Raw genomic sequence first — 143,743 nt, 5'->3', positions numbered from 1 at the left:
GTGGTGCGGATGATGATGAGACTCACGTGCCAAACACACAAAGGCATGTTTGAATGTTAATGTTTTGGTGGATTTGTGGATTGTGTAAGTGTTTTGTGGATGTTTGCGAGGAGTGAAGTAGTCTAATGTTGTAGACTAACTTAGTGTAGACTAATTTAATGTTTTGTGGATGTTTGCAAAGGTTGAAGTAGTTTAATGTTGTATTGATGTTTGCGAAGGTTGAAGTAGCTTAATGTCTCTTGTGAATGTTTGAATGACGTTTTGATTCAACTTTGAAGTAAATTCGAATTGAATTTGATGTATTGGTGGTTGTAATATATGTGTTTGTTGAAGTAGCTTAACGTTTTATGTATTTGTAGTAGTTTGGTGAATTGTTGGCAGCTATTTGAGCTGATTTTAGTTGAATATAAAATTGTTTTCATCTTGACAGGGGGCAGCTGGAATAGCAGCTAGATTCTACCAATTTTTTTGCAGAATACCGACCTCATGAGGTCGGTTTTCTACAAAATTTTCCAAGAAATTGCTGAGGTCGGTTTTACGCAAAATTTTCCTAGAAACTGCAAATTACCGACCTCATGAGGTCGGTTTTCTGCAAAATTTTCTAGAAATTGCAAATTACCGACCTCATGAGGTCTGTTTTTTGCAAAATTTTCCCAAAAATTACAAATTACCGACCTCATGAGGTCGGGTTTCTGCAAATATTTTATAGAAATTGTGAAATACCGACCTTTCGACGACGGAAATCTAAAACAATATATTATATATTCATATAAATTACCGACCTCAGGAGGCCGGTAAACTCATATCATTATATTATTAATATAATTTACCGACCTAATGAGGTCGGTAATTTATCTAATTAATACCCGACTTAAAAAAATTTACCGACCTCATGAGGTCGGTAATATTTCCGACCCACTATTTTCCGACCTAATTTTGAGGTCGGTTTTGAGGTCGGTTTTTGGCCAAAACCGACCTCATGAGGTCGGAAATAGCCTTTTTTGTTAGGTCGGAAAATCCTGTTTTTTTAGTAGTGGTAGTTATTATCAATAAATAGGTCTTATAAGAAGCTACATCAAGTAATTATTCCTTGATGATATTTTGCTCAAGAAAAAGGGAAACACGTGGAATTGTAGTATCTCAAAGAACATGGGTCCCTTGGATCGAAAAATGTACACAGGTATACCCCCAAGTCAATTAGTCTTAAGAGAATTTCACGAACGATCCGTCGAAATAAATCTGGACAAATTTAACTCTTTGCAAAACTCTTTTTTTTTGGTTGTGTGAAAATGATTTTTGCATTGTTATAGTGGAACGAGTGGTGCTTATAGTACTTTGTGGTGGTGGCTATAGTGTTTTCGTGGTGGTGGTTTGAAGGTAAAGATTGTTGTATGCATATTGTATCTCGTTGTTTGTCTGGTGTATGTTTGGGGTATGCTTACTATATGTCCCTATGTATCACTATACATACAATTACGCGCACATAGCATACTAGTACATACAACGACATTTTGGAGTCGTTTGGAGATTATTTGAGACAGATTTGAGCTAATTTTCAAATAGAAACTCAAGATTGAACACGACTCGATCCTTGTATATCCCCTTGTATATTCAAGTATTTCCCCTTATATATCGTATATATTGATGAATATCCACGAAAATATATGTGCCTCTAAAGATTGTATATCATGTATATTTGTGTATATCCATGAAAATATATATATATATATATATATATATATATATATATATATATATATATATATATATATATATATGAATTTCTTGTTTTATTATTTATTATTTTTGGACATGTATTAGGTTATATCCCGAATATATTAGATTAAGTAGCTCTAAAGACAATCAACAAAGGCTACAAGAGTTAATGGATAATATATCAGGATTAGAATATAGATTATTAGGATACATAAAATCTAGAAAATCCTATCAGAAGCAAGCAACAAAACGATTCAAGCCATATTAAATAATCATTGTATGAAGAGACACCCTTTAACAAAACAAATAGCTATTAATTATTGATATTTATATAGAGATATAGAACGTAGACGAGAGCTAAAGAAAATAGAAAAAGCTTTGACTGCATTTCTAGAATTATTGAATACAGAATAATTAGTATCACTAATAGTAAATAGGTCTGTACTAAGTGTTATTAACGAAGATACCATATCCGCCATAACTTGGGAATTAAAAGGGATAAGAGACGATATAGAAAGATTTACAATAAGAATTAAGTTTAAAAAAGAATGTAGATTAGCAGCCTTCATGGTAAGAAACCATAGTGAGATAATAAGAAGAAAAGCTAGAATGGTAATAAATTATAAAAGACTTAATGAAAATACTAGAACCGATGGGTATAAACTACCAGATATGGGTATAAATTACCAGATAAAACAGAATTAATTAATAGAATACAACGAAAGAAAATATTTAGTAAGTTTGATCGTAAATCAGGATATTGGCAGGTAAAAATACATGAAGACAGTCTAGAATGGAAAGCATTTACTTGTCCTGAAGGGCATTTTGAATGGTTAGTAATGCCGTTTGGATTAAAGACAGCCCCACCAATTTTTCAACGAAAAATGGATAGTATATTTGGAGAATATAAAGGTTTGTATTAGTGTATGTAGATGACATATTAGTATTTAGTAAAGATATTATAAAACATCTAGGACAAAATGCCTCACATCATTAAGAGTATCCAATACCTTATAAGTAGCTCATTTTTTCTTTTCAGCTACTAATGTGATACTTTGTTCACACACCTAACAAAAAGCCCATATGAGTTTTGTTGTGATTTCAAGATTGAGGTAGTTATAAGATTTTTCCCACAAATGACCTAGAGAATTTCTATGGTAGTAGTAGAGAAACTTTGTCGTCCTAGAGGTGATGAGACAATGGAGGATCAATGGTATCACTGCAGTTGATGGTGGCTACATAAATCACACAACATTACTTAAAAAAAAAGAAGGGGATTTGGCTATCTGCTGTCAATCGTTTTGGGCTACAATTGTTAAGCTTAATCTTTGTCAAAAGAAAAAAAAAAAAAAGCCAAAGCAATGGAGTATTGTATACACGCCAATTTCCTTTGTTTTACTAGGCAAGTTAACTGGGGTTTAAAGAAAAATTCTCTTTTCGGCAAAAACAAGTTCCCTTTGCTCACTTCTCTTACATAATTTTTGTTTTAGAAACTACAAGGAGGACTTGATAAAGAGTAGAAAATCTTCTTTTTCTTTGCGCGGATGGTCCTTCATTTGGGGTGGTCTTTAATTTTTGCCCCTCAAATTGGTGGTCTTTAATTTTTGTTCTCTGCCATTGCAAAATTCTATCTTAAGGCAGAATTTGCATGGTCAGTTTTGTAAATTCCCCATGCAAATTCTGTCTTGAGGCCCAAATTCTACCTTGCGAAATTCTGCCTTAAAGCAGAATTTGCAAAGGCAGAGGACAAAAATTAAAGACCACTAATTTGAGGCCAAAAATAAAAGACCACCCCAGCGAAGGACAATCCTGCAAATTGCCCCAAAATCTTGGATTAGGCCCAACAAGCATAAAGTGAATCTATAGACATTGCCTAATATGTGGCCCAAAATAAACATGGATAATTTGCACGATTACTCTTTTTCGGGGGTGGTCTTTAATTTTTAGCCCTCAAATTGTTGGTCTTTAATTTTTGTTCTTCGCCTAAAATACCTCAAGATTCTGGGTTCGAACTTCTGCTCAATAAAAACAAAAAAAAAATAAAACCGTAAGGCAAAGTTTTGTAGCAAAATAAGGCCTATTCGGGAAAAAAAAAATTTGCCTTACAAGATTTCGCGAGACAAAGCCTTACAAGATTTCGCGAGACAAACTTTTTCCTTAAGGCATAATTAATTTTTGTCTTAAGACAAATTTTTTGCGAAGCCTTCCGTTGCAGAGTTTTTTTTTTTTTTTTTTTTTTTTTTTTTTTTTTTTTTTACACTGAGCAGAGGTTCGAACCCAAAACCTCGGGATATTTTCGGCCACTTTTTTAAGCAAAGGACAAAAATTAAAGACCAGCAATTTGAGGGTTAAAAATTAAAGAACAACGCCTTTGAAGGACAATCCGTGCAAACAAATGAATAAACATTGACTTTGTATTATTTTTAAATAATTTCAGTTTATTATATTTATGCATTTTTTTTAAGAAATATTGTTACGCATTCATTAAATATTATTTTTGAAAATCAGTGTCGGAGGAAATAACATAAGCATGATAAGGGAGAATTTATATAATCAATTGGGATCGAGACTTAGTTATTAGTGTTGTGAAGCAGTGTCGCGGGACATTCCTTAATAATTACAGGAAGTCTCAGCAACTGCTGTGCCTGTGATAGATCCAGGGAGCGTTAGGACGAAAAATTCACAAATTAATTATCCCGCTATTTAGCATTTACGAAAATATGTAAATTGGTTGAGTTCCTATTAAAAGCCGAATCTGAAAGGTCAATGTTGTTACTGGAGATCCAGGATACGTTCTAAATCAGAAGTATTCAAATTAGGGTAATGTAACATCAGTTTTCCCTTTATATTAACCAAATTAGTGTAATATATTGCATTCGTTTTTCCTTTATGTTAGAACAAGTTCAAGCATTAGCTCTAATTTCTGTTGTGAAATATTGTCTAAATCAAGTGTGTAGTGGGAATAGCTGTTTGTTGTCCATGAAAGTTAAATGGACCACAGAACCAAATAATCTACTATAGAATTTCTGGCTCCTCTTTAAGCAAACAGCTGAAATCCCCGTATGGATCAAGTATGAGTATAAGGCCTTCAATCATCAATTATGGTAAACATCCTTTACACTATCAATATATTTTAATTTGTCATAACACATAACATGATTTGTTTTTCACGTTACTATCCTACTTTTATGAAAGGGAACATGTAGTTGTCTTTTGGGTGATTGACCTGCGTATGTACAACTTTTAAAATTCTGAATCCTCCGCTTAAACGGTGGACTCCATGAATAAAACTGCATCAAATTAAATACTCAAAGCTTGGCCATGTGCAAACCAGTCCTGAAATCCAGAAAGGGGTAACATACGAAAAAGTTTAGTTGTGTGAGACTATTTTTGTCTACTAAGCTACTAAACTCTAAGTTGGTGAATTCAAAAATGTAAGGTCCCGTTCACCAACTTGCAAGATAGAAAGAGTTTCACACAATTAATGTCAATTATATGAATTACAAAATAAAATTTTATACTGTACTGTCTTGTGGCTGGTGGTGGGCATTGATACTTGATTGTTTTCTTCTTCGTATTATGCATTGTCAATTGGTCCCCTTCCATTTGTCGTCTCTTTATTCTTTCACTTTCGTGAGTTGACAAAACAAGAATGATGAGTTTCAACTTGCAATCAAGTAAAGGAAACAAACAACATTTCACTTACATCTCTGACGTTTTTTTTTTTCCTTTCTCTTTCTTTTTTTCCAGATAGTATACATGGACAATCTGGCTCCACGTTTATTAATTTTGGTATGGTACTTTTTCGGTATCCGAAATATTAGTTTGACGTACTTATTTGAATTCACGTTACCTAAGACCCATTTAAGATAAAATGCTTTCTATTAGAATATTTTATCATTCACAAATCTAACCTTTTGATTAAGAAGAAAGAAATCTCATATATTCACTACAATCTTTGGTGATGTATCAGTTAATTAGATCCTTATGGAGACTTTCATAGTTTCATTGATAGTTCTTCGAATTTATTGCACCAAAACGTACATAATTATATTTCTCTTAAAAAAGCACGGAAGCACGGTGTGAAATCATTACTACGTGACTCAAACTTTTGATATTTTTCCGATCCGAATTATGATTCAACTACCTAGAAAACTAATAGCTGAGACTCGAGCAAAGGGCTAAAATGATTCCTTATCTATTTGAGTAGGTTCATTTTGGTCCCTCAAATATAACTTGAGCATATTTAATCCCTTAACTTTGCTAAAGTGGTGCACTTTTTATCTCCCTAACGGAAACGTTTAAAAAGTAACGGTAGGGACAATTTTTCCAACGAATTTCAACTTACAGTGCTATTTCTTTTCTTGATTGATCCACATTCTATTTCTTCATGCCTTCTTTATTGCTTAGGATAAAGGAACCAAGGAACCAAATCCTTTTAAAATCATAGCTGATTGACCAGATCTATATAACCTTGTTCAAGTTTTTTGAATAATTTGAAATTTCGAGGGACCACAAGGCCGGATCCTCCTGAGCCGAGCATCATAGCTGGCTATTTTCAAAAATGGGTTTTGGGTTCGTAAAGAGATCGATTGGATGGATCGATTGGATGGATGAAGAGAGAGCAAAGGGAAAATTTTGACAGACTATTATCCTTGGTGCATGAATTCACTGAGCTGGCCAATCTAGAACAGAGCTATTAAAGAAATTATGGAGCTATCGAAGCAAATGCCCACACCGTCTCGACATTTGACGCTCAGCAGTGGTTGATCATTGCTGATCATTTCAGTTGTACCGATTGTATATGGTAAAAACCGAACCAACTTGTGTGGGGTTGGAACCGGAGTAAAGGATAAAGCCGTCCAAAATGGAATCGAAAGAGAGTAATGTCGTAACCACCGGCAGGGATGAAAACCGAAGGGTCGTGAGTACATTCAACTCTGCTTCGACACCGAGGGCATTCTACTGAAGCACAAAAAACCCGAGCCTAAAGAGCACACTCAACATAGGATCGGATAATCAGTTATGGGACAGGCCACGCGTCATATAACTGTTCCTTCACTTGCGCTGACAACAGTACGGGTGTCAGACCGTACGGACGCCTTATCCATTTTAAGGTTTTTTCTAGAAGGGCTTTTTCTACATTTTACTAGGGCCCATTTGCTGTTAGCTATAAATAGAGGGCTATCCTTTCCTTTTTAAGTTAGCTTTTTACGATTCAACATATTGTTATCAGCAAAGTGGCATAAATATCTCCTCAAGTATTTTGGCTCGGTTAAAAGAAGCTTCTTCTATACCAGACCAATTCGCAACATTCGTCCACTCTTCTTCTCTAATTTCCATTGCTATTATTTGCTAATACATATCATTACTTATTCGTTACTATCCTATATTATAATTAAATCTATTCACATATCCTATCCACCACTTACAAATTTAATTGTTACCCACTATTTGGGGGTAAACAGTTTAGCGCCCACCGAAGGGCATAGGATAATAGTGGTGGTTTAATTATTTGCTACTTCCTTTTTCACTTGTTGTTTGAAAGTTTGCAAATTTGCAGAAAAAACGTTCGAAATGGCAAACAACGGTCATTCCAGGCATGTGAACAACAATGAGATTGTTGCTGAAAACGAAAACCACAGCGGGCTACGGTACCCACCTACTGATCCGGCCGACCCAAATGCTGTCAACTCAAGAGAAGGCCTTAATCGGTAGAATACCGTCAATCAGGAGAATACCACCGTTCTAGCCACAGACCCTCTGAATAGCCATAACTCAACTACTTTACCTCGGGTGCAAGCCCAAAAAGCACTGGATATACCGGATGAAATTAACTTACGTTTGATTTTCGAAATGTTGCAGGACCAGGCGATTGCCATAGCTCAGCTCTAGAGCAAAGACAACAATGCAGCTTCAACAAAGCCGAAAGGGGCTACTGAACCAAGGCGAGAGGAGGCACGAATTGTCAAAAGCAACGGATCTGGGGCCGGTTCATCAACCGAGGTTTTGAAAATGCTGGAGACTTTGGCAAAACGGGTCGATTTAATAGAGAAAAGAGTGGAAACATATAACTCTCGAGTGGATCAGATCCCAGGAGCACCACTGATCTTGACGGGACTGGATTCAAAGAGATACATTCAAAGACCTTTCCCTCCGAGTGCGGCCCCAAAGTTGATCCCGAAGAGGTTTAAGATGCCGGATATTCCAAGGTATGATTGGACAACGGACCCACAGGAGCACGTGACCTCGTACACTTGTTCCATAAAAGGCAACGATGTCGAGGAGGATGAAATAGAGTCGGTATTGCTGAAAAAGTTTGGTGAAACATTGTCCAAAGGGGCATTGACTTGGTACGACCATCTGCCCTAGCATTCCATCACTTCTTTCGAGATGCTCACAGATGCGTTTATCAAAGCTCATGCCGGGGCCAAAAAGGTACAGGCTAGAAAGGAGGATATTTTTAGAATCACCCAAAAAGATAATGAGCTGCTACGTGAATTCGTGAATCAGTTCCAAAGGGAACGGATGGAGCTTCCCCCGGTCCCGGAAGAATAGGCGAAACAAGCTTTCATTAAGGGGCTCAATCCCCGAAGCTTAACTGCCTCATTCAAATTAAAGGAGAGCTTGTTGGAATACAAGACAGTAACTTGGACAGATGTCCATAACAGGTACGAGTCCAAGATTCGGGTAGAGGATGATTAACTTGAGCTCCACCCGGGCCCAATAAATGGAAGTAAGAACTCTGAAAGGTCGAGAAAAAATTATGAACCGGAGACAAGGCCATCGAGGGAAAGGTATCGACTATATTCTCAATCGGAGAAATTCAGCTTTAGGTCGGATAAAGAGAGAAGTAGCCCCAGCCATTTCTTGGGTAGAGGTAATAAGCGAGCTGATCGTGGGTCAAACAGGCGAGGTTTGTTATTTAGAAGCGATGCCGATAGACGTACCGATGTTATCAGAGTACAACTTCAACATCAATACATCAGACTTTGTCTCGGCTATCGCGAGTATCACAGAAGCCAGGTGGCCAAGGCCGTTGAGATTCGATCCAGCTCAAAGGGATCCGAACATGATATGTGAGTATCATGAGACTCATGGTCATAGAACTGAGGACTGTCGCCAATTAAGGGAAGAGGTGGCTCGATTGTTGAAAAACGGTCACCTTCAAGAATTCCTGAGTGAGCGAGCCAAAAGCCACTATAAAGAAAGGAAAAATCACAAACAGGCCGAGCCCGTGAAACCACAGCATGTGATCAATATGATAATCGGAGGAACGGATACGCCACGAGGGCCGATGATGAAAAGAACAAAGGTTTTGATTATACGAGAAAAATGGACCAGGGATTACATGCCCGAAGGGATTATTTCCTTCAGCGACGAGGATGCAGAAGGCACAATGATGCGTTGGTAATCTCTATTCTTATTTTTTAAATCGCAAGTTAGACATATTTTGATTGACCCAAGTAGTTCAGCCAACATTATCCGATGGAGAGTGGTAGAACAACTGAAGTTGCTGGATCAAATCAGCCTGGTAGCTCGGGTGCTCAGCGGATTCAATGTGGCAAGCGAAACTACAAAGGGAGAAATTTCTTTGCCGGTCAACATTGACGGGACCATTCAGCAAACCGTGTTCTATGTCATCGAGGGGGAGATGAAGTATGCTTTACTCGGCAGACCATGGATTCATAGCATGAGGGCGGTGCCGTCGACATTACATCAGATGTTGAAGTTCCCAACTCCGGAAGGTATAAAAACTGTCCGTGGTGAACAGCCTGCAACGAGGGAAATGTTCGCAGTCGAGGAAGCCCACTCATTTTGAAGAAACCGGTTCAAAAGGCTAATGAGCCAATCAAAGGTAAGGACACCAAATAGCAATTAAAGAATGCGGGCTCAAATGAAGAGCAGAAGGAGATAAGCCCGAATTTCAAAGAGGATGATTTCGGTGTGCCCAGATCATTCATATTATCGGATGATTCGGATGCAACCAAATCTACCGTGGAGGAGCTGGAGCAGATCATCTTATTTGTGCATTTACCTTTAGATAATAGAAAGGTATATTTTTGGGCTTATTTTAAGCACAAAATGGCTTTAAGCCAAACACTCGAGCTTAGGAACAAATTAATTAAATTTCTTCAAGCTAATACCGATTGTTTTGCATGGTCCCATATAGACATAACAGGTGTGCCACCGAAGGTGAAAATGCATAAGCTCAGCCTCGATAGAAAATTCACTCCGGTTAAGCAGAAAAGAAGACCGATGGCCGAGTCAAAACATGCCTTCGTCAAAGATGAGGTAACAAAGCTTTTGAAAATAGGTTCTATCCGGGAGGTAAAATATCCGAGTTGGCTAGCTAATGTTGTCGTGGTGCCGAAGGAAGGTAACAAATTTAGAATGTGCGTTGATTATAAATATCTAAACAAAACATGCCCAAAGGATTCATTCTCTATGCCTCACATCGATTGAATGATTGACGCGACGATCGGGCATGAGATGTTGAGTTTTCTCGATGCCTACTCCGGATACAACCAGATTTGGATGCATCCAGAGGATCAAGAGAAAACTTCTTTTATAACTCGATATGGGACTTATTGTTACAACGTCATGCCATTCTGATTAAAAAATGTCGGAGCGACTTATCAACGCCTAGTTAACCAAATGTTCGAAGAATAGATAGGTAAAACAATAGAGGTTTACATTGATGACATGTTAGTCAAGTCCCTGGAAACAGAGAACCATTTAAAACATTTTCAGGATGCCTTCGATATAATTCGCAAATACAACATAAAGCTAAACCCGGAGAAATGTGCCTTCGGGTCAGATCTAACAAATTTTTAGGCTTCATGGTATCAAACTGGGGGGATTGAAATTAACCCGGACAAAATCAAAGCCATTGAGGACATCGCAGTGGTGAACAATGTGAAGGCAGTGCAAAGCCTGACTGGAAGGATAACAGCTCTGAGCCGGTTCATCTCGAGGTCATAAGATAAAAGTCACCGTTTCTTCTCTTTTCTGAGGAAGAAGAATGACTTCGTTTGGACACCAGAATGCCAAAAGGCCTTGCAGGAGTTAAAGCGGTACTTATCGAGCCCACCCTTGCTACACACACCGAAGGCAGATGAGCAACTGTTCCTATATTTAGCAGTATCTGAGGTTGCGGTAAGCAGCGTCTTGGTCAGAGAAGAAGGAGGTATGCAATTCCCAATCTATTATGTAAGTAGGACAGTAGGGGATGCGGAAACCCATTATCCGCACCTCGAAAAATTAGCTTTGGCATTGGTAAGTACTTCAAGAAAGCTAAAACCTTACTTTCAATGCCACCCCATATGTGTAATAACTACTTACCCGTTAAAAAATGTCATGCATAAACCGGAGCTGTCGGGTAGATTAACCAAATGAGCCGTAAAAATTAGCGGCTATGATATCGAGTACAAGCCTGGAACGGCTAGTAAATCTCAAATCTTAGCTAATTTTATAGCAGATTTTACCTCCGCCATGATTCCCGAGGTAGAGAAAGAGCTCTTGTTAACTTCGAAAAAGGTCTCGGGTATCTGGACCCTGTATACAGACGGGGCGTCGAACCTAAAGGGGACCGGGTTGGGTATTGTTCTTAAAACCCCAGCAGGTGACGTTATTAGACAATCAATTAGAACCATGAAATTAACTAACAATGAAGCCGAGTATGGGCTATGATTGCAGGTCTGGAGTTGGTTCGGAGTTTAGGAGCCGAAGTCATCGAAGCTAAATACGACTCTCTTTTGGTCGTGAATCAAGTTAATGGTGTCTATGAGGTCAAGGATAAATGAATGCAAAGATACTTGGAAAAAACTCAAGTAGTATTGCATCAGTTTAAAAAATGACCGTGCAACATGTACCGAGGGAGCAGAACAACGAGGCAGATGCATTAGCCAACTTAGGCTCATCGGTTGAAGCAGAGGAGTTCAATTCTGGCACGGTCGTCCAATTGATGAACTCGACAGTGGAAAATGGTCACGCCGAGATAAATGCAATGGGTTTGACATGGGATTGGCGCAACAAATACATCGATTACTTGCGTGATGGAAAACTCCCAAACGACCCAAAAGAATCGAGGTCTCTTCGAACCAAAGCGGCCCGATTCTGCTTGATCGACGATCAATTATATCGCCGGTCTTTCTACGGACCTTTGGCTAAGTGCTTAGGACCCGGAGAAATGGATTATGTGATGAGGAAAGTCCACGAAGGAACTGCGGTAACCACTCCGGTGCCGAAGCCTTGGTTCGAAAGGTTATCAGAGTAGGGTATTACTGGAACCAAATGGAAGAAACCGGGAAAAACTTTGTCCGTAGATGTGATGGATGTCAAAGGCATGCGCCGATGATACATCAACCGGCGGAGTTATTGCACCCGATCTTGTCCCCTTGGCCGTTTATGAAATGGGAAATAGATATCATCGGTCTTCTACCATGGGCCCCAGGTAAGGCTCGTTTTATCTTATTTATGACTGATTACTTTTCAAAATGGGTTGAAGCACAGGCTTTTGAGAAAGTTAGAGAGAAGGAGGTTATTAACTTCATATGGGACCATATCGTTTGTCGGTTCGGCATCCCAGCCGAGATAACTTGCGATAATGCTCGTCAGTTCATTGGCAATAAAGTAAATAACTTCCTCGAAGGTTTAAAGATCAAAAAGATTATGTCAACCCCGTATCACCTAAGTACAAACGGACGGGCAGAATCAACGAACAAAACCATAATTCAAAATTTGAGGAAACGGTCAGAGACGTCAAAACACAAATGGAAGGAAGTACTACTGGAGGTATTATGGGCCTACAGAATCACATCTAAATCAAGCACGAGAGAAATGCCATTTTTCTTGGTCTTCGGGGCCGAGGCTTTAATCCCCGTAGAAGTTGGTGAGCAAAGTCTAAGGTTCCGGTATGCCACAAACGAGTCAAATGAAGAGGCTATGGCCGTAAAGCTTGACTTAACAGACGAACTATGCCAGAGTGCACTGGTCCATTTAGCAGCTCAAAAATAGTGAATGGGAAGATACTACAATCGAAGGACAAACCTTCGATATTTTCAAGTTGGGGACTTAGTGTTTCGGAAGATTACCCTGCACACTAAGAACCCCAATGATGGAAAGTTAGGGCTAAATTGGGAAGGACCGTATAAGCTAACCGGAATAACTGGCAAAGGATCGTATCAGTTGGAAACTGGAGATGGCCAACAGCTGCATAACAATTGGAACATGGCACACTTGAAGAAATATTATTGCTAAGGTATGACCCGTTAACCCTTTTGACCATTCTAAAAATTTTCACCTATCTTTTTTACAGTGTCGTGCTGGAAGAAATTTTGAAGGTGTTAAAGTTAGGTTTGAAAACACGTGTTGCACTCGTTTTCTTAGCCCCGATTTTGTCCCAAAGTGGGTTTTCCGATAAAGTTTTTAACGAGGCAACAAGTACAACGTGTTACCCGCTGAAGATGAGTCTAAGTGCCCATAAGCTCGAAGAACCATAAGTACTAGGGACTGGATAATTGGCAGCACCATTTTTTGGAATAGTGTTTCCTCATTCATACTTCACGGACAACCGCTAGGGCACTACAGTACCCTCACCAAGACCGAAGAAAAGATCATCGAAGCAAAACAAGAAACGAAGTCAAGATCGAAACAATTTTTATTTTTTGTAGTTACCTGAACCTTCTGTATTAGGTTTTAATGTAAGGGCCAAACGATCAAACGAATCATGCCCAGATAGTATTGCTACGGCAAAAGCAGAAAGGATCGGATGAAATCCTTAGTTTTTGTATGAGATAAGTATTTGAGATATGAAGAGAAATACTTTTGAAAAGTATGTTTTAAATATGCTCTTTTATTAATATAACCCTCGACTGGAGACTGTCGTCATAAAATTGACAATGGCACAAAGGTTATAGTTAACCGAGCCCAATCCTCTTTATTTAATATAACCCTCGACTGGGGACTGAAGTCATAAAATCGTCGAAGGCACAAAGGTTATAGTTAACCAAGCCCAATTCGTTAAACTCAAACAGTCAGAAGAAGGTCAAATAATTAAAGACCTAGACTTGGATGGCCAAGATGATTCAGAGACGTCTGAATTCACAAAGCATAAAAAGGCCCCGCGGGTAAGCCATCTATAAGTCTTCGGTCAAAATGAAACCGAACAAAATAAAGCCCACAACCAATGAGTTAAGGTTGGCTCGATTTTCTAAGAGAAACGATTAAAAGGCTTAGGGTCGAACCTCAGCCATTCTTTACGAAGCAAACATTAAAAGCAATATCATAAAATGTGCTTGACCCAAAGATCGAAGAAAATGCTGGCAAAAGGAAATATGGATTTCATATATAGCCTAACAGGCCAAAGCTTTACACTTATGATTTTCATAGATAAAAAAAAAAAAGGCTCATACAGGCCCTATTTTACTCCGTCTGTGAAGAACCCGAGTCCTCAGAAACGGTCTTTTCAGAGTCATCTTCGGAGCTGTCCTCGAGAGCTTTCTTAGACCTATCTTCGATCATCTTTGCATCAAATATACGAGCGGAAATCTCTTCCATACCCTGTTGAACCTGCTCAAGTGTCATCCTCCGGGATTTCAACCTCTCATGTTCAACTAAAAGGGTAAAACGAGCCTCGGTGGCCTCGATGTCTTTACAAGCTTCCCCTAGGTCGGCCTGAGCTTTCTTTAATTTCTCCTCCAGTTCGGACTTCATGTCACTCAGAGTGACTCGAACCATGTTGGAAGATGCTAGCTCGGCCTGAAGAACATCATTGGCTAGAGCAGCAGCCTCGAGCTTTTCTTTGAGCTCGTCATTCAACCAGGCTCGTGTCTCGGCCTTTTCTTCGATTATCTTTAACTTGTCTTTTTCTGCGGCTCTCTCAGCTTCGAGCTGCCTGAACCTCTCTTCTGTTTTCGCAGCATCGGCCTTGATAGAATCAAACCCTTCCCTTTGTTGGGCGATAGTAGCTTCGAACTCACCAAGTTTGGTGGAAAAATTGGCATTCTCTCGGCTGAGCATTTTGTTATCCCCGTCCAGGAGCTTGTTCTTTTCGACTACGTCGTCGAGTTCAGTTTTTAACTAGAGATTCTCCCTTTTTGCTGCTTCAAGCTCGAATTGGAGATTTGAGGGAGCAGTGACCAGGCTCAATTGATCCTTTTTCTCTTGCAAGAGAAGTTTGAACTTCTCCGTCTCCCAGCCTTGAGCATCTAACTAGGCCCGCAAGTCATCTATCAAGTGCTGGGCTTGGACGAAGCCTTCATTCACAAGCACGACACTCTGCAAAGGTAAAGTAAACGAAGATAAAGAATCGGCAAACGATTATACAACATATGCTTTAACAATACGTAAGAATGCTTACCCGATTGCCGGCACGCATGCCCTCATTCATAAGACATTCCCATGAGAGTCCTTTCATCTTCTCCTTATCCGAATTTGAAACAAGAGATCTTAAATAACTGGCAACCCCTACCGGGCGAGATAAAAAGCTACAGTCCTCAGGGACAGTGACCATGGTCAACCTTGTCCTCTTCGGCTCTACACTCGGGGCCGAGAAAATATCTACAAGTCTAGATCTCAAACTTGACTCAGTAGACCGGCTGGCAATCCTCGTTGCTCGAGGAATTTGGAGATGGTCGAACCTCGAAGCTTCCACCGTAGCAGGAGGGGTATTAACAAATATATCATCAAGGTTCTCATGTTCCGAAGAAGGTGCAGAAGGAGAAGTTGGTGTTGCATCGACCGTTGGTGGTACCTCGGCCGTAGGAGCTGGTTCGACGCTTGGAGGCGGGTCGGTAGCTATTATAGTTTCGACCCCTCTAGTCGTTTCAACCCTTTGAGCCGTCTCGGCCCCTAAAGTTGGGTCAGCCCTTCTAGGCTTTTTTACCAAGGGTACCACCTCGGGTGAAGTGTCACCTGTAATATGAATAAAATCAACTGACTTTAGTGGAATCGAAGCTTAGATATATTCAGATATTGGGGGGAAAGGAACCTCAGCTTCTCCATATGTGATTGGGGTCAGAACCTCCACCGAAGCTGTCTCGACCCCTGTAGTTGTGGCAACGGAGGGTTTCGATACACTTGCGATAAAAAAATCAGCCTCGGGCTCATCCCTCAGGCCCCGAACATCATCCCTCGACCTTTTCTTTTTCTTCCGGACCTTGGTCGAGCGTTTTCTCCTTTTCTTTTCAGCCGCGACAATAAGCCGAGCTGACCCTGACATGTCAAAATTCGAGCCCGGTGTTGCGGGCTCATCCGCTGGTGCGGGCGTGGGGTCATAGAACCTTTGCCTAAACCTAGGTATCGGAAGGTTAAAAGAAGGTAAATTAGAATGGAAAAGGTGTGACAAGGATTAAAGGAAAGTAAAGGATACCGTACAATCCATCAATCACGAGACAAGTTTGCCCATGTCCGATCTTCGTGCAAGTGTTGGCCGATGATTTCTTCAATCCAATCGGTGAAACCCGGAATTGCATTTGGAATCCATGCTTCGGCTGTAATATTGGAAAAGTTATAACAAAAAAAAAAGGGTGTCCGAAGATATGTGAAGGAGGCAAATCCAAGAAACTTACGTTTGTCATTCCATTTTTCAGGAAAAGGCAGATATTCATCCGGTATAATATCCGCGGTCCTAATCTGGACAAAACGCTCGAGCCATCCTCGATCCCCATCCTCATCAACGCTGGAAAGAATTGGATTTTTGCCTCGTTTGGAGACCTTTATCACACCCCCGCGGAAGATCCTCGGGCAATATAACCGAATGAAATGAGCTAACGTAAAATCAATTTTGGCATTATTAGCCAAAAGACGAAGGCAGGCCATGATTCTCCAGATATTCGGGCCAATCTGGGCAAGGCAAACGTTATACGTTCGTCACATTTCGAGAATGACCAGATCAATCGGAAGGTTGAGCTTGAGAGTAAATGGATACGTATAAACGTATAGAAATCCTTCTTTGAAATTGGTGACCGATTCGTCATCACCGGGGGTGAAAATTTGTACGGGACGGTTATCCCAGCCACACTCAGTCCGAACTCGAGGAAGACAATCCTTTTTGATGGACGAAGGGTAGCGTCTCACATCGTAACCCCGATCAGAAGTTTATATGGCTTTCTCAACGGCGAATTCGTGGTTAAAATTGGGCTTCGAAGGTATTATGTATTTGGTCGTGGGTTCGAAGGGTACTTGTGTTGTGTCCCCGGGATTGGCTACAGGTTCGACATTCGGAGAAGAAACCAGTGGCATGTTCTGAGAAGCGGAGTCGGTATTCGTTGACATTTTGAGTTTAAACGGTCAAAATATGAGGATATGAAGATTTGAGTTGAAGATATGAAGATTTGAGTTGAAGGTATGAAGATTTGAAGGCCAGAAATATGAAGATATGAAGATTTGGGGATAAACAAATGGAGTTGGCAGAAATTCAAGAAGATTCACTGGAAAATGAAGAAGACTTTGGGATCCCGGATGTATTTCCTTAACAGATTCTCAAAAATATAAAGATCTCGAAGCAAAGAAAGCGAAGAGCAAAACTAAATGAATGGTGAAAGTGAAAAGTGAAAGGTACAGAAATGACTGTAACTCCCTTATATAGGCAGACCTCCATGACGGTTACCGAAGCCATCCAACCAAGAAAGGACACGTGTTCGGAAATTAATGAGACGTGACTTGAAGAAACGTAACCCTGAGGCGGTTACCAGAGCTGGCCAATTGAAATGCGACACGTGGCAGATGTCAGAAGGACGTGACACGAAGAGACGTTTCGTTTCCCGCTTATTTTCGAAGTAAGAGTAAACTTGCTGAAGGAGTCACCGGGGCAATTTTTTTCACTTCCCGTCACTTCGGTGAAACTTTGGTCCGAAAAGTGCAGGGACTATCTGTATACAGTAAAAACCAAACCAACTTGTATGAGGTTGGAACCGGAGTAAAGGATAAAGCCGTCCAAAATGGAATCCAAAGAGAATAAGGTTATAATCACCGGCAGGGACGAAAACCGATGGGTCATGATTACATTCAATTCTGCTTCGACACCGAGGGTATTTTACTGAAACACGGAAAACCCGAGCCTAAAGAGCACACTCAACATAGGGTCGGATAATCAGTTGTGGGGCAGGCCACGCGTCATCTAACCATTCCTCCACTTGCACTGACAACAGTATGGGTGTCAGACCGTACGGACGCCTTATCCATTTTAGGGTTTTTTCTACATTTTACTAGGGCCCATTTGCTGTTAGATATAAATAGAGGACTATCCCTTCCTTTTTTAAGTTAGCTTTTTACGATTCAACATATGGTAATCAGTAAAGTGGCATAAATATTTCCTCAAGTATTTTGGCTCGGTTAAAAGAAGCTTCTTCCAGACCGGACCAATCCGCAACATTCGTCAACTCTTTTTCTCTAATTTCCATTGCTATTATTTGCTAATACATATCATTACTTATTCGTTACTACCCTATATTATAATTAAATCTATCCACATATCCTATCCACCTCTTACAAATTTAATTGACCACTATTTGGGGGTAAACACCGATAAATTTACAAAGTTTACCCACCACAATTTTCTGAGGTGTGCGGACTTTCTAGCACAGACGTGTGCCACAATAACCACCCGACTTCGTATAGGCGGGTGTTTGAACTTTCTAACGCGGTGTGCCCCAATATGGAACAGTGGGGTAATTTTCTTTTCTTATGTAAACCGACGAGAAACGATTTGAATGGAAGTATTCACGTCGCTGCAGCTAATAGTAGAGACAACCCTTTTGAATGGTGAAATGGGGAGTGATGCCATTGTTGAGTTGCACAAGTAAAAATATAAAAAAAAGTAGGTAGTTTTATCATAATATGACATTTAGCCGAGCAAATCAATGGTCCTATAATGCAGCTAACATTCAGGCTAATGTTTTGATATCTTCAAGTATACAATCAATGTGGTAATCCACTGGCACGGTCAATTCATGACGCACAAAAATTACAATTTACTCTGTTCCTGGGGAAACATTCAGCATGTGACATGTAATCCAAGCTATAGAAAAGATCATTTCTCTCCTTTGAACAAGACCCAAAATCATCTAACTTACAGGGGAAAGATGAATCAAAATGAGAATGAAATGAAGCAGGAAATTAGAGAAGTTAGTCATATTCTGTAGTTGTGGAGTTTTTCCCTTCTAAATGTATTTTACTCTATGAAACCTGATGCATATATCTTCCTTTTTGTTGGAAGGCTTATACATAATAAATAACCAAATGAATCCATCAGAAGGGCCAAAGCGGGGAGAAATGAACAAGCATCCAAGATTATGATGATGAAGCACTAGCATAGTAGTGTCATTAGCCGAACGTCCCGAGTTCCACTTTCTTCTTTATGGCCTTTTGACTATGGTAAATAAACGCATCTATTGAGTTTAGTAGTTTTGTCCTGATGGGTTTAGGAGTCACGTGAGTGTCACGTGGCTTTAGGACCGTTACTTTGTAAACCGTTTCGTTAGGGAGATAAAAAGTGCACCATTTTAGCAAAATTAAGGGATTAAATATGCTCAAGTTATATTTGAGGGACCAAAATGAACCTACTCCCATAGATAAGGGATCATTTTAGCCCTTTGCTCGCTGAGAATCAAGTATTTTGTGAGACTCATAAATAGCAAGGGCCATATATAAGAATTTACAAATAGGATGGGAATCACCAGGAGGTGTGGTAGGATGGATGTGATTGCTGCATACTTGATGCAAGTTCTTCTGCTCGAATCCTACTAAGAATGGAGAAACTCCTGATAGTGAATGCTTTCCTTTACAGGCCCTATGCATAATAAAATCTAGATTAGTCAGGCCGGTAAATTCCAAATACACCGAATGATTATATAGAAAAAAATCGTGAGATTGTATTGGTTTATTTTTAGGCTTCTTGTTATCTTAATATACAGATTTACGTTATATAAAATGATGATATATAAAAAGAATCTTCGCAATCAGTTTAGATTTTAAGCTTTTACTCCCTTCGTCTCAATTTATGTGAAGGTGACTGACTAAGCAAGGAGTTTAAGAGATAAATAAAGACTCCGGAACTTGTAGTCTGAAATAAGCCACAAAAATTTCTATGGCTATAAATCATCTCTCATTAAGGGTAAAATTAGGAAGTTTAAAATTAAATTGCTATTAAATATAGAATAATGTCATTCTTTTTAGGACTGACTTTAAAAAAAAAAAAAAAAAGAGTATCACACAAATTCGGACAACTAAATATAGAAAGATGTTATTCTTTTTTGCGGCTTACTAAAAAAGAAAGAGTTTCACATAAATTGAGACGGAAGGAGTATATAAGATTAGTTACCATCTTTGTTGAATTAAAATTACTAATGTTTATCGCAAAGATTTACATGTAATTACTTTATAAACGACTTGTACGTAGTTATATCAGGTTAGCTATCATCTTTATTGAGTTAACAATTAATATTTATTAGATTAACTGTAATTATTTTATAAGTAATATTTTGTGTATTTTACACCACAAATACATAAAACCTATACCCTAATATAATTTTCTCCGTCTAACTTGATAACGTAAGTATACTGTGAGAACTAAAATCTTGATTCATCTATCTTTTTGTATATATTGTACAATTAGTTCTTTTTTCCATTGTCACCTGGTGTTCAATATCCACTTTAGATGTAAACTCTCTACCAATTACCAAAGACTATCATATTAAGAGTTCGAACCTGAAACCTCTTCTTAGTGATTTATGGATACTTACCACTCCCTTACAATTTAGTGATAATTGTGTAATTAATTTATGTGTCTATTAATGTGAGCTTATCATAACGGGAATCATGCAGGATTGATTTATGAGAAAGGTAAGTTGTCAATTGTCTGGCTCGAAAGTTTCTAGGATTGCATGTAGTCCAAACTATTGAGGACCACTTCTATAGACTATAATAAAAATAATATGAACTTGGATGCCATAGAAAGCATCTATTGGGCTCCACCAAATTGTTCAACTGCTTCACTTTATGGCTGTTCATTTTGGAAATACATATTTGTGATATTCTCAGAATTTCTAAATTTGCAAACAATCTTTTTATCTGAAAATTCCTGAATGGCCCAAATAATTGTTCTAATTTCTCTAAACAACTAAGTCCCTTGTGTAGACGTGATACTGTTAATTGTCCTCATGTAATGTTTCAAAAAAACAAAAAACAAAAAAACAAAAAAGAGAAAAGAAAAAGGGTCAACGAGGCTTCCTCGTTTAGTTGTCATTTCCAAATGTAAGTTTCGAATGGCCAATCAAGTACGACTAACTTTTTTCTCCGATGCTTATTACGAGAACTAGCAAACTATGCCGGTGTGAATTCCCAACATAATTAATTTAATTAGTCACTTTAGTTAATTTTTATGGTTTGTATATTTTGCAAAGGATACCGTGATTTTCTTTATTGAGTCTTCATATTTTGTTTCTTTTCCTCTTAATTTCTCAATTGTTGTTAAAATTTGTCTTATTTTAGTTATATCCGCCTTTTTTTTATATTTAATAAGTTAACAATTCAAATATCCTACATGTCAAGTTATAATAAAAAATTCAATTGATATTTTATTATATTATACACATTTTTAATTTAGAACCACAAGATTCAAAAGTCTATCTTTATTTCTTAAACTCCACGTCTAGTCAAACTTAGACACTTAAATTGAGACAGAGGGAGTATATGCCAAATGAAGGAAATGAAAGGACAATTGAAACACTGCGTTAGACCTAATTAACAAACAAATTTGTAGAATAAACTCACCAAATTTAATAGCAAAACTCTAATTTAAACGGGGAAAAATTAAAAGAAAATCTCAAATTCGCAGTACCAACTATATGAACCACCGGCGAAAGCCCAGAGAAAAATCAGATCGAGCGAGTGAAGACCGGAGAAATAAAAGAAAGGCTGAGAGACCACCGGAATAGTGAAGAAGAAAGGCATTACTCACTTTAGTAACTCTTCATGGTTTGTATATTTTGCAAAGGATACCGCGATTCTCCTTAGTGAGTCTCCATATTTTGTTTATTTTCCTCTTATTTTTCTCCTTAATTTCTCAATTGTTGTTAAAATTTGTCTTATTTTGGTTATGTCCGCCTCTTTTTATATTTAGTAAGTTGACAATTTAAATATCCTACATGTTAAGTTTATAATCTCAAGATTCAAAGGATATGATTATATTATACACATTTTTAATTTAGAACCACAAGATTCAAAAGTCTATCTTCTTTTTTAAACTCGCTGTGCTAGGCAAACTTAGACACTTAAATTGAGACGAGGGAGAATATGCCAAACGAAGGAAATGAAAGGGCGATTGAGACTCAACGGATACGTGAGGACTTAAAAAGTAAACACACAAGAGGTAGAATTAATGTTAAACTTCTTAAATGTACACATGTTAGTCCCGCTTAAAGTACAATTTCATCTGCTTTCTATAATAGAGTAATAAAATGAAGTGCAGAAGTAAAGAAATATGATAACGTAAAAGTGGAATACACGTGTACAGAGAATAAGTAAAAAAGTAGTAGTCTTGTTAAATGAAGTGGACTTATTTGGAAAAAAAAAGGAAAGAAACCAAGTACAATTGAAATAAATTCAAATTTAGTGTATAACTCAGATAACTTTTTGTACAATTTGTCAATGCTGTGTTCGTCCTGCTTTGCCACTTATATATTATTACGAGAATTTCCTTTTAGTTCTAAAAGTGAATTCAACTATTGCTCAACAGTGTTAATAACTTTTAAACTTTCCTTTTTGTTTTTTCACATCATTACTGGTAGGCTCAAGATAATAGGTTTTCTTTTTGGGAAATTTCAGAAATGTACAATTTGCTGACTTACATTGTAAAAATATAGTCCAAAACTTACACTGCAAAAATATAGCCCAAAAATACTTTTATACACTTATATACAAAAAAAAGGTATACTGTGTATATAGGTGTATGAAAGTGTATAATGTGTAGGTATATATACCAAAAACTATAATTATACACGAAAATGTGCACTTAGACACATTTATACACAATTATATAATATTGTATAAGTGGGTATAAACATAGATCTGGACTGATTTTGAATAAGAATTGTACTTTTATACAAGACATGTACATTATGTATATAGGTGTATAAAAATGTATAATAGTGTAAAAGAGGGGTGTATACACCCATATACATTATTATACTCTCACTACCCCTGCACCTACCAGTTTCTCCACTTCCGGCGACTTCCCCACCACCAATACGGAGCTTTCTTCCATCACAATAACTGAAAGTGCAGGCATTTGACCTGTCTCTAAGTCAGATCTCCATGAAGGAACTCGCCGACGCGACCCGAGATTTCTCGCTGTAACTCATCATCAGCGACGGAAGTTTCGAGATGGTGTACAAACCGAAGCTCAACTCCGGCGTCTCGTCGCCATTAAAAAACTCTCTGCCGATGCTTTCCAAGGAGTTTCGGGCCGAGATGGAAACCCTAACGCGAGCAGAGAGAGAGAGAGAGAGAGAGAGCGCAAGAGAGAGGAGGCTGGGACATTTTTTGTAAGATTTAAAAATATGGGTTAATTTTGGTGCATTGTTACCCTAATTGATATACAGTGTAATTATTCCCTTTTTTTTTTTCAATCTCTAAAGATATGCATTTATGAGTACGAAGGAAGTTATTCATTTATTAGAACTGTAACAGGTCGTTTGGTAGAAGGTATAAGGTGGGATAAGAATTTGGGATTGAATTTATCTCATGTTTGGTATGGGGTACAAATTAATCCCAGTATAAAACTATACCAACGTTTGAGATTAAATTATTCCCTCTCCCATGTGGGATAACTAATATCGGGATTAGTTATCCTTGGGATAATACTATAAAAAGACCATCTTACCCCTGAATCTTTTTCATTGATTAAATTGTGTGTGTGTTTTTTCTAGTTTTAATTTTGGTCTCAATACATATTTAGCTTCTGATTTTTGTTTAGTTTCTACAAAGATTTTAGCTACAGTTTCTGCACTTTTTTTTGCTGCAATTTAAGCACAATTTCTGCACTTTTTTGTTCCAGTTTCTACACATTTTCTGCAATTTTTTGCACAATTTCTGCACATTTTTTTTTCCAGTTTCTTGCATAGTTTCTGCAATTTATGTCATTGAAATATCAAGGTTAAAATTGGAAACAAAAAATTTATTCAATTTTATCCAGTTTCAAATCAAACGCATGTTTAAAATTATACATAGTATATCCCATTTTTAATCCAATGAACCAAACAAAGAACTAATGCTGCATAATCCAGGGATTAGTCTCAGGATTATAATCCCAGGACTATAATCCCAGGATAATTTTGTCCGTCTACCAAACGACAATGTAGGAGTTTGAGTGAAAGTCCATTTGTATATATTTTCTAATTGTTAGGAATTGACTAAAAGAAGTCGTGTAATTGTTTTCAGATTATGAGTCCTCAGCAGTGACAACTTTGGAATCTTATTCTCCAAGAAATTCATGTATATATTGATGTATCTACATAAAGAATTGTAAGTGTTGAGAAGCATCTTTCACATGGGATCAAGAGCCATTAGAGGTTAAACCAACCCAATTTTTTTTCTTTTCTTTTCCAACAAAAAAAGAGAGAGATCGAATAGCAGTTTTCATGGGTGAAACCAGCAGCTCTTCCATGATGTCCCGCCTATATACTATCTCGTCTTCTCCAAACCTCGCACACCATTTGCCTGTGAAACTCACATCTTCGAACTTTTTACTGTGGAAGACAAAGTTTATGCCTATGATATATGCGTGTGGTTTGAACCATCATATTGACGGTAGTACACAGGTGCCAACAAATTTTTTTGATGATACCAATACCAAACCCAACCCGGGGTATACGGTTTGGGTACGTGAAGACCAACTTGTTTTAAGATGGATTGTTGCTTCTGTTTCAGAAAATATCCTGCCTCAGTTGGTTGGAGCCGCGACTGTCCGTGCAGCTTGGGACAAACTTGTCGTTGCATATGCTTCAGGATCAAGGCCACAGATTCGTGAACTCAAGATGCAGTTGCACACTCTGCGTCGTGATAATGCCAACATTGAGTCGTATGTAAAAAAACAAAGGGAATAGCAGATAAGTTGGCTGCATTGGGCTATCCAGTTCAAAATGATCATCTGGTGGAATTTGTTCTTGCTGGACTAGGTACTACTTATCATCCTTTTACCAGGTCACTTGAATCACGCCAAGAGGAAACTTCTTTTGATGTATTATATGATTTGTTGTTGAATGGAGAACGACAATTGAAAAGGGATGAAGCCCTTACTGTCATTGCACCTATAACACAGTATACTCAGAGTTCCTTCTCTACCATCCGTGGACGTGGTAGAGGAAGAGGAGGCCGAGGTCGTGGGCATTCCTCCAATCAAGGATTTATTCCACCGTCTCAAAATCGTGGGTTTCAAAACTTTGCTCAGACCAATTATACTCCATCTCAAGCTTCAGATATGTTTGGAATTTTTTTCCATAATTATGAAGGTAAAGGTCATGTATGAGGGAGCCAAAACCAAAGTAAGGACAGTAGGAGGAGACTCAGAGCACTTTCCAGTTGTGATGGGGTTGCATCAAGGATCAGCTCTTAGTCCGTTTCTATTTGCCTTAGTGATGGATGGATTGACACGGCAAATTCAAGGTGAGGTGCCATGGTGTATGCTTTTCGCGGACGACATAGTCTTGATCGACGAGACTCGTAGCGGAGTTAACGCTAAGCTGGAGGGTTGGAGACATACTTTGGAGGCCAAAGGGTTTGGCTTCGAGCAGACCAAGACAGTACTTGGAGTGTAAGTTTGAAGCACCTCGGGGAGAGGCCGGCGTGGAAGCGAGGCTTGGTACCCGGTGTCATCCGAAGAAAAATAGTTTTAAGTACCTTGGGTCTATTGTGCAAGGCGACGGAGAGATTGACGATGATGTCACACATCGTATGGGCGGGGGGTGGATGAAATGGAGGCTTTGCTTCCGAGTGCTTTATGTGACGAAGGTGCCACCAAAACTTAAGGCAAGTTCTACAAAGCGGTGGTTAGACCGACTATGTTGTATGGGGGCGGGTCGGCAGCGTTAAGATCTCTCACGTTCAAAAGATGAAAGTACGAGACGAGAATGTTGAGATGGATTTGTGGCCACACCGTGAGCGACGGGGATTAGGAATGAGGATATTCGGGATAAGGTGGGGGTGGCTTCGGTGGAAGACAAGATGCGAGAAGTCGAGATTGAGATGGTTTGGGCATGTGAAGAGAGAGAGACACGGATGCCCCGGTGCGGAGGTGTGAGAGGTTGGCCATGGATGGTTTCGTACGAGGTAGGGTAGGCGAAGAAGTATTGGGGGAGGTAATTAGACACGACATGGCACAATTACGACTACCGAGGACATGACCTTAGATAGGAGGGTTTGGAGGACCCAAATTAGGGTAGAAGGCATAGATAGTCCCGTTATCCGTTCTTATTAGTAATCGCGTATCGCAATATAATTTCTTATGCTCCAATTTATGCTATTATCTACTATTTCCGTGCTTTCATTATCCGTGGTACTGTGTCGATTGCATTATTTTATTTTATATTATTGCTTTTCCATGTCGCTTTGAATTTCTTAGCCTTATCCGACTTTTTTTTATGCTTTTATGCTTTTTTCTGAGCCGGGGTCTTTCGGAAATGTACCGTCCTACGCTTAGAGGAGTAAGTCTCTTGTCACAGACACCGACTCCCTCTCGTGATGTGGGATTTTCTTGAGGTTGTTGTTGTTGTTGTTGTATGAAGGTAAAGGTCATTTTGCGTGTGTGTGTCCGTCTCCTAGGATTAACAATGCAACAAAGTTTCTGGACCACATGTTTCCAATTTAGCAAGAACTCCATCTCTCGAATACCAAGGCACTGAGGATGTTACGATAGGTAATGGTTCCAAAACTTCCTATTTCCCACATTGGTAAAAGTTCAGTAGTTATAAATGATAAAAAATTCAATCCGGATGATATCCCACATGTTCCAACAGCAACTCAAAATTTATTGCCTATTAATTCTTTTGCTAAATCTAACCAAGTTTCAATTGAATTATTTCCTTACCATTTTTTGATTAAGGACTTGGTGACAAGGGACATACTGCACACAAGGCCCGAGTGAAGATGGACTGTATTCTCTTTTTGTGTTGAAGTCATTTGCACCTGTTTCTTATGCTGCATCCCTTGGGTTTTGCATGCTCATTTGGGTCGTACATCCTTTTCTACAGTTCGTCAAGCATTGTCTTCTAGCGTCATTGTCCCTTCATTTAAGTCTTCTCGTTTATGTTCTACATGTGCAGTTAGTAAGAGTCATAAAGTTCCTTTTCGTGAGTCTAGTTTTCAAGCCTCCGGGCCTTTAGCTTTAGTTTGTTCGGATGTTTGGGATCCTGCTCCAATTGTTTCTAATGAAGGGTATCGATATAATGTGATTTTCTTTGATCACTTTAGCAAATATTCATGGATTTATTTTCTTCGTTTTAAATCTGCCGTCCTTTCAATATTTATGCAATTTCGTACAATTGTTGAAAAATACTTTGGTCATCCCATTAAAAGTTTTCAAGCAGACTGGGGAGGAGAATATCAACCTTTAAAAATTACTTGCGAGATAACGGAATTTTGCAGCGTTCCTCATGTTCTTATACTCATGAACAAAATGGTTGTGCCGAAAGAAAACATAGGCATGTCGTTGAAACTGGTCGAGCATTGCTACATCGTACCAGTGTCCCACATCTATTTTGGACAAATGCATTTGATACCGCTGTGTATACTATAAATCGTTTACCAACCTCAGGCTTAAAAAATAAAACCCCATTTCATGTGTTGTTTAACACTGATCCAGATTACTCTTTGTTAAGTATTTTTGGATGTCTTCGTTTTCCATGGCTTCATCCTTATACAGAGGATACATTGTCTCCTCGATCTAAACCGTGTGTATTTTTGGGCTATAGTAAGTTGTACAAAGGGTACAAATGCTTTGACCCAGTTTCATCAAATTTTTATGTTTCATCATGTCATCTTTGATGAAAATATTTTTTCTTTTGTTTCACAGGATATCGTGGTGCCTTCATCTATAACCAATGCTAACGCAGAACCTCTCGATGTTACATTGCCATTTCAACCTTCTGTTTCCCCTTCCAGCATTTAACCAACAATGCCGCAACTTTCAATACCGGCGCACACATTGAATCAGCCTTCAGCTTCTCCACCTGTAGAATTCTTGACAAATCGCACATCTTTGTCATTTATTGAATCTATTCCTGGACACACACCTGCTACTGATTTGCCCTTGCAAGATGAAGTTTGTCATGCTGTAGACTTGACTTCACCAACTGTAATTGAAGAAGATCCTCAATCCTCTAATACGAGTCACTCTATTGATCTTAGAAGCACTTCAATTACTGGTATGCTTTGTCCAACAACCCCGCCTTCATAAAAGATGGTCACACGAACACAAACAGGCTCATATAAGCCAAATAAGCCATTCTCGATGTCTGCTATGACACCACCATTGACAATAGTGGAACCTTCTTGCCATTCACAGGCTATTAAGGATGTTCATTGGCGCCATGCCATGTCAGAGGAGTATAATGCACTTATTCAAAATGGTACTTGGAAACTACTTTGATAGGAAATGTCATATTTCATATTTTGATGACTGTCAGACTATGAAGAACCAGAATGATACCCGGTCCTCCAGCTGCTCTCTTCGTGCAAGTCGACAGCTACAACGGTCCGTACAGTCAACAACCACAGTTGTAAAGCGACAGAATTCCTTTGCATGCTAGATCTAGTATAAAAGCAACATGTTACAAGGTCTTTTGGGTGTGTCTTGAAAAATCTAAATTTACAACAAAAGCTTAGCCTTCACAAGGTTATTCAAGTACCATCAAAGACAAAGCTACAACGATTGAAGGGCTCGCTCGTTATAAAGGAAGATACTTCAAGTTCTCAAGCTGTTGAGCTTTGTCATTTGTGCTAAAACTATAAACCTACTCTTCCCAACCAAAAAGGAAGTTGTGTGTAAGTGTCTTAAAGTCTCAAGTTTTCTTCCACGGATAGAGTTAGCTTAGTTGTATTAGTTGGATTCTCAAAGGTCGCTTGTTGGAAGAGTGTCTTCATAAGAACTTTGAGTGGTACACTAGGCTAGAGTTAGTCTAGGTGCATTAGTTTCCTTGGCTAGAGTTAGTCATACAATCGGTGTATTGTAAGGGTGGAGGGACTATGAGAGGTAGTTCCTAGGTTGCAACTATTGTAAGAGTGAGGGATTATGGGAGTTAATTCCTAATTTGCAATAGGTTGTAATCGGAAGTTGCTCATGTAATGGAGTTGAAATCCTACTGGGGTAGGTCGTGGCTTTTAATCCCTTAAGCAAGGAGTTTTCTATGGTAAAATATTGCCTTCTGTTCTTACTGCATCGCATAAGGGAACTGGTACTCAACTAGGTCTCTCCATACTGTGTTTGGTGCACTCATAGCCTCTAACAATTGGTATTAGAGCAGGCCCTTTCTAAACGGTTAACACCTAGAAAGGATCGTTCTAATGGCTATCTTACCAAACAAAGAAGGAAGATAAAAGGATGTCCACATAATGGAAATAACGAGCGAAATCCATCTGAGCAGGCCACGATGAATCTTGATGCCGAGCATGAAAAGGATAACGTACCTCAAAAGAACATGACTAAGGTGAACATCATTCTGGAAAAGTCCCTGCAAGAGATTTGTTCCTCAACCACAGCCATGGAGATGTTGAATTCAAAAAACAGAAGAAATTAAAGAGTTTAGAAGACTAGAATCTCCAACTATCTCCACAATGACGACACTGCTAAATAGAATTCAGGAGAGAAAAAATTTAGTCTGCATAAAAAATGGAGTAAAATTGTCTGAATAGAAAAGGAAATCCAACACACCCTATTCATTACTCCAAGGGACCCAATCTGGTGTGGGGTCCCAAATAAGGTCAACAATCATGTTGGAAGACTTGAGTGAGAAAGAGGGGACCAGAAGGAAAATGACAACTAACTTTCACTCAAGCGCTTCCAAGGAGAGAATGGTGCATGAAGAGAAAAGCATGAGCAAAACATCCTCTTATGTTTCAGATAATTAGGATGCAACAAGGTTTTAATAGGTGAAGAGTGGAGTCTCAATCCCAAGATATGCAGAATAAGCCAACTTGAGGACACCTGGTGTTATATCCCGTATTTTTGTACATTGGGATATTTCAAGCTAATCGCGATAAGTTTAAGGACAAGACTATTTTGGGATATGAGATAGAGACTTTTAATCCCCGATTTTTATTAATGCACGAATTGCTTATAAATTTTAATTGGTATAGAAATATTAGTGGAGATTAGGGATTAATTAACCATGATTAGATTATTAAGTGGGGATTAAGACTAATTATCACTAATTAAGTTGTTAGTGGGCCGTGTGGACCCCACCATGGCATGGCCAAATCTGATTGGCCCATGCCTTGAGTGGGGCACGTGTCCAGCCCTTGGACACCATATAAATGTTAATTTGATGACTAAGTAAATAGTGTTCAACCACATTTCATCTTCCAAAACTAGAGCTAGAGAGAGAGAGTCCAAGCACGGCCATGGTTGAGCTAAATTAAGCTCACAAATCTTGATCCAAAATTAATTTTATATGGTGTTCTAAATCAAATGAAGGTCATGGGAATGAGAATTAACCATTGAAGGGAAGCAAGAATACTTGTCTTTTAATTCACTAATTTCAGCCACGTTAAGGAGCTAAGTTTATTGAGGTAAGATTTAATCTTTTCTACATGTTTTAGAATGGGTTTGGACTTGTTGTAATTTGGTAGATGTGAATTGAATACATGGAATTATGTATGTTGATGTTGAAGTGTTGTTGAAGCCGTGTTGGGGGCTGTTTTAGTTGGAATTGGTGAATTAATTTTAAGTAGCATTTTGGTTGTTGTTGTTATGGATTAAATGATGAGAGTGAAGGAATTAAATGGTTAAAGTTGAAGTTGAATTTGTTTTGTGGGTTGTTGTAAGGATTCATGGTGATATTAATGTAGTTTTCTTGCATATGAATGAATTATGTTGTTGTCGTGTGGTTGCTGGTAAAATTCACTAATTTAGATGAAAGGAATGTATGAAATAACGTATAAGAAGCGTATGTGGTTTGCTTGGTGTATTCATAGATGTTCGTGAGATTATCGGGCATCTTTTTATGTTGTGATTAGGGGCTGTTTTGGGCATGTTGTTATTCTTGTTGAATTCGAAGATTAAGTATAATTAAGATTATACATTATGTTGTTATATTGGTTGGGCTGTATAAGGTCGTTTCGATGAAAATATGATGATTATGGATCATTAAGAATAACTTGGATACGTCGTAGTCGTATGTAGGTTATTATCGAATGTTGTAATATGTGGGCTGATTTGAAATGTCATGCGGGCTGTTCGGACTGTCCTCGAATCTTGTCTTGATTAGTCTCGATATAGTACTTGAACGTGTGGTTATTGATATTAACTTGGTTGTTATGTAGTTGGTTTAAATGTAAGGGAAACGTTGTCTAATTTTCTAGAAAGGAGCCGCTAACGTTGGAATACGTTTTGAATCTCCCCGTAGCTTAACCATAGTTCTTGACGTCTTAATATAGGTTGAGACACTTCGGGCAGCGTGTACGTATTGTGTTACGGATAAGCGTTAAAGGTATGTAAAGCTATCCCTTCTTTCTTTTGGCATGTCTTAGATGTAAGTGATGTATAATATGAGATTTGGGGTAATTCTATTCATAAGTTCCGAGTGTGATTCATGATCCTTATTCACTTCTTGATGTTAGCACTCTTAAGGTAATTGAACTATTGCCTCTTAAGTCTTCTATACGTTGGATAGTAATCGGTATATAAAAGCTCCTATTCTTAAAGACTCTACAATGACTAATGTCCTTGACCTCTATAAGGTATTTCATATTATCTTAATATATGTCTATGATTTCCTGAGACTCTATTTGGTATAGTTCATAGTGACATTCAAAGAGTACTTAACATGACTATCACCTTGATACTCGAGTGTTGGTTATTCTACTTATCCTATTGAGTCTCAGATGATGATTTAGTTGCATATAGTCGCTCATGATATTCTACTCGTGCATGTTGTTATTGTATCATTCACCGAGTCCCGGGCCGGGTATGTTATCATGCACAGTTTTACTACATTGTTCACCGAGTCCCTCACTAGAGGGCCGAGTGCGGTAAATGATGATACGATGATATGATGATATGATGATACGATGATACGATGATATGATTATGGTACCGAGTCCCCTGATGGGCCGGGTATGGTATACGTGTACACGACTTTATTCACCGAGTCCCATAATGGGCCGGGTATGGTATGTGATAATGATATGCATGACTTGTTTTATAAGGCACAGGTACAGTGATTTCTTGATTATCATACTTGTCTCCTGGAATCTTTACTTCAGTTATGATCTTCCTTATTGTATTTCATGCTTTACATACTCAGTACATATCTCGTACTGACCCCCTTTCTTTGGGGGGCTGCGTTTCGTGCCCGCAGGTGCAGATACTCGTTTTGGTGATCCTCCAGCTTAGGACTTCTACTCAGCTGTCTTAGAGTGCTCCTTTGTTCCGGAGCCTAGACTTTTGGTACAAATCCTTTTGATGTATATATATGTCTATCCAGGGGTACGGCGAGGCCCTGTCCCGTCATATGTTACTGTTGATACTCTTAAAGGTCTGTAGACATATGTGTGGGTTGTATATAGATGTTGTTCAGCTGTGTTAGCATGACTTATATTTTGGGACGTTCCCATAGTAGTGGCAGCCTTGTCGGCTTGCGTATATATAGTTGGGACGTTCCCATACGTTATGACAGCCTTGTCGGCTTGTGTACTATGTTATCTTTTGATTGGTTGTGACTCCTCAGGAGACAGGTTACCTTGATATATATATGTGATAGTTCTGAGACGACGTTTTGTTTTTTTCAAGTTTCCATATTATGTTTAGTTTTGGGTTGATTATAGCCAACAGGTACGTATACGAGTGTCTAGCTCGGGCACTAGTCATGGCCTACGGGGTTGGGTCGTGACACCTCTTCTGTCCTATCCTTCTCGTTATCACAAATTCGAGTGTGGTGACTAATTACTTGAAGAACCGAGTTGCTGACACTATGCAAGAAGCATTTTTTTAAGATGCTTTCTCCTTTCTCTATGGTTATGATAAACGAAGAGTTAAAATCAGGCAAAAAGTTTTTTTTCGGTGACATCTAACTCACTTCTACTATTATAGGTATACACACATAGATGTCTCAGAACAGTGTAAGCAAAGGTGACCTGACACATTTTAGAGTTGTTGCTCGGATGACTTTTCTTTTTCAAACAAAATCGAAAGGAACACGGTCTCTCGCAACTCGTGTTAGTAGTCTTTTCAAGACAAGTAAAAAAGTGAAATTGTCATTTAAGTGCCAAGTCACCGAAACCTTCTGAAAATTCTCCTCCAGACTTTACACCTTCCTTAAGTTGACCCGACCCACTCGTCACTTGACTCTTTCATATACTCTTGATTACCTTTCCCTCTTTTTATTTGATGCCGAAAATTTGACATACCTCCTTACCTCTCCTCTCCCGCATACAAACCTGATCCATCTCTTACTCTTAGTCTCTATCCTTTCTCCTTGTTTTCTTCTAAAATCAAACTTCATTATGTCTAGTAAGGACCTATTTCTCCAACCCTTGTTGAAACCGACCCTTTCTCACCTTCCAAGGCCCAAAATCCACATGAATCAAGACAACCCATATCCTCTGCAAAACCCCATCCTCCCATCGATCTAAAATGTGTCACCACTTTCTCAAAATCCTTTGCCTCCAGCAAATCTCTCAGTAGAACTGTACCTTCTTCAGCCATATCTGCAAAATTAAAAAACCTGACTCTGTAAGTAGTGCTCATACTGTATCTGTGTCCACATATTTTCAAAACACAAACAAAATGGAAGAATAAGACAATGGTGTAGAAGTTACCAATCAATCTATTGAGAATACAGGGGAGTCACATCAAGCCAAAGAAAACCTAGTCTCCCCAGATATGCATGAATAAAAGACAATATGTGATGAAGAGGAACAAACTTCAGAAGCAGGCAATGTACAAAAAGGTAACTCTCCTCTCTCTAATCTTGATAAAAGAACAGAGGAGTTAGCAGACGAGTCTCCCATAAAAGTGGATGGACCCATCTTGGTATTGGTCAAGGATGTTTTGGTAGAATGGACAGTGATAATGGAAGAAATTGCACAAACCATGAGCAATATAGGTGATCTAGGGAGTCAAAGGAGCTCAGAGAAAACAAAGGAGAGACCCGATCCCTCAGTACTAAGAACAACTGAAACTGAATCCAGGACATCTCCGATGTGAGACAAGACACCAGGGTTGCCCAGAAGGAACATAGATCTGATTCCAAGACCTGGACATGCTCCTAATGATGTCGCACCTCTTGCTGAGTTCTCACCAGAAAAGAGTCATGGTCAAAATGCTTGTGCTACTGAATCTGATGAAGATAAGGTACCTCTTGTAACCACCCGTTTGGTCGTTATAGCCTGTTCGGTATTTTTGCCCATTCTCGAGCATTAATTAGCTCACTTTTGACCCGAGGGGACCGCTGGCATGCTTCCCGAGGTATCTAGACTGGATTTGGGCAACTTTTGTAAAAAAAGGCCTTAAGGTGAAAAATAGCTGACACGAAGTTGACTTTTGGGTAAACGGACCTTTCTTGGAAGTTCGTCAGTTCCGAGAGGTCTGGATGGTTGTTTAGAACTTGCGTGTGCATTTGGTTCAGTTCCTAATGCACTCGGATGCATTTTGGGACTTGGGTTGGGAATTAGAACTAAGACATCGGGGGTTGACTCGGTTAACGAGACCTCCGTTAGGAATTTCGAGGCCACGGGCTCGTTCGTAGCATGTTTTTATGTGTGTCTATTTGTATGTTATCTGAGAAGATGACCTCAAAAACTAGACAGAAAATCGGATCAATTAACGAAACGTGGAGAGATTTCTGGTGTCTGGTGCCGCCGCGGCAGCGGCAACCCTGCCGCTGGAGCGATCCAATGGATTTTGCCGTGACTGCTAAAGCGGTCAAGTGACCGTTGAATCAGCACCGCTGGGGAGGTCCCAGTGCCGCTAAAGCAGGTGACGGGCAGTTTGTAAAATTAATGAAGTACTAAAAGCCTTTAGACCCTCATTATTCCCCATTTCAAAATTTGACCTTTGGGGAACAGTTCTTGGAGATATTTTAGAGATATTCTTGGAGGTAAATCTTGCTTATTCCTTTACTCTTTCTTTAATCATAATCATCTTAGATTCCCTCCCCCCTTCCCTTTAATAATCCCTTAGTGATGGAACTTGAGAGAGGGTTTTGATGAACTTTTTCTTAGGCTCATTAATGAGGAAATTGATGATGTTTATGTTATATTTTGATGAATCTAAGCTTATTAATCATATATCTTCCATTTCTAGTGTTGAATTTCGGAATCCAAGAATTAGGGTTTATACCCAAATTAGGGGGTTTTTGCTTGAAATCAGATATTAGACTAATCCTTGAGTTAAATCAGTATTTAGTGGTTGGGTTATGATCACCTAGTACTTAATTTGGCATTTTGCTTCCGAATTGTCCGTTTTGCCCTTGTGGGCCAGTTTCTCCAATTTCTAGGTTTAAAATCGCCCTAAATTAAATAGTAGCAATATTAGTATCATTCTTCATGATTTCTAATCTAGAATTCGATTATGCTTAGACTACTTTGGTTATGAGGTTCAGCGGAAAGGCAAGGCAGAGGAGTGAGTTGTTGGTATTGCGGTTCGGCCATCTAGGTAGGTTAATGCTTACCCTTGGTAAGGCTTCGTATAGCGACGCGCATATTTAGATTATATTGTCGGAGACAACATGTGAACCTTCGGGTATGAAGTTGGGTTGGATATTGCCTTAGGTTGGGCCCTGTTGTATATTGGGACTAGCCACCCCGTTGTGTTGTGTTGACTGTTCTATTGTGCTGGCTTGATGCCATGTGTTGTTGATAGATATTGGATTCTGTTTATCATCTTGATTGCTATATTGTTGGCATACCCACTGTTGGTATTTGTGATTCGGATATATATTGTTGGCATACTTACTGTTGGTATTTGTGACTCGTGTACATTGTTGGCGTACCCATAGTTGGTTTTTATGATATTGATCATGATTATTGATGTGATTTAAGCATTGCATGCACTCTCATTGCATGATACACTGTTGAGATATTGATGATACTTGAAGAAACTCTTTTACTTGAGTGACGTGAGATGGCCGATGTCCAATGTTCATCCCGGAATAGTTGATTAAGTGAAATTGATACTTGATAAAACTCTTTTACTTGAGTGACGTGAGATGGCCGATGATCAATTTTGGAATTGTTGTTGCATGGTTGATATCCGTTGTTAGTTCTGAAATCGTTGTTAGTGCATGGACTTCGCGGGTCCCCGAGGGTGGTGCCGGTGAGAACCCCCCGTGGGCAAAAATCCAGGGTCCCGTCTGTCTATTGAGCAAAGATCTGGGACGGGTGGCACTTAGACTTCGCGAGCCATGCTAGGTTGTGCTACCGAGACGTCGATATTTCCGTTCGGAGTACATGTGTACACCGCATTTGCATGGCATTGCATTGCATTCCTACACTACTGCATTGCATTGCATTATGGCTTGATTTGAGATGTTTGGTGTTGTATCATCATGTTGGATTGGATTGGATATATTCATACTTGGCACATTGGGATTAGATGCTTTACATAGGCAATGACGGATATTTGGATTTGGTTATATTGACTTATACTTGCTGGTTTATATTGCTTATCTGCTTTACTATCTGAGCTGTGTTAGTTATGCTTAGTCGGCCGATGATGCCTACCAGTATTGTTGTTTGTACTGACCTGCGCTTGCTGCATTCTTTTATGAATGTAGAGTATCGGGTTGGATCCAGTTCTGTGACGCGTGGCTGATAGTCGCCTCATCTTTCTCTTTGAATTTCGAGGGTGAGCATGGTCGTCCTCTGCCTTAAAAACTTTTTTATCTTTATGTCCTGTTCTATTCAGAGACATAGACACTTTATGTATTAGTATTCCAGATTGTCTTATCGTGAGACTTATGCATCTATTCTTTCCCGCTTAATTGATTAATTATTTTATGTCTTTATTCATTATGGGGTTGAGGGTTCGCTTATCGAGGTGGCAAGGTAAATGCCCGCACGACTTAGGTAAAATAGATCGTGATAAGTTGGTATCAGAGCCCTAGGTTGCCCGATCTTTAATACAAGAGCATGTCTATTAGAGTCTCGCGGATCGGTACGATGAGCTCCATACTTATCTGCGGGAGGCTATAGGACATTTAGGAAATCTCACTTTCTTTTCATTCTTCGTGCTACTTTATTCAATTTGGAATCTGAAAAGATCAAATTGGTATCTGACTCAATTCTCTTCTCTCACAGATGGTGAGGACTCGAGCTACGATAGCCCCAAGTCAGGTACCGGAGCCCACAGCTCCGGGTTGCACCCGAAGGCGCGCTACAGCCAGGGCACGCGGCAGAGCGAGATGCCGCGGGGCTGCCCCAGCCAGGGGCAGAGCTCCTGCGGTGGGCCAGCGTCGAGAAAGGTCTCCATCTCCCGCGCCAGAGAATCAACCGGATAGAGACCAGGACGCAGAGGATGGTGTGGCCCCAGCACGGACACATCCTAAGGTTACTTATGACCAGGCCATGCATGACACTATGGCCAGGATTCTACTTCATCTTGATGCCCAGCAGGCGGCTGCCGGTGTTACTACGCCCGACGGGGGTTCACAGCCTAGGGTTGGGGAGCAGACCCCTGAGCAGGGACCTACGCGGGCAGCACATCCCACCGCAGCTATGGCCCCTCGCATTGATGCGATACCCGCCCCTGGTGAGGATATTAGGCCTATGGAGGGCGCTGTTATGACTGCTGTTGATCCGGACCTGGTTGGGAGATTCAGGAAGTTAGAGCCATCGAGGTTCTCTGGTACTTTGTCTGAGGATGCCTATGAGTTTATTCTTGATATGCATGAGTTGCTGCATCGTATGGGGATAGTGGAGACCCACGGCATTTATTATGTGTCTTCCCAGTTTCACGGAGACGTGAAGACGTGGTGGAGGTATTTCATGGTGTGCAAACCTGAGGGTTCTCCTCCTTTGACTTGGCCTCAGTTCTACTGAGCCTTCCTTAAGAAGTATGTGCCCCGTTCTTTGAGAGAGGTGCGTAGGGAGCAATTTTTACACCTTGAGCAGAGAGGCATGTCTTTGGAGTCCTATGTAACCCGTTTCCTTTATCTGGCCCGTTATTCTACTCTGTTGATCCCTACTGAGGCCGATAGGATCAGGAGCTTTGTCGGAGGACTAGTAGGCTCTCTACAGATTTTTTGTCTTCAGATGGAGTCTATGGGGGCTTTCTTCCGGTCCATTATCGAGCATGCTCTATGGTTAAGAGCACTAAGGCCCGTGCTTTTGGTGGTGGTGATCAGAGGCCACGTCAAACTGACAGTTTTAGGGGTTCTGGTTCGAGGGGCACCGGTCAGTTTTCGAGGCCACCTCAGCCATAATCTGGTCGTCCTGTGCATTCAGCGTTACCGACTTCCTCGAGTGAGCCACCTAGGCAGAGAGCTCCCGAGAGTTTATTCTCTAGACTAGTGGACAGGGCCGCTTTATCCGGGTCTTCAGCTTCCATGTTTTAGTATTCGACTCCTCTTACCTGATTTTCTTGTGGAGAGGTTGGGCATGTTGCTGGGAGATGTCCCTGACCCAGGCGAGATTATCAGCCGCCGATGACTCCTACATCATTTGGCGGTTGAGGTAGGATTTCTCAGAGAGACGGTGCTCAGTCAGGCTGCAGTACTTCCTATGATTCTAGAGGTGGTTCCCAGCCAGCGAGAGATGGTTCCCAGAGTACGAGAGGGGGAACTCAGACTGGGCGAGGTGGATCCCATTCTTTGCTCATTTCCTAGTAGGCCTGAGGCAGAGGCCTCAATTGCTGTAATTTCAGGTACCATTTCTGTCCGTCATATAGCAGCATCTGTGTTATTTGATCTTGGATCCACTTATTCGTATGTATCTGCATTTCATGCCGTTGGTTAGAACTTGCCTTGTGAGAGCATAGATATACCTATTCGTGTGTCTACTCCGATCGGAGATTCTGTGATTGTTGATCGAGTCTACCGGTCTTGTTTGGTTACTTTTAAGGTGTATGACACTTGGGTAGATTTGATGATTCTAGATATGGTGGATTTTGATGTTATATTGGGGATGTCCTGGCTTTCTCCCTATCACGCGATTTTGGATTGTCACGCCAAGATGGTCACCTTAGCCATGCCGGACATTCCTAGACTTAAGTGGAGGGGTACTCCTAGTTTCGCTCCGAAGAACATCATTTCCTTTGTTCAGGCGAAGAAGTTGGTAAGTAAGGGGTGTTTAGCTTATTTATCTCATGTTCGTGATACGACGGTTGCATCTCCACCCCTTGAGTCTATCCCTATTGTGAGCGAGTTCGCGGAGGTATTTCCATCAGATCTGCCGGGTATGCCACGCCATCGCGACATTGATTTCTGTATCGATGTGGATCCAGACACTCATCTTATTTCCATTCCACCTAATCGAATGGCACCTGCTGAGTTGAGAGAGCTTAAGGAGCAGTTACAGGATTTGTTGAGTAAGGGGTTCATTAAACCGAGCGTCTCCCCTTGGGGTGCTCCTGTGTTATTCGTGAAGAGGAAGGATGGGACCATTAGGATGTGTATTGATTACCACCTATTGAACAAGGTCACTAATCAAAATAATTGTCCTATGCCTCGTATTGATGATCTGTTTGACCAACTTTAGGGTGCTTTAGTGTTTTCAAAGATTGATTTGCGTTCCGACTATCACCAGTTGAAGATCAGGGCGGAGGATATCCCGAAGACAGCATTTCGAACGAGATATGGCCACTATGAGTCTCTAGTGATGTCTTTTGGGCTTACTAATGCCCCGGCTACATTTATGACTTTGATGAATGGCATCTTTAGGCCGTTCCTTGATTCCTTTGTGATTGTGTTTATTGATGACATCTTGGTGTATTCCAAGAGTAGAGAGGAGCATGAGAGCTATCTCCGTACTGTTCTTGGGTTGTTGAAGAAACATAGGTTGTTTGCTAAGTTTTCTATATGTGAACTCTGGTTGGCGTCTGTAGCATTCTTGGGCCATGTGGTGTCTAAGGATGGGATTATGGTTGATCCACTGTTACTGAGATTCATAGTTTTCTGGGTTTGGCCAATTATTACCATCGCTTTGTGGAGGGTTTTGCTGTCATTGCTTCGTCTTTGACCAGATTGACCCAGAAGGATGTTTCCTTCCAGTGCACGGATGATTGTGAAGAGAGCTTCCAAAAGCTCAAGCTCCTTTTGACTACAGCCTCAATCTTAGCATTACCCGTTGAGGGTAAGGATTTCGCTGTCTATTGTGATACCTTCCGTATGGGTTTGGGTGTTGTGTTGATACAGTAGGGTAGAGTGATAGCTTATACTTCCCGTCAGTTGAAGGTTCATGAGAAGAATTACCCTACCCATGATTTGGAGTTGTTGGCCGTGGTCTTCGCTTTGAAGATCTAGAGGCATTATTTGTACGGTGTTCATTGTGAGGTTTTCACCGATCACTGTAGTCTTTAGCATATGTTTACCTAGAGAGATCTTAATTCCAGGCAGCGCTGATAGATGGAGCTCCTGAAGGACTATGACATTTCTATTTTGTATCATCCCAGGAAAGCCAATGTGGTGGCTGATGCCTTGAGTCGCAAGGCAGTGAATATGGGGAGTTTAGCTTGATTGATTTTTTTCGAGCGTCCGTTGGCCATGGATGTTCAGACTCTGGCCAACAGTTTCGTTCTTCTTGATATTTCAGCCCCGAGCAGGATTTTATCTTATATAGAGGCGAAGTCGTCTTTATTGGATCGGATCAGGACTCATCAGTTTGAGGATGCTCAGTTGAGCAAGATTCGAGATAGAGTTTTGGGAGGTGAGGCTGATGTGCCGGGAAATTGTGGCACAATTGATACTCTTTTACGAGAAGTTTTACTTGTTTTTAGGCAAGTATGTGTTGTTTTGATGTGTTTTTGTCATGTTTCAGGTAAATCGGTATGTTCGGGTTCAAGAATTGGAAGTTACAGAAATTTTGTATTGAGGAGTGATTTTCACAGTCTATATAATATTATACGGACCGTATCTGTGGTCATACAAAAGTAAGTGAAGCAACAGAATGTCGCAGTAGAGAGATCTTTGAAACACGAACACTTATACGGGCCGTATAAGTGGATGTGATGAAGGTTGGAAGAAGTTTCACGGGCAAGTTATACGGGCCGTATAAAGTTATACGAAGCGCGTAATGCCAGTTCGTGTTTTCTCTGCAGACACAAGGATGAAGGCTGTATAAGTGTTATACGGTCCGTGAAAACTTATACGGACCGTATAAGTACCGCCTGGGACTTAAAGTGCAAATTCTGTAATTTTACATTTTGAAACTTATAAATAGTTCATTGTAGGGTTTTAATTGTTATCAGCTATTATATTTTTGTCTCTTGACTTAGAATATCAAATACTCTCTAGTTTTTGAAGATTCAAACATCAATTCAAGTCTTATCAATTCCTCTTTTCTTCCAAAGTAAGCAATTATGAATTCTTCAATTTCTTATTTCTTGTTCTTTGTCATGAATAGCTAAATCTCCTTACTAGGGTTGTGAACCCAATGATGGGTGTTTTGTGATTGGGTTTGTGATTTATATACACATAATGGATTATTAGGGTTTATTTATTCTTCATTCATAATTAATAGTTGAAAACATTGATTAAAGCCATAAATCTTGATTTATTTGGGAAAATAATTAGGGTTGGTAAGAATAAATAACAAGAACTCAAAAACTTTGTTTAATAAATTCACTTAGGAATAAGAAGAATATTCTTGGCATAATTAACCTTTCTTCATAGTTACTTTAATATATTTGGGAAAATCATAGAAAGAGATAATCTTTATTTATTGGAAAATATTAGAGATTCATATAGATGTTAAGTGTATTCATATAATGATCCATTAGAAGTATATCAAGATCAATACTCATGATCATACACTTTATCTAACGGGGACACAATCTTAGTTTCCTTTGCCATAAATTACATCCAAAGCAATTAGTTAGCAATTAGTCATTAAAAAAAATTAACTTTTACCCAAATCATCGGACTAAGACATTAGACCTAAATTAAGCATCCTATGACTTTAGTAACCTTTTCACACCATATTCCCAGTGGGATTCGACCTCAATCTTGTTGGGTTACTATATTTGACAACGTCCGCGTTATACCATTAATAGGTGTAATTTTAGTGTATCAGAGGCCAAGGAGGTCGTGATCGATTCTGAGGGTATTCTGCGGATTAGAGGACGCGTCTGCATTCCTCGTGTTGGTGATTTGGTTCAGTTGATCTTGTCTGAGGCTCATAGCTCTCGCTATTCCATTCATCCGGGGGCGACTAAGATGTACCGTGACTTGAGATAGCACTATTAGTGGCGTCGGATGAAGAGAGATATAGTTGATTTTGTTGCTAGGTGTGGGAATTGTCAGCAGGTAAAGTATGAACACCAGCGACCCAGTGGGGTGCTTCAGAGGAATCCCATTCCCAAGTGGAAGTGGGAGAGGATTACCATGGATTTTGTCATGGGTCTTTTGAAGACCCTTGGCAAGTTTGATTCTATTTGGATGATAGTGGATCAGTTGACTAAGTCTGCTCACTTTGTTCTAGTTCAGGTTTCCTATACCGCGGAGAAGTTAGCCAAGATGTACATTCAAAATATTTTGAGATTGCATAGAGTTCCTATTTCTGTCGTATCCGATAGGGGTACTATTTTCACTTCCCGATTCTGGAGGGCATTTCATGAGGAGCTAGGTACCTGATTGGATCTCAGTACAGCTTTTCATCCCCAGACTGATAGCCAGTCCGAACGGACCATTCAGGTGCTCGAGGACATGTTGAGAGCGTGTGTTATTGATTTTGGAGGTCATTGGGATCAGCACTTACCATTGGAAGAGTTTGTGTACAACAACAGTTATCATTCGAGTATTGGCTTGGTGCCTTTTGAGGCCTTATATGGTAGAAGATATAGATCTCCGATTGGTTGGTTTGATGGGTTCGAGGATCGACCTTGGAGTACGGATCTATTGATAGAGTCCCTTGATAAAGTGAGAGTTATTCAGGCCAACCTTTTGGCAGCTTAGAGTCGACAAAAGATGTATACAGACCGGTAGGTCCGAGATTTGAAGTTTACTATTGATGACCAGGTTCTGTTGAAGGTTTCACCCATGAAGGGTGTTATGAGGTTTGGTAAGAGGGGCAAGTTAAGCCTCGGGTATATTGGTCCATTTGAGATTGTGGAATGTATCGGTAATGTAGCTTATGAGTTGGCATTGCCGCCAGGCTTAACAGGAGTTCATCCGAATTTTCATGTTTCGATGATGAAGAAGTACCATACCGACGGTACCTACATTGTCCGTTAGGATTCTATATTGCTTGATGAGAATTTGACTTATGAGAAAGAGCCTATCGCGATCTTGGATAGGCAGGTTCGAAAGTTGAGGTCAAAGGAGATTTCTTCCGTAAAGGTTCAATAGATGCACCACCCTGTGGAGGAAGCTACTAGGAGACTGAGTCCAACATGCATAGCCTATATTCTCAGTTGTTTATTGATTTAACTATTCCCCGCTTTCTTTCTTTTCTTCGCTCGAGACGAGCGACGGTTCTATTGGTATCTGATGTAATGACCTGTTTGGTCATTATAGTCTGTTCGGCATTTTCGCCCATTCTCGAGCATTGATTAGCTCACTTTTGACCTAATAGGACCAATGGCACGCTTTTTGAGGTATCTAGATTGGATTCGGGCAACTTTTGTGAAATATGGCCTTAAGGTGAAAAATAGTTGACCCGAAGTTGACTTTTGGGTAAACGGATCTTTTTCTGAATTTCGTCTGTTCTGAGAGGTCCGGATGGTCGTTTAGAACTTGCGTGTGTATTTGGTTCGGTTCCCAATGCACTGGACGCAACTTGGGTTGGGAATTAGAACTAAGACATCGGGAGTTGACTCGGTCAACGAGACCTCCGTTGGGAATTCTGAGGCCACGGGCTTATTTGTAGCGTGTTTTTATGTGTATGGTATGTGAGCAGATGCCTCGGAAACTAGATGGAAAATCGAATCAATTGACGAAACTTGAAGAGAATTTCGGTGCCTGGTGCCCGCTTTGGCGGCACCAACGCCACGGCAACGACACCGCTAGAGCGGTAGCCCTGCCGCTGGAGCGGTCCAATAGCTTTTGCCTTGACCGCCAAAGCGGTCAAGTGACCACTGACACGGGACCGCCCTCCGCCAAAGCGGTCAAGTGACCACTGACACGGAACCGCCAGGGCGGTCCCAGTGCCGCTAAAGCGGGTGACGGGCAGTTTGTAAAATTAATGAAGTGTTAAAAACCTTTAGACCCTCCATTTCGAAATTTGAGCTTTGGGGAACAGTCGTTGGAGAAATTTTAGAGATATTCTTGGAGGTAATTCTTTCTTATTCCTTTACTCTTTCTTTAATCATAATCATCTTAGATTCCCCCCCCCTCTAATAATCCCTTAGTGATGGAAGTTGAGAGAGGGTTTTGATGAATTTTTCCTTAGGCTCATTAATGAGGAAATTGATGATGTTTATCTTAGATTTTGATGAATCTAATTTTATTAATCATATATCTTCCATTTCTAGTGTTGAATTTTGGAATCAAAGAATTAGGGTTTATACCCAAATTGGGGGTTTTGCTTGAAATCAGAAATTAGACTAATCCTTGAATTAAATCAACAATTAGTGGTTGGGTTATGATCACCTAGTGACTAATTTGGCATTTTGCTTTCGAATTTATCGTTTTGCCCTTGTGAGCCCGTTTCCCCAATTTCTAGGTTAAAATCGCCATAAATTGAATAGTAGCAATATTAGTATCATTCTTCATGATTTCTAATCTAGAATTCGATTATGCTTAGACTACTTTGGTTGTGAGGTTCAGCGGAAAGGCAAGGCAAATGAGCGAGCGTTGGTGTTGCGGTACGGCCATCCAGGTAGGTTATGGCTTACCCTTGGTAAGACTTCGTATAGCGAAGCGCATATTTAGGTTATATTGTCGGAGACAGCATGCGAACCTTTGGGTATGAAGTTAGGTTGGATATTGCCTTAGGTTGGGCCCTGTTGTGTGTTGGGACTAGCCACCCCGTTGTGTTGTGTTGACTGTTCTATTGTGCTGGCTTGATGCCATGTGTTGTTGATAGATATTGGATTCTGTTTATCGTCTTGATTGCGATATTGTTGGCATACCCACTGTTGGTATTTGTGATTCGGATATATATTGTTGGCATACCCACTGTTGGTATTTATGATTCGGATATATATTGTTGGCATACCCACTATTGGTATTTGTGACTCGTGTACATTGTTGGCGTACCCATAATTGGTACTTGTGATATTGATCATTATTATTGATGTGATTCAGGCATTGCACGCACTCTCATTGCATGATACACTATTGAGATATTGATGATACTTGAAGAAACTCTTTTACTTGAGTGACGTGAGATGGCTGATGTCCAATGTTCATCCCGGAATCGTTGATTGAGTGAAATTGATACTTGATAAAACTCTTTTACTTGAGTGACGTGAGATGGCCGATGTCCGATGATCAATTCCGGAATCGTTATTGCATGGCTGATATCCGATGTTAGTTCCGAAATCGTTGTTAGTGCATGGACTTCGCGGGTCCCCGAGGGTGGTGCCAGTGAGAACCCCCCGTGGGAAAAGATTCGGGGTCCCGTCTGTTTGTTGGGAAAAGATTCGGGACGGGTGGCACTTAGACTTCACGAGTCACGCTGGGACTTCGCGAGTCACGCTGGATTGTGCTACCGAGACGTCAATAATTCCGTCTGGAGTACATGTGTACGCCGCATTTGCATGGCATTGCATTACATTCATACACTACTACATTGCATTGCATTATGGCTAGATTTGAGATGTTTGGTGTTGTATCGTGATGTTGGATTGTATTGGATATATTCAGACTTGGCACATTGGGATTAGATGCTTTGCATAGGAAATGACGGATATTTGGATTTGGTTATATTGACTTATACTTGCTGGTTTATATTGCTTATCTGCTTTATTATCTGAGTTGTGTTAGCTATGCTTAGTCGGCTGATGATACCAATACTGTTGTTTGTACTAACCTGCACTTCTTTGCATTCTTTTATGGATATAGAGTATCAGGTTGGACCCACTTCTGTGACGCGTGGCTGATATCGCATCAGCTCTCCAGGCCAACAAAGCAAAGGGTAGAAAAAGGATCAGAAGCTCTCAAGTAAACAACCGCTTGACTGATGAAATTAAGCTAGTCTATGTGGAGACTACAGTCGTGAATTATGATGAAGCAGTGGAAAGGGAACAAATTAAAGTTGCCTCAATTGTGAACAAAAATTCAAAGAAAAGAAAGAGCAAAAGTAATGAAGAGTCAAGTTCCCTGAATGTCACGACCCGACTAGGGCCATGACGGGTACCCGGGACTGATCACCGAGCACCACTCATACTACTACTCATCCTGCGTTCATTCATTATTCTCACTCTCCTAATAATAGGAAAACTATTTTCACTTTGAAACATATTTACCTTTATATACATAAGCCCTTCGGCTATCAAAATAATATATATACAGCGAGGAAATCGTGAGACCATGCTACCCACACATACGTATCTACGAGCCTCTACTAGAGTACTAGACATATGGACGGAACAGGACCCCGCCGTGCCCAAAACATATATATACACAAAATAATAAATCAATGGCACCTCCGGAACAATGGAGTGCTCTCAAAGTCTGCTGATAGCTCCTACGAATCTGGATCATCTCTTTGTCTACCTGTGGGCATGACACAACGTCCAAAAGAAAAGGGCGTCAGTACGAAATATGTAATGAGTATGTAAGGTATGAATAGTAACATAAATAAAACGTGAAGGACAACATAAAATAAAGACCAAATACCTTTTTAGATGTTCGTCATGCTTACTTTACCTTTTCTCAAGAATCGTGGAATGCACATACATATACATATCATAGAACCGTATCTGCTCATACACATTAAACATTATCCGTATTCGGCCACATAGTGGCTCGACAATATCCGTATTTGGCCACATAGTGGCTCGACAATATCCGTATTCGGCCACGTAGTGGCTCGACAGTATCCGTATTCGGCCACGTAGTGGCTCGACAGATTCACATACATGTCATCCGTACCCGGCCATAACAAGGCTCGGTATGTCTCATTATCATTGTTGCCATCACTACAGAAATCTCTTGTCAATATCATCTTAAGAGTCTTGGAAATCGCAAATTCTAGCTTTTCTTAGGAGTAGGACATTTCAGACGTTTTAACTGAATTCGTAATAAGGGAATTATGCTTCTATATCCCCTGGAAAGCACAATCATCTTCGCTATCATGATCATCAATACTGTCATGTCTTACTTTTGAAGGAAACGATAACATAAGACAAGGCCAACTATCATGAATGTGATGGAGACACACACGGTAAGCTCAATCATCCCGTGAGGACACGTGGAACTTTAGTCTTTGGGTATCACTGGGAGGGGAATTACCATCGTAGTCGTTGTCATGAAGAACATTCCTCAACATTGTCATGGTGGCCTTAAGAATCAGAGAAGCCTAACATTTTAGGAGTAAGGACAATATGGAAAACAAGCGTGGGGTCACAACATAGGAATTACCATTATAAAGATCACTATTATTTATATCGCAAGATTCATGAAAGTTGTGGGTCCCTAGTGTTACTGGGTTTAGGAGCGTTGTGAGTGTCGTATGTAGTTTGACTACTATAGAATCAAAATCATTATCATAGAACATATCTCATCTCTAGTTCATAAGAAAACTCTTAATAATCATGGAATACATAGAAGATACAATACGAAGGTCATGCCTTAGGAAGAAAAGGGACTAGCATCATAAGGTGGGTCTAGCAACAATGAATAACGTCAAAGAATCATATAAGGATCATTAGCTTCGTAACAATATCATATCATGAGCCTTAGGATCTCTAGACTTGGGTTCATCATCATCATTATCATATTCATCACATGTCTCTTAACTTTATCTCAAGAGAAGCTCTTTATAACATAGACTCATAGTTTCCGGAATGTAGGAAGATCATGGAAGGTAAAGAAAATCACGTCATAGGATTCATGCCAAAATGAAAGAAAGGAAAAGCCTTAACATACCTTTTCGTTTAGCTACACTATCGCTTGAACGTTCTCCTCCGATGTTCTCGTTTCTACCTTCAATAGAGTTTGTACTAACATTAGATAATTGATAGCTTAGCATACTTGACTAAAGCTAGAGAAAATTGGGCAGCATTTTCTTTGTTTATACAACTTTCTCCATATCATACATCAACTCCCAAACGTCTATAACAACATTCACAATATCATACTCAACAATCCTCATAAACTATACATTATTCAAGTCTCCCAATTCCATTTCAATTCGTCCATAACCATGGTCATAATACAACCTTACATTAATCCTTATATAATGTTTCTTCCATGTTCTTCATATAATTTATAACATAATTATAATCACAACTTATCAAGAATCATGATTCATACTAAGCTACTACTCAAAAATGCTACTATTCTTACATTCATGACCCATTTTCTATCTCCTTCTACAATCCAAGTCTTTCAACCTCTCAATACCTTAAACAACATGGAATGATCATAAAACTTACTTTAGATAGTGTAGGAATGAACTTTGGATGAAGATACTTTACTTGAGAAAAAATCCCCAACTCCAATACCAAAGGATTTCTTGACTTCTGCAAACCCTAGTGAGCCTCTTTGCACTTGAGTCTCTTGATTCTTGGTGTTTGATCTTTGATTTCCCTTGGATTTGCTCTTGATTTTGGTCTTAGATCATAAGAGAACTTGTTGAGAGAGTTTCTAGAGATTTCTAGGTCCAAAAATGGTAAAATAATGAGTTAGGGTCGAATTTGGTCTATTTATAGTGGTCTAGAAAATTCTGGACCGACACAACATCTTTGCGAGCTTTGCTAGATGCAAAGCGTGCTTTGCTAGCCGCATGTTGTGTTGCAGACCTCGCAACATCACCAAATTTCACTGTCACACTTTGCTAAGCAATTGTGTTACCTCAAAGCATGCTTTGCTGCTAGCATGTTGCGCCACATATTGCACCATAATGTGACACTTTGCCAAACTTTCGCAGAAACTTAACCCCGATGATACGACGAGTCTTAAACCTTCCCAAGGCTTACTAAACAAGGTTTTACTCCATTATATACCCAAGATAGACATACCTATCCTCATGACTTCAAAAATATTTGTCCTACTTCCCAAGACTGGGACAACTAGCATTCGGCAAAACTCAACGTATGAAAATGCGAGGTGTAACATCCTTCCCCCCTTTAAAAACATTCGTCCTCGAATGTTTAGTCATCAGGAATTCTACAAAAATTTCGCCAGAGTTTCCCCTGTAATATGGCGCTACCATCCTGTCACAACAACCCATAATAACAATGCCTGACAGGGCCATAACAACAATATCAACAATGGCCACACACGACCAATAAATTATTTAAAGGAGTATCATATACCTGGGGACAATGGTGCCTCTATCTGTACCCTCCTTGAGAGCAGAAACCATTTGGGTACCTAGCTGCATATCTTCTTTTGTTTTCCAGGTGATCTCTTTCATCTTCGCATCCTTTCATAATGCCTTCATCAAGCTTACATTTCTAGCTCTTAATTCACAACCTGGAGCTATTCGGGAGGGCAATAGGAACTTCTCGTGTAATAACGGTTCCATAATTCAAATATCATTACTCGGCACAACTATGGGAAATTATCAATGCACTTGCAAGGTATAGACATATGAAAGTCCGAATTTACCAATTCCAGTTCTGGAGATAAGTTAATTGAGCTCTCCAAACCATCTCGCGTCTATTCTCGGGAAATCTCTTAATAATTTTCATAATTCTTTCAAAGAGAAATTTCCAAACCTCAACAATGTGATATTGAGGATCACTATCGTCAAACTCTCGTATGCTTTCGAATAGTTTATCCTCATTTCAATTAACTCGTGGCGGCTATTCTACTTAACTTCCTGTCTTAGTCCATTATTTTCTTCGAGTACCTTCTTATTCAATCCTTCTTTACTACTTCATCGTTAACCTTCCTGCTACACCTTCCTCCTATCATTCGTATTCCCATTTCATCACCGTAGTAGTATTTAGTACCCAACTCTATTTTCCAAAACAATTTGCCTGATTATTAATATTCTCTCTCTTCTTCAATACTCGAACACTCTTTCTTTAGGCAGGTCTCCCTTAGACTACAAATTCATCTCATCGATTGAGGACGCGTTTTATATCCACCTATACCTTTCCCATTCCCTTTCCACCATACAGTTAATTCCTTTAGAATATCCCTCATTTCCTTAGTTGGTTATGCAGCCCTGTACTACTAGCTCAATAATCCTGTAACGGTAAACTTCTAAAGTGCTATATCTCATGTCTCGTATTTTTTTTTCTTTACGCTCATATCTTTATAAACATATTGAAAATATATTCTATACGATAAGGAAGCTTTTGTTAATAACTAACTTACTCAGTAGCGTACATCCTTCTCTTACTTTTTCTAACTGACCTCATCTCTTTTCTAACATTCAAACAACTACTACTTTGGAAGTTCTACTCTCCATACCTTGCTTCTCTAAAACTTGAGGACCATCATCCTTACAACCCATTTTTTTTTAAAGTCTCATCGGTAGTACTTTAAAAGGCATCTCATGAAAATTGCAGGTGATGGATCAATACTATCTTTGAGGATATATAAACATTATTACTACAACATACATGCTTTTCTAATTATCGTCACTTCATAGCATAAAACCTCTCAGTCCATACTTGCTTAATAATAGATGTGTTCTTCTTTTAACACGTTATCAAAGGTGCAAATATACTTGTGACAGCATCGGGGAGGGACTCTAGATCCTGTCGCTCAGTTAGTGCATACGTACGGTGTTGAGGACCCCTCGAACTGAGCACTTCCCCTCTGCCCCTATCCTGACCTACTAGTGTCTGGAAGCCTTGCCCTGGAGGGCGCATGGATGATGAAGAAACAACTGTGGATCCTATGGGCTGAACCGCACGCCTACCACCTCGAAATGGGCACTCTCTCATAATATGGCCTGACTGGCCGCAAACATAGCAAACATTCAAACCCAATCGGCACGTTCCCCAATGTAGCTTACCGCACTGGGCACATTGTGGTATAGATGATCTCATCTGGCCTGAATCACTCCTATACCGAGAGCTCGACTCTCTGAAACTCTGATCCGGTACGGAACGAATAGGGCGGTCAGACCTCTGGCTTGCAAGTCGTGGAGGTGCACTAGTCGCCGACTGGCCTGAATATCTAAAATGTGACTGCCTTGATCCCCTCTATAGTCTCTACCGACACTCATAGATCTGGCCCTCTTACTTTGCCCTCTATTAATATCACGCTCACCCTTTTGCGGATGTTGTTGCTCTTCTAGGTTCTAGGCATGGGCCTGAATACGGAAAATATCCATCCCATCTTGCAATGAAGCCGTTAAACAATCTTTGAACAAATGTGGCCCTAGGCCACTCATAAATCTGTGCACTCTATCTCCCATGTCGGCTACCATAGTCGGAGCATATCTAGCCAATGGATTAAACTGAAGGCTATACTCCCGGGCACTCACATTTTCTTGCTTTAAATTTAAGAATCTATCCGCTCTAGCTCGACAGACCTCCGGTGGCAAGTAGTGGCGGATGAAGGCATCTACAAATTCTTGCCAAACCGTAGGAGGTGCACTCTCTTTCCTTGAGGATATCCAATTATTATACCATAAGACCGCCACATTCCGGAGTCTATAAGATGCTAATTCCACAGATTTAGTTTCGGAGGCATGAATAATCTTCAATGTTCTCAACATTTCATCAATAAAACCTTGCGGGTCTTCATTCGGCTTTGACCGAAAACTCGGAGGATTCAAACTCATGAAATCACGGGCTCAAGTACTAAGCCCTTTGTCACTTGGGCCGAACTCCGCCGTGCTGGGCGGCAACTAACTGTGTCAATAAATGAATAGCTTCGGTCATTTGGTGACCCGAAGCAACCGGTGGAGGAACTGTAGGCCTAAGAGCTGAAATCGAAGCCCCCTCTTGTTCTTCTAGAATAGGCGGAGTAAAAGAGGTATTAGATGGAGCCTCATTATGTGATTCACCCTCTTCTATATTCGTTAGTGGCTCCCTTTCTACCCGACTTTCTATCGTAGTCTTGCCCTTCTGGGCTGCAGTAGCTTTTCTCTTTGGCGGCATCTCTGAAATCATAGCGCACAATTAGGGAGGAGAAAATCTTATAACAGGGCTCTATCGCACGATCTCATAAGAAGAAGAACGGTCATTCTTCCTAAATTCCCTGTAGCCTCCTGTTTATGAATGTGGCACGCAACACACCATAAATAAGACTCTACTAGATACGGCTCGTAGATACTTCGTAGGACTGAACTGCTCTGATACCACTTTTGTCATGACCCGTCATGGCCCCTAGTCGGGTCATGACGCTGAAGAAGCCAAGGGTGTGCAAAGTAGCTGTTCTAAGTGATAATGAGGGAAGAGAAAATCTGAGGAGACAAAAGGCGTTCTTTGGGAAGGGTTCTTGATCCGAAAATTGCTGAAAAATTTGGGATGAAAGAACTGATTGAAATAATTAAATTTCAGAGTTGGAGTCATTTGTTGGCTGTTCTTATGAGGAACAAGTGTCTGAGTTCTTTGCAAACCTCAACTACTCCGATGATCTAAGCACCCTCATTGTATCACTTGGCCAGACTGAGTTTATGCTAACTGAAGAGACACTGGAAAACATCTTGGGAGTTTCCACTGAAGGAATAAGAACCGTTGCTGGAAACATAGAAGCTTCAAGTGACTCCAAAGCCATGATAGCTAAAAAGGGGGTAAAAGATACGGATACAGGGGCAAGACTTAACAAGAAGGAGCTCAAACAAGAATATCAACTCACTTTTGAATTGGTCAACAAAGTGCTGCTTTTAAGGGCTGAGGGTCATATTGTTGCTTCCATTGCAGACCTGGTGCTCATGGAATCCCTGATCAACTACCAACCCATAAATCTTCCTGCGATCATGATCAAGAACATCATTAAGGCAGTGGATACACCAGATAGGAAATATGGGCTTTCTTATGGGTTCTTTCTAACCAAAGTATTTGAGCATTTCAAGATCAAGACTGGCAAGGCTATCAAAGGATCTAAAAAGCAAATGTTCTTCTTGGCTACTTTAGAAGATTGTGAATGCTTACCTAAGAAAGGTGGAAGTACTTCCACAATCTCCAATCTTCTTGCGGTACAAGAAATTTCCACTACTGAATTGGAAAGGGTCAACATTGAGAATGCTGCTCTTCAAGCCCGGCTATCTGTGAAAGAGAAAGAGGTTGGCTCTTAAAGTGCTCTACAGGCTGCAAAAATTAAAATTGGTAAGATTAAAGCTAAAAATGAGAGGCTGACAACGAAAGTGACGAGCTCAAGGACCAGATGCTTCAAGATCAGCGTATCAATAGTGACCGAGTGGACAGATTACTCATAGCGCTGAATCAAAATCCCCAAAAGCCTCAAATTCCTTAAGTACACAAACCAAAATCCCTTCCTATGCCTTCCCTTGATTTTTTTTCCTTTTTCTCTCTCTCCTGTTTTTGCGTGACAATGTTCCGGTACAAATGACAGTTTTTCTTTTATGCATTTATGATCTGACTACTATGTTTTTAATTAATTGTATTAATCTTCTGGGCATCTACTCTGTCTTGTGCCAAACTATGTGCTTGCTTGTATCTCTCGCACCCATGGTTGTATTGCCAGTGTGGCTCTGAGTAAGTAATCTTTGAACTCGTTTTGTAGATTCTACCTGTCCTTTTTGTTGATGCAAAAAAGGGGCAGATGGAGAAATGTAAAGATGGAGACTTGTAATAAGGAAGATCACATTGTGTCATGCTTGAAATTGGGAAATGGGCGTAAAAGGGAAGAAGACCAGGTGTCACTTGTGTGTCACTTGTAATACGTTGCTATGTTTCTCTTCAAAAATAGTCTGTGCCGCAGGGGGAACGAGTGGGATCTAGCTCTTAGGGGGAAATAGCTGCATAGGGAATAAGTGGGATCTAGCTTCTCAAGTTGAACAGCGCATCTAAGTTTGTCATCATCAAAAAATGGGAAATTGATAGGAAACGTCATATTCCATGTTTTGATGACTGTCAAACTATGAAGAACCAGAATGAGCCCCAGTCCTCCAGCTGCTCTCTTCGTACAAGTCAACAGCTACGAGGTCAAATACGATCAACGACCAATACAGCCAAAGCGACAACCCATTCCTTTGACAACGATCTAGTATAAAAGCAACATGGTACAAGTTCTTTTAGGTGTGTCTTGAAAAACCTAAATTCACAGCAAAAGCTTAGCCGTCACAAGGTTATTCAAGTACCATCAAAGACAAAGCTATAATAGATTGAAGGGCTTGCTCGTTACAAAGGAAGATACTTCAAGTTCTCAAGCTGTTGAGCTTTGTCATTTGTGTTAAAACTGTAAACCTACTCTTTCCATAAAGAAAGCTGTGTGTAGGTGGCTTAAAGTCTCAAGTTTGCTTCCACAAGCTCTTGAGTGGTACACTAGGATAGAGTTAGCTTAGTTGTATTAGTTGAATTCTTAAAGGTTGCTTGTTAGAAGAGTGTCTTCACAAGAAATTTGAATAGTACACTAGGCCAGAGTTAGTCTAGGTGTATTAGTTTTCTTGGCTACAGTTCGTCAAGTGGAGGTGCTTACAATCGATGTATTATAAGGGTGGAGGGACTATGAGGGTTAGTTCCTAGGTTGCAACTATTGTAAGGGTGAGGGATTATGGGAGTTAATTCCTAGTTTGCAATAAGTTGAAATCGGAAGTTGCTCGTGTAGTGGAGTTGAAATCCCACTGGGGTAGGTCATGATTTTTAATCCCTTGAGCAAGGAGTTTTCTACGGTAAAATCTTGCCTTTTTGTACTTGGTGCATCGCATAAGGGAATTGGTACTTAACCAGGTCCCTTCATACTGTGTTTGGTTTACTCATAGCCTCTAACATACTTCCACCACCCCCATCTCAAAATATAATTGTTTGTAAATGGGTGTTTAAGATGAAGTTTAAGTCGGATGGCTCATTGGATCGCTATAAAGCAAGGCTTGTGGCTAAAGGATATCATCAACGACCGGGCAACGATTTTGCTAATACGTTTAGTCCAGTGGTTAAGCTGGCTACCATACGATTGTTGCTATCCTTGGCAATGTCTCGTCAGTGGCACATCACTCAGCTAGATATTTCTAATGTGTTTCTTCATGGACACTTAGACGAGACTGTCTATATGTCTCAACCTTCCAGGTTTGTTGATCCTACTCGTCCAGATCATGTTTGTTTACTCAGACGTTCTCTCTACGATCTCAAACAAGCTTTGTGTATGTGGAATAAACGTCTAGCTGATGTACCTATTTCTCTTGGATTTGTGGGATCCAAAACAGATAGCTCTCTATTCTATATGCCGAACGCCAATGATAAGTTGTTCTGTTTAATTTTTGTTGATGACATTCTGGTTATGGGTTCTAAATCTGCTCATATTGCAGCTCTTATTGCCAAACTGAAAACTCATTTTGCTGTTAAAAATTTAGGAAAATTATCTTATTTCTTGGGCATTCAAGCCATCTGGACACAAGAAGGATTACATTTGTCACAAGGTAAGTATATGAAAGACCTTCTTAATCGTGTGCAAATGGGGACGTGTGGTCTTTTCTCCATACCTGCTTCATCCTCATCCAAGCTCTCCAACCCTGGTGGATATCCATTTCATGATCAAACTCTATATAGGAGTACTGTAGGAGCTCTACAATACTTGATACGAGGTCTGATATTGCATATGCAGTAGATAAAGTTTCACAGTTTATGCATTGTCCTATGGATTCTCACTGGGTTTCCGTCAAACATATTCTCCGTTATGTCAAGGCTACTGCTTCTAATGGTTTATTTTTTCTAGTGGCTCGTCCACCTTGCTTCATAGTTACAGTGATTCAGATTGGGGAGGTGATGTTGATGATCGCAAGTCTACCACTGGATTCATTATTTTCCTTGGCTCCCATTTGATTTCATGGTCTTCTCGAAAGCAAAGAGCTATATCACGGTCGAGCACAGAGGCGGAGTATCATACATTGGCCACTGCTACCTCTGAAATGATATGGATCAGGCTTCTCCTTCGAGAGATTGGATGCTTCACCAACTCTCTTCCCATTCTCTGGTGTGATAATCTGAGTGCCACCTGCTTAACTGCTAATCCCATTTTTCATTCCGGAACGAAACATATGGAAATAGATTTCCATTTTGTCTATGACAAGGTCCGTGCAAAGTCCTTATCAGTCAGGTCCTGATCAAGTGGTTGTTGCTCTTACCAAGCCTTTGTCCAAGATCCGATTTTTGGATTTGAAGCGCAAGTTGACAGTTGTTCCACTCCCTGCTCGACTTGAGGGGGTGTGTAAGGATAATGTGACGTAGGAGTTTGAGTGAAAGTATATTTGTATATATTTGCTGATTGTTAGGAATTGACTAAAAGAAGTCGTGTAATTGTTTTCAGATTAGGAGTCCTTAGCTGTGACAACTTTGGAGTCTTATTCTCCAAGAAACTCATGTATATATTGATGTATCTACGTAATGAATTGTAAGTGTTGAGAAGCAGCTTTTACAAAAACTAGCATATTTATGGAGTGGACGCTAAATTAAAAATAAATTTATAGAGGATTAAAACTAATTTGACCAATCAAACTGGCATATCTTTTTTTCCCCTCTCTCTCTCTTTAATTTAGCGTGAAGTATTAATAAACCTACTTTGAGCAGTACAATAATTTATTGGTTGAGCGACAATAACGTATGTACTTTTGCAAGATACACGAGAGTAAATCCAAACCTAGGATTCCTTAACGTCAACATGAACAAAAACTTTTGTTGGGAAGGACGACCATATATACTTTCATAAATCATATAAATATGTGTTAGGTTATGGGAAGAGAAATCAAAATTTCCTGCTTCAACCCTAATATCTTTACGTATTTGATTTACACATCACGAGTCCAAAACAGTATGAGTTTATGGTATGTGCGCTGACAGGGTTAATAATTTTTACACTATCAAATTATGTAACGGAAAATTAAGCAATGATGTTAAAGAAAAAAGGTAATTCAAACCTCCGCGAATTGCACTTTCAACCTCCGCAAATTACCTGTTTTTTTTGTAGATCACTCATTTTGATCTTTATTAATATTAATTGTACTGATACTTTAATATTTTTTTCACGGTACAAACTTAGAACTCAAATGGTAATGCTTCATACTTGGTTGCTAACAATGGCAATTAACTCACAATTAAACTTTGGAATAAAAGACAAGTACTCCCTTCATCCCAAAAAGATTGTCTTCCTTTCCTTTTTAGTCTGTCCTAAAAAGATTGACATCTTTCTATATTTAGAAACAATTTAACTTTATGAGATGATTTAAAGCCACGCAAATATCTAAGGCTTGTTTTGGAGCACACATTTCAAAAGTCTTCCTTTGTTTCTTAAATTTTGTGTCAAGTCAAACTAAGATAATTTTTTTGAGACGGAGAAAGTATAAAACAAAAAGTAAAGTTGTCTTTTTTCTTTTTGGGAGGGGTGTTTGGTGGGGGGGGGGGGGTGGGGGGGCCAAAAAGGTTGTGTCAGGTCTTTAGCTCAAAGTAAAATCTGGTGTGACAAATCAGGATGTAGTTGGAAATTAAAATAAAGTAGTGTTTGAAACAAGGAAGCATCAATAAAAAATAAAAATAAAAACTTTCCTAAAATGGAAGAAAGCACCATCATCATAATCACCGTCTTCAGGGATCACGTTCACTCTGTCACATAAATACAATGGTAAATAAAAAAAGTCGGTGTTATAACTGAACAAGGAAAGAACCGAAAAAAATCATGCGGTGCAAATTTATCTGTCAACTATTACCCAACTCAGTAAGTAAATAAATGAATGAATTGAGAAAATGATGTATCAAGATATCAGTGCAAATTATAAGGTCAGTACTGATGCTCTTGGTTCATAAATTGGAGTCACCATATATACTAGAGTGAAGAGTAGGAATTAGTGATGACAAATTTTGTAGCTAAACGATGTAATACGTCGTTAACTTTATTTAGAGATGACTTAGCAATAGTTTATCAAAAATTTATGTTTGCTACGAGCAATTTAGCGACGAAATTCGTAGTTAATTTCAATTTCTTTTATAGTAATGCATATCCATCTTTCTTCTTTATTCTACGGAAAAGGGCCAAAAATGCCCCAAACCTATTGGATTTGGTACCAAAAATACCCTCCTTCCACTTATTGGTCCAAAAATGCCCTCAACGCTATCTTTTGGCTTAAAAATACTCCTAAAACTAACGGTTGACTAGATGAACCTTTATCAAAAAGCCACGTGGCAATGTATGATTGGTCCAAATATTAATTCAATGTGAATTAAATATATCATGTAAAAATGTTTTTGTAATTTCAATAAATTTCGTAATTTATTTCACCACAACCCTCAGTGGCAAAATGGATTCCTTCAAACCCAATTCTGGTCACTCTGTTGCAACTGATGAACACCTTACACGCATCGGGTTAATATAGTGGTTGGGGTTACCGGGTCTAGACATGGCACAGGTCGTACCATGGCGAAGTACTTGGATAGAATCAATGTTAAGATTAAGGAGCTGAAAAGGAAGAAGAAGACAACGTTGGAATTTGGGGTCATGATCTTGAATTGCTGGAAACTGAAAACCTCGTATGATGAAATGTCACAAAAAGTCCAATTTTGATTGTGTGGGAGCTTTCTAGGGGTGTCAAATGGGCGGGTTAGTAAATTGGCAATTAAAAATTTGAGGTAATAAATGAGTTAATTTAACATTAGCCCAAAAGTTATTTGAAATTTGAAATGGAATGAATTTGAAATCTCAGATTTCTTGTATAAATCTAAAGCCGGGTATGGGTGTTGGGAAAAAAAGTAATATGATTCACATTGAATTAATATTTGGACCAATCATACATTGCCACGTGGCTTTTTGATAAAGGTTCATCTAGTCAACTAGTCAACCGTTAGTTTTAGGGGCATTTTTAAGCCAAAAGATAACGTTGAGGGCATTTTAGGTCCAAATAGGTAGATGGAAGGGTATTTTTGGACCAATAGGTGGAAGGAGGGTATTTTTGAGCCAAATCCAATAGGTTAGGGGCATTTTTGGCCCTTTTCCGTTTATTCTAAAAACTAGTGTCATTTGGCACCAAACTATATTAAATTTTATATTTACAACTTTTTTTTTGTGTTTTTTTTTTTTCTGCTCTTGCTTTTAATTTTATTTTTTGTAACACTATATTAGTTGTAAAGGTAGCTCGATAATTTATCAATGTTTTTAAAATATTGAATCATATAAAAGATTTTGTAAGTTAGAAAACAACATTTTTCTTAGAGCATATTTAGACTTCCTTTTTATTTTCAAACAAATGCATGCACCAAAGTTTTTCTCCTTTTTATTATACTAAAAAAATTTTGGGGTTAAAGTCTTTAATGATTCATTGAGTTTTACCTTATGTTGGATTAACCTACTTATACTTATGTTGGCTAACCCATTTTTGGGGGGAAATAAAATATTCACAGTAATAAAAAAAAAAAAAATTTGATGCTACAAATTGCTGTATGATGACGACAATGAAGTTAACTTATAAATAAAAATAGCATTTAAAATTAAATAAATAAAAGCCTTAATATGACGCAATACTTTTGTAGATGTTCCTTCAAATTAAATTATACAAAAGGAACTGAAAAGTTTATAAAAATTATTTGTTTTTCTAACTTTAATCTTTCCTTTTCCTTAAAACAACATGTTAAGAAATGATATATTTTTTATTTTTCTTAATTTAATTTATTTTTTAGAGAAACTTATATTGTAATGTCTTAAACGTGTATGTAATTACATTTGTCAATTATTTTTGTAGCTATATATAAAGATAATATTTAGTTTAATAACTAAGCATGTACTGAGGTAGAAAGAGAATGTCATGATAATTTTTTTACTTGTCTATAATAAATTTTATAGGAATAAAATAATTTGAAACAAATTTAATAATCAGTTCCACATAAATAAATAAAAAGGGACAACAAGCTTTTTGATCAGTTTTAAATTTTGTGAATAAATAGATTTTTTATAGTGTCACTATCACCTTTTCTACATCATCGCTCCTTGTAGCATTAAAAAAGTTCCTATAGTTATTCAAATTTACCAAAATTAAAGCTTCAATTAGGGGTAAAATAAAATGGAGAAAAAATATTTGAATTTGCTTATATAAATAGATTTTTTTGTAGTGTCACTATCACTTATCACACATCATCACTCTTTGTAGTATTAAAAAGCCCATATAGTTATTCAAATTTACCAAAATAGGTGATAACTTTTAAGGTAATTAAAGCTTCATTTGAGGGTCAAATGGACCAAAAAAATCACTACAAAAATTGGAGACTCTCCCTTATATATAGTAGTAATTATTTGGTAAGTAAATTAAAGAATATGCAAGAGAAGGGAAATTTTGGCTCACTAGTCATTAAACAAGCAGATTTAGAATTTAAATTGGTGGATGTTAGATAACATTCTACTTAGTGATTCTTTTTAATTAAAGGAAGTGGATTAAATAAGAACAAATATTTCTTTTTACAAATAATTATATAGAATACAAGTTGAAAATATAATGACCCGTTTGATCATAAAACTTATTCACTTTTTTTCGTAATAATTTTTCAATGTATTTGCAAATTAGCGTCTGACCATGAAATTTCAAATCAAATTTAAAGTTGTATTTCAAATTTGAAAAACAGGTTATAACTTGTTTTCTGACTCACTTTTCACTTTTAAAGTTATTTTTCAAATTTGGAAAAGTACATTTTTTCTTTTTGTGTGAACGAAAAAACTTTATTATCACTTGAACAAACACAACAGTCTCCTCTGTACAACTAAATAAAGCAAATGCCTAAAGCGGGCGGCATCCCACTGCTCAGGCCAAACTTCCTATTCTGCTATTGCTATCTATACATGTGTTATATTGTATAGTCCCCCTATCCAGTTCCCCCCACTCCTATTTATGTTGCTATCAATGTGGTTATATACTTTGATTTTGCAGTCCTCCTTAATCTGATCTCTAACTCTTCTTGGTTCTGGAACTGCTTGCTTCCACAAAGCTCTATTTCTTGCTTTTGAGATGTTGTAAACCAAAGCTGTCAAGACTGCATGTAAAAATGCTCTGCATTTCCTCCCAGTGATGTTCCTTGTCATCATTTTCCATAGGCTATGAAGGTTCAGATTTTGCACTCCAAGACCCAACCGTTGCAATATAAGCTTTAAGCACTCCTTTGAGAAATGACACTGAAAAAAGAGATGTTCAACTGTTTCATCCTGCGCGTCATAGATAACACACTTGCTATATACCTTGACACACACCTATTTTTACTAATCTTGATCTTGTCAGGATCCTGCTATGTCCTACTAGCCAGCAAATGAAGCTATGTTTTGGGATGTTGAGCTTATTCCATACCCACTTCTCCCAATACCAAGCTTCTTGTTCTCCTTTCCTGTGTTGATAGCCACTGTGAATTGTGTAGCTACCATTATGTGTTATCCACCCATTGCCCATATATCCAGCTTTGAACTTATCTCTAATGGAACATATCTTCTTCCAGTACCATGAATAGTCAGTAGGAGGGGTGTAATCCCACCAGTTAGTGTGGCTCAGGTAAATATGATCAACCCACCTGACCCATAAGTTGTCAGCTTTTTGAGCTATATTCCAAGCATATTTAGCTACAGATGCTTCATTCCAAATCATACAATCTAGGACCCATAGGCCACCAGCTTTCTTTGGTCTGCACACCTAATCCCATGCTATGAGAGGAGTCTTATTAGTAGTCACTTTACCATCCCAAAGAAAATTCCTACAAGTGGCTATGATCTTCTTTAATACCAGACTGGGCAATATGAATATTGAAGCCCAGTATGAGTGTGCATGCATCTAAGGGTGGGCATGGTATGGTAGATACCGATTACCATACCGAAACCGAAATTTTTTATACCGCGGTTTCGGTATTATAGTATTGGTAAGGTATTTGGTATGTATTTTTAAAAAGTTTGATATTCGGTACAGTATTCGGTATTCATAAAAAATCGAAATACCGAATACTATACCGAAGTATATAATTACATGTACAATTCATATATCTTAGTATTATAATACTAACAACTATATAAACTAGTATTATTAGCAAACTAATTGTTTAAACGTTGCAACTTTGACTACTCTATCTTGATTTAAATGTATTTTTTGTGTAATTGATTTACGAAAGGGATTGCTTGTACTTTCTTTTGAATATTTTTACATGTGTAAGGCGTTTAGTACATAATAATTGAGACGTTTCTTAAGTAGCGGAAGTCATAATTCTCCATGATATGAGTATATGTAAGTCTAAGTCGAACAAACTAGTGTACCAATTTACCGTATCGTAAAATACCGAAGCCGAACTTTAAAATACCGAACCATACCAAATTAATTTGGTACGGTAATGGTATAGTATTTTTAGAAACCGAAAACCAAAATTACCATACCGAAGTTTCAAATACTGTACTACATCGTACCATGCCCACCCCTATGATGCATCACACAACATTTATCAATTGCACCCTTCCTGCATAGGAAAGGTTCCTTATACTCCATGTTTTAACCCTGACTGCCAACTTCTCCAGGAGCATTTCATAATCTAGTGCAGTAAGTTTCTTGGCAGATATTGGAACTCCCAAGTATCTAAAAGGTAAAGTGCCTTTCTGGTATCCTGTAAGTTCACATATATCTTCAAGGCTTTGAGTTTTCATATTTGCTGAGAAAATTTTGGACTTCCTTGCATTTGTGCTCAATCCTGATGTATCAGTGAAAGTTTGTAATCCCCTAAGCATTAGAACCACTGATTGGTATGTGCCCTTGCAGAACAGTAGCATATCATCTACAAAACATAAGTGATTTAGTTTAAGCCCTTTGCATTTTGTATGGAACTCAAATCCTATTATCATAGCCACCCTGTTTAGTATTCTAATAAAGTACTCCATACAAATGATAAAGAGCAGAGGAGAAATGGGGTCCCCCAGTCTAAGTCCTCTTCGCCCTTGTATCTTCCCATATAATCCTACATTTAGGGAAATACTATACTGGGTAGTTGAAATACACTCCATAGTCCATTTGATGAATCTCTGAGGGAAGTTCAAGGCGTAAAACATTTCTTCCACAAAATCTCACTCCACTGAGTCATATGCTTTTTTAAGATCAATCTTAACCAAGAAACTCTTAATGGTGTTCTTCCTTTTGTATAGTCTCACCAGATCTTGGCATATCAATATGTCCTGCACAATTGATCTTCCTGATATAAAAGCAATATGATTATCAGATTTCAAGGCTAGTAGGATTGGCTTGAGTTTGTTGCATAAGATCTTAGAGACTATTTTGTACATTTAAACATGATCATTATTTCAAATATTCTTTGCAAAAAGTATAACCAAACACAATCCCATCTTCAACTCCAACTCCATAAATTCCAAAAAAAAAAGTGAAAAATACTTGAAATATATGGCCAAACGTCTATTAACTATAATGCCCATTGCCGAAAATGGATCTGTCCTTGACTAATTCCCTTTAACTCAAGTAAAGATTTAAGTTATATACATTGTCACTATAAGTAATTTTTTTTTATTATTCGACTACTTTTATCTATTCTAGCAGTTAATTTGTCCTATTAAAATTACAAATTTCACTTTTGAAGGAGAGTTTTCTATAAATATCTCCAGGATACTAGATATTAAAATAAATTCCTTATGTTAAAGATGTATAAAACTTAAAGTACTCGAAAGAAAATTAACTTACAGATTAAATTTATATATACTGACAATGTAAAAAATATTTTAAAAAATAAGTAATTAAAAAAAATCACTTGATTGACCAAGAAAACATATGAAAAAATCCCGAGGGTATTCCTTTGGAGATATATGGAGTCTAGAGGTGTACATGTTTCTTACATTAGGGCTATTAAAGACATGTATGATGGAGCCAAGACTTGGGTTAACACCGTGATAGGTGACTCAGAACACTTCTCGGTCATGATAGGTTTGCACCAGGTATCGACACTTAACCCATTCCTATTTTCTTTAGTGATGAATGAACCGACATGACATATTCAAAGGGAGGTGCCATGGTGTATGTTAACCGTGGATGCCATGGTTTTGATCAATGAGACGCGTAGTGGAGTTAATGATAAGCTGGAAGTCTGGAGAGAGGCCTAGAGTCTAAAAGTTTCAGGTTAAGTAGGACTAAAACGAAGTACCTCGAGTGCAAGTTCAGTAATGCAACGTATGCGGCAGAGGTGGAAGTGAAGATAGAGGAACAAGTCATGTCTAAGAGAGGAAGCTTCAAGTATCTTGGGTCCATAATTCAAGGAGACGGGGAAATTGACAATGATATTACATGCACATCGCATTGGAGCAGGGTGGGTGAAACAGAGGATTGCCTTTAGGGTACTACGTGATAAGAATATGTTGCCAAGGCTTAAAGGTAAGTTCTACAGAGTGGTGATTAGGCCAACATTGTTGTATGGGGCAAAATTCTGGCCAGTCAAGAATGCCTACATTCAGAAGATGAAGGTGTCATGCCCCGAACCACGGCCTGGGTAAAACACGACACTCGGTGCCTAACTGCATGCGACCGAGCGAGCCCATTGGCTGGCTGAATCAACATGTGATATCAAAACATACTAAAATGTAGAAATAATACTAACACATGCTGATCTGCTAAAAAATTCTGACCGCAATATCTTATAAATGCTTAAATACTGAATGACTCTGAATAAGTAGCTAACAAGGCTAACACAAATGCTTGCTAACATCTGAGTGACTGAACTGTAGTCTATAAAGCCTCTAATGAATATTGAAAGAGTTAACTGTCTACTAGGACAAGGCCCCAGCGCCATGTTGCTAACATAATGTAAAGACAAAAGACATGATAACAGCCCAAAGGAACTGGGGCTCACCAAGCAGCTGATACGAGCAAGTCCTTGCTAGCAGAATCGTCAACCTGTAAATCGTTGCTTGTATCAATAAAAAGGGACATCAGCACATTTGAATTATACTGGTATATAAAATAATTGAAAGAAAGAACTGTAAGTACATGAAACTGAAACTAAAGTTGATAGCTGATAACTAAACTAAATATGAAAAGAAAAGATATGAATACTTCCTGTTCTGGATGAAGAATCACCTGTGTAACTAACAATATAATATGTGGCCTAGGGCCCAACAAATATGCAAAAATCTGTGTCCTCAGGACCAAGCAATATGTAGGCATAAATTGTGGCCAAGGACCCAAAATATAGATACAGGCGTTCAACATTAAGCAATTCGTAATACTGAGACTGAGAGATAACTGATAGCATGATAACTATTTCTGATTATGGAACTTAAGCCAATAACCGATTATACATTGACTGAGACTCATGTGATGTCAATACACAAGTCTATAATGATTACGTACTGAGTTCATGATATTCAAAATGATAACCATGAACAAATTAGGAAACTATATCCCTAGATAATAGAAGTTCTATAATTATTCATGAAACTAGGGCTAAACTGTATTCAGAGTCAATTTTTGATAAGCATGAAGAACGAGGCGTAGGGAGAATCATGAATATTCCCAAACGTATATAGTTAGCCTCACATATCTGTATATGCTCCAAAACTCGCAACTATTGGTCTGGAATTGAGAAGAATCCCAAAAGCCTAAGTCTTGAACCCTTTAGATGGGTTTTCTTGAAAACCCTAGGTTAGGAACAAGGAATTCACTTTTAATGTTCATTAATATACATTAGAATCCACTTGGAATAGGTTGGAATTTCTTACCTTAGCGTTCTTGGTGACGGAGGAGAAGAGCAGGTCGTTCTAGGGCTTGGAGAGTCGTAAAAATGAACTTTAGAACTAATTTGGGGTATTTATAGCTTCTCCTGAGACGGGTGAAGTGCGGCTCGTACATTCCGGCCGTACTTGGAATGAAATTTCCAGTAGCTAGGTCATGGTCACTCGAGATGTATAGGATCCAAGTACGTCCTGTACTTGGATGTACGCCCGATATGTATAGGATCCAAGTACCTGCCCCTACTTCGATGAAAATTTCCAAAACTTCCAACTTTCTCCCAAGGAAAATTACACCCTAAAAGTACGGCCCGTACATGAATGTACGACCCGTGCAATTTGACGTAGCTCGTACTTGTCCCGTTTTGAAGGAATTCTCCAATTCCACCACTATGTCTTGGTTTGAATCATGAACATAGGCTAGTTCAGAGGTATTGGGTGTTACAGAAGGTAGCGGAGATGAGGATGCTCAGATGAATATGTGGACATACTCAAAGGAATATTATTAGGAATGAAGTTATACAAGATGAGGTGAGAGTGGAATCAGTAGTAGACAAGATAAAACAAGTGAGGTTAAGATGGTTCGGGCATGTGAAGAGGAGGTACAAGAGATTGGCTATAGCAGGGTTCAGATATGGCATAATTTTAGCTAACTGAGGACATGACCTTAGATAGAAAGATATGGAAGTCAAGGATTAAGGTGGAATTTTAGTATGTAGCTAAGTGTTGTCGCATTCTGTGTGTGGGAGAGGGAGGGGGCTAGTCTCCTCCTCTCCTCTTTTCCTTTTAGTATTAGTATTCAGTTATCGCGTAATTCTTATTTCTTGATGTGTATTATTATATGTTGCCTCATTGTTTTGTATCTGCTATTTTGTTGTCTCTTCTCTTACAATCCTGTGTCTGTTATTTTTCTTTTGAGGCGAGGGTCTATCAGACACAACCTCTCTACCTCAAAAAGATAGGGGTAGGGTTTGTGTACATCCTATCCTTCCAGAGCCCATTTGCGGCATCACACTGGGTTTCTTGTTGTTCTTGTTGTTGTTTAATAAATCTCTTGATTAGCATTAATTAATCCTCCCTCTCCACCTCAGTATTTATTATTTTTCACCAACCTCTCCTACTGAAACTAAGCTTGTTCATCGGTCGGATCGGGTTAGCACATTTCGGATTATAATTTCAGATTTCACAAAATCTAATCCGGATACGATCCAAATACGTTAAGATTGGATTAGATTTTATAAGTTCGGCTTCTGATAAATCGACTTGGATAATTTGGACTTTCGATTCAGCCTATAGGTTGAATTGCTTTTCTTTTTTCTTACAAAAGGAACAACCAAATAAAATATTCATGCTCCCTCCATCCCATATTACTTGTCCACTTTCCCCTTTACATGCCCTTTAAGAAATGTATTTTTACAACATTACCCTTATCTCTCTCCAATAAATTGTACTCTAATCAATATCGGTTACTTTAGAAAGCAATTAATGTTAAGGTCAAAATAGGAAAACTTTAATTAAGGACAAGTATTTTGGGATGAATATTTTTAGTAACATGGACAACTAATATGGGACAGAGGGAGTGCCAAATTGCGTTAATATATAATTCCTCGTTTTTATCACAATCACATAAATAAAGTATTCATACAAGCAATAAAATCATTACCAAGGATGCAGCGGAAGAACTGGTCCTACGAATTAACAAGTCCAATTTAGTAGTAAAATCATCCCATACATAGAATACACTGTCAATGAAAACAAAAATAAAATCCAAAAAGTAATCATTTTTAAAATTAACAAATCCAAAAAATATTGAACTTAGTAATATTTTTGAGGAAAAAGATCCAATCAAGTACAATTGTGTCAAGTAATGTTCAATGGTCTTGTAGATCCATGCCATGTGTACCACAAAACAATAAATGGTTGATATCTATTACAACTTATATGCTTAACAAAAGAACTAAAAATGACAAAACATACAAATGGAAGTTGTTAACCGTAACCCACATTTCTTACCGTTTAAAAAAGATTTACTTTCTTAAGGTTTCAGGAAATTATAGCAAAATAAACACATGCCTTTTCCCAAATTCTCAATTATACTTCAAAAAAAGAAAATCAAACTTAAAAACATCATTAAGTTCTGAACAATAATTCAAGCAAAGAAATAATGTGATCATACATTAAAAAAATCACAACGCAACCTAATCTGTTCGGAGCTTTTCATATGAGGTATAAATATATAATACTAGATCAATTTTTTTTTTCTTTAGAAAATTGATGATGATGCACTTTGCTTTATTTTGCAGTTTAAAAAGAGATAATATGTGGTATATTTTGTTGTAATTTCCTGTTGAAAACATAAGAAAGTAGATCTGTTTTAATTGGTAAGATATGTGGGTTATAGTTAACAACTTCCGTTAGTATATTTTGTTAGTTTTAATTTCTTTTGTTAAGCATATAAGTTGAAATGGATCTCAACCATTAATTATTTTATGGTACACGTGGCATGGATCTACGAGACCATTGAAGATTACTTAATCCAATTGTACTTGACTGGATCTTTTTCCTATTTTTTGAATATATGGGTTGATATGTAATGAGTAGAGTGTATTTGACTTATTAGACTGGACATATACATAATGCGTTAATATCTAATGGATAGTCGGGTATGTTAAACATAAGGTATAAGAAATTTGATTTATGGATATCCAAAAATCCGAAGTTCCAAATCTGAAATCCAATCCAAATTCTGAAAATTTAAAAAGATAAGTCCAAAATGTTCAGATTTCGGATTTATCCATACTATGCACACCCCTAACTGAAACAGGAGTCCGGAACCAAAATGACCCAATAAAAATCCAAGTGAATCAAAATACCCCCAAACAAAAATTTGGTACAAAAGTACCTTTAGCGCGATGATAAAATACTGCGCTCAAGGACCTTTCTCTCTGTCCTTTAGCGCAGTTTTAGCACTTAACTGTAACGACACCGTTAAGTACTTTAGCGCAGTAAAATACTGCGCTCAAGGATCTTCCGCTCTATCCTTTAGCGCAGCTATAGGCACCAACATAAAACCCGATCGGGTTCCACCACTGGTCCCCTTCACGGCCAAAAAAATTTCAAAAATGCAACTGGAGGCATTTTCAAGGTGGTCCCCACTTCAAATAACGTCATTTTCTATTAATTTTCGTCGGGAAAGTTTAGATTCTCGGTATATTCAAGTCAAGGAGCAACATTCTAAGTTCGAATTTTGGAAAAAAGCGGCATAAAACTCGATTAAAACAACCCTACAAAAATCTTTGATTAAGGTTTTCTACTATGAACTTTTGTTATTATTTTGTTATATACATTATATTCTAAGCATGTTTAACATTTAATCGTCGTTAATTTCCAAAAAAAAAAAAATTGTTCTTGATAGATCGGCCGAAAGGTGACGGTATCTTTTGTTTTCTTGTTTTTTTTTTTATCTAATTTATTATTTGTTATATGTTTATGAATTTTTAATTTGTTAAATGTTTATGAATTATTAATTTGTCAAATGTTTATGAATTGTTAATTTGTTAAATGTTTATGAAATGTTAATTTGTTAATTGTTTATGAATTGTTAATTGTTTATGAATTGTTTAATATAGTAATGTACTATTATTTGTAAAATATGCAATTATTAATTAATTAGTTGTTAATTATTGATTATGAATTGGTATTTTGTTAATTGTTTATGAATTATTATTTTGTTAATTGATTATGAATTGTTGAATCTATATTATTTTAAAAGCATGAATATATGTTAAATAAAAAAAGATTATCTAAAAAAGAATAGTTAAAGTTCTTCTTTTAATATTTGTGTTCAGGGAAATAAAAATTATTATGAATTTCATAAATACATACGTTAAAGATAAAATGCAAAGTTTCTAGAAAAATATGTGATCGACAAATATACTCTTTTAGTCTAATTTTATCATATTTGTGTTAGCTATTTGGTCAACTAAAAATATATCACATATTAAAAATAGAGTTCTAAACAAATATTACTGCTGAATTTCGATTCCCAAACTAATCAAGTTAAAAATCTTTGCCATCACATAATTCAAAACCCCGTGTCCTTAATATCACATATTAAATTTACTGCATATTTAATATGATGAAAGTTATTCTGAAAAATAATTATTTTCTTCCAATATTTGGTTGGAGAGTGAAAATAATTTTTGGAAAAGACTATCTACTAAAGATTGATAACAAAATTACCAAATCAAATATTCTAAATCGTGCAAGATAGCAAATATTTGATTTTTATACATTCAAAATAAATATTGTATTCAAGATAATAATTAGCTATTTTTTTTTTCAAGTTGCTTATCAATAGAATATAAATAATATTATAAAAATCGACAAGAAATATTCGTGCAACATACGTACATAGAGACTAGATACCCCCAAAATATATTAATCTCCTCTTATGTTAATTATGCCATTGTTACTTTATTTATTTGTGAAATTGTTTATCCCATGTTAATTATTCACAAGATATAATACAATATAATTCACATATTCCCTACAAATGATTAATTAGTTAATATAATTTCTCTTTAATTTCAAGAATAATGACTAATTTAGTTTCTACAGACCTGACTCTTTCATGGATCCGAATGTTCCCCCGGGGCCCGATGATCATCTTGGGCTCGCTGTTCACCCGGGGCCCGATGATAGATCAGTATTGTCTTTGTAAGACAATCATAGGTCAGAGTTATTATGGGCTGGTACTATAGGGATATCGACTAGGCTCCGCCCCTGTAGGCTGCAAAGAGCGTGGGCTCTTTTACGCGAGCGGCCCCCACACCCCCGTGTCTTAGAGCTATTTTTTCGGGGCGGTATCTATCGTTGTGTGTCCGTTGGTTAGGTACAACATGATTGGGCGCTCATTACGGCCATGGTTGAGCGGTGGAGGCCAGAGACACATACCTTCCATCTTCGCACCAGCGAGGCCACGATTACACTTTAGGATATGAAGGTCCTCTTTGGATTGCGGATAGATGGAGAGCCATTATACACTCGGTACGAGCCTCCTCCTGGTAGTACATGGGTGACAGAGTTGACTAGGCTCACCCACTTCGTGCCTGATGTCGAGGGCCAGATGTCGGGACAGAGTCGGGTAAAGATTAGTGCGCTCTGCACTTATTTGATGGCAGAGGATCCTGTAGAGGACGACACTCAACAGGACGTTGTTGATCGTCATGCCCGTTTGTACCTGCTTATTATATTCAGGGGCATCTTGTTCTCGAATTGATCGGTGCCTTTGTCACTTTACGATATTTGGTCTTCTTGGAGCATCTGGACTGCTTGGGAGACTACAGCTGGGGCAGTGTTGTTTTGGCGTATCTTTACAGATGCCTATGCCGAGCATCTATTGGTGTTGTCAGCAATGTGTGTGGATTTTTTGCTTTTCTCCAGGTAATATTTTAAGTCTGCGTTCCTTTAATGTAAACAAACCTCTTGAAACAACGACTAAAAAAAATCATATTTTCTAATATTGCTTACAGTTATGGGCGTGGGAGAGGATGCTGCCTTTTCAGCCCGTACCTAAGCATCACCTCAATATTGACATGCCCTATGCGAGGAGATGGATGGCGGGTTTTGACCAAGATGTGGATATGCACCACAGTATTCTTCTATTCCGGGACCAGCTTGATCACATGACGGATGATGCGGTAAAACTATTTAACTTTATATTATTAATTTAATTAAACATCTTTTCTGCTTGGTGATAACTAATTTGTATTTATATGTTATGCCGCTATTTATATGGACGTTGTACGTTGCTATATTGGATGGGTTGCCAGCCTTTTGCAAGGCAGGTCAGGGGGATTGGAGGTCGCGGTGTCCATTGATACCCAAGCGCGTCTTACAATAATTTGGGCATACACAGAGTATACCTCCTGATGTTGTCATGAGCTCCGACACTACTAGCGGGACGATCGGGCCGCCGTTGATGATGAATTTCTGGCTTTCATGGCTGTCCAGCTCCACCGTTGGGAGCACAGGTTGGGCACTTTAGCGGTGGTCATCCATTTGACTCTCATTCGGGATTACATGCGCTGGTATTATCGGATCACACGCCGATTGTTCGGCAACCCAGCTTTGCGTCCCGCAAGGGATGTAGGATATTCAGCACTCATGGGGCAGCACGAGACATTTGTAAGTTTATTGTATTTAGATTTATTTAATTGTATTAATTGTTACATTTTAAAAATAACTTTTTTTTACTGTTGAAGACAAATGTAGCTGGTGGCCGTACAGCAATTACGCATGTTGGGGTTAGAGCATATCCCTTACCCCGGGCTTGCGGGGCTTGCGGCAGAGATGGTATGGATATCCGAGGATGGTATCCGGCAAGCAGGAGAGTTTAGGTGCATGGAGGAGCTTGTTCCAAAGGCTGAGCATCGGCCGGCGCCGCCAGAGGAGGACGTGGTCGCCGCGAGGAGGAGGCCAAGGGCGTTGTCTTTGCCAGAGGACGCGGTGCTCCTGCTAGAGGACCTAGTGGTGGAGGACACCATCTGGTAGATGAGGCCGCTCCCATTCCAGAGGCCGTTCCCATTCTAGTCCATCCGCAGCTGTTCCAGGCCAGTGACAGCTCACCGGGACAGTCACCTACGTTTACGCCGGTGCTCCTAATTGTTGAGATACCTGGGTCTTCATCACAGCCCAGCCAAAATGCGTGCATGGAGGACCGTTATGACTTCGATTGGGCAGCATTACGCGCTTCATTAGCTAATGATCGGCCTGTGAGGAATTTAGACTGACCCAGGATTCTTGACTTCGATGACTTTTTAATCCTGGTTAGTATTTAAAATACTTATTTGATCATTTTAATTACTTATTTTAAATATATGTGTTACTTATTATTTCATAATTTTTCATACTTTAGGGTTCAGTGCCAGTGGATCCACAAGAGAGACCTACTCAGGCGTTTTCTCATCAGCCTGCCGAGCGCCGGTGTCTTCCCATGTGGTTGTCGATCCACAGGTAAGCTTTTTATTAAAATCAATTTTATTCAATAGAAGGTGAAAATTTAAAATACATATTTGATTATTTAAAGTGCTTATTTTAAATATATATGTCACGACCCGACTAGGGCCATGACGGGCACCCTGGGCTAACCACCGAGCACCACTCACTCAATTACTTATCTGCTCTCATTCATATTTCTTATGCACATAATCATGGAAAACTATTATCATTGGAACATATTCACTTTATGTTCATAATCCCTTTGGCTATCAAAATAATATATATACATATACAATAAGAAACTTGTGAGACCATACTACCCACACTGTGTATCTACGAGCCTCTACTAGAGTACTAGACATATAGACGGGACAGGACCCCGTCATGCCCAAAACATACATATATATATATATATATATACCAAAGGAATAATCAACGGCACCTCCGAAAAATGGAGTTCAACGGCACCTCCGGAAAATGGAGTGCTCTCAATCAGCTAATAGCTCCTACGAGTCTGGATCGCCTCCCTGTCTACCTGTGGGCATGAACACAACGTCCAAAGAAAACGGACGTCAGTACGAACATTGTACTGAGTATGTAAGGCATGAATGAAATGAACATAATAGAGAAATCATAAGGCATAAGATTAAGACATGACCTGCGTACTCTTTGAATGGATACAGTTTATACATATCATACGTAGCATATCATATGAGTTACCATAGCATATACATCATCTTATCATACATACATCATCATCGTTAACCAGCGTACGGGTAACCCTCATACGCAACCCACTAGTGGTGATCGTGTCCGGCCTTCCAGGCGCGGTGGAACCATAGCAGCCCGCCGTAGCGGTGACATGTCCGACCATTTAGGCACGGTGGAATCACAAGCAGCCCGCCTTAGCAGTGACATGTCCGGCCATTTAGGCACGGTGAAAAGATATCATCGTGCATATCATAGACTTATTATAACTTAGCATCATTATATATTTATCATCAAAACATACATTGGAACTTGAAGGCAACTATAGCTATGTTGGGGTGACATAAGGTCGTGAACCTCCGATTACTTTATGGAGTGATCATAATCGTTATATCTCACCTTGGAGGGACTAACGTTTTAAGGTGAGTGCACATAAGGAAAACATCAACAGATCATGGTTAACACCATTAGCTTTGTAGGAACATCATATCATGAACTCTAGAATCTTTAGACTTAAGCTCATCATTATCATTGTCGTATTCGTAATGTATCTCTTATCTCATATGGCTATTCATGAACATAGGCTCTTAGTTTCCGGAATATAGGAAATTCTTGAAGGAGGAGGAAAATCATGCTATAAGACTCATGCCTTGGAAAGAAAGGTTTAGCCTTACATACCTTTGTCTTTTAACTATTCTATTGCTTGCTCGTTCCCCTTTAATGCACACGTTCTACCTTCAAGAGAATTCGTATCGACATTAGCCAAACAATTGTAAGAACGTGTTTACTAAAGCTAGAGAAAATTGGGCAGCATTTTCTTTGATTATACTACTTCCACCATATTCCATATCAATTCCCAAACACTCATAACAACAATCTTCATTCATTTACATTATTCGCATTTCACAATTTCCCTTCAATTCTCCAAAATCATGATCATAGTTCACTATCATATTTCTTCACATATACTGCTCATTCTATGTCTACATACCATTCATAATCTACTTATAATCATAACATATCCATGTCCATGATTCATTCCAACTACTACTCAACAATGACACTATTCTTGCATTTATGACCCACTTTCTATATTCTTCTATAATCCAAGTGTTTCAACTTCTCAAGACCTTAAACAACCTGAAAATATCATAAGTCTTACCTTAGATATTGTAGGAACAAGCCTTGAGTGGCAATACTCTTCTAGCACCCAAAACCCTAATTGACTTCCTTCGAAATTTCTTGGCTTGGATGAACTTTGATGAATTTCATACACTTGATTCACTTAAATTATTGATATTGATCTTTGTTCTCCTTTGTTTTCTTGTGGATGAAATATATGGAACCTTCTAGAGGTCTTGAGAGAGATGAAGGAATGTGGGAAAATGAAATAAATGAAGTGGGAACACATTTATATAACTGAACTTATTCAGCTCGTCGAGACTTCCACGGACACTTATACAGTCCGTGGGACATTTCACGGTTTGTATAAGTGGTCGTGGTTCACCACTGGCCAGACATCATCTCTGCTGGGAGTTATACGGCCCCCTTATACGGACCGTATAATGTTATACGGACCGTATAAGTAGGTCGTGTAAATCCTTTTTCCTGAAATGTTCTCCGTCGTTCGTTTGATATCCAATCCTTATGGAACCTTCCTAACACTTGTTTAACACTTCATCATCAATCTAAGGGACGTTATAACTCTTTCCCAAAGCATCATTAGAACGTCATTAACTCAATACTCATAATTCTTGCCTGACACACAACATATGACTCACTTTCCCTAACAACTTTCTTCTCTTACCTCGAATGTCTTTGGAAATCTTAATTAGGACCATTAAAGGCTATTTCTTACTTATCAAAACATCATATACGTTGTACCCTTCGTTAGTCTACTCACTGTATGCTAACGGGAAATTTCCAAGATGTAACATTCTCCCCCCCTTTGGAACATTCGTCCTCGAATGTTAAGTCGTCGGGGATTCTATAAAAAGTTTGCCAGAGTCTCCCCTGTAATATGGCACTACCATCCTGTCATAACAACCCATAATAACATTGCCTCACAGGGTCACAACACAATAGCAATATAAGTTGGCCACACACGACCCACATACATAAAAAGAAAGCATACATACCTCATAATATCGATGTCTCATCATGGATCTCTTCCGGGGGCTGAAATAAATGCGGATATGCAGATTTCATCTTCTCTTCCACTTCCCAAGTTATCTCTTCTCGATTGTTATTTCACCACAAGACTTTAACTGAGGCCACTTCCTTGTTTCGAAGTCTCCGTACTTGCCTGTCTAATAGGGCAATGGGCACTTCTTCATAAACTAGCTTTTCTATCACTTGAACATTATCTATTGGCACAATCCTCGTAGTATCTCCAACACACTTGCGGAGCAACGAGACATGGAAAACTGGATGGACTAATTCAAGTTCTGAAGGCAAGTCCAATTCATAAGCTACTTGACCCACCTTGCGGATAATCTTATAGGGTCCAATATATCGAGGACTTAATTTTCCTTTCTTGCCAAATCTCATCACACCTTTCATTGGTGACACCTTCAAAAATACCCAATCATCAACTTGAAATTCTAAGTCTCGCCGGCGGTTGTCCGCATAAGATTTTTGGCGACTTTGGGCTGTTAACAATCGGTCTCGGATCACCTTGAGTTTTTTCACTACTTGTTGGATCAACTCAGGGCCTATTAGTTGTACTTCTCCGATTTCAAACCATCCAATCGGGGACCTGCACTTCCTTCCATATAAAGCTTCATACGGAGCCATTTGGATACTGGAATGGTAGTTATTGTTATATGCAAACTCGATAAGGGGTAAATGGTCATCCCAACTACCACCAAAATCTAGAACACATGCTCTTAGCATATCCTCCAAGGTCTAAATAGTACGTTCGCTTCGTCCATCGCCTCCGCGGATGAAATGCCGTGCTGAGCTTTACTTGAGTACCCAAACCTTCTTGGAAATATTTCCAGAACTTGGCTGTAAATTGCGCTCCCCTATCTGTGATAATGGATATCGAAACTCGATGAAGTCTCACAATCTCCTTGATATATAGCCTCGCATAATCTTCCGCTGAGTAGGTGGTTCTGACTGGAAGAAAATGAGCTGCTTTCGTGAGCCTATCTACGATCACCCATATAGAATCATACTTGCCTCAGGAACAGGGTAACCCCACAATAAAATTCATATTGATCACTTCCCATTTCCATGTAGGAATTTCCACCGCTTGTAATAATCCTCCTAGCTTTTGATGTTCGATCTTTACTTGCTGGCAGTTTGGACATTGGGCTACAAATTCTGCTATGTCTCTCTTCATGCCATCCCACCAATATATCAACTTGAGATCATGATACATTTTTGTCGTTCCTGGGTGAATAGAATACCGAGAATAATGAGCTTCTTCTAGAATCCGACGACGCAATTCTGCAACATTTGGCACACATAGCCTGCCTCGGTATCTAAGAATCCCATCCATAGAAGTCTCAAATGGAGACTCCTCTTTTGCATGACATGTATCTCTATAATGGTTCAATTGAGGGTCCTCATACTGTCGCTCTTTCACTTCCATATCCAAGGACGAAACTGTGGGATTATTAACACTGACTCTTGCACCCCCTGAATCAATTAAACGTACTCCAAGATTAGCTAATTGGTGGAGCTCATGAATCAATTCTTTTTTCTCCGAAGGAACTTCACGTAAACTGCCCATTAAAAGGCGGCTAAGCGCGTCCACTACCACATTTGCTTTCCCAGGGTGGTATAAAATATTCACATCATAGTCTTTCAATAATTCTAGCCACCGCCTTTGCCGCAGATTTAACTCCTTCTGTTTAAAAATATATTGGAGACTCTTGTGATCTGTATAGATATCAACATGTACACCATACAAGTAATGTCTCCACATCTTTAATGCATGTATAACTGCAGCCAATTCGAGATCATGAGTTGGGTAGTTCTTTTCATGTTTCCGCAGCTGCCTCGAAGCATAAGCAATGACTTTACCATGCTGCATTAATACACATCCTAACCCAACACCTGAAGCATCACAGTACACAACATAACCATCTGGCCCTTCTGGGAGTGTCAAGACTGGAGCTGAAGTTAATCTTGTCACACCCTTAACCCGATAGGGTGTGATGGGCACCCGACCCTTATTTAGGGCCGAGCGAACCCGCTGACTCTCGTAATACTCATAATCATGCTGGCCCTCAAATCATGACACAAATACATAATGAAAGTTTTTCGAAGAACAATATGCTTTTTACCTTTCTCGAATCAAATAGAGTCTATAACATATAAAACTTATAATACAATGCGTAATAATGCATCGGCTTACATAGCCGCTTACATAACCGACATTTTATACCCACGACACTGTCTGCAAAGTCCCTAACACGAAACATAAAACCACAACATAATACGCTGACTCGGCAGTACTCCGGAGAAAATGGAGCTCGCCAATCCCGCTGGAACATCTTCTACTAATATCTTCAGCTCATCTGGGTGTACCTGCGCGGCATGAAACGCAGCCCCGAAGAAAGGGGGTCAGTACGGAATATGTACTGAGTATGTAAAGCATGAAATACAGTAAGCGGGATCATACTGAAGTAAAGAGTACAGAAAATCATAAGACTTGCCTTTGAAAACATATACCATGCATGTCAATGTCATAAAATCATCGTAAAAACATATAGCGTGTCCCGGCCCTCTAACGAGGGACTCGGTGAGTAAAATCATGATATACATATATAGAGTGTACATGTAATGTGCCCCGGCCCTCTAGTGAGGGACTCGGTGAATAGCGTGTTCCGGCCCCGCTAGCAAGGGACTCGGTATGCCATCCCGACCTCCATCCCCATCACATCATATATATATATATATATATATATATATATATATATAGCGTGTCCCGCCCTCTAGTGAGGGACTCGGTGAATAATGCAAAGGAGTTGCACGAACGCGTGTCCGGCCCGGGTCTCAGTGAAAGACATATTGAGCTTCGCACGAGCAGAGTAGTGAGAAACCATATGCACATACATCATCATAACAGACTCAATGGATAAGTAGGTAGTCGACGCTTGAGAGCTAAAACGATAATCATGTTAAGTTCTTTTCAAAAAGAGATCGTATCAAATCCATTCTAAATACTTTGTCGTTAAAGCTGCATTAAAGTAAATTTAGGAATCGCAAGCACATATCAAGTCGATCCGTGCCCGCTCGTAAAAGTTACGGGCCTTACCTATCATGGAACCTCATACGAACATATCGAAGCGATCCGAGCCTTTCGGTGAGAGTTACGACCGTTCGTAGTTATGGAATCATTTAATAACAGAACTCTTTTGAAAGCAAAACTTTTATGCAACTTTTGAAAATTAATCATATAAAAGACATGAGGACCATGATTTGACCACACTAAGAATACAAATATCAAGAAACCAATAAGAATCATAAACATGCTCGGATCACCAGAATAGAGTTACCTCGAGATTCGTGTCATAACTTACTTTCAACTAAGACATGCCAAGAGAAAGGAAGGTTGAGCTTTACATACCTTAGCCGCTTCCTAAGCTAATCCAAACTTACGTCTCGACTTCTCACGATCTACAATAATGTCATTAGATATCAACCATTAGCCACAACACTTAAGAATCCAATTCCAAATTAACACTTTGTCTACAAAAATTTCGGCAAAGATTTCCTATAACTTCGACGTCCCCGAGAATTCAACTCGCCAAATCAACAACAACCAAACCAACAACCATACTAACAATATCCATAAGTGATTCAAAACGTATTCTAACATTAATAATTCGACAACATTTCATTTATATTCAAATAAACTACATACGATCAATTCAATACCAATGCTCACATATTCGATTACTAATCCGTAACCATTCACATATGATTTAAGAACATTCCAAGCAATCCGTACAATATTCAAACAGCCCGGCCAACATGCTATGCCACCCGAAGCTTCCTAAATTCCATGAGAACAACGACAACACGTTTCCTTCTTCCGAGTTCATAAACTATATCAACAATTCCATACGTTAGCATTATCATTTTCATCAATTCAAGCAACTATATTAGAATCACATTATGTTCTAAATCAGCCCACAACAATTACGATTTCCATTTGAGTCATCAAACCTTCATTTTCATCACATAATCCATAACAACAACAACTAAAATACCAAGTAATTTAATTCATCATTCTTACTCAACCCAACATGTATGCACGGCCACAACTACCATACCATAACTTCATGAATTTCATCCGTTTCAACATAGCACAACACACACAAGCATCCATAAAACATGTAAAGGAGGATTGAATCTTACCTTTTCTTTTCAATTCTTCCACTCGGCTAGGATCCTCCATAGCTAAAACGAATGGTTTCCTTGTTCCAACGACTATTCCACGTTGTGGAGGACCTTCCAATTAGTAGAGAGACAAGGAGAAAATAATTTTTCTCTTTCAATTTCCATGGACTATGTTCGGCCATCTCATGGCCGAACTCCTCTCTCTCTCTTTCTTTTCCTTTTCTCTCAAGCTTCTTGAATTGGAAAGATGAATATGCCTTATGTGGTCATCACCTACATATATATATATATATATATATATATATATATATAGGAGCACATGGCCGGTCATGTGCCATCTTCTCCTTCTTCTTTTTTTCTCCAATTTTCTAGAAATTTCTAAGGTTGTAGAAAGATGAATAAGTCTTGCTTCATGACTTGTACCCACATGTACCTATACTTGGCTCCCACAAATATGTAGTGTACATATGTGCCATTTCATGGCATGAAAATATTGGCCAAGTTAGGGTGGGGCCCACGACCACTTTGGCTATTTGGCCACTTCATGAAATATTTTGTTTCCACTCTTAGCCCTTAATTCTCCTTATTTCAAATTTACCCTTAATGCTCCCTATCCAATAAAAGATGAATATGCAACTTATGCATTCTAAAAAAAAAATTATAACCTTGTCCTTAACTTCCCGCCATTAACTCGGAATATCCAAATGTACAAAATGCGAGATATAACATCCTTCCCCCCTTTAGAACATTCGTCCTCGAATGTTCAACTAGTCTCGTAAGGTCTTCTAAGGATCTTGGGGTTTTCCTTATCACCACGGCATGCAATCTCATCTATCGATTACGTTCCTTCTTCATTTTCTCTTCAGCCTCTCAAGTCGTCTGCTCCCTGTTATTGTTCCGCCTCACGAACTCGGACCCTTATAATTGTAACACAAGCACCTATGACCTTGCATCTTATTGACAATAACTCTAACAAATCCCAATGTACAGGAATTACGGGGTGTAATACCCTTTCCTTCTTGGGAACAGTTATCCCCCCCCCTTAGGGTTCAATTATCGCCTTGCTTAATCCTACCTTAAAACATACGTCAGTCTCTTCTCGTTCTTACTTAATTCCTTCATTGCCTGCAATCCACTTTTTCCACTTCCTTGCCTTCATGTATTTGACCGGAATTTAGCTAACATTTCACTCTTACCCGAATCTTTGTCTCCATTACTGTAGCCTTGACTTATCATGCCACAGCCATCTATCGCCCTACAGTACTCCTTCTTTCTTGTTCCCTTGCCCATATCTCCGATTTCCCCATATTAACGGTCCTTTCGTTAGTCCTTATTCCTTGTTAGCTTTCCGATGCCGACTTTGTATCATCATAGCTGGGTATAGCTTCACGTTGATACTTCCCGTGATTCCATAGCATATGTTCTCACGTTTGGATTACCTAGTGGTCCCTAAACCTTCTTCTAACCTCCGGTGGACTCTTTTATTTTCCTTCATGAGAGCAGCATTCTCTCTTCCCTTCAAAAAAAATTTCCAACTACTCCTCGCTGTTCCTTTTTACTCTAACTGTCACTGTTATTCCAAATGCCCTTTTGGGTTCATTCCTTTTTGCCAACATCCTTTCTGTACCTTAGCTCGAAGATCCCTCTCGCTCTTTACTCTCCTACACATTACGTTGCAATCTCTTCAAGAATATACGAAGATGTTCAGATTAGTCCGAGAAATACCTCAGCACCGCTTTACTAGTCCTCATGTTCTACCTTGTCTTCCCTTCACTTGCCTTAACTCTGGTATCGATACAGATCCTTAGTTCAACCATAGTCATGCCTCATTCGTTCTTAGCGCTAATTCTACTTTAGTAATTGGCTTAAACTCATTGTTGCATTCCTCTGTAATGTACCCGAAATACCACAACTGCATTGTCCTTGCTAATTCTCTACTTTCCTTATCAAATACTTACTTAGTCCCATCTTAGCACACCAATACTTACCGGTGGCATCACTATCCTTGTGCGGCTCGCATAAAGTACGTTCAATCCTAGACACGGTCCTTCCGTCCCCTGTTTATTCTACTCTATATGTATTGTTCCTTCCAAAACTCGCTCGTCCTATTTTGTCATATTTCTTCCCTTTCCTTATCACTTACAAGTTGCAATAGCATTAGTGAACAACTTTATAGCCAACATCTTGACCCTGAATCTAGCACAGCATCGCTATCCTTCATATTTTCTCTTAGGTTATTCGATACCATCCTCTTGTCATACTCTCTTTCTTCATACACGTCCACTTTCTAGCGTCATGTCATTCAAAATCTCTACAAAAAAAAAAACTTCTCACACTACCTTAAGTACCTTCCTGACTTTTATCCGCTTATGGCTGGTGTTCTGATCTTACTAACTTATTTCAGTAAGGGGGTCTCATTCGTAGCCTGAGGCATCCATATCGAACACATTACCGTGTCAATTGTTTCTATTTCATCCTTGCATTTCTCTCACCCGCTTCCCCCCTTTAGGGGTGTACTTATACTATTATCCGTTTATATTTTGCCCCATGTCCTTGCTTCCGATCTCAATTAGGCAATACTCTTACTCCGACAATAAGTATCCAAAGTTCTCTCGGAATATTATCTTTATCCCGGCATATCTTGGTGCTTTCTTTGGCATCCCCTTGTCGTTTCTTCCGTTTATGTCTGTCTTTTATTCTACACACGAGGATTCTTATGCTATCTCTGTGCCATACAGGACACTCTACTCCTATATAATTCTTTTCTCATTTTCAAAACGCACTTCCGTTCACCCGTGTTTATCTATATCACACCAGTCGTCTCCTAGCACTCATTTTACTTCGTTTCCCAGCTTCCTATAATCTGGCCTTCCACAGTCTCGTCACTTATGGCACTCGTGTCCTCAGTTACACACGTCATAACCTATTACTATACTGTTGTCTCGCTTTCTTCTTATTCCTTCTTTCCATTAACTCCTTCTCTTCACCGACCTGATCCGCCCCGTTCTACGCGACTTCTTAAGGTTTCTGCTCACTCCGCAGGTTCTAATTTTCCTTCGATTAATCTATCTTCTGATTTGCCTCTTACGCCTGAATTTTTAAGACTTTTCAGAAAACTTCCCAGGGGGGTCACCCATCCCAAAATTTCTCTCACTCCAGCACGCTTAACTTTGAAACTTTGATGAAATGCGACGCTTTAACGCCTTCCTGACTGCGTCTACCTCACCGCCTGACCTTCGTCACATGATCTGGGGTAAATTGAGATCTTAACATATTCCAAAACGCCCTCACAACACATCTCATCAGCTGTTTTATCCATACATTCCTATTCGTCACAATTCTCTCTTCTTCTTTTTTTTCTTTTTCCATACCCTTATCTTAATCGCACCATTACTTCCTTTAACTATAATCTCATCATATTTTTCTCCTACTTATCGACTCAGTCGATGCCTTAATACATATCACTCTATCCAAACCTACCAGTCCTTTCTAGATCATCTCTTACTATCACTAGTCCATTCTAAATTCCTGATTACCATATTCCCATCGACCTCCTGTCTGCTATTATCACCAACTCCACAATTAACTTATTCCTAAAGGGCAGCCGTATTCACAGCTCAATCAAATCCCATCGTTACTATTGACACGACCTTTCCCAAACATATTCCAGACTTTCATCTCGTTCTCATATTATTTCTAGAAAAATTTTGACAGAGTTTCCTCTGTATTCTTTACTATCCCAAAACCTGCACGCAGGAAATACCAACAATGCCTCATAGGGCCAACACATATATATGTATCACATTATACCACGGCCACACAGGGCTCCCTGTTATACCTCGCATTTTGTACATTTGGATATTCCGAGTTAACGGCGAAAAGTTAAGGGCAAGGTTATTTTTTTTTCGATTTTGTTAAAGAATGCATAAGTTGCATATTCCTTTTGTTGGTATGGAGCGTTAAGGGTAAAGTTGGAATAAGGAAGAGTAAGGGCAAACTTGGAATGTGGAAAAACTATTTCATGAAATAGCCATGAAAAGCCAAAGAGGCCGTGTATAGTGGAAAGTGGGCCCCACCCATGGTTGGCCAATATTTTCATGCCATGAAATGGCATATGTGTACACCTTATAATTGTGGGAGCTTAATATATTCATATGGATATTAGATGACCAAGCAAGACCAATTTTCATCATTTATTAACTTAAGAAAAATCTAGAAAATTGGAGAAAACAAAAGGAGCGTGTGGCCGGCCATGTGCCATATATTTATATATGTATGCACAAGTGATGACAACACAAGGTCATTCCTCTTTCCATAATTAGAAAACTCAAGAAAGATGGAGAAAAAGAAAAAAGAGGGAGTTCGGCCATGGTGGCCGAACATGGCCATGGAAAGAGTGGTCATGAAAAATTATTTTCTCCTTGTCTCTCTACCAATTGGAAGGCCCTCTTTAACGTGGAGTGGTTGTTGTAGCAAGAAAACCATCCGTTCTTGCAAATAGAACCTTGGCCGAGAAGGAGAGAGGTGAAGTTAAGTGGAAGAAGGTAAGATTCTATCCTTTCCTACATGTTTTATGGATGGTTTTGTGCGTTGTACTATGTTGAAACGGATGAAATTCATGAAGTTATGGTATGGGAGTTGTGGTCGTGCATGTATGTTGTGTTGAGTAAGAATGATGAATTAAATTACTTAGTATTCTATTTGTTGTTGTTATGGAATATGTGATGGAAATGAAGGTTTGATGACTCAAATTAAAGTTGTAATTGGGCGTGGGCTGATTTGGAGCTTAATGTGATTTCAATATGTTTTCTTGAATTTATGGAGATAATGTTGTAAACGTGTGGATTGTGGATGTAGTTTATGAGTTTTAAAAGAAAGAAATGTGTTAGTGTTGTTCATGTTGAGTTGGGAAGGTTTCGGGTACTATGGTATATTGGTTGGATTGTTTGAATATTGTGGGGATTACTTGAAGCGTTCTTGAAACTTGTTTAAGTGGGCCCGTATTAATACTTGAATATGCGAGCATTGATGTTAGCTTGGAAGTATATAATTGGAATGTTGTCGGAATATATGGAAATGACTTTTTAGTGGTAGAAGGTGTTTTGGGTTCATTATTGATATTGTTATTATGATTGTTGGTTTTGGTTGTTGTTGATTTGGCCGAGTTGAATTCTCGGGGATGTAGAAGTTATAGGGGAAATGCTGCCGAAATTTTTGTAGACAAAGTGCTGATTTGGAATCGGATTCTCAAGTATTGTGGCTAATGGTTGATGCTTAATGATATTATTGTAGATCGAGGGAAGTTGAGGCTTAAGTTCGGACTAGCTTAGGAAGCGGCTAAGGTATGTAAAGCTCACCCCTTCTTTCTTTGGCATGTCTTAGAGTAAGTAGGCTGTGACACGAGTTTCGAGATAATTCTACTCCGACGATCCGAGCATGTTTATGATCCTTATTTGCTTTTTGATATTCTTAATGTAGTCGAATCATGATCCTTATGTCTTTTGTATGATTAAATGTTAACAGTTGTATAAAGTTTTGTTTTCAAAGGAATTTTGTTTCTAAATGAGCCCGAAACTACGAACGTCCGTAACTTTCACCGAAAGGCTCGGATCGCTTCGATATGTTTATGGTAAGTCCTAAAGTAAATAAGGTTCGTGACTTTCCGAGGCGGACTCGGATTAGTTTGACGTACAACTATGATCTCTATGGTTCTCTAATACGTTTATAATATTTGAAATGTTTCCGAATAACGTCCCAAAAGGTTTTGATATAACTTTTGTTCCAATTTTCAAATGACGATTCACTTATATTACTTCATTGAGTCTCTGGAAACAATGTATGTGCATATGGTTTCTCACTACTCTGCTCGTGCGAAGCTCAATATGTCTTTCACTGAGACCCGGGCCAGGACACGCATTCGTGCACATTCCTCTACATTATTCACCGAGTCCCTCACTAGAGGGCCGGGACACGCTATATATATGTATATGATGATGTGATGATGGGGAGGAAGGCCAGGATGGCATACCGAGTCCCTTGCTAGCGGGGCCGGGACACGCTATTCACCGAGTCCCTCACTAGAGGGCCGGGTACGGTATATATATATATATATATATATATATATGTATATGCATGCATACATGATGATGATATGATTTTACTTACCGAGTCCCTCACTAGAGGGCCGGGACACGCTATATGTTATATGATGATTTTACATACCGAGTCCCCATTGTAGGCCGGACACGTATATGTTTTTATGATGATTTTATAACACCGATATGCATGATATATGGTTTCAAAAGCAAGTCTTATGATTTTCGGTACTTTTATTTCAAGATGATCCCGCTTATTATGTTTCATGCTTTCCATACTCGAAAGACATATTCCGTACCGACCCCCTTTTCTTCGGGGCCGCATTTCATGCCGCGTGTGCACACCTGTGTGAGCTGATGATATTAGCGAGTAAGATGTTCCAAGTGGGATTGGCGGGCTCCACTTTCTCCGGAGCGCAGCCGAGTCAGAGTATTATGTTATGGTTCTATGTTCTGTGTTAGAGACTTTGCAGACAGTGTCGTGGGTATAAGATGTCAATTATGTAAGCGGCTATGTAAGCCGATGTATTATTATGCATTGTATTATAAGTTTCATGTGTTACAGATTTTATTTTACTTGAGAGAGGTAAAAAGCATGTTGTTCCTCGAAAAACTTTCATTATATATTTGTGACATAATTTGAGGGCCAGTATGATTATGAGTATTATGAGATTCAGCGGGTTCGCTCGGCCCTAAATAAGGGTCGGGTGCCCATCACACCCCATCAGAGTAAGGGTGTGACAAATTGGTATCAGAGCGGTTCGTCCTAGGGGTTGTCTGCAAAGTCGTGTCCAAAGAGAGTCCTCGTTTATGGTGTGAAGCCGGCCACATTTATAAACAGGAGGCTACGGGGCATCTAGGATGGTTACTCTTCTTTCACTCCTTAGATCGTGCCATAGAACCACGTTATAGGAAACGAGATTTCTTTACACTAACCTGTGATTGCAGCAGAAGAATGGCATTGACAGAAGAAGGTGATTAACGATATGGGAAGCTATAAAGCACGCAGGTAAGTAAAGGTACGAAAGGCATATGCCGAGCACGGTATTGGTACGATTGAAATGTGAAGTTGAAGACCGAAAAGGAAAGTAAATAAGAAAGGGGAACACGTACGGTTGTGTTGGGCATATGAGTTAAGTCCATTGTTTTCAGGCTTTTATGAATACCGAGAGCCCTGTGCGGCTGTGACACGATACGATATGATATGATATATATGTATATATGTTGGCCCTGTGAGGCATCCTTGGTATTTCCTGCGTGCAGGTTTTGGGATAGTAAGGAATACAGAGAAAACTCTGCCAAAATTTTTCTAGAAATAATACGGAAATGAGATGTAAGTTTGGAATATGTTTTGAAAAGTCATGTTAATAGTAACGATGGGAGTTGAATGAGCTGTGAATATGGCTGCCCTTTAGGAATAAATTAACGGTGGAATTAGTGATAATAGTAAATAGGAGGTCGATGAAGATCTGGTAACAAGGAATTTGGAACGGATTGTGATACCAAAAGACGATTAGGAAGGGCTGGCAGGTCCGGATAGGGTAGTATGTTAGGGCACCGACTGAATCGATAGGTAGGAGAAAAATATGATGAGATTATAGTCACGGGAAGTAATGATACGAATAAGGCAGGGGTATGAAGAATAAAAGAATTGTGACGGATAGGAATGTATTAACAAGACAGCTGATGAGATGTGTTGCGAGGGCGTTTTGGAATATGTTAAGATCCTAATTTACCTCAGATTAGGTGATAAAGGTCATGCGGTGAGGTGGACGTAATTATACGGGCGTTAAAGCGTCGTATTTCATCAAAGTTTCAAAGTTAAGCGTGCTGAAGTGAGGGAAATCTCAGGATGGGTGACCCCCCTGGGAAGTTTTCTGAAAAGTCTTACAAATTCAGACGTAAGAGGCAAACGGGAAGTTAGATTAATCTAAGGAAAATTAGAACCTGCGGAGCGGGCAGAAACCATAAGGAATCGCGTAGGACGGGCGGATTAGGTCGGTGAAGAGAAAGAGTTAACGGAAAGAAAGAGTAAGGAGAAAGCGAAACAACAGCGTAGTGATAGGTTGTAACGGGTATGGCGAAGGACACGAGCGCCGGGGGTGACGGGACTGTAAAAGACCAATGTATAGGAAGATGAGAAACAACGTAGAATGAGTACTAGAAGATGACTGGTACGATACCGATAGATGTGGGTGAACAGAATACGTTTTGAAAGTGAAAGAAGGATTGTGTAGGAGTAGTGTGTTCTGAGAGATACAGAGATAGCATAAGATTTCTCGTGTGTAGAATAAAAGACAGACATAAACGGAAGAAACGACAAGGGGACACCAAAGAGAGCACCAAGATATGTCGGGATAAAGATAATATTCCAAGAGAACTTTGGATACTTATCGTCGGAATAAAAGTGTTGCCTTACTGAGATTGGAAATAAGGACATGGGGTAAAATATAAACGGATAATGGTATAAGTACACCCCTACAGGGGGGGAAGCGGGCGAGAGAAATGCAAGGATGAGATAGAAACAGCTGACATTGGGATGTGTTTGATACAGGTTCCTAAGCTATAAATAGGACCCCTTTTCTGAAATAGGCTAGTCAGATCGGAAAACCAGCCATAAGCGGATGAAAGTCAGGAAGGTATCTAAGGCAGTGTGAGGAGTTTGCAGAAACCTGGAATGACATAGCGCTAGTAAGTGGACGCGTACGAAGAGAAAGAGTATGACAGGAGGACGATATCAAATAACCTAAGGAATAGTATGGAGGATAGTGATCTTATGCTAGGTTAAGGGCTAAGATGTTGACTATAGTAGTGTTCGCTAATGCTATTGTAACTTGTCAGTCAGAAAGGAGAGGGAATAGAAAACCCCTTTGGTAGGAAGTGAGGAAGTCAAGAGCGATTAAAGGAAGGGAAGAAATATGACAAAATAGGACGAGCGGGAATTACTATGAACAAGAGATGCAGAGCAGGACGAAAGAACCACGTCTAAGATTCAACGTCCGTATATAAGTTGTACAAGGATTGGGGATGCCATCTGTGAGTATTGGTATGCTAAGAATAAGACTAAGTAAGTATTTGATAAGAAGAGTAAAGACGTAGCGAGGACAATGCAGTTGCGATATTTCGGGTACAGTACAGAAAAAAAAATGTAATGACGGTATAAGCCAATTATTAAGTGGAATTAGTGCTGAGGACGGACGAAGCGTGGCTATGGTTGAACTAAGAACCTGTTTCGATACCGGAGGTAAGACAAGAGAAGGGAAAACAAGGTAGAACGTAAGGATTAGCAAAGCGATGCTAGGGCATCTTTTGGGCTGATCTGGTCACTTTCACATATTCTTACAGAGACCGCGATATAATGAGTGACGGAAGGGTAAAGAGCGAAAAAAATCTTCGAGCTAAGGGTACAAAAGGGTGTCAGCAAAGGTATGACAGTTGGAGTCAAAAGGAACAGCGAGGAGTAGTTGGAAAAAAAAAACAATTTGAGGGGAGGAGAGAACGCTGCTCTTGTGAATGCAAATAAAAGGAATCCGCCGGATGTTAAGAGAAGGTTTATGAACCACTAGGTAATTTAAGTATGAGAGCATATGCTATGAAATCATGTGGATCGTCAGTGCGAAGCCATACTCAACTACAACAATACAAAATTTGTATCGGAAAGCTAACAAGGAATAAGGACTGACGAAAGGGTAATCAAGACTACAATAATGGAGATAAGGATTTGAATAGAAGTGAGATACTAGCTAAATTTTGGTCAAATACACGAAGCCTGAGAAGTAGGAGAAGTGCATTGCAGGCAATAAAGGGAGTGAGTAAGAATGAGGAAGGAATATAATCGGTGAATGGGAATTGCATGCCGAGGTGATAAAGGAAACCCCCAAGACTCTTCAAAGACCTTACGAGCCTAGTTGAACATTCTAGGACGAATGTTCTAAAGGGGGGAAGGATGTTATACCTCGCATTTTGTACATTTGGATATTCCGAGTTAACGGCGGAAAGTTAAGGGCAAAGTTATTTTTTTTCGATTTTGTTAAGAATGCATAAGTTGCATATTCCTTTTGTTGGTATGGAGCGTTAAGGGTAAAGTTGGAATAAGGAAGAGTAAGGGCAAACTTGGAATGTGGAAAAATTATTTCATGAAATAGCCATGAAAAGCCAAAGAGGCCATGTATAGTGGAAAGTGGGCCCCACCCATGGTTGGCTAATATTTTCATGCCATGAAATGGAATATGTGTACACCTTATAATTATGGGAGCTTAATATATTCATATGGATATTAGATGACCAAGCAAGACCAATTTTCATCATTTATTAACTTAAGAAAAATCTAGAAAATTGGAGAAAACAAAAGGAGGGTGTGGCCAGCCATGTGCCATATATTTATATATATATGCACAAGTGATGACAACACAAGGTCATTCCTCTTTCCATAATTAGAAAACTCAAGAAAGATGGAGAAAAAGAAAGAAGAGGGAGTTCGGCCATGGTGGCCGAACATGGCCATGGAAAGAGTGGTCATGAAAAATTATTTTCTCCTTGTCTCTCTACCAATTGGAAGGCCCTCTTTAACGTGGAGTGGTTGTTGTAGCAAGAAAACCATCTGTTCTTGCAAATAGAACCTTGGCCGAGAGGGAGAGAGGTGAAGTTAAGTGGAAGAAGGTAAGATTCTATCCTTTCCTACATGTTTTATGGATGGTTGTGTGCATTGTGCTATGTTGAAACGGATGAAATTCATGAAGTTATGGTATGGGAGTTGTGTCCGTGCATGTATGTTGTGTTGAGTAAGAATGATGAATTAAAATACTTAGTATTCTAGTTGTTGTTGTTATGGAATATGTGATGGAAATGAAGGTTTGATGACTCAAATTAAAGTTGTAATTGGGCGTGGGCTGATTTGGAGTTTAATGTGATTTCAATATGTTTTCTTGAATTTATGGAGATAATGTTGTAAACGTGTGGATTGTGGATGTAGTTTATGAGTTTTAAAAGAAAGAAATGTGTTAGTGTTGTTCATGTTGAGTTGGGAAGGTTTCGGGTACTATGGTATATTGGTTGGATTGTTTGAATATTGTGGGGATTACTTGAAGCGTTCTTGAAACTTGTTTAAGTGGGCCCGGATTAATACTTGAATATGCGAGCATTGATGTTAGCTTGGAAGTATATAATTGGAATGTTGTCGGAATATATGGAAATGACTTGTTAGTGGTAGAAGGTGTTTTGGGTTCATTATTGATATTGTTATTATGATTGTTGGTTTTGGTTGTTGTTGATTTGGCCGAGTTGAATTCTCGGGGATGTAGAAGTTATGGGGGAAATCTTTGCCGAAATTTTTGTAGACAAAGTTCGATTTGGAATCGGATTCTCAAGTATTGTGGCTAATGGTTGATGCTTAATGATATTATTGTAGATCGAGGGAAGTTGAAGCTTAAGTTCGGACTAGCTTAGGAAGCGCCTAAGGTATGTAAAGCTCACCCCTTCTTTCTTTGGCATGTCTTAGAGTAAGTAGGCTGTGACACGAGTTTCGAGGTAATTCTACTCCGACGATCCGAGCATGTTTATGATCCTTATTTGCTTTTTGATATTCTTAATGTAGTCGAATCATGATCCTTATGTCTTTTATATGATTAAATGTTAACAGTTGTATAAAGTTTTGTTTTCAAAGGAATTTTGTTTCTAAATGAGTCCGAAACTACGAACGTCCGTAACTTTCACCGAAAGGCTCGGATCGCTTCGATATGTTTATGGTAAGTCCTAAAGTAAATAAGGTTCGTGACTTTCCGAGGCGGACTCGGATTAGTTTGACGTACGACTATGATCTCTATGGTTCTCTAATACGTTTATAATATTTGAAATGTTTCCGAATAACGTCCCAAAAGGTTTTGATATAACTTTTGTTCCAATTTTCAAATGACGATTCGCTTATATTACTTCATTGAGTCTCTGGAAACAATGTATGTGCATATGGTTTCTCACTACTCGCTCGTGCGAAGCTCGCTATGTCTTTCACGAGACCGGGCCGGGACACGCATTCGTGCACATTCCTCTACATTATTCACCGAGTCCCTCACTAGAGGGCGGGACACGCTATATATATGTATATGATGATGTGATGATGGGGAGGAAGGCCGGGATGGCATACGAGTCCCTTGCTAGCGGGGGCGGGACACGCTATTCACCGAGTCCCTCACTACAGGGCGGGTACGGTATATATATATATGCGTGCATACATATGATGATATGATTTTACTTACCGAGTCCCCTCACTAGAGGGGCCGGGACACGCTATATGTTATATGATGATTTTACCTACCGAGTCCCTCATTAGAGGGCCGGGACACGCTATATGTTTTTATGATGATTTTATAACACTGATATGCATGATATATGGTTTCAAAAGCAAGTCTTATGATTTTCGGTACTCTTTATTTCAGTATGATCCCGCTTATTATGTTTCATGCTTTCCATACTCAGTACATATTCCGTACTGACCCCCTTTTCTTCGGGGGCTGCGTTTCATGCGCGCGGGTACACCAGTGGAGCGAAGATATTAGCGAGAAGATGTTCCGGCGGATTGGCGGGCTCCACTTTCTCCGGAGCGCAGCCGAGTCAGAGTATTATGTTATGGTTCTATGTTCTGTGTTAGAGACTTTGCAGACAGTGTCGTGGGTATAAGATGTCAATTATGTAAGCCGATGTATTATTATGCATTGTATTATAAGTTTCATGTGTTACAGATTTTATTTATTTGAGAGAGGTAAAAAGCATGTTGTTCCTTGAAAAACTTTCATTATATATTTGTGACATAATTTGAGGGCCAGTATGATTATGAGTATTATGAGAGTCAGTACAAAAATAATAAACATACCTCGTATGCCCAACTCCAACTGCACCTGTTGCACTTTCTTGCTTACTCTCCCTTTTTATCATCAACTTTACACTCTAATCGTGTCAATACCGTACTCGACATATATCTTTTGTACCTTTACTTACCTGCGTGCTTTATAGCTTCCAATATCATCGGTTACCTTCTTCGATCGATGTCGTTATTCTGCCGAAATCGAAAGTTAGTATAAGAAATCCCATTTCCTATGACTTGGCTCTATGGCACGATCTAAGAAGTTAAAGAAGAGTAACCATCCTAGATGCCCCGTAGCCTCCTGTTTATAAATGTGGCCGGCTTCACACCATAAACAGACTCCGGACACGACTTTGCGAGACAACCCCTAGGACGAACCGCTCTGATACCAATTTGTCACACCCTTAACCCGATAGGGTGTGATGGGCACCCAACCCTTATTAGGGCCGAGCGAACCTGCTGACTCTCGTAATACTCATAATCATGTTGGCCCTCAAATCATGACACAAATACATAATGAAAGTTTTTCGAAGAACAATATGCTTTTTATCTTTATCGAATCAAATAGAGTCTATAACATATAAAACTTATAATACAATGCGTAATAATACATCGGCTTACATAGCCGCTTACATAACCGACATCTTATACCCACGACACTGTCTGCAAAGTCTCTAACACGAAACATAATACACTGACTCGGCAGTACTCCGGAGAAAATGGAGCTCGCCAATCCCGCTGGAACATCTTCTACTAATATCTTCAGCTCATCTGGGTGTACCTGCGCGGCATGAAACGCAGCCCCCGAAGAAAGGGAGTCAGTACGGAATATGTACTAAGTATGTAAAGCATGAAATACAGTAAGCGGGATCATACTAAAGTAAAGAGTACAGAAAATCATAAGACTTGCCTTTGAAAACATATACCATGCATGTCAATGTCATAAAATCATCGTAAAAACATATAGCGTGTCCCGGCCCTCTAACGAGGGACTCGGTGAGTAAAATCATGATATACATATATAGAGTGTACATGTAACGTGCCCCGGCCCTCTAATGAGGGACGCGGTAAATAAAATCATATCATCATCATGCATGCATACACATATATATATATACCGTACCCGGCCCTCTAGTGAGGGACTCGGTGAATAGCGTGTCCCGGCCCCGCTAGCAAGGGACTCGGTATGCCATCCTGGCCTCCATCCCCATCACATCATATATAATATATATATATATATATATAGCGTGTCCCGGCCCTCTAGTGAGGGACTCGGTGAATAATGCAGTGGAGTTGCACGAATGCGTGTCCTGGCCCGGGTCTCAGTGAAAGACATATTGAGCTTCGCACGAACAGAGTAGTGAGAAACCATATGCACATACATCATCATAACAGACTCAATGGATAAGTAGGTAGTCGACGCTTGAGAGCTAAAACGATAATCATGTTAAGTTCTTTTCAAAAAGAGATCGTATCAAATCCATTCTAAATACTTTGTCGTTAAATTTTTGCATTAAAGTAAATTTAAGGAATCACAAGCACATATCAAGTCGATCCGAGCCCGCTCGTAAAAGTTACGGGCCTTACCTATCATGGAACCTCATACGAACATATCGAAGCGATCCGAGCCTTTCGGTGAGAGTTACGACCTTTCGTAGTTACGGAATCATTTAATAACAGAACTCTTTTGAAAGCAAAACTTTTATGCAACTTTTGAAACTTAATCATATAAAAGACATGAGGACCATGATTTGACCACACTAAGAATACAAATATCAAGAAACCAATAAGAATCATAAACATGCTCGGATCACCAGAATGGAGTTACCTCGAGATTCGTGCCATAACTTACTTTCAACTAAGACATGCCAAGAGAAAGGAAGGTTGAGCTTTACATACCTTAGCCGCTTCCTAAGCTAATCCAAACTTACGTCTCGTCTTCTCACGATCTACAATAATGTCATTAGATATCAACCATTAGCCATAACACTTAAGAATCCAATTCCAAATTAACACTTTGTCTACAAAAATTTCGGCAGCATTTCCCCTATAACTTCGACGTCCCCGAGAATTCAACTCGGCCAAATCAACAATAACCAAACCAACAACCATACTAACAATATCCATAAGTGATTCAAAACGCATTCTAACATTAATAATTCCTTTCTACACAATTCGACAACATTTCATTTATATTCAAATAAACTACATACGATCAATTCAATACCAATGCTCACATATTCGATTACTAATCCGCAACCATTCACATATGATTTAAGAACATTCCAAGCAATCCATACAATATTCAAACAGCCCGGCCAACATGCTATGCCACCCGAAGCTTCCTAAATTCCATGAGAACAACGACAACACGTTTCCTTCTTCCGAGTTCATAAACTATATCAACAATTCCATATGTTAGCATTATCATTTTCATCAATTCAAGCAACTATATTAAAATCACATTATGTTCTAAATCAGCCCACAACAATTACGATTTCCATTTGAGTCATCAAACCTTCATTTTCATCACATAATCCATAACAACAACAACTAAAATACCAAGTAATTTAATTCATCATTCTTACTCAACCCAACATGTATGCACGGCCACAACTACCATACCATAACTTCATGGATTTCATCCGTTTCAACATAGCACAACACACACAACCATCCATAAAACATGTAAAGGAGGATTGAATCTTACCTTTTCTTTTCAATTCTTCCACTCGGCTAGGATCCTCTATAGCTAAAACGAATGGTTTTCTTGTTCCAACGACTACTCCACGTTGTGGAGGACCTTCCAATTAGTAGAGAGACAAGGAGAAAATAATTTTTCTCTTTCAATTTCCATGGACTATGTTCGGCCATCTCATGGCCGAACTCCCTCTCTCTCTTCTTTTCTTTTTCTCTCAAGTTTCTTGAATTGGAAAGATGAATATGCCTTATGTGGTCATCACCTATATATATATATATATATATATATATATATATATATATATATATATATATAGGAGCACATGGTCATGTCATGTGCCATCTTCTCCTTCTTCTTCTTTTTTTCTCCAATTTTCTCCAATTTTCTAGAAATTTCTAAGGTTGTAGAAAGATGAATAAGTCTTGCTTCATTACTTGTACCCACATGTACCTATACTTGGCTCCCACAAATATGTAGTGTACACATGTGCCATTTCATGGCATGAAAATATTGGCCAAGTTAGGGTGGGGCCCACGGCCACTTTGGCTATTTGGCCACTTCATGAAATATTTTGTTTCCACTCTTAGCCCTTAATTCTCCTTATTCCAAATTTACCCTTAATGCTCCCTATCCAATAAAAGATGAATATGCAACTTATGCATTCTAAAAAAAAATTGTAACCTTGTCCTTAACTTCCCGCCATTAACTCGGAATATCCAAATGTACAAAATGCGAGATATAACAAATCTGTCCTTCAGCTCTTGGAAACTACGCTCACAAGCATCATTCCACTGAAATTTAGCTGACTTCTGGGTTAGCTTCGTCAATGGGGCTGAAATAGATGAAAAGCCCTCTACGAATCTTCTATAATAACCTACCAATCCCAGAAAACTACGAACTTCTGTAGGCATCGTAGGCCTTGGCCAAGTCTTCACAGCTTCAATTTTCTGAGTGTCAACTCTAATGCCATCATCTGAAATAACATGACCCAGAAATGTCACAGAATTCAGCCAAAACTCGCACTTTGAGAATTTTGCATATAATTCTCGAGTTCGAAGAACTCCAAGAACAATACGTAAATGATCGCACGTTCGATTCGTGCGAGAGTATACCGTAATGTCATCAATGAATACTATTACAAATAGATCCAAGAGAGGCCTGAATACATTATTCATCAGATTCATGAACACTGCCGGGGCGTTAATTAACCCAAATGACATAACCCAGAATTCATAATGGCCATATCTCGTTCTGAAAGCAGTCTTAGGAATATCTTCTTCTCGAACCCTCACTTGATGATAACCCGACCTCAAGTATATTTTGGAAAACCACTTGGCACCTTGTAGCTAATCGAATAAATCATCAATTCTCGGAAAAGGATATTTGTTCTTGATCGTCACCTTATTCAACTGCCTGTAATCAATGCACATTCGTAGGGAGCCATCTTTCTTTCTCACAAATAGGACGGGCGCTCCCACGGTGATGAAGCGGGTCTAATAAACCCCTTCTCCAGCAAATCTTTCAATTGTGCCTTTAGCTCTTTCAATTCTGCCGGAGCCATTCGGTAAGGAGGAATAGAAATGGGATCGGTATCCGGCAACACATCAATAGCGAAATCAATTTCTCTTTCTGGAGAAAGGCTTGGAAGTTCATCTGGAAATGAGAAAGGCTTGGAAGTTCATCTGGAAATACATCCGAAAATTCATTCACTACCGGAACGGATTGGAAAGTTGGCGACTTTGCTTTGGTGTCATGAACTCGGACTAAGTGATAGATATAGCCCTTGGCTATCATCTTTCTTGCCTTAAGGTAGGAAATAAACCTACCTCTTGGGGATGCTGTATTACCTTTCCATTCAAGCACGGGCTCTCCCGGAAATTGAAATCAAACTACTTTCATTCGGCAATCAACATTAGCATAGCATGAGGCCAACCAATCCATACCCATAATTACATCGAAATCTAGCATTTTCAGCTCAACTAAATCGACTTTAGTTTGGCAGTCACATATCACAATTATGCAATTTTGTACACTTGTCTAGCTATCACGGGATCACCAACCGGAGTAGATACCTCAAAAGGTTTAATCGGCTCGGGTTTCACCCCAATATGACCAGCAACATACGGAGTAATATAAGATAAGGTAGAACCCAGATCTATCAATGCATACACATCATGGGAAAATACGGACAATTTACCTGTAACCACATCCGGGGAGGACTCGAGATCCTGTCGTCCGGCTAAAGCATATATGTGGGGCTGTGTGGCACCTGAAGTAGATGCTCCCCCTCGGCCTCTACCTCGGCCTCGCCGGAATGCGGGAGTCCGCCCGCCGGCGCGCCGAAGAGGAGCCGACTATCGATCCTGTGGGCTGAACCCCACCTCTACCATACCTCGAAGGACAATCAAGCATCAAGTGTCCAGTCCGTCCACAAATATAACAAGCATCTGTGCCCTGACGACATGGCCTCGAGTGTAATTTTCTGCACTGGCTGCATCGGGGAACCGGTGGTCTCCTCTGACTATAATCACCCCCAAACTGGGAACCAGAAGCTCTCCAACTCGACCCCCGTCCCGAAAGAATGGAGCGATCAAATCCTCGCCCGTAAATCGGGGAGGTGCACTAGTCACCGACTGGCCTGAGTGTCTAGAATGTGTCTGTCTTGATCCCTCTCTGTAATCACTGCCTGTGCCCATAGATCTGGCCCTCTTACTCTGCCCCCTATCACTATCATGATCACCCCTCTGCGGATGTTGTTGTCCTTCTAGATTCTGAGCATGAGCTTGAATGCGGGAAATATCCATCCCATCTTGCAACGAGGCCGTCAAACAATCCTTGAATAAATGTAGCCCTAAGCCACTCATAAATCTATGCACCCTATCGCCCATATCGGCCACCATAGTTAGGACATATCTAGCCAAGGAATTAAATTGAAGGCTATACTCCCGGGCACTCATATTTTCTTGTTTAAAATTTAGGAATCGATCCGCTCTAGCTCGGCGGACCTCGGGTGGCAAATAATGACGGATGAAGGCGTTTACAAATTCTTACCAAACGGGAGGAGGCGCATTCTCTTTTCTCGATGCTATACAATTATTATACCACAATACCGCCACATCTCGGAGTTTATAAGATGCTAACTCCACGGATTCAGTTTCGGAGGCATGAATAATCTTCAATGTCCTCAACATCTCATCAATAAAGCCCTGCGGGTCTTCATCCAGCTTTGACCCAAATAACTCCGAAGGATTTAAACTCATAAAATCAGGGGCTCTGGTACTAGCTGACCAATCACTTGGGCCCGCATTCTGCCGCTGTGCCTGAGCGGCAACTAACTGGGTCAATAATTGAATAGCTTCGGTCACTTGTTGACCCGAAGTAGCCGGTAGAGGAACTAGAGGCATAGGAGCTGGAGCTGAAGCCCCTTCTTGCTCTTCTGTAATAGGCGGGGTGGAAGAAGCATTAGATGGAGCCTCATTATGCGATTCACCCTCATCTACATTCATTGGCGGCTCTCTTTCTGCCCGCATTTTCATCGTAGTCTTGCCCTTCTGGGCGGCTTTAGCTTTTCCCTTTGGCAGCACTTCTGAAATCATAGCATATTTATTAGGGAGGATTAAATCTTATACACGGCTCTATCGCACGATCTCATAAGAAGAAACATGGTCATTTTTCCTCAATGCCCTGTAGCCTTCTGTTTATTAGCGTGGCACACAACACATCATAAACAAGACTCTACTAGACACGGCTCGTAGACACTTTCTAGGACTGAACTGCTCTGATACCACTTTTGTCACGACCCGACTAGGGCCATGACGGGCACCCGGGGCTAACCACCGAGCACCACTCACTCTATTACTTATCTGCTCTCATTCATATTTCTTATGCACATAATCATGGAAAACTATTATCATTGGAACATATTCACTTTATATACATAAGCCCTTCGCCTATCAAAATAATATATATACATATACAATAAGAAACTTGTGAGACCATACTACCCACACTACGTATCTACGAGCCTCTACTAGAGTACTATTACTTATCTGCTCTCATTCATATTTGTTATGCACATAATCATGGAAAACTATTATCATTGGAACATATTTACTTTATATACATAAGCCCTTCGCCTATCAAAATAATATATATACATATAAAATAATAAACTTGTGAGACCATACTACCCACACTGCGTATCCACGAGCCTCTACTAGAGTACTAGATATATAGACGGGACAGGACCCCGTCATGCCCAAAACATACATACATATATATATATATATATACCAAAATAATAATCAATGGCACCTCCGGAAAATGGAGTGCTCTCAATCAGCTAATAGCTCCTACGAGTCTGGATCACCTCCCTGTCTACCTGTGGACATGAACACAGCGTCCAAAGAAAACGGACGTCAGTACGAACATTGTACTGAGTATGTAAGGCATGAATGAAATGAACATAATAGAGAAATCATAAGGCATAAGATTAAGACATGACCTGTGCACTCTTTGAATGGATACATTTTATACATATCATACGTAGCATATCATATGAGTTACCATAGCATATACATCATCTTATCATACATACATCATCATCGTTAACCCGCGTCCGGGTAACCCTTATACGCAGCCCACTAGTGGTGATCGTGTCAGGCCTTCCAGGCGCGGTGAAACCATAGCAGCCCGCCGTAGCGGTGACATGTCCAGCCATTTAGGCACGGTGGAATCACAAGCAGCCCGCCTTAGCGGTGACATGTCCGGCCATTTAGGCACGGTGGAAAGATATCATCGTGCATATCATAGACTTATCATAACTTAGCATCATTATATATTTATCATCAAAACATACATTGGAACTTGAAGGAAACTGTAGCTATGTCGGGGTGACATAAGGTCGTGAACCCCCGATTACTTTATGGAGTGATCATAATCGTTATATCTCACCTTGGAGGGACTAACGTTTTAAGGTGAGTGCACATAAGGAAAACATCATTAGATCATGGTTAACACCATTAGCTTTGTAGGAACATCATATCATGAACTCTAGAATCTTTAGATTTAAGCTCATCATTATCATTGTCGTATTCGTAATGTATCTCTTATCTCATATGGCTATTCATGAACATAGGCTCTTAGTTTCCGGAATATAGGAAATTCTTGAAGAAGGAGGAAAATCATGCTATAAGACTCGTGCCTTGGAAAGAAAGGTTTAGCCTTACATACCTTTGTCATTTAACTATTCTATTGCTTGCTCGTTCTCCTTTAATGCACACGTTCTACCTTCAAGAGAATTCGTATCGACATTAGCCAAACAATTGTAAGAACGTGTTTACTAAAGCTAGAGAAAATTGGGCAGCATTTCCTTTGTTTATACTACTTCCTCCATATTCCATATCAATTCCCAAACACTCATAACAACAATCATCATTCATTTACATTATTCGCATTTCACAATTTCCCTTTAATTCTCCAAAATCATGATCATAGTTCATTATCATATTTCTTCACATATACTACTCATTCTATGTTCTACATACCATTCACAATCTACTTATAATCATAACATATCCATGTCCATGATTCATTCCAACTACTACTCAACAACGACACTATTCTTGCATTTATGACCCACTTTCTATATTCTTCTATAATCCAAGTGTTTCAACTTCTCAAGACCTTAAACAACATGAAAAGATCATAAGTCTTACCTTAGATATTGTAGGAACAAGCCTTGAGTGGCAATACTCTTCTAGCACCCAAAACCCTAATTCACTTCCTTCGAAATTTCTTGGCTTGGATGAACTTTGATGAATTTCATACACTTGATTCACTTAAATTCTTGATACTGATCTTTGTTCTCCTTTGTTTTCTTGTGGATGAAATATATGGAACCTTCTAGAGGTCTTGAGAGAGATGAAGGAATGTGGGAAAATGAAATAAATGAAGTGGGAACACATTTATATAACTGAACTTATTCAGCTCGTCGGGACTTCTACGGACACTTATACGGTCCGTGGAACATTTCACGATTCGTATAAGTGGTCGTGGTTCACCACTGTCCAGACATCATCTCTGCTAGGTGTTATACGGCCCCCTTATACGGATCGTATAATGTTATACGGACTGTATAAGTCGGTCGTATAACTCCTTTTTCCTGAAATGTTCTCCGTCGTTCGTTTGATCTCCAATCCTTATGGAACCTTCCGAACACTTGTTTAACACTTCTTCATCAATCTAAGGGACGTTATAACTTTTTCCCAAAGCATCATTAGAACGCCATTAATTCGATACTCGTAATTCTTGCCCGACACACAACATATGACTCACTTTCCCTAACAACTTTCTTCTCTTACCTCGAATGTATTTGGAAATCTTAATTAGGACCATTAAAGGCTATTTCTTACTTATCAAAACATCGTATACATCGTACCCTTCGTTAGTCTACTCACTGTACGCTAACGGGAAATTTCCAAGATGTAACAATATATATATATATATATATATATATATATAGGATTCGGCGCCAGTGGGTCCATAAGAGCGACCAATTCAGGAGCCTTCTCATGAGTCTGCCGAGGCAGAGGTGTCTTCTCATGAGACTATCGAGCCACAGGTAAGCTTTTTACTTAAAATCAATTTTATTCAATATAAGGTGAATATTAACTTAATTTTTTTAACCTTTATTTGGACCTCGAACAGCATCTCGTCCAGGAGACTACATCATATTCAGCACCAGACCCATCTCAGACGCCTACAAACCCACCTCAAGAGCTTACTCAGGCGCCCGTTGATACACAGGTTTGATTATTCAACAAACGTTAATATATTCAGTTGAATAAATAAGAAATGGTACTAATTATTATATATTTTTAAGGTTCATCCTTCGGCGCCTGCGGTGGCAACTCCCGACGAGAAAGAGGTCCAGTTTCCAGACCCAGCTCAACCTGAGGTTCTGAGCATGCCAGCGGGACTAGATCCCAAGAAGAAGCACGTTATAGTCAAGGGCGCAAGGGCGAGGGGAAGAGGAGATGATCATGACTTGGAGCGCCCAGTTATTAAGAGAAAAAAGGGCGATGGAGACGATGGCGAGGGCGGTGGGGATGGTATGAGCCTTAGGCCTAGGATAGACTCCGGCATAATACATGTGGGACCCACTAGTATATACAATAATCTTGTACAGTTTAAGTAAATATTGTATATTTAAAGCGTTTCTATTTAAATTTATAAATATTATGTTAGTCTTTATTATTATTTATAGAGTGTCACATCCTAAATTGATAATAAATAAAAACGTGACCCATTCGAAATAAAGTTAAGCATTAATTTAAAAATAAAATGAAATCCTAAAACATAAATAACGTAAAGCTAAGGACTACAAGTCTTCAGACAAAAATGGACTTCGAGCACTTTTCATCCACTAAAACGACAATTCAAATTTTTGCGTATCCTTGATGTATTGAGCCTACCTTATTAATCGCACAAAAATAAGTAGGGTTCTATATAAATTATTGAAGTTTCGAAGTCTCAAAGCATGATTAATATACGGCTAAAGTACGTAAAAAAAGTGTGAAAATGTAATTAGAGGCTGTTTTAGGAAAATAGGGACTTCTATAGCGCAGTATTTTACTGCGCTAAAGGAGAGAGAGGAAGATCCTTATAGTTTAGTTATGAGTCATTTATGGGCCACACTTTTATTCAGTAAGATCCAGGTACAGGTATGAGAGTGTCTGACAAGTAGGACTCAAGCACTCGTCATGACTCATCGGCGAGGGTCGTGATAGAAGTGGTATCGGTAAAGCACTTAACGGTGTCGTTACAATTAAGTGCTTTAGCGCAGTAAATACTACGCTAAAGGTACTTTTGTACCAATTTTTTTTTTTTTTTTTGGTATTTTGGTTCACTTGGGTTTTTATTGGCTCATTTTGGTTCCGGACTCCTGAAACAGCGACTCCGCCCCCACCCCCCCAAAAAAAAAGGTGATCCTCTCTCTCGCCTCTCCCTCCCCCTTTTTCTCACGTGAATTGGATTGACTTTAAGCCCGTTTGGATTGGCTTATAAGTTGCTAAAAACGAACTTTATAAGCGAGTTTTCGGCTTTTTTTTTGAGTGTTTGGGCTGACAAATTATAAGCTATTTTGTCTTAAAATAAGTCAAAAAAATAATTGAGTCCGTTTAAACTTATCTAAAAACCTTAAGTTCGAAAATAGCTTATAAGCTACTTTTTTTAAACCCATCCAAAAGAACTGCTCGCTTTACTTATGTTACATAAGTTGTGTTGGTGACTGGTGGAGTGGTTAGGGGTTATAATGAAAGTGAAAAAAAGAACTGCTGTAGTAAAAATAAAAGAAACTGTTCCACATGACCAAAAAAATGAATAAAAGTTTCCTTCTACACCTTTGCAGACTTATGCAGTGCTTCGTGGATCCTATGTAAAGGAAAGAATCTAACACCAGTCTCAACTCCAGTCCTCTGTTTCCTAAACCAACCTTGCAAGAGATTGGCTCCTTTATTTTTTTCTCCTTCAAACTGTTTCGTTTTTCTTTTTCTAATTTTGGCATTCAAAATATCTCTGTAAAATTAAAGTAGGTAAGGAGTTGTTTGGTTATGAGAATTATTCAGGTTTTTTTTGAAAAATATTTTCATTTTATTTGAGATCAATATTTGGTCATGAAAATTCTAAATACAACTTAAAGTTGCAGTTGGAATTTGGGAAACACGTCAAAACCTGTTTTCACTTTTTTCCATCTCACTTTTTATTTTTCCCCCTAAATTTTGGTTATTATAAAAACGACCCCATTTCAATTTAATCATGACATTTGAATTAGTGAGCAATTTTGTTTTACTTCAAAAAAAAAAAGTGGAATCCAATTTATGACATTATTTGACTATTTATTTTGAGATATTACTCTTTTAGAGCAGATTTTGTTGTATGTTTTAGTTATATTAATCAAGTTGGGTGGTTTTGCTAGTTTTTTATAAATTAAGGGTATAAATCGTATTTCATGTTTTTAAGAAAATACATTCAAACAATCAAATATTCTTTGTAAAAAGTATAACCAAACACAACTCCATCTTGAACTCGAATCTCAAAAGTTCCAACTAAAGTAAAATATTTGATTTTTGTGGCCAAACGCCTACTTAAAATTCGAAACAAGTCTGAGGGGGTTTTTATTGTCTTTTCCGTTAGTATATCATAGAACGTTCATGAAAGAAAGGTTTAACCCAACATTATAAATTATTGTCGTGGGATTACATTTAAGCCATGAAAATAATCTCTTACTCAAATAAGAAAAAATAAGATTTGCATAAATAGACCTGATTGATCTTTTAGAGATCTTGTGTTCTAAATTGTTTTTTTAATACGTAGAACGCTGAGGAAGTATCTCTTATTCCGAGAAGCTATTCCGAGAAGCACAAGAGAAGTAAAATGGTTTGGACCACAATAATTTTGAGGATGAGGACCATATTGTAAATCATTACGAATAAAATAAATCAACCTAATCACCAAATCAACATAGAAGCAACTAGAATTAGTGCCTACCTAACAATATTCATTAATCAAGTAATATTTTCAAATATACATTTGTTTTATTTTTCAATATATAAAGGAATAAAGGTATGATTCTTTTTAACTGAATTTAAAATCACAGCGAATAATATCGAAACCTTTTCGTATCTATTTTATAATATATTATATAATCATTAAATGACAACACACTGTTTAACCAATAAATAATCGTAGGACTATAATAACGGAAATAAACAAAAAAGGAGAGGGCTATAATATTTGGCTATATATATTAAAATCGATGATGACGCCCTAGATGATGAAAATGCACCTCAATATTTAAATCATCCATCAACCAGCTAGATTATCAAATTGTTAAGTTAGAAAATCAATGTTCCACATCTGGATCTATTATTTTAATCATAATGCTAATTAGGGCTTAAGCACAAGCATCAAGATATTTTTTTCTCTTACCTAGTACTATATTCCCAGTGGGAAATACTATTAGAGGAAAGATGTAGTACAAGTAATTAAATACTCTATTAGATGGTACACACAGTTTCATTTTAATTATATGTCCTTTAGGGTTTAGGTTAAGTCCCTCTCAACTCTCACGATAATAGCCATGTCTGACTGCTTTTAGTCATGAGAACTAATCAAAGAACACCGACGACTGTGACATTTCATTGTACAGAATTTAATTAAAAAATAAAATTTTATAACATATACCAAATGTAACATTAGATTTATGCTTAAGTATTTCAGGAGCCTAATAGCTGCTCTCTCTGTTCCATTTTACGTGAAAGAGTTATTGTTTGGATAGTCAAACCGTTTTTCTTTGATTATAGTTTTCTCATTTAATATATATATATATATATTAAATCATTAGCTATGTTGACTTTTAGTATTTTTCGTGTAGTTTTCAATATGTAAAAATTTATTTTAAAAATTTTGAATTGAAGAATCTATACCCAAATTTATAGTCAAAATTAAGTACTGTTTCGACCCTCGTGCTCCAAATCCCTTCCCATAAATGGGAACAAAGGTGAGGATAAAAGTATGTTAATAAGGATAAAATGATAAATTAAATTATAAATTTTCAAATAAAAAGTTTTATTACTTTTGAGACAGGCCAGAAAAAAAGATACACAAAATATGTTTGTACAAATTTTTTTTTTTTTCCGGTTACTCAACTAGCTATTTCTCATCAATGTTGTACTTGGTATATTTTAAACGTTTCTCATAAATCACCTGCAAGTCATTACTCATTAGAAAGGCTCTTAGAAGTGTTGGGAATTTAGGAGCGAGTTAACACTTCCACATTTTAAGTGAGGTATCTTCTGGACTTACAAAATAGTAATTCTTTTGTAATGCTACTTGTCGACTTGCAAAACAATTAATTAAGTATTTAAAATGTGCACTTAATAGTTACACAATTCATCATTGTATCAAAGCGGACAAGAAGTCTTGAATTGACCTTACCGCCACCTATTATTAAGAAAACACCATTCACGGGTTTGACATATAAGAAAGAATCGAGCTCACATGTGAAGACGCATGTTGAATATATATCAAATAAAATAAAAAATGTGTTCTATAATAACTTAAATTTTAGATAAGATGGCTGCTCACACATTTAAACACATTGCACTCCTTATTTTGGATTTAAGCTCCTATGTGGAGGACTTCTATTTATGTTTTTTTCCTTCTTTTTCTTCATTGTAGGCTAATTAATATGACAGCTTTTATTTGTTTGTGTTTTTGAAGATTCACTTTCCGCCATTGCTCGATTAGATAACAAGCTTCTAAGAAAATATGGTTTTTTTTTAACAAGTCAAATGAACAAAGACAAATATAAGCAAACAATAAACAAAAGAAACTTCAGGAAAGTTAACAAATTACAAGACAGGGCGACAAAACTAAATTTAGAGGTGCAAGATTGAACCCAAAGGCTCTCAGTTACTTCGTACCAATAATAAGACTTTATACAACAACAACAAAAAAAAAAAAAAAAAAAATACAAAAAATACAAAAAAGGTTAGACTTTACTTTTCCAAAGGGTTGGAATTTCCCAAAACCCTCTTCCACCCCCCTTTTTTTTTTTTTTTTGGCTCCAATCAAACACCCTGGTTAACATATGCTACCAATCTGTTTGTTTATCTTTCTAGAGTATTAAGAATCTCAACATTACTCTTTACAAAGAATAGAAAACAACATGGAGAAAATCACTTCTTAAAAAAAAATTAACGGACAAATTCCGTAGCTAATCTTATTTAGCAACGAATTATCATAAATTTCTGTTGGCTGCGAGCAAGTTTAGCGGGTAGCTAATTCCATTTTTTTTTTTTTTTTGGGTGGTGAATGGTCAAGAAGGTCTATTGAAAGTTTGATGATAGCCAGTATTTTGAGACCAATTTTGAGGTCTTATTATCTGCTGGGGGAATCCTGATGATGCTGCAGCAGTTGCAAATATTTGATGATGACGAGGATAATTGGGGTACCATTCTTGAGAATTACTCGTTGCCCCAATTTGGCCCACATTGCTGCTACTTGGAGTCTGTATCTGCGTTGATACATAATATAATAAAGTAATTAAAAATGTGTTTTCTCTAACAAATTAATTTTTTAGAATAAAGTGGTCACAAAGTTTAACTTGGAGGAGCTAAAGAGGTCCAAATTAAAATATCACCTACTCTCCAGGTGATTTGATTGATCACACGGTACAACAATTTGTATCACTCCCTCCGGTCATTTTTAAATGTTGCTTAAGGTTTTGACATCATAAAGACAATCATTTAATGACATTAATCATAAAGGTTAAATAACCTTTTTATGTCTCCTCAAAATGAGTAGAAACTGTTGAAAGATCTAACAACAATATGGAGTAGATCATTTATTGAAGTAAGCGTAGATTTTGGAAAAAAGAAAACAATTAAGTAAATTTTTAGTTTCCTAAAGCAATGTACTAATTTTTTATTGGTTAAAACAACATTTAAAGATGACCAAAGAGAGTATTGTGCAATAATTTGGGAACTCACTTGATATGAGTTGAACTGCCCCGGATACACTTGAACCATATGATTTTCCCCATGTCTAATAAATTGGCCAAACCTTTGCATTTCATTGATATTTGGATGCAATGTGCTTGGAGAATTTAGGTGCGTTTGGCTCAACAGCTGCAATGTTTCAGTTTCATTATACCCATCTCTTCTTTGGGCATCAAAACCGATTGAGCTTGGTAGCTAAAGGAAAATTAAAACATGTATAACAAAATGTCAGTAAATTAAAGATATTCAAGCACTACTGCAAAAAAAGGTCAGACTATATATACCCGATTTCAATATATACGACAATTTAAAGGAAAACCGTAAAAAAATTATAGAACAGAAACTAACCTTGAAATGTCGAAAATGAAGTGCCTAAAGTATATTTTAGATAATGCAAAGAAATTAAGCTAAATCAGAGTTTTCGAGTTTGAGCCCTGAATATGAAATTTTTTTGTTAGGGAGTGTTTCTCCCTTAAGTGATCTGTATGCGGCGCGAATCCGGATCAGTCGCGCCCCAATGCTGGTACCGAACCAGTTGGGAAACCAAAAAAAATAAAAAAAAATAAAGCTAAACCAGAGGTCTTGTATTCAAGCTAGCCCTGAGTATAAAAAAAAATCTTTTTAGGGAGCGTTTTTTCCATAAATAGTCCTTACGCTGCGTGAATCCGGATTACTCGGACTCCAATTGCGAATAACGAACACCGAATGGGAACGAAAAAAAGATTAAGCTAAACATTATGCTATGTATGTACCTTAGGCCTTGAACCTTGGTGGCCCCAATGGACATCCAATTGCAAAGATGAAGGATTTTGACCCCTATTATTATTGTCCCTCATTTCTCGGCTACCTTCCTTTGAGCTCGAACCTCCTAAGCTTAAGTCAAGATTGTGGTCGGCTGCATTATCACTAGATTCTGGAAAAAGCACATTTATCAATGCCTTGCATCTGCTTTTGTCTTAATTTTGATGTACTGACATTGTAAATACATTGAAGTATCACAACATACTGAGACCAAATGCAAATTAGCAAGCAAAAAAAAGTGTAATTACCAGTTGTGTTAAGTTCATTTTCATAAATGCTACGATCAAAGTTGGTAACTGCTTCCTTCCCATTACACTTGATAGCAGCTTTATCATAAGCCCTATTAAAGAAGAAAAAAAAATTAAGAGTGTAAGCTTTAGCCCCAACAATAAAAATTTTAAAGCCCTCATTAAAAAAGTAGTAGTAGACTACTAGTAGTAGTAGTTTTAGTGCAAAAAATGTAAAACATTTAAAATAGTAGTAGAGAAATAAGAATAACTGAGATGCCAAACTCAAATTGTAACTTTGCATATCAATAATTAATGGAGGCTATTTAATAATAATATTTTAAAAATAAAAAAAATAACTAGGCAGTGCAACCACACACCTGGCAGCTTCAACTTCAGTATCAAAGAGACCCAAATAAACGTACCTGTTCCAAAAAATTATAATTCAATAATGAAATAAAGGTCAATAATTCCACTCCTGGAAAATTTAATTTATTCAATCATCTAGGAGAATATAAAAGGAGGATAAGATTTTTTTTTTTTTTTCTAACTTTACTTTTTGCCTAAGAACTGTCCCATTCTAGCTTCCCATCTACCACATTTGTGCAAAGTAACTCCTCTATACTTGGAGCTTCCTCGAGGAAAACCAGTACTTTGTCTCCTTAGTACATGCACAAATTCTTCCTTGGTTAGATTGCTCATCTGTGACAACATACCCCAAAAAAAGGTAAACAAATTATGCAGAAAAAAAAGAATGTCAAACAGTTATATACTTGCTTCCAATTTCCATCATGTTGTCCACTAAATTTTGACACCAAAAAATGTGAAGCAAAATACTGTTGATGATAAGGCAAGCTCGAAAGTAAAGTACTCCAACCAGACAGACACACAGTAAAAACACATCCGCATGCTTTCTTTTAGGTGCCGTTTGGCCATAAAAATTATTCATTTTTTTTCCGGAATTTTTTTTCACTTTTCACTGTTGGGAGTTTGGCCATAAATATTCTAAATACAACTTGAAGTTGTATTCCGGAATACCAAAAACTCAAAAAACTTATTTTTCAAAAAAAAATCACTTTTTTACAACTATATTTTACCAAAAACTACAATTTCAAAAACTATGGCCAAACACAACTCCAACTCCAACTTCAAAAAATTCAAAATAAAGTAAATTTATTTTTGGTATCTATGGTCAAACGCCTACTTAGTGTCTGTCACTCTAATGCAAATTCATGGGTTCAACTGAATTTAATATTTTTGGCACGAAATATAAATGTGTATATACATGTATCAATTTTCTTATAAATGTTTAAATTCTGAATTCATAATTTAAAACGTACAATAAGTTTAAGTCAAATAAGTTGAACTTATCAAATTTAATTTGCATACCTGTTTTAAGTCTTCCTCATAATCCTCTAAGGTAAAGTTTATGTCTGCCTCAACTCCCCGGAACTTGATTGCTGCCCTATCATATGCACTGTAACACATTCCAAACCTTCAGTCTCCAAAAAAAGTGATTTTTATCTTTTTTGTTTTTGAATATGTTTGGTGTGACGGAAGTCAAAATAATTTTCGCAAGAAAGTCATTTTATTTTGTATTAAATACAAAGAAAAATGCAAGAATTAAGGGCTCACCGAGCTGCTGCATGTGCTGTATCAAATCCACCTACACAGCAATATCAGATTGATCTTCAAGGACATCAGCAACAATAAAGAATCTTCATAAATTTAAAAACTTCAATTCAGATAAAAAAGAATTAAACGTACCTAGATACACTTGTTTCCCACAATCCCTGAACCAAATTAGAACATGAACTATAATAAGTATGGATAAATTTCTGTGGAAGGAATGAACTAACATAAAGAAAAAGAATTTAAGTTATATATGCTAAGAATTTAAGTTATATATGCTAATTAATCAGTCATAGTTGAATTGATTTTTCAGATGCCCACTTAATTAATATTAGTATTATCTCATAAACTCATTTTCTTTATTGAAGGAAATGAAATAAAGAAAAAAAGTGACTTTATGAGATAATATGTGTTCGTTGACTAACGATTTGAGAAATCAACCCTAGTATTTTTTTTTTACTCTATTCTCAAGGTTAACATATCGAACTTGATATGTAGAATTACCTTGTAAATCAACTTAAGTTGATAATATAAAAATTTCATCAGTTCACACAAAATAAACTCTAAAGAAAAAAATTGATACTAACCATATGTGTGACTCCCACCGACCAGTCCTCCGGTAAAAAGTAACACCACGATACTGTGAACTCCTAGACCGTGGTCCACGTCGGCTCTTTTTAACTGGCTGTTGCTGAGACACCACCTCAATTGGGCTACCCACTAGCGCACTGTCAAGTGGCGACTCGGATTCACAAAACTTAATTCCAGCCCATTGAGCCCTTGGAAAATTCGTGGACCCCGCACCCGCACCCGTACCAGTTTCTGACTCATCATCCACCGGAAAAAACTGCCGTGTAACTACCCGCGGTTCGCTCTCCAATGAGAAGTTGTCATCGTTAATTGAAAAACCGAAAATTTTATTACTCCGCTTTTTTTTACCTTTTTCACCGTCTTCTTCCTCGGAATAATTACCATCCTCAACCACCACTGCTGATGAACTTGAATTCGATACCGATCCGATTTGTTTACCTTTCTCATCATCTGGATCAACTTCAATAGGAGAATAACATCCTTCTTCTGATTTATCTTCCATTCTTTGATTCGGAGAATCGTTTAAATTCCACATTTTTTAGTTTCTTCTGTAAGGAAAGGCGATCTGTCGACAGAACCAGAATGAACTGTCTCCGTAATTTTTATACTAGCTAGCTAGCTCTTATTGCTATGCCTAGTTTTTAGTTGCAACCAAACCTATATTTATAATCTCATGTGTTTTGCCCGTTTTGTCTAAAAGAGATGTATGAAATGTTGAAAAAAACGAAACTTTTTGTGCTGGAGTATATTGAAAGAATATGAAACCTACGACTTATAGAGATATTGTCAAGTTGTTGGGGAGGTTTTTTCAGAAGAGAGATGATGGATATGTCTACTCTATTTTATACTCCTCAGTATAGAAGAAGTACTGCTACTTAGTATTTTACTAGATCTTGTTTGTGTTATTTCACCTTTTTAGCTGCCCAATACAGGAAATAGACGAGGCTATTTTGGGAAGAATCACCCGAAAGCAGCCTACACCAACGTTAAATACCCCACCCACCCACGCACCCCGAGTTCTAGATGCCCGGCCATTTCTCCAACCCAACTTTTTTTTTCCCTCTCTCTAGCTACTTGTCTCAAAATAATTTAGTTGGGCTTATTTTGGTTAGTGGGTCAGGTTTTGCTTGGGCTTAAAATGGTGATCCGATTTAATTGTGGACGAGGGAGGGAGAGAGGGAGGGTGTGTGGGGGGGGGGGGGGGTGGGTTGGTAAACCGACGGAGCAAAATTAAGGTGGTGTTATGAGGATTTAACGGATTAGTGGGGAAATATGGCTAAAAGTTGGACGGTAAGGACATGTATGTTGAAAAGTATAACGATGAGCAAATGTAACTCTTTTTGTTTTTAGAATACCGTTGCAAATCTAACCCTTTTCCGTTCATTTTATGACGGTATTTGATACCATACAGATATTAAAAAGAGAAAAAATACTTTTGTAACGTATCAAAAGTAGTTGTTGATGTACTACGTGATTATCTCATCTTAAAACTTGAACTATTAAATAAAAACATTTTTATTTACGTAATGACTCTCAACAGTAATCACTTCGTTTCATTTTATGTATCTTAGTTTAGCTGGAAAAAAAAATTCAGGAAATAAAAATACTTTTTAATCTTAAGATCTTAAATTTAACATATCAAAATATGTTTTGAATTTGTGGTTTTTATAAACATGTCTTGTGACATTGAAACTAAAAATTTACTAAATATAGAAAGTGATATTCTTTTAAAATAAACTAAAAATGAACGTAAGACACGCAAATTAAAATAGAAAAGTTATCATTAAGGGTAAGATAAAAATTAAAGTTACATATAACAAAATATCATTCTCTTTTAAGTAAGTCAAACATGATACACCAAGTTGCATTCTATCTTAAATGAATTAAAAGAAAGAATATCATTCCTGCATACTTTTGCTCTTGGTTTTAGATCCAATTTATAATATACTACTTAGTGTTGTCTGTTTATGTATTAACCTTTGATGAAGGAAGATAGTTAACCTTTCTGATTATACTCTTTGATGAAAGGAAGACTCTGTACCAGCAACTTTTCTGGTATCAAAATCTATCTGATATTTTCTTATAGGCCAAAGAATCTAAAGGTTAAAAAACAAAAAAGAAAAGAATAGAAAAGAAAAAATTGGAAAATGTAGAACAAAAGAAGAAAGAAAGAAACACCTCTTTCTTACGCAACTTTCCGACGTTAACCGAATCGAAAAGCATTCCCTCCATACATGATATCACCTACCTCTTTTTTTTTCCTTTTTGTTTTTTTTTTTGTACTTGCCACTTATGGAAATTGAAAGCACCAAGACTTGATGGATGACTTACTACTCAATTACATTTTTTTTTAGCTAATTGTAATGGGCAAAGGGTCAAAAATAGCACTCTACTTTGCTAAAAGGGCTAAAAATATCCTCCGAATTTATTTTGGGTTAAAAATACCCATTTTATCCTTAAAGTTTTCAAATATACCCCTGTCTTGACGGAAATTATCCCTCAAAATAACCCGAAACCATTTTTTAAACTCGTTCCATCATTTAAACCCGACCCAATTAAATAATAACTCATAAGATCCTCTTATTCTCCCAATTCCCTCAAACTTTAAACCTACGTATTGGGGGACTAAGGGGATCTTATGGGTTATTAGTTGGGTCGGGTTTAAATGATAGAGCGGGTTTAAAAAATAATTTCGGCTTATTTTGAGGGATAATTTCCGTCAAGACAGAGATATATTTGAAAACTTTAAGGATAGAAGGGGTATTTTTGACCCAAAATAAATTCGGAGGATATTTTTAATCCTTTTTTCAAAGTAGAGGGGTATTTTTGACCCTTTTCCCAATTGTAATTAACATTTCGTGTTTAGGGGAAAATGTTAAGTTTAGGGGAAAATGTTAAGTTTGTCTCTATATTATTCGTGTTTAATTAAGTTTTCTCCAAGCTACGTATTTCGTTCATTTATTCTTTAGCCGTCTCTTATTTGCTTTTATCATTAACGGAGCCCTACTATGGAATGAGTAAATTTCATGTGTTCAAATTTTTCATTTTTTTTTTTTTGAATTTATCGATTAATTTTATATCATGGTTTAAAATTATTTTCAAGTCGAAGTTCTATTAGGATTCAAACGCAAAAATAGGTATAACAATAGGTTAATAATCCCTCCGCTCCAAAATAAGTGTCACTTTAGCTCATTTTATCTTTTTATTGAGAAAAACAATAAATAAGGTATAGTTTACTAATAGCCTGCTCGGCCAAGATTCTAAAATCAGCTTATTTTAAAAAGTGTTTTTTAAAAAAGTACTTTTGACTAAAATCAGTTTGTATTTGACTAATTGATTTAAAAAAAGCTTTTGAGCAGCAATTAATATTTGGCAAAGCTCTTAAAAAGTATTTCTAAATTTATTTTTCTCAAAAATACTTTTTAAAAAAATGCTTTTAGTCAAAGGCTATTTTTTTAGCTTCTAAAAAATAGCTGCTACTCCCCAAAAGCTATTCGAACATGTTTGGATTGGCTTATTTTATGTGTTTTTAAGCCAATAACTTTTAAGAACTTTTTATAATATTTGAGTAAAATAAAAAAGTGCTTTTAAACACTTATTTTTAAGCCAAAATAGTAAGAATAAGCCAAAAGCCATAAGTTAAAATTTCTAACTTATGCTTTTAGCTTATAAGTTAAAAGCTATAAGCCCATTCAAACGGGCTCTTCTTTCCTCACAGAAAAAGCTTGATCAAACACCTTATTTTTTTAAAATAAATACTTATTAAAAAAATAAACAATTTAAAAAGCACTTATTAGATTTTCTTTCTGACTGCTAGATTCGTTTTAATTACCAGGTTGCAGACTTGCAGTCAGTGCACTTGTTTTTATCTTGCTTTTACCATTTGGTAAATAAGAAAGGTAAATTAGGAGTGGACAGGGGGTAATTTAGAAAATAATTGCAGAGTCAGGCCCACAGGAGCAAGGGTAGTAGAGTTTGATTTCAGAAAAAGGAAATTGGAATAATTGCAATAAAAGGAAATACTTTCCAGAATAGTCCAATCCAAGAGTACGGGAGTAGGGCCCATCCTTTGTCTCATCGACCAATGCTTTCTCACCATGTAGTACCTCGTATTATTAACCCCAAAACAAAACGTTCTCCACTCTCGTCTTTTTAGCGCGTGCTCTCTCCTTTAGAATCTGTTTAAACATGATTTCGATCTAAAATCAGGTCGACTTGAAATTGAAAATTTTATTTGAATATGTAATTTAAATTTTTCAAGTTATATTTTTCTCATAAATATGAAATTTTCATAATTTGTAGGGATAAGGTCTACGTACACTCTATTCTCAAGACTCCACTTGTGGAATTACATTGGGTATGTTGTTGTTGTTATTAAAACTTCTCTCAACTCTTATATCATTTACTAAATGAGCAAATCATAGTTCATAGTATTAGAATATCCTAAGGTGCTATATTCATAAATTACATATCTCCATATTCTTTTTATGAATAAATGCTCACGATTACATGTTATAACAAATTAAATTTTTAAATACACATAATTTTACAAAGATCTAGTGATTCATAAAATTTAAAATAGTACTAACTAGCTATTCTTTAATATCATTCTTTTATATAATACGGACAATCTCTTCACGTCAAGCATGAATTTTTTTACAAAATATAAAATTATGAGTCTTTTTTTACAAAATATAAATTTATAATTAAGTTTTACATTTAAAAAATTGAAAATTCACAATTTGGAATTCGAATCCTACTTTTTAGATAATTCGAGATATGATTTGAAGTTGAATTTGAAATTTTGTGGAGATTTCATAAACAAGCGCTAATTTGAAATTAAAATATGAAGTCAGACTCTCAAGTAGTTTTAATTGTACAAGACTCTATTCCTACCTTTGTGGTGTAAAGAGGCGGTTTCCTATAGAATATTTTACTTAATTAATACAACAACAACATCATACCCAGTTGAATCCCACAATGTGGGGTGTGGGGTGTGGGGAGGGTAAAGTGTACGCAGACCTTACTCCCACCTTGGAAGGTAGGGAGACTGTTTCCGAAAGACCCTCGGCTCAAAAGACAACCAGGAAAATAAGGAAAATTTTATGTAATTAATATTTAGTATATTAGTTTGCGATTGTTATTATATTTGGCCGAGCGGTTCAAATGTGTAAAAAACCCAAAAATAATAAAAGAATGAAAAAACGTAAGGAGAGAAAAGAATGTGGATAGTACCGGAAGAATAAGAGCGTGGAGCTGGACGAAGTAAGTGGTGAAATGATAAAAGGTGACATAGGCATTAAACACATGATAAAGGCAACGTAGGCATATGATAGCTAGCTAGATTTGTAGATAATTAAACACATCATCCAAAAATGTCAGAATTTAAACGGGTGTTGGATGGAGTTTATAAGAAGAAATTTAATGTCCTTTTAATTCTTAAAATTTAAATTATAATAATTATTCATTCAGAAAATTAAGAAGGTATTGATTATTTTTAAAAAGTTATTACTACTTCAATAAATGATCTAAAAAGTTTGAGAAGAGATGAAAATTAATTTAAAGATGTATAGTGGGTAACTTAATTATAAGACTCTTATATATAATTAATGTTACTATTAAATATTTTTAATAGGTGCGTCTAGATATTAAAGTACATTAAAAATGGGTTAGAGTTAGCATGTATTAGTGCTGTAAAAAGATATTTGCACCATAAAATCACTTATATAGTAATTATAAAATTTCTATAATAAATATTACGTGATAATTTGATGAAAATAATAATCAATCTGCTATGTCGTACATCCCAAGTTAAAATTAATAATAAGAAGATCTTTACACTATCAATATATAACTTAAATAATAATAAATATTACTTGATAAAAAACAATAATCAATCTGCTATGTACATTCCAAGTTAAAATTAATAAGAAGAAGATCTTTATACTATCAATATATAACTTAAATAAATAAATAAAAAAGGATAATGTTATTTGAAAGGGAAAAGGGTCAAATTTACCCTCCAAGTATGGTTTATAGTTTAAATTTGCCCTCCGTCAAAGTTTGGGATCAAATTTGCCCTCTCCGTCAAAATTTGAGATCAAATTTGCCCTCCGCGTTTGGATGGTGATAAATTTGCCCTTATATGGATGGAAGTCTGACTTGGACTCCACAACACAAAAAAATTAGCCACGTCGGATCCACATAGGCTCCACATAGACTCTCAATCCTAATTCTCTTTTGAAAATGCCCTTGCAGCATTTGTTTTGTCATAATGAAGGTTTTTTCATGAACTCTTCAGAGCATTTCTGAACAGAGGAAAACATTTTACATTCCTAAATGTATACCGAAAGTAAGATCAGAAAATCCTGCAAAAGTGATAACAAGACAACAAAATAAATTTGCGCAGTTCAGTTTTGAAAATCCATTTTCAGTTCTCATCAATGAAAATCCATTTTCAATTCTCTTGAATAGTTTTTGAGAGGTTCTAACAAGGAGGCGACAACAATGAGTTAAGTTAGCTCTATCGAAGTTCACCTAAGATAGATGTCATGCTCAAGAAAGCTTTGCTGGTCAGATAAATTCTATGTTTCTGGAGAGAACAACGAATCCTTGCTCGTATTAAACATTTGTTGTTCTTCTTTGCGTAAATTTTTCTTACATGCCTCCTATTTTATCACATGCATTACGTGTGTACCTCGATGCGATTAAAACTCCAGCTTTTCACATTACTACATGATGCCTTAGTGTCAGTAATAGTCTGGACGGATTAAGAGAATTGAGATTGAGAAACGGGCTAAAAAGAGAATTGGGTTTGGGAGTCTACATGGAGCCTATGTGAATTCGACGTGGCTAATTTTTTTGTGTTGTGGAGTCCAAGTCAGACTTACATCCATAGAAGGGCAAATTTTATCAAGTATCTTAACAGGGAGGGCAAATTTGATCCTAAACTTTGACGGAGAGGGCAAATTTGATCCCAAACTTTGATGGAGGGCAAATTTAAACTATAATCCATACTTGGAGGGTAAATTTGACCCTTTCCCTATTTGAAAACAAGAAGAACAATAGGCGGAGAAAGATAGTACTCCTTCCATCCCAAAATGATTGTCTTAGTTTGACTTGGCACAGAGTTTAAGAAATAAAGAAAGACTTTTGAAATGTGTGGTTCAAAACAAGCCTTAGATATTTGTGTAGCTGTAAATCATCTCATAAAGTTAAATTGTTTTTAAATATAGAAAGGTGTCAATCTTTTTGGGACGGAGAGAGTAATAGTTAAGGGACAACTAAATTTCAATAACAATATGAAAAATAGTTTATATTATCATACGTTTTAATCGTTTATTATCAAGTAATTCAGTTGATTTACTATCTTACTTCATTAGGAGTACGATATAGATAATTAATTGTTGTTATTATGCTTGTTACTATGTTATTTCACTAGGAGTAAGATATAGATAATTAATTGTTGTTACTAGGCTTGTTACTATGTTACTTCACTAGGAGTAAGATATAGATAATTAATTGTTGTTACTAGGCATTTTAATATGTTACTTCATTAGGAATACGATATAGATAATTAATTGTTGTTACTAGGCTTGTTACTATGTTACTTCATTAGGAGTACGATATAGATAATTAATTGTTGTTACTATGCTTGTTCAACGAGTCGGCATGAGCCTCGACTCGACTCATTTGTATTTTAGCTCGATTGATCAATTCGACTCGATTCAATTATAAACTTTGCTCGACTTGATTTGATTTCAGTCAAAATTAACTTGGCTTTGCTCAACTAAGTTAAAAGCTCAATCAAAGCTCAACTCGATCAAGTTTGGACTCAGTTCCTTTTTGTCTAATAATTACTTTTATGCTCGAATTTATCCATTTAGCTTAATTATATGTATTCAGTAGTGTGCCAATTTAATATTTAGTAATACTTATAATATATTTATTTTTGTTTACACGGAAAATTGGTGGAGTTGAATTTATATATATGGTCAAGGACATGTGGATCAATATGATCGAAATAATGAGAAAAATAATGATAGAACGCAAATATGAACGAAATTTAATTGAAAATAAGGAGTTAGAATAGCCTGAGCCTTGGAGAAGCCTTTAAACTAGAGTCTTCGGGCAAGCGAGCAATCAGAACTTTGCTTAATTGAACAAGAGCAATTAGGAACTGAGACCAAAATAAGAGCAAGGTATTTGTTGTATATATTTTCAGATGCCCCTTATAATGAAATGAGAAGCTCTATTTATACTTGAGCTGGGGGTACAAGTTTCATGAATCGTGCCCCATTAATATTATTAATTAATGTCATATAATGATGGACAATAAAGATGACAATAATGCATATTAAAATCCCATGGAAGGTGCAAAGTCTTCTTGTAACGGCTGCATTGAATGATGTTTGATCGGTGAGTTGGCATGCTTGTCCAGGCCCTTTATAGTTTTTGTCTCCGGTAGCGGTTACCCACTTCTCCAGAACGTCGCATGCTTTCCCGAAGCCCCTCGCTTGCTGAATCGAATCTATCATGTTACTATCTCCACATGTCACCTTTTGATACGTCCATTTGGTGTCTACGAATTTTGCCCTATACAATCATTTTGTAAATCTTTAATTTATTCAAATATAATTAAACTATCAGAGACATCGTTCCTTAAGATTACTTTATGAGTGGTCAAAGAAATTTAATATGGTACAATTTTTTGAATTTTATTGTTACTTTTTTTCTTACTTGAAAGTTTCCTACTATGTTAATACTAAGTTAATTTAAATTTGAATTCTAATTTAAAACTAATAATATAAATAACTCAATCATACTTAAATGCAAATACCAACTCAGATTAGTAATGATTATATTCTTTAATCCATCTATTTATTATAAAATATTTTTTTAATGACCTAACACAACATGAAATTATCACGATTCGGGCGTAGCTCAGCTTGATCGTGCTTGGTTATACTTTAATAAAGTTTGATTGGGCTCGGCTCGATACTGTTGCATACTCAATTGAGCTTTTTTTGATGTTATAATAAAGATAAACTCGCTTTGATTAGGCTTGTGCAGCTCGACACCCAAATTTAATTGTATTTTTTTTTTTTTCATCCGGTGTCAGGTATTCGCATTGGAGCCCGACTAAATCAGAATTCGTGTTGGGTAGTCCCACATTGGAGGGAAAGCACTCCCTAACAATGGTGACTTCGTACCCAAAGGGGCTCGAACTCGAGACCTCTTGGTTAAGAATGGAGTAGTACCAACCATTATACCAGGACCCTTGTTGGTATATTTAATTGCATATCAATTTGATGGGGTAACAATTATATACCGTCAAACGTTAATGCTGAAGATTAAACTCGTATTTAAAAGAGATGTCTTCTTTTGGGAATCCTAATCACAAAGTACTGGTATTGCTTCCTATTGGATGTTTCATTTCCAAATCTTTCCAAGTTGGGAAAGATTAAAGACACACATATGTTATATTAAATTATTAATGGTAAGGTTTGAAGGGGGCCACGGCAGCCACAATTAACTAGGACCATTCGTTTCCTTCTGGGTGGTATTAATTAATTTACTATTATAATTAAGGTCAGACATTATTATGAATTTATAATGTTAGCACTAACACTTTCTCGTTACTTTATAATGATGTCCACCATGCCTGTCTCTTTTCCCCTCTCCTACCTCTTCTTGGGACCCAAAATGATGAAAGAATAATTAAGGAAAAAATGATATAAAAACTTCACTACTTAGGCCCCTCTTTGATCTATAATTGTCTGTTCTACTGTAACTATTCTACTCTCAAAGCGACAGGTTACTAGGTTAGTGACTTAGAGCCCGTTTGGATTGGCTTATAAGTTGCTTTATGTTCGTTTTACCGTTTTGAGTGTTTGGTATGCATTTTAAAGTCATTTTGTGCTTAAAATAAGCTCAAAAAAATAATTGGACCAATTTGACTTAGTTTATCTAAAGTAGCTTATAAGCTGAAAACAGCTTATAAGCAACAAAAAATAAGTTAGGTTACCCCAACTTATTTTTTTTTTAGCTTATAAGCTGTTTGCAGCTTATAAGCTGCTTAAAATAAGCCCATCCAAACAAGCTCTTAGTACGACATAATTGCATTTCAATAGAAAAATAATCCAATTTTGTGATTTCGAAAAACATGTTGTAAAAATACAAATTCTTGTTTCATGCGTTAAGGGGTCGTTTGGTTGCTGGTTAGAGCTATGCAGGTATTAATAATGCATAAATTACTTAATTATGCAGGGCTTGGACTTTGGTTAAGTGTCTATTCTTAAAAGATGTGTCTGGTACGAAAAATCTCTTTGAACAGATATGTCTGCTGCGAACAGACTCCTAGGGTATTATAAATACCTGTTACTGTTTCAAAACTATAGACACAATACACAAACACTGATTTCTTCAATTCTTCTTCTCTAAATACTCATTACAAAACACAATTATGTTCTCATGGGAAATTCAAGTTAATTGCTGAAACTTGAATTTCATTGGCTTTGTAAATCCTGGAGGAATTTTGACACTATCCCTGCAGCAACGAAGTGGTGCTTAAATTTCTTAATGACAGAGATTAATCTATATATCAAAGTCGGATTATTTGTTACCCACTTCTGAAACCTATTTTCTAACAGGAATATTGTATACATGGGGAAGCACAGCTTGACACGTGGTGTATCAATAGCTAAACATGTGGCGGCAAAGATGGAGACATTACGAGAAGTCTTTACGAAGACATCGATTTCAACCGAAGTAATCAGTTGAAACGGAATCACTACGGGTTATCATTGGGTCGGTCATTGAATGAGAATAATACGTTTGAGAGTTGTTACATAATTGGATTAGATCCGAGATAAGCATTACGGTTAGCATTAAGTGGACATTTATGGCTATTATTAGTCATAATTATTAGATAATCAAAGCCAAAGGGCTGATTATTGTACTATAAATAAGAGCCCAACATTCATATTAAGGGCATCTAATTTTGAGAATACAATAATCACTACATTTTATGCTTAAACAATACAACATATTTATCTTGTTCTCTATACTCTTTTGTTTCGAATTTATAGTGTTCCTCGAGGCTAAGTGATCATCCATAGTTATCTTCATTGAAGGATTCCTTCCGAGCTCATATGGCCCTGACTTATTTCTTGTCTTATATTTACTTGATTTCATTATCTATTGTTCTTTACTTTTACTTATATCACAAATCAATCCACATATCCTTTAAACCACTAACAAATTCAGTTGTATCCTTTTTAGGGGTAAATAGTTTGGCGCCCACCGTGGGGCTAAGGATAATAGTGGTAGTTTGTTTAAATTTCACTTGTTTTTTTTAAAGTTTTCTTGTATCCGGATTTTTATCAAAAATGTCTGGGAGCTAGGGACATAACGATGCTAAAACAACAACCACATTATCAACAATAACAAAGCTCCGGTCTTTGATCCAGTGACCGGTGAAGTCAGAAATGGAAAATTGCTTCGCGTCAAGGGTCCAGAAGGAATAACAACGAAGATGAAGCATAGAACGGGGTAGGGGTCGCTAAGTCAGATTTGGACAGGATATTTGATATGCTAGAGAAGCAATAACAAGCGATTACGCAGTTGCAAGAAAAGGATAGCGGAACGAATGGGTCAAATAAAGATGACGAGACATGCACCGAAGGTCGAGGTGATGGGAATGGCAGAGGTTCGGATACAAACGAGTCCTCAAAGGTTCTAAAGTTACTCCAGGATCTCATCTCAGTAGCCGCATAGAAAAGAATGAAAAGAAGGTTGATATTTTCAATTCACAGGTAGATCAGATTCTTGGAGCGCCTCCGATCTTAAAGGGACCCAATTTAATTGTCATTTCCACCTAGTGCCGCACCAAAGTTCATCCTAAAAGATTCAAAATGCCGGATATTCCAAAATATGACCGAATCACGAATCCACAGGAACATGTGACGGCATATATGTGCGCAATCAAAGGCAATGATATGCAACTGGATAAAATTGAGTCAGTTATGCTCAAAAAGTTTGGTGAAACGTTGGCTAAAGGAGAAATGACTCGGTATCATCATTTACCTGAGCTTTCTATTACGTCTTTTGAAATACTTACAGATGCGTTCATCAAGGCTCATGTCGGAGCGAAAAAAGTGCAAGCTAGGAAGGCCTATATATTCAGAATAGCCTAGAAAGATAACGAGCTGTTGCGGGGAGTTCGTGATAAGATTTCAAAAGGAACGAATGCTCCTTCCCAAAGTACCAGACGAATGGGCATCGGAAGCTTTTACTAAGGGTTTAAATCCAAGATGTTCTAGTGCATCACTGAAAATGAAAGAAAACTTGTTAGAGTATCCAGTAGTAACATGGTCGGATGTGCACAACCAATATGAGTCAAAGATACAGCTAGAAAATGATCAGTTCGAGCTTCCGGCTGGGACTGTACGAAAAGTCAAAGGAAGTGAAAAGACGAAAAGAGTAGTAGATTCAAAGAAGGCATTAAAAGATAGATATCAACCTTATGGCGCCCCGGAGCTGTCAAACTTCCAATCGGAGCGAAGGCAGAATAATCGATCTTTCTTATCCGAGAGAGGTGGTGGTGACAGGCGTTACGATCGCAGACCTTCAAGTAGAGGTTTACAAGATAAGAATGCCCCTGGGACTTTCTTTGCTAGTAATGTGGAAAGTCCCAGGTTGTTTGAATATAACTTCAACATAGATGCAGTTGAGTTGGTGTTAGCAATTAGGAGTATTTAAGGTGCCAAATTCCCGAAAAATATCCGAACAGATCCTAACCTAAGGGATCGGAGGTTGATATGTGCATATCGCCAAACGTACGGCAATCGGACTGAAGATTATCGTCATTTGAGAGATGAAGTAGCACGACTATTAAAGGAAGGACACTTGAGAGAATTCTTAAGTGATAGGTCTAAGGCGAATTACGGAAAAAATAAAGATGCAAATAAGCCTGCGAAACCAGTTAATCCACAACATGTTATTAACATGATTATCGGAGGAGCAAACGTTGCAGAAACTACCATCGTGGCTTCAAAAAAAAACAAAGGTGTCGGTGACTCGAGAGAAGAGATCTAGGGATTACTTGCGGAATGAGGTGGTCACCTTCAATCATGAAGATGTAGAGAATATTGCCCATCCGCACAATTTCGCGTTGGTAATTTCTGTTAAAATTAATAAGTTTCTTGTTAAATGTATTTTGATTGATCCAGGTAGCTCAGCCAATATAATCCAATGGAGGGTGTTATAGCAAATGACTTTACTCGATCAAATTGTTCCAGCAGTTCAAGTTTTGAGGGGTTTAAATATGGAGAGTGAAACGATAAAAGGGCAAATCATCCTACTAGTTGATGCGGCCGTAACGGTATGGCTAACGAATTCCATGTCATACACGGTGTAATGAGGTACAATGCATTTTCTGGTAGACCATGGATACATGATATAGAGGCTGTGCCATTAACTTTGCATATGACACTGAAGTTTCCTACTCCGGAGGGGATTAAGGAAATTCGGGGGGATCAACCTGCGACTGAGGAAATGTTTGCAATTGAGGGAACGTTGGAAAAAGATAAAGACTCTAAGAATAAAGATATATTGGATAAATAGGAATTACAAAAACTAGAGGGTATAATTCCAGAAAAACCGGAAGAAGCAGAAATTACAAACCCGGAGAAGTTAGAAGAAGAAACTGAAGATATTAGTGAGGAAGAAGATCTATATCGAGTTCCCATTTCGACATGAAAGGCATAGCATCAGAGATCACAACTCATAAGTTAAGCCTGGATCCCAGTTATCCGCCGGTAAAGCAGAAGAGGAGGCCCATTGCAGAGGTCAAAAGTAGGTTTGTTAAGGAAGAGGTAACCAAGTTATTAAACATTTGTTCTATTCGAGAAGTTGAATATCATGATTGGTTAGCGAATGTAGTTGTAATGCTTGAAAAAGGTAAAAAAATTAGGATGTGTATAGACTTCAAGGATTTAAATAAGGCTTACCCGAAGGATTCTTTTCCTTTGCCACACATTGATCGTATGATTGATACAACGACCGGGCATGAGATGTTTTCTTGATGCTTACTCCGGGTACAACCAAATAAGGATTAATACGGAGGATCAAGAGAAAACTTCTTTTATTACTAAGTATGGAACATATTGTTATAATGTAATGTCGTTTGGTTTAAAAAATGCTGGAGCAACATATTAACGCTTAGTTAATCGCATGTTTGAAAAACAAATAGGTAATACAATGGAGGTTTATATAGACGATATGTTGGTTAAGTCCTCGGAGACAGGAGACCATCTGAAGCATTTGCAGGAAACGTTTGGTGTGCTTCAGAAGTACAACATGAAGTTAAATTCAGAGAAATGTGCTTTTGGAGTAGGCTCGGGCAAGTTCCTGGGTTTTGTAGTATCAAACAGAGGAATTGAAATAAATTCGGATAAAATCAAAGCTATTTAAGAGATTCCAGAAGTCATTGAGGATATGAAGACGGTGCAGAGCCTAACTGGAAGCATAGCTGCCTTAAGTCGATTCATTTCCAGGTCTTCGGAGAAGTGTCATAAGTTCTTCCCATTGTTGAAAAAGAAGAAGGACTTTGATTGGACTCTGGATTGTCAACATGCATTGAGGGATTTGAAGAAGTATCTTTCTAGTCCATTGTTACTGCACAAGCTGAAAGCGGACGGAAAATTATTTTTATACTTGGCAATATCGGATGTAGTGGTTAGTGTTGTGTTAGTCCGAGAGGACTAAGGTACGCAATTTTCAATTTATTACGTAAGTATAACTCTAGCTAGTACATAAACTAGGTATCCACATTTAGAAAAACTAGAATTGACCTTAATAACTTCGGTTAGAAAGTTGAGACTGTATTTTCAATGTCATCCTTTTTGTGTTGTAACAAGTTGACCATTAAGGAATATAATGCATAAGCCTAAATTATCGGGTAGATTAGCTAAATGGGTAGTAGAAATTAGTGGGTATGATATAGAATATAATCACGGACGACAATAAAATCCCAAGTATTGGCTGATCTCATAGCTGATTTCACTCCGAGAATTATTTTGGAAGTGGAAAAGGAGCTTGTAGTAGCTTCTGGTGCTACGTCTAGAGTTTAGACCTTATTTACGGATAGTGCATCCAACGTAAAGGGATCCGGACTGGGAATCATACTTAGAACACCTGCGGAAGAAGTCATTACGCAGGCAATAAGAATTGTGAATTGACTAACAATGAAGTAGAGTATGGGGCTATAATTGTAGGTTTGGAATTAGCAAAAAGCTTGGGAGTTGAATCAATCGAAGGTTGGTGTGATTCGCTCTTGGTGGTGAATCAAATGAATTGGGTCTTGGATAAAAGAAGAAAAGATGCAAAAATACTTGGATAAATTTCAAATATTAGTGAGTTGGTTTAGAGAATGCGAAGTGAGGCAAGTGACCGAGGAGCAAAATAGTGAGGCAGATGCCTTGGCAAATTTGGGATCATCCGTGGATATTGAAGGAATTAGTTCTGGAAAAGTGGTACAACCCCTAAATTCGTCTATAGATAATAGTCACGGAGAAGTAAATTCCACAAGTTTTACTTGGGACTGGCGAAACAAGTATATCAATTACCTGAAGGATGGAAAGCTTCCAACTGACCCAAAAGAGTCAAGAGCACTTCGTACGAAGGTGGCCAAATATTGCATAGCTGATGGTCAACTATACTGGAGATCGTTTTATGGTCCGTTGCCAAGATGTTTGGGTCCTGGAGAAACGGATGATGTGATGTGCGAAGTACATGAAGGGCATTGTGGAAATCACTCCGGAGCAGAGTTATTGGTTCGAAAAATAATTAGAGCCGGATATTTCTGGTCGACCATGGAGAAAGATGCAAAAAGTTTAGTACAAAAATGTGATGAATGTCAAAGGCATGCTCACATGATTCATCAGCTGGCAGAATTATTGCATCCGATTGTTTCACCTTGGCCTTTCATGAAATGGGGGATGGACATTGTGGGGCCATTACCAGTAGTGCCCAGACAAGTAAAGTTCATTTTAATTATGACTGACTGTTTCTCTAAGTGGATTGAAGCAGGGACTTTAAAGAAAATTAGAGAGAGAGAAGTCATTGATTTCATTTGGGATCATATCATTTGTCGATTTGTAATACCAAAGGAGATCACTTGCGATAATGGGCCACAGTTCGCTAGTAGAAAAATCACGGAGTTCTTTGATGGTCTCAAAATCAAAAGAATTGTTTCTACCCGGTATCACCGAAGCGCAAATGGTCAAGCCGAGTTAACAAATAAGACGATCATTTAGAATTTGAATAAGAGGTTAACTTCTGCAAAAGGCAAGCGGAGAGAGAGCTTACCGGAGGTATTATGCGCATACAAGACCACGACAAAGATCAACACTGGAGAAACTTCGTTTTCTCTGGTTTATGGCACGGAAGCGTTAAGTCTGGTTGAAGTGGGAGAACCAAGTTTGAGGTTCAGTCATGCCAATGATGAATCAAATAATGAAGCTATGGCAGTAAAATTGGATTTAATGGAGGAACATCATGAGATGGCATTCTTACAAGTGGTGGCTCAAAAACAAAGAATGGAAAAATGTTACAATCGAAGGACAAATCTCAGGCATTTTCAAGTGGGGAATTTGGTCCTCCGAAAAGTGACTTGTAATATCAAAAATCCTAATGAAGGGAAATTGGGTCCAAATTAGGAAGGACCTTATAAAATATCAGGAATCGCGGGGAAGGGGTCGTACCAATTGGAAGCTGAAGATGGACGAAAACTGTCAAATAATTGGAATATAAGTCATCTGAAACGATACTATTGCTGAAGGAAAGGTATGTGTTGTTTTACTTTAAATTAGGATACATTAAGGTTTTTAAGTTTTTGCAGGGAAACGACCGAAGGTTCGAAGTAAAGCCCGCAAAGTGAAGGGAAATCAAGGCTGAAAACACATGTTGCGCTCTTTTTTCCTTAGACCGATTTCTGTCCCAAAAAGGGTTTTTCAGGCGAGGTTTTTAATGAGGCAACAATGTAAAGCGTATTACCATAAAGGAATACTGGAGACTGCATGGGGTTCGATAGTCTGTTATAGTATTCGAATTTTCATACTTCAAACACGAATACAAGGAGGAATACCCTCGGTCCGGAGTGGTTTCTCAATTCAGAGTTATTTTTAAATTGTGTCATTAGAAGTTAGAAGTTTAGTTTTTTTTTTTTTTTACAAATGTAAGGGGAAAAAAAGATCGAATGAATCTAGCCCCGATGTTAACTTTTGTTGTAAAGATATAAAGGTCGAATGAACCATGTCTGAAAACTCATGAAGTGTGAATGAATGATGATCCGAGTTGTTTCCTCCGAATGACTATGTTAATTTTTATCAAATTCGTCCAATCTCCGACTAGGGACTATCGGCATAAAAAGAGGTCAGAATAAAGTCTGAATATTTCTTTTAAAAAGGCGTTATACCGTGTAAATAAAATCAGGCTCAAAGTGAACAAGAGACGTCTTGTTCATAAACACAAATAAAGGACCAATACATTTGTTAAATTGAAAAATAAAAACACTTACAGGAACTATTTTTGGATTAAGTTAAAACGAGAAAATTGCCTTGTACATATATCTGAGTAAGATAGCTAAAACAGTAAGTATCAAATGATCATAATTGAAAATTTGGATCAATTCATTTAAAAAAAAAAAAAAAAAAAAAAAGGTCTCGAAAAAGTACAAAAAGAAAAAAAGAAAAAAAAAAGAAACAAACATATGAATCACTCAGATACATCATCTAAGTCTTCGGGGCCAGAGTCTTCTGGGTCATCTTTAGAGCTTTCAGCAGCGAACATCTGTTGATAGGGTTGAACCTCGAGCTTTTTGGCTTCAGCAATCTTTGCATCCCAATCCTGAAGGCTACTTCGAGATTATTCCAGGGTAAACCTGCGAACATTCCACTTAGTGTATTCGGCCCTTAAAATAGATAAAGCCTTCTCAGCCTTCAAGTCAGCACTAGCCTAATCTAGGTGAGTTGAAACCTCTTCGTTCTTCCGAATTGAGGCATCGAGATAAAATTTCAACTTATCAATAATGCTGGTTTGTTGACAATTCTCGGGTTAAGACTACTGCAAATTTTACTCGAAATGCTGAGTAGCAGCAGTTAGCTCGGACGACCATTCCTCCTCAATTACAGAAACTCATAGTTGAGTTGATCAACTTTAGCAGAGAGAAGGGATTCATTTTTTTCCTTGTAAGTCAGAACTTCTTCTTTGAAATCAAATTCATGTCGGAGGCCCTCGAGGTCATTAAAAAATCGATCAGCCTCTCTCTCCAAGGAGTTCTTCTCATTCTGAACTCGTTCAAGATCTTCCATAGCTCGGGAGCAATCATTCTTGAACTTAATCAATTCAGGTTTTACTGAGGGAAGCTCCTCTGTAGATTGATTATTTCTCCACTCAAGTTCTTGCCTCAGGTGAAGAATTTCCTTCTCTTGGGCATCCAGCTGAGCCTTTAAATCATCATTCTCTTTAAGGCAAAGGCAAAGGCCTTCCCCGGTCAAAATAGTTGACTGTGCAAAAAAAGATTAAACTAATTAGAGGAGATAATTGAAGAAATATGCAGGAATAACCTGAGGAAATTTAAAAACTTACCTTGTTTGACGCATGCATTCCTTCGTTGATTAAGCACTTTCAAGTGACTCCACTCATCTTCACTTTGTTAGATTCTGATATTAAAGGTTTCAAATAACTGGCGACTCTAACCGGATGACCCAAAAAATTAATGTCTTCAGGAATAGAAATAATTATTGTTCTATGCCAGGTCGGGTCCGCACTTGGAGCCGGAAAGATATTCACCAGATTGACATGAGAAGAAGAGTGACTTCTTGTCCATCTTGAAGATGAAGAAAGTCCTTGAGGAATCAAAAGAAGTTCGAAACCCGAGGCACTCACGAAAGACTCTAGGTTCCCTGCAGCTCTTGTTTCCTCAAAAATTAGTCAAAGTCGTCAAGACCAATTGATGGGGGTGGAGTAGTTGCCGAAACGGTAGCCGAAACAGTTGCTGGAGTAGGAATTGGAGAAGTAGAGGCCCTTACCCTCTTGAGTGAGATGTCGTCATCGGTCTCCTCCTCATCGATTTCCATGATAGGAGGAGCCTCAACTGCTTCGGCAGATTTATTTGCTACTGAGGCAGTATCGGGGAGAGCAGTTATTCTCAGCTTTCTTTTCCTCTGCGGAGCCAAAGGAGAGGATGGTGCAACAGGTGGCTTAGCAGTCCTTTTCTTTGGAACTGCAGCTTGGAAAATTAAAAGAGAAGAAGATTCCGGATCTAATTCAGGGTCATTCATGACCCTTGGAATAGAAGATACCTTTGAAAGACCTGATAAGCAAAGAAAGAAAATTAAGGTCAAAAAAGGAAAGGTAAAGGAGAAGGAAAGGAAAATCCAACCATGATTGATGGCCTTCCATCGATTTTTGGAAATAATTTTCCAAGAGCGATCGACTTTGGTTAAAACGCCCTAAAATAGCTTGAACACGCTCGTGCAGATTCGAGATGGTAGCGGGAGAGATCACGGTAGCTGCAGAGAAGGAAACAGTTAAATTTATATCTTTTGGAATGATCTCGGCAGTTGGGACTACTACGAAGCGTTCCGTCCAGCCCCGGTCATAATCTTTATCAAGGCTGGAGATAATGGGTTTTTTTCGCATTTTAGAGGTCGAATTATTCCCCCACAGAAAAATGTGGGAGTATGTATACGAATCAAATGATCTAAAGTAAAATGAAGCTAAACCTCCGTGGTCAAAAAGTGAAGGCATGCAATTAGCCTCCACACAAATGGACCAACTTGTGCTAAACACACGTTGTAGGTGTGGCACAAGTCTAAAATATAGGGTCAATTGGAGGATTGAATTTGAGAGTGAAAGGGTAAGTATATACATTGGAGAAACCTGGTCGAAAAGTGAGGATAGATTCATTGGCCGATGGGAAAATAATTTGGGAAATTATCTTCCCAAAAATTGGCTGAGGAACAGCAGTAGAATCATCTTCCGGTGACATTTCCCAGCCACAATCCTCCCGAACTTGTTTCCCAATGTCAGGAGGTGTAGAAGATGGATAGGCTTCTACCGTTGCCCCTCGATCACCTTTTGTGTTTCTTTGTGCTGCAAATTCTTTAGAAAAATTGAAGGATGAAGGAAGCATATTGAAGGCTCTGGGTTCTGAAGTTCCACCGGCACCGACGGCCGTTGTCGGAGAAGAAGGAGGGGAGGAGTTTCTTGTTGAAGTAGAAGCAGCGTTTGTGCTTTTCTTAGTACCTTTTGCCATAATTTCAACTCAGGGAAAGAGTTCTGGGAAAAGAGGTGGTCAGAAGGATGGTAGCGATGGAAGCTGATCGGGAAATTTAGAAGAAGTTTTAGAGAGTTAAAAATTTGAAGATTGAAGGTAGAATAGTGAAAGTAAAAATGGGGGTGAAGTTTTTATAGTTGAAGTTGTCATCATTACGGTGACGCTTCGGGAACACTCACCGCTTCAATTTGTCAATAAAAAATTAACACATGTCCGGAATCACAGTGTGATATGACGTGCGTTAGAACATGTATAAGTGGAGATGTCTCATTTTCCCGCTTAATTCGGAAGTTATTATTTTTTTTAAAAGTGTAACTTCCAAGAGAAGTTACTGACGTGGTTGTCTCGGTTTTTTACTGATTCCACGCAGTTAGTTTCGAAGAATTTGTACATAGCAAATCATAATAGGATAAAAATTAAGTAGCAAAACAAAGGCATACATTCGTAAGGAAATTTAACAGCAAGACATATGATAAGTCATAAATCGACTCAAATTTATTGCTAAGGTTAAGTAAAGATTCCGGTTAAAATAACCGAACAAAACATGGAAGGAATCAAAACAACTTTCCATAAAGCAATAAAGGGAAATAGTCAAAAGCCTATGAGGCAGATGTCCCGGGGTTTTTCTCCTTCGGCCTGACAACTCTGAGATCATTAGTAACTTTAAGAGCTATTTTAGCAGCTTCCACATCAGTTGTCACTTCAAGGAGCGAGGAGGGAAGATCAAATCTGGGGGCACTAGCTTCTTCAAAATCTTTCCTTCGCATCTCGAGTGTGGCTAAATCACGATGGAAGCATAATTTTTTACACCGAACCTTGAAACGGTCACAGGAAATTTCTACACTGACAAGTTGTTCACGATTTTTGACCATATCTTCTTCCAGTTTAGCATTCTTGTTTTGTAGGCCCATGTAGGAAGTGGTCAGTATTTGTAAGGAATTCTCCCGCTCTCTTAAAGAATCATTTGCGTCGTTTAAACACATTGTCAAGATGGCTTGAAGGGAATCAGAATCCCAGAGGTCGGACCTCAATCTTCCATTCTCAGCTTTGAGACGTTCGTTTTCCACGTAAAGATTTACTTCTTGTTGAGAGAAAGCAAAGGAACGAACAGTTTCTATGGCTGAAGTAGTGGCAGTATGGCCCTTTAACAAAAAAAAAAAAAAAAAAGGAAATAAAAAAAAAAGAGGAAAATTTAAGAAGAAAGCATTTAAGTAATATGTATCTGGAGGAGAGCATCGGCCAGATGAGTCAAAGATGCCTCTAACTTGGCAGCATAAGATTTGGGACGGGGTGACGACCCCGAAGAGGCAGTTTCATCCTGTGGAATGGTGTTCTTCGAAGCCGACTCTTTGATTGAAGGAGTTAGGGCAATTGAAGGTTGATTTGTTGGTGGAGCAACATGCTCCTCGGATGGTTTCTCAATCACCATATCGGGATTGTTAGGTGACAGATTATTAACTTCATTGGTTTGCTCATCCTCATCAAACATAATTACTGAAGGATGAACATCTTGTTGAGTTTTGTTCGAAGCCTCTGAAAGCAGGTGTCGGGTACGGAGTCGAGAGCCGATTCCTACGGACGGAGCAAAAGCTTCTTTTTGCTTACGCTTCTGACTAGAAGAGGCAACATTCTCCACAACAACATCTCGGGAAGGAACCTTTTTGGAAGTTGGCTTCTTCACAGGACGTCCTATAACGAGGGTATGGTTAAAAAGCAAATTGAAACAAATAAAAAAAAGGGTTCGGACTTACCGTGATTTTTGCCTTTCCACCATTCGGGGGTCATAATCTTCCACGAGCGGGTTAGGTAGTTAGAAGCATCAAGTAATGCAACAACCCATTCGAAAATCTTTATCACAAGTTCTAGTTCAACTGAAATCGCTGCAAAGAAAAAAAATTGTTTGCCAAGTTAAGGGTAACGTTAAAAAGCATTAAAAAGGACGAAGGAGGTTACTTGCAAAAACTTACGAGCAGGATTCCATGATTCAGGAAAGGTATCAGATAAAGGACAGTGAAGCTGGTCTGTCCAGATCATGACAAACCGGTGTAACCAGCCTCGATCGTAGTCATCCTCAGGATCGATCAAACCGTGCCTGCCTCGGGGATATAAGTGCACTAAACCACCTTGAATAACTCCAGGGACATACAGATGAATGAAGTGGTTAAGAGTGAAAGAAACATTGGCTATGTTATCCAAGAGTAGAATGCAATAAACTAATCTATAAACCTGTGCCGCAACTTGCCCAATGCAAACCTTGTATCGGCAGCAAAAATGTTAGATGATTTGGGGAATGGGGAAAGAAAACCCTATGGCAAACGGATAGGTGTATGTCATGGAGTAACCTTCTACATGGTGGTTCATCCGCATCCCATCTCGGAGCCAAAATTGCAATCTCATCGCCTTTGTGGGAATCGTTTTAGCATTTATGAACTATTCAATCTCGGCAACAGATTCTAGGTAGGCCGAAATACGACAGTCGTCGTGATATTTGAAACAAACAGGAAGAATGTCGGCAACAAGAAATTCAAGTTCCTCTTTCGGGTTGTAAGAATTCATTGGAGCTTTATCGGACGGTCAGGAGGCGGAATTTTCAGAAAATTGAGTTAACAAGGGAAGAGAAGACATGGTTAAAAAGTTGGGTTTTGGCGGAAGAAGCAAAGGTTAGGAGTTGCAGCTTAGGGTTTACTGAAGAAGGAAAGAAGATTAGTGATGGTAGGCTATGATTTCTTGCCTTATATACATTCAAATCGAGAAGTTGAAGAGTTAGGAATTTAAATGGTACGAATTTCCAAGGCAAAATTAAATCAACTTTATGTCCAGTATCATGATTGACAGCCAGCGTCATGCAGAAGTGCATTAAAGTAATTTCAACGGCTGTCTTTTTAGTTAGATAAACCAGACGGTTCATGTGCCCTCCATTGAATGGTTTCAGTAACGTTTCAAATCCATTCTTCGGAGTCAATGCTTTACACCGAAAAATGGAGGGACTAGATGTATACATGGGAAAGCATAACTTGACACATGTCATATCATATGGCGGCAAAGATGGAGACATTACGAGAAGTCTTTACGAAGACTTCGATTTCAACCGAAGTAATCACTACGGGTTATCATTTGGTCTGTTATTGAATGAGAATAATACGTTTGAGAGTCGTTATGTAATCGGATCAGATCCGAGATAAGCGTTACGGTTAGCATTAAGTGGACATTTATGGCTCATTATTAGTCATAATTAATAGATAATCAAAGCCAAAGGGCTGATTCTTGCACTATAAATTAGAGGCCAACATTCATAGTAAGGGCATTTGATTATGAGAATACAACAATCACTACATTTTATGCTTAAACAATACAACATATTTATCTTGTTCTCTATACTCTTTTGTTCCGAGTTTATAGTGTTCCTCGAGGCTAAGTGATCATCCGGAGCTATCTTTATCGAAGGATTCCTTCGGAGCTCATACGACCCAGACTTATTTCTTGTCTTAGATTTACTTGATTTCATTAGCTATTGTTCTTTACTTATACTTATATCACAAATCAATCCACATATCCTTTAAACCATTAACAAATTCAGTTGTACCCTTTTTGGGGGTAAAGAAATATAATTAATTATTCATGTATTAGTTATTTCATCTTCTATCCTGCATAAAATGATACATAAATGCCCTCATAACTTATCCATGTATTAGTTATGCGGGATTCTAAATTGCTAATGAAACATTGTATTTGGTGAGTTGAATTTTACACATAGCAAAATGCTATCAAACATGGCACAAATTATGCAGGATTTGATACATGAATAAATCACCTCCTAACCATCAACCAAACGACTCCTAAATTAATTGGAAGCCAATATATTATTTATACCGGATATATATATATATATATATATATATATATATATATATATATATATGAACTCTAGAAACTAAAATATTTAAAGACAAAAATACCCTTAAAGTAAATAGTCCCTATATAACATCCCATGTATTATTATCCAATCTACTGTGTAACATTTCTTACATTATTAGTACATAACAATACTATCTTTGTTATAACTGCTAATAATCTATGTATTTATAATCCCGCAACTACCGAAAGCACCAAACCATCCTTTGTTACATATCATAACTTTGATAAAATTTAAACGAAAAGAGCAACTTTCTTAGTTGTTTGTAAAGTTGTCATCCACATCCTTAGGAAAGAAAAGTGAATGGACCCTTAAAACTTCTGTAAATTTCTTTTCTTGGAAGCAACTTTCTTAGTAATAATTTTTTAAGGTTTTCCATCTTTATCTATTTTAAGATTGTAATGTCAAAAACTCAAAATCGAGGTCTTCTTAATGTCTCTCCAGTATAAGAAAAGAAAAGAGAGAATTTATTCGAACCAAAAATTTCTTAGTATATAAACTTGTTAAAATCTGTCCAAGAAATGAAGCTCTCTCAAGTCCTATCAAGTTTATAATCTTTAGTTTATTTCCTCGTCAAACATTACTAAATTCTTCATTCCTATCTCTAAGACCACTTGTTGCTAAAAATAGAAAGAAAGAAGGAATCAAAAAGTAGAAAATGTAGTGGAAACAGCTTAAGTTATTTGGAAATTGATTGATTTGTTCCTATTTGCGGAAAGTCCACGACTCGACTACCACATGTGACAGGCAGATACATTAATCTTCCATTTGCTTCTTTAGGATTACAAAAGCAATTTTTGTAAGGAAGAGAGTGGATTAAGACGTTCCAATTGGAGTAAGGATAGGTTGCCTTCATATTCTACTTCTTGTCAACCTGTGTGGCTTATAGACAAAGAGACCCACCATGAAAACAGACAAGAAAATGACCTTATATTATAATTTCACATGTCTAATATGTGTGTGTATATAGTGAGAGAGAGAGAGAGGGGCATAACATTAGTAATTTCATTGCTTCTAAATTCTTGATTGTTTAATGAAAACAAGAATGGATAAGAAAGTATTATATGGTCATCAACCTTTCAAGGGCAAAGGGACAAATTTGACCCTAAACTATTCAAATTTGAATAGATTTATCACACGTTAATAGTTGGGGTCAAATATGCTTTTGTCGAACTAAAATAAGCTAAATTTTTCCTTATCGTTAAACGACGGAAGCTTAGTACCTGGTGATGCCACGTGTTTCACGATTAAGAATTAAGTTTTTTAATCGGAGGGCAGAGCTAGTGGCGAGGGAGAGAGAAAGGAGAAAAATAATTTAAAAACTCAAAATTAGGAAAAAGGGTCAAATTTGCCTTTGAACTATGCGAAACGTTCAAATTTACCCTCAGTTTACAAAAATTAATCCTTAATTGCGGGGCATGTGTGCTAGCTTTTGTCGTTTGAAAATAAGAGCAAATTTGATCTATTTTAGTAATAGCGAATGGAGGACAAATATGTTTTTCGCATAATTCTGGGACAAATTTGACTCTTTACCGAGCTTCCAATTTATTTTTGGGCAAAGGGCCAAATATACCCCTCTACTATTGAATATTGGCCACATTTGCCCTCCGTTATACTATAGGGCCAAATATACCTCTATCATTAGGAAAGTATTCAAAAATATCCCTCATTTCTAATATATTTCTACATAAAAAGCTGGTACGTATTAATTTAGGTGACGTGGACGTCACATGACATTTAACTTATTCTAATATATATATATATATTTTTTTTTAATATTTTAGATTGAAGCCACGTCCTATAGAATTTTAATGGCCTAGCTTACACCTCTCCAACCTCTACAACGTACCCTCCTTCTCCACCCATTAGGTTACTAAAATCTCCCTTCGCCCAAAATGAAAGAGTAAATACAGAACCCCCATGAGTGATGAAAAGCTCAGCTAAAAGAAAGTTTCTAACCCCAAATTCAAAATTCAATTTATTAAAAAATGACCAATTCATACTCTATATTTAAGCTTTTCACTTTTCCAAATGTGTTATCGCAACTTTACGAAAAGCACTATTGAAAGGCAGTTTTAATTATGGATAATCTATTTTCCATAATTAAAAAATATCTTTCTTCTTCTGTGTAATCTACTGCATAGCAGTAGAAAATGTCCACGAGATCAATTTTCTGAAGAAAATAACTTGGGTTTTCATGCACTGATAACTTCAATGTCGAAATTGCATACAAGGAGGAGGAAAAAAAAAGGGAAGAGAAAAAAAATGAAGAAGAACCAGATCGAGAAAAGAGAATGGAGCTGGGTTTAGAAAATAGGATTTTTCTTTTTAAAAAAAAATTAGAACTTTTTATTTAAAATTTAAAATAAGTTATATGCCATGTGACGTTCACGTCACTCGATTTCAATGACTAAACTTGCTTATGTAAGAATCTGTTAGAAATGAGAGATATTTTTGAATACTTAGCTAACAATAGGGATATATTTGGCCCTCTAATATAACGGAGGGCAAATGCGGCCAATATTCAATAGTAGAGGGGCGCCCTTTTCCCTTTATTTTTCGCACAAAAGTCATCAAATTACAATCGTCACTTAACAGTAACTAAAATTTTGCTACGTTGCTTAGAAAATCAAAAAGCCCCAAAAACTGTCGGTCGACACCAAAAGTCCAAATAAACATGCTAAGAGCCTATTTAGATAGGCTTAAAAAAGGCAGTTTTAGATAAGTTAAGTTAAACGGATTCAATTATTTTTTTGGGCTTATTTCAAATACAAAATAGTTTTAAACTGACCAGTTGAATACTCAAAAAAGCTGAAAACAACTTATAAGCCAATCCAAACGGGCTCTAAATTAGTGCAAAAATTAAATCGTGTAAGTGAAAACGAAATCTCGTACGTACAAGTGCAAATAAACCGTGAACAGCTGTCCTTTTAACTTACGACCTTATCATTAACTAAATCTCAACTTATTTTATCATCTTTAACTTGATGAAATGCAAATTCAGTAAATTAAGCCCCTGTTTGGCCATAAGAATTATTCACTTTATTAGGAATTTTTTTTACTTTTTACCTGGAATCATTGGCGTTATTACAGTAGATTTTAATACGATTTGAAGTTGCGATTTGAATACCAAAAACTCAAAAGACTTATTTTTTATTTTTATTTTTTACTTTTTTTATTTTTTTACAATTACATTTCACCAAAAATTATAATTTCAAAAATTGTGGCCAAACACAATTCCAACTATAAAATTCTAAAAAAAAGTGATTTTTTTTTTATATCTATGGACAAACAGGGCCTAAGTTTGGCAATAAAAATTCTAAAAAAAAGTGATTTTTTTTTTATATCTATGGACAAACGGGGCCTAAGTTTGGCATAGATTTGGTTATTGATTTGTTACGGCGTGCATGTAAAGCAAATGCCAAGTAGCCATAGGTATGGAGGAGGACTAACTTGAAGCAAAATTTCCAAAATTGGATGCCTCAACAGTTGTCCTACCCTAACCATATTAGTCCATCACGTCTGCCCAACACCTACCTATGTTAGCCGCTAAGAGCCTCCTGCTAGTTTATCTAGTAGTCTAGCACCCAAGGGCTAAACTACTAAGAACACATCTTAGGTCAAACTTGGCAGGCTACATTATGACCTGTTTCCTACAACAAACTTCTCTTTTTACAACGACAATGTGTGTATTACGTACCTTTGACTATTCTATCGAGTATATGTTATTTTTCATTAATATGTATAATTATTAGATATATTTAAACCTGTTAATCGGTTTGAACCAGATCGGATCGATAACAAGTTAATAAATCGGTTGATTTTCGGTTTAAAAATCAGAACCGGCCACCGGTTCCGATTTACCGGTTAAATGACCGAAACCGGACCTATTCGGTTCAAAAGTGTCCAAAACTTTTTTTTTTTTTGTATAGTATATATATATTATAGTATTTATTAGTATATTGTAGGTATATTTACATATGTTATATAAGTTTATAAGTAAAGTTTATATATTTACTGACTAACAGCAATACAGCATATACGTATATATATATATATATGTTTAAGTTATATGTATACTATATATACTTATATATTATAACTTAAGTTATTTATAGCTTAATTTTTTTCTAAGTTTATAAATTCGTATTTTATAAATTAAGTATATTTATATTATAAGTATATTCTTAGTATATATTAGTTATTTTTCAAGTATATAACTTTCTATTTTTTAATTTAAGTAGATGTATATTATAAGTATATTCTTAGTATATTTTAGGTATATTCCTAACTTAATATAAGTAAAAATATGAACACAAGTAAATAGAAGAAAAGCTCAATGACCCATATATTTTATTCATTCTTGGATAACATTTATTTGCAAGTTGTAATTTTTTTTTAACTTGCAAATAATACAAATTACAAAGAAATAGTAGAATAATAAAATCACCAATTCTCAATCATTTGGTTAATTCCCGCCATATCATATTTGGCCATGCAGATATCTTCAAAGTCTTCCATTTGGTCCGCTCCACTTGCTATCAAATCTTCAATCTCTTCCTCTTCGCTTTCCACCGCTTCTAAGCTTTGGTTGCGTCGCTCCGATCTAATCCAATCGCGAATGCACACTAGTGCTTGCAAGCTAAATCCGGATAATGAGTATCTATGGTCTCCAATTTGTTGTCTTCCTGGGCTAAATGCACTCTCCGAAGCCACAGTTGATACTTGAACCGTAAGGATATCTCGAGCCATTCTTGAGAGTATCAGATGACTTACCTTGTATTTCTTCCACCATGCTAAGACGTTCAAATCATCTAGTTCCTTGATATCCACATTTGGCTGCATCAAATAAAAGTGATATTCATCAAAGTTTGCATTACAAGAAGGAGTTAGATGTGAATGTAAGACTTTTAAATGCGACAAACCCGACAAGCCCTTTTTGCTACTTTGAGAAGTAGTAGGGCGTGGAGCAACGGATGTAGCATGTTCTTCCAAATTAGAATAATGACTAAAAACATTTTTAAACTCGGCATCAATAGCGAGGTCGGCTTCAGCTAAAGTTGATTCAACTCCCTCTTCAATTTCTAAAATGTATAAATTTGATTAACCAATGCTTTAGTAGAAGACACTTTTAAACAAAGATTTAAAAGAGAACTCAATATAAATAAAGTTGGGATGGGAAAAAATACTTCTTAAATTTTGTTGTCATATCAAAAATTGCCGCTTGATAACCGGGTTTATATTTATACTCTTGTAAAGCTCTAGCTATTTCCGCTAAGTAGGCTAAAATTTCGATTACCGTGGGATAGAATTGTTTAGAAAAAGCAAGAGTTGCATTATAAAAAATTTCTAAGAGTTCAACACGTTCCTTAACATCTTCCCAATGCGTAAAATTTAACCAATCATCATTATTAATATTATATTTGTTGTGAACTTGTTGTATGGGAATCCTATACTCATATGCTTGTTGTAGCATAATGTAAGTGTAGTTCCACTTAGTCTCAATTTCTACTTGAATTTTCCTAGGTCTAAGGTTATTTTTCACACAACAATTCTTAAAATCTCTCAGTCTTCCCCTATTAGCATTACAAAAAAGAACGCAACTGCCTCTCTAACTTTTTGAATAGAATCGTCAAAACACACAAGACCATCTTTAACAATTAAGTTTAAAATGTGACAACTACATCTCACATGAAAAATATTTTTTAGCGGAGGGTTTAATTCTCTTTTTAAAAGACCAATAGCCTTTGTATTATTAGAAGCATTATCTAAAGTAATACAAAGTGTTTTTCTATAAATGTTAAAAAATCTCATAATAGTAGACATTGAATCCGCTAAAAATTTTCCATCGTGACGACCTTTCCCTTCATCATATAAAAAAGCTATAATTCTTTTTTTTTGCATAACCCAATTATCATCAACACAATGACATGTAATAGCAAAAAATCTAACTTATTAAGACTAAGACCCAAATCAGCGGTAAGAGAAACATTACAGTTTAAAGAATTAAATACATTGCGCAAATAAAATCTATATTTTTTTTATACAAATTTATAACATCCGCTATACAAGTACTTCTAGGAATACCCTCAAATAACGGATTATAACAACGTTGAATGTAAGTAACAAATCCCAAACCCGAAAGAAAGGAAAATGGCAAACAATCATAAGCTACCATTTTAGTTATTTCTACACGTTCTTTTTTCTTGTCATACTTAAAATTTTTACCGGTTCGTGGGTCTATCGTCATTTGAATACCCACCACATTTGAACCCGTTTGCTCTCCCCAAACATCCATATGTTTCTTTCTCATATGACCATTTAGTGTATCCGTTTCACCATCCTTACTAGTTTCTTGCCTAAAAGAAAATACTTGTTTACATATGTTACATTTAGCTGTTTGGCTTTCCTTATCCTTAGTCATAAAATTTTAAATTTTAGCGGTTGGCTTACGAGTTCTAGGCGGTTTATCTTGTGTATGTGATTGTGCAGGACCTGTATCTCCTATGAGATTTTCGGGGGCTTGTGTTTCATCATCAATTTCATTAAAAGTGTTGGTATAATGTTGTTGCATTGCCTCATGATCTAAAAGTGGATTATTTCCACCAACATCAATACCTAAATTAGGTTTTTCTTCCACAAATGTTTCCTCATTAAACCCACCCCTAACAATACCACTACTACCGGCACCACGTCTAAATCTCTTCGCCATTATTAAATAGAATTAATTTAAATCACACTCAAATAAATCACAGGAAAATAAATTGCAACAAATTAAATTGCGTAAATTAAATTGCGAAAAATAAAGATAGAGTTGGAACGAAGGTACCAAATTGTCAGACTAATTTCCAACAAAGTGAAGGCGGCTAGAATTGCAAATCTACCAAAGCTACTTCGGATTGTTGCAAAATCACCAACTCCACCAACAATATTGTTATACCCCATTTAGACAGGGTCAAAGCGGAGTACAGCAGATTGGTGATTCCTCTATCATTTATTTAAGGAGTCGCTACCTAATTTATTTTAAGGGTGAATTAGGACACCTAATTATTAACTAAATATTGCTAAGCTAAGCCCTACTTTTTAAGGTCTTACGAACCTAATAAATTCTAGGTAAGGGTTCTAATTATCCTAAAGGGAAGGGATTAGGCATCCTCTAAGATCCATTAAATACGGTTACCGATCAAACTTAGGTTAATCTTAGAAATTAAGACGAAGTACAATAAATTAGTATCTTATAAATAATTTAAGAAAAAGGTATTTCATAAAAGTATATAAGTAATTAAATAGAGGACTTTTGCAAATAAATAAAAGAATGCATTTCCAGACTTAAATAAAGAAGCAGCTATTTTCAAAAGGGCTGAAAATCATTTTTTTTATTTTTATAAATCATATATCTTAGTGTCGTTTGTTTTCAAATAAAAGTACTTCCACAATACCTTATATGAGTTTAAGAAACTGCACCTAAATTAATCGCTTTTTCTAAAAGAAAATTTAACAATTTTGGGTTTTGAGTGAGAATTACGTTATATGAATACGTTAATGATGAAAGCTGAGTTTGTTCTAAAAAATATGATGTATAAAAGGACATAGGTTTTTTACAAAAATTGCTTCAGTGGATTAATTCTTTTCGGATTTGACAAAACGAAGCCGCCTTTCTATATTAATTGATATAAAACTTCAGCCCATACTCGTTTGACAATTAATATCTTATACGCGACTTTCACCATGAAGAAAATTTAGCGAAATGTTAGAAAAGTAGTTAACCACTAATTTCCCTTTATAAACTACCCTTTCTAAGCTCATGGTTATTCATGATCCTATTCTCCTAGCCAGAGAATCAAAGCAAAATTAGAAATAACAAGATTGTAATAGAGCCACATAGCGAAGGCCAGGAAATAACTTCCTCGCTCTCATTTTGTATTTCTATTCAGATGAGAGGGAGAGAGGAGATAAATAA

At 37.8% G+C, this 143,743-nt stretch overlaps 4 protein-coding genes and 3 long non-coding RNA genes across 7 annotated transcripts; 5 read left to right on the top strand and 2 right to left on the bottom strand.

Annotated features, from left to right (window-relative positions):
• Positions 1-6: 6 nt before the first annotated feature.
• Positions 7-427, top strand: LOC132036942 (uncharacterized). Its single transcript, XR_009409714.1, has 2 exons — positions 7-181; positions 219-427. It is a non-coding gene; the product is annotated as an uncharacterized LOC132036942 (long non-coding RNA).
• Positions 428-8,650: 8,223 nt separating this feature from the next.
• On the top strand, positions 8,651-9,538 carry LOC132038108 (uncharacterized). Its single transcript, XM_059428832.1, has 2 exons — positions 8,651-9,126; positions 9,247-9,538. Exons 1-2 carry the CDS (start codon positions 8,651-8,653, stop codon positions 9,536-9,538), a joined length of 768 nt encoding a protein of 255 aa, XP_059284815.1.
• A 51,547-nt stretch (positions 9,539-61,085) lies between these two features.
• LOC132038107 (uncharacterized) lies at positions 61,086-63,272 on the bottom strand. The gene is made up of 3 exons (XM_059428830.1): positions 62,772-63,272; positions 61,591-61,926; positions 61,086-61,421 (listed from the first exon to the last, which is right to left on the bottom strand). Exons 1-3 carry the CDS (start codon positions 63,270-63,272, stop codon positions 61,086-61,088), a joined length of 1,173 nt encoding a protein of 390 aa, XP_059284813.1.
• A 7,587-nt stretch (positions 63,273-70,859) lies between these two features.
• LOC132037271 (uncharacterized) lies at positions 70,860-72,433 on the top strand. The gene is made up of 3 exons (XR_009409816.1): positions 70,860-71,438; positions 71,528-71,695; positions 71,828-72,433. It is a non-coding gene; the product is annotated as an uncharacterized LOC132037271 (long non-coding RNA).
• A 62-nt stretch (positions 72,434-72,495) lies between these two features.
• Positions 72,496-102,898, top strand: LOC132037671 (uncharacterized). Its single transcript, XR_009409960.1, has 4 exons — positions 72,496-72,823; positions 72,913-73,010; positions 102,236-102,334; positions 102,421-102,898. It is a non-coding gene; the product is annotated as an uncharacterized LOC132037671 (long non-coding RNA).
• A 4,169-nt stretch (positions 102,899-107,067) lies between these two features.
• LOC132038650 (floral homeotic protein APETALA 2-like) lies at positions 107,068-112,497 on the bottom strand. The gene is made up of 10 exons (XM_059429334.1): positions 111,523-112,497; positions 111,071-111,096; positions 110,939-110,969; positions 110,693-110,780; positions 109,860-110,005; positions 109,684-109,728; positions 109,325-109,416; positions 109,028-109,188; positions 108,267-108,470; positions 107,068-107,791 (listed from the first exon to the last, which is right to left on the bottom strand). Exons 1-10 carry the CDS (start codon positions 112,059-112,061, stop codon positions 107,594-107,596), a joined length of 1,530 nt encoding a protein of 509 aa, XP_059285317.1. The 5' UTR covers positions 112,062-112,497; the 3' UTR covers positions 107,068-107,593.
• Positions 112,498-126,025: 13,528 nt separating this feature from the next.
• LOC132038106 (uncharacterized) lies at positions 126,026-128,247 on the top strand. Its single transcript, XM_059428829.1, has 3 exons — positions 126,026-126,276; positions 126,957-127,759; positions 127,877-128,247. The coding sequence occupies exons 1-3, from the start codon at positions 126,026-126,028 to the stop codon at positions 128,245-128,247; spliced, it is 1,425 nt and encodes a 474-aa protein (XP_059284812.1).
• Positions 128,248-143,743: the final 15,496 nt, after the last annotated feature.

This window comes from Lycium ferocissimum, chromosome 11 (genome assembly GCF_029784015.1).
Source record: "Lycium ferocissimum isolate CSIRO_LF1 chromosome 11, AGI_CSIRO_Lferr_CH_V1, whole genome shotgun sequence".
NCBI lineage: Eukaryota > Viridiplantae > Streptophyta > Magnoliopsida > Solanales > Solanaceae > Lycium > Lycium ferocissimum.
Note: the sequence above shows the minus strand (reverse complement) of the source record. Positions and strands in the feature narration are given on the sequence as shown.

What these genes read in the sequence shown, in the direction of transcription:
- LOC132038108 (XM_059428832.1), top strand. Translation starts at nt 8,651, where the DNA reads ATGCCGATAGACGTACCGATGTTATCAGAGTACAACTTCAACATCAAT. An exon ending in GAAGGCACAATGATGCGTTG is followed by an intron (nt 9,127 to 9,246) that starts GTAATCTCTATT and finishes GGATCAAATCAG; the next exon opens with CCTGGTAGCTCGGGTGCTCA.
- LOC132038107 (XM_059428830.1), bottom strand. Translation starts at nt 63,272, where the DNA reads ATGGAGTGTATTTCAACTACCCAGTATAGTATTTCCCTAAATGTAGGA. An exon ending in TGGAGAAGTTGGCAGTCAGG is followed by an intron (nt 61,927 to 62,771) that starts GTTAAAACATGG and finishes GCATGGGATTAG; the next exon opens with GTGTGCAGACCAAAGAAAGC. An exon ending in CTTGGTATTGGGAGAAGTGG is followed by an intron (nt 61,422 to 61,590) that starts GTATGGAATAAG and finishes CTCTTTTTTCAG; the next exon opens with TGTCATTTCTCAAAGGAGTG.
- LOC132038650 (XM_059429334.1), bottom strand. Translation starts at nt 112,061, where the DNA reads ATGTGGAATTTAAACGATTCTCCGAATCAAAGAATGGAAGATAAATCA. An exon ending in ACAGCACATGCAGCAGCTCG is followed by an intron (nt 110,781 to 110,938) that starts GTGAGCCCTTAA and finishes AATGTGTTACAG; the next exon opens with TGCATATGATAGGGCAGCAA. An exon ending in ATGAGGAAGACTTAAAACAG is followed by an intron (nt 110,006 to 110,692) that starts GTATGCAAATTA and finishes ATGTTGTCACAG; the next exon opens with ATGAGCAATCTAACCAAGGA.
- LOC132038106 (XM_059428829.1), top strand. Translation starts at nt 126,026, where the DNA reads ATGAAGACGGTGCAGAGCCTAACTGGAAGCATAGCTGCCTTAAGTCGA. An exon ending in GATGTAGTGGTTAGTGTTGT is followed by an intron (nt 126,277 to 126,956) that starts GTTAGTCCGAGA and finishes GAGTTGGTTTAG; the next exon opens with AGAATGCGAAGTGAGGCAAG. An exon ending in AATCACGGAGTTCTTTGATG is followed by an intron (nt 127,760 to 127,876) that starts GTCTCAAAATCA and finishes CTTCTGCAAAAG; the next exon opens with GCAAGCGGAGAGAGAGCTTA.